This window comes from Gymnogyps californianus, chromosome 9 (genome assembly GCF_018139145.2).
Source record: "Gymnogyps californianus isolate 813 chromosome 9, ASM1813914v2, whole genome shotgun sequence".
In the NCBI taxonomy this organism is placed as follows: domain Eukaryota; kingdom Metazoa; phylum Chordata; class Aves; order Accipitriformes; family Cathartidae; genus Gymnogyps; species Gymnogyps californianus.
Window position 1 is genome coordinate 12,598,029 of NC_059479.1, and position 121,896 is coordinate 12,719,924.

Below are 121,896 nucleotides of genomic sequence, written 5' to 3' on the forward strand. Positions count from 1 at the left end.
GCAAGGTTAAGGGGAGCTTGTTAGTTATCAGAGGGAGCTGAAGCGTGCTGTGAAAGGGCTACTCGGTGCCAGTGGGCTCCTGGGGAGATGGTGGTAACTTCTGCTGTTTTCTAGGTCCTCAGCTCCACAGGTAAGAAGAGCCCCAAGTCTGGTAACTCTGAACGTGAGCTGCTGTTCATGGCTGTGGGGGCCTCCACAGTTGCAGGCTTGGGTGCAAAACCTTCAGGAAGAGGCACATGATTATTCCCTCTTCCTGGGTTAACCCAGAGCCCTGGCTTTCCAGCCCTGGCCCCACTGTCAGCGTCATGTCAGTGACTCTGAGCACCTGCCATGGGCAGCACTGGTGATTTAAAGCTGAAATTACCAACGTAATTAACACAGTTATTGAGGTTATTACAACAGTACTAGCTGGCTGCAGGTGAGTCAGTGCTTCCCATGTGTTGGCACTGTATGTCCCAGGGAGCAAAACCCCCCCTTTCTCAAAAAACATTTAAGTTGCACTTTCTGAGCAAAAGATAAGCACTTTTAATGGGGAGGCTGGACCACCTGCTTGTCTGTGGCTGTACCCAAAGCGAATGTGAAGGACCTCTGCTGGCTTTGCACCGAGTGCTGGTCCCCATGCTCCGGGCACTGTGGGTGCTGCTGCCTGTGCCGCTGGGAAGGAGACTTCAAGGCATAGGTTTTGCTTTTGAAGCTGTCAGAAGCAGTGGGGTGGGCACAGGGAATCTGTTGGCAAGTGGGTTGTTTTTCTTCTATCACTGGAGGGAGTTTTGCACGTTCAAAAGCTGGGAGGGAGGGAAGGAGGGAGGGGGAGAGGGAATTTTGCCCTACCAGGCTGCAGCAGCTAAGCCTATCAGCCCAGCCGCAGAGTTTCTCTTCCCCGGCTTCTCCAGTGAGATCTGGTGACTGGAGCACACACATCTTATCTCAGAGTCCCAAGATGAGCAGGATCAAACACTTGGGAGCAGTTCAAAGGCTGGACCCAGCACTGAGCAGACTGCAGGCAGGCAGCTGCGAGCAGCATGGTGATGGCAGCCTTGCAATGCCAGCTGCCCCCTGGGTCGCTGCTCTGGGGCTTGGGCATTCCCTCCTCGTGCTCCCACTGATCTGCAGCACGCTTTCCTTCCTGCTCTAATTAATCTTCTCTTAAGATCTGTCTGGCACTAATCCATACCTCATCTGGGAGAGGCCATGTCATGTAACGAGAAGTTTTCTGATCACCCTCTTCCATACATCTGTTTCTGGCTCTGCCACCGGGCTGCTGTGTGCGTGTAGGCCACCTGCTTTGCCTTACCGTCCTACAGTTTCCTCTTCTGGTACATTACTGAGCCCAGTTTTGGGCATAAAGGAGCTTAAACATTGCTGGATGTTTTTGCTCAGCACTGCTGGGACTGGTTTTAGCTTACAGACTGGCACTCAAGCTGCAGCTATGTTTGAGCCAGTCTAGTGCAAGGGATGAAGGATGTGGCTTGGATGGTTCTTTCCAACCCTATTTTCTATGTTTAGCCCTTTATTCATACATTGCCAGCTCTGGCTTCTCTCTGCTTCCAGGAAGAAATGGCAGATCTTTGTGGTGGACCCTGCAGGGGACTGGTATTACCGGTGGCTGGCTGTCATTGCAGTTCCTGTCCTCTATAACTGGTGCTTGCTCGTAGTCAGGTGAGCTGGGAGGTTGTAGGGTCCCTGTCTCCTCTAATCCTTGTGTTCACCTGGTTGTTGTGGCTCAACCAGGATCAGACAACTGACACTGGTGGTGCTGGGGCTGGTAGGAACCTAGAGGAAAGGGACCCCCTGCTATCACTGTGACTTCTGCAGTGCAAAGGCAGAGCATCCATCCTCTGGCCCTGGTTAGAAAGGACCATGATTTCGGGATAAAGCTGCAAGGTGCATTTGGGAGGTGGTTTCGAGATGCTGCTTCACCTAGGTCAAGGGAGGGCAGATTTTTCAGAGAAGGGGGTTTTAACTTCTAGGAGAAGAGGGGCAAGTGGCCAAGCTCTGTTGCAGAGTTAGGAGCCTCAGAATCAGCCTATATTCAGCTGTAATAGTTGGAGATGATATGGAGATTTGTTGGTCTCACCACCCTATTTAATGACCTTCCTCCAGGGCTTGCTTCAGTGACCTGCAAAAGACCTATGTTGTCCTCTGGCTGGTGTTAGACTACATCTCCGACTCTGTCTACGTTGGAGACATAGTGATCCGCCTGCGCACAGGTAAGGAGAAGCAGCATCCTGGCTTGTTAGTGCTTTGCTTTAATCCCCTAAAAGTGGAGATGAGCTGCAAGGGAGAGGCCTAATCTACAGCTCCATTAGGAGGAGGGTTTTTTCTACCTTGGCACTTGCTAGTACGAAAGAGTCTCCAGAGAAAGAATCTAATTAAAAGATCTGAGAAACGGAGTAAGTTTCAGAATGAACGATTAATCATCCCAGCTTTCAACTTCACCTTTGAATAATTGTACAAAATTACCTGCATTACTATTAGTATTCGGGCATAGTTGAAGGTCTGTATCTCTGATTTTGCATCAGTTCAGCTAATGAATTATCTACACAGAAAAATGGTAGAATTTAATGTTCTTGGGACGCAGCAGGTGGCTGTACGTTTTCTGTTGGAATTGCAATAATTCATGATCTGGAGGATGGAAACCTTTGCGTTCCCATTTCTTCATGGCAACAGGCTAAATCCCTAAGTGATATCTTTTGCCAGATGAAGGGCTTGAGTGACAACAAAAGCTTGTAAACTGAGTAGATCAGGTGGAACTGGTAATATTTGGATGACCCTGTGTATATATGCACACATGTGCATGGCATACCATAAAATGTTTCTCAAAAGCACTTACAAAGCCTGCAGAAGAGTTGAACATAAGCCAAGATAATGCTATCATTTGCTTCTCTGTTAGGTTTCTTGGAACAGGGCCTCCTGGTTAAGGACCTGAAGAAGTTACGGGATAACTACATCCACACCTTACAGTTCAAGCTGGATGTTCTCTCCATCCTGCCCACAGACCTGGCATACTTTGCTGTGGGATTGCACTGCCCTGAATTGCGTTTCAACAGGCTGCTGCACTTCTCCCGCATGTTTGAGTTCTTTGATAGGACTGAGACCAGAACCAGCCACCCCAACATCTTCCGCATCAGCAACTTGGTTCTTTACATCCTGGTCATCATCCACTGGAATGCATGCATTTATTATGCTATCTCCAAGGCCATAGGCTTTGGAGAGGACACCTGGGTCTATCCAAACGTCACAGACCCTGAATATGGGTATCTGACCCGTGAGTATGTCTACTGTCTCTACTGGTCTACGCTGACTTTGACTACCATCGGAGAGACCCCTCCCCCTGTGCGTGATGAAGAGTACCTCTTTGTGATCTTTGATTTCCTCGTTGGTGTCCTCATCTTTGCCACCATTGTGGGGAATGTGGGATCCATGATATCCAACATGAATGCTACCAGGGCAGAGTTCCAGGCAAAAATTGATGCCATCAAACACTACATGCAGTTCCGCAAGGTGAACAAAGACATGGAAACCAAAGTCATCAAGTGGTTTGACTACCTGTGGACCAACAAGAAGGCAGTAGATGAACGGGAAGTCCTCAAGAATCTCCCTGATAAGTTAAGGGCAGAAATTGCCATCAACGTTCACCTAGAGACACTGAAGAAGGTGAGGATTTTCCAGGACTGTGAGGCAGGTCTACTGGAGGAGCTGGTGCTGAAGCTTCGCCCTCAGGTGTTCAGCCCAGGGGATTACATCTGCCGGAAAGGAGACATTGGGAAAGAGATGTACATCATCAAGGAAGGGAAGCTGGCCGTAGTGGCAGATGATGGAACGACACAGTATGCTTTGCTCACTGCAGGAGGCTGCTTTGGTGAGATCAGCATCCTCAACATCAAAGGGAGCAAAATGGGCAACAGGCGCACAGCCAACATCCGTAGTTTGGGCTACTCTGATCTCTTCTGCCTGTCAAAGGAAGATCTTATGGAAGCAGTCACAGAGTATCCTGATGCCAAAAAGGTCTTGGAGGAGCGTGGCCGGGAGATCCTGATCAAGGAAGGGCTGCTGGATGAGTCAGCTGCAGAGGCAAGCACAGAAGGGAAGAGCGTGGAGGAGAAGCTGGACAGGCTGGCCTTGAACCTGGACACACTGCACACCCGCTTTGGCCGGCTTCTGACAGAGTACAATGATGCCCAGATGAAGCTCAAGCAGCGCATCACTGTTCTGGAGTCCAAGATGAGGCAGCAGGATCTGGAGGACTTCTTCTCTGATAGCTCAGACAGTCTGCTTGAGGATGAGGAGAAAGCTTTACCTGGTGGGACTCAGTGAGGGGGTGCAGAGGTCAGCTAGATGATGTCTGGCCTTGTACTGAGACAGCGTTTGCTACTTCACAAGGCAGATCCTGTGGCTGCCTTGCCAGGGACTTCTCTCAGGTCTTTAGCATTGCTGCTGCCACTGCCTTGATGGCAACTCCTGAGATGGCTTCAAATCAGGTGATTGTCCTAGCTCCTCCTCCGGCCTGTCCCTTTTCTCATTGCCCTGATCTGAGACCTTGGACTTGGATCACCAAAAAGAGGAGAATGGCTAATGCCACTGCTAACATTTCCTTCCAGCTTCTGCAAAAGGTCTGTGCCCCTCACACCTCCTTCCTCCTATTTGCCTTAATAGAAGGTGGGACATGAACCTTGCATGGAGGGGTACCTGGACATGCTGACCTCCCATGTATGTTGAGGAGACGCAGAGTCACAGTGGATGGAGCCTGCCATCTGCCACCTACCCATCCACACAGGAGGAGATGAGCTTTGGAAGATGCCTCATTCCTTGCAGATAACAAAACCACCCCAATGTGAGAGACCAAAACACAAGCCAGATATTTACAGATGCATTTTGGGTTCAGCCTTTATAACTCACTTTAGGTAAATAGTGTCCACTGAGTGTCTGTGGACACCCAGTCTGCACTGAGAGACTCCTTACCTGCAAGATACCAAAACTCAACTAAGACTGCCCAATCTGTGCCTCTTATGTCTGCAAATGGAGAGGCTTGTCTGGGTCACTGTCACTACGTAGGTCATGTCCACCACCCACACTGAGGCTGGACATCTAGCTGGAAGGGCAGGCAGCTGCCGTCCTCCTGCCTGCCTCTCTTTTCCCTTCTGCTATATTTGGTGCTGTCAAATGGCACCTGGCATGGGCGGCTCGGTACCCTGAGCACTGCACCTTCCTGGGGGATGACATGCCCAAGCCCTCCCGCTGCGGAGGCAGCATGATTTCCATTTGGGCTATGGATGTCTCGGATGACAAGTACAATATAGAGGTAAAGACTGTGGCTTGCTGGCCCGACAGCGCCTGTTGTGCTATGTGCAGAAGGAAGATGGTAACTACCTCTCTCCTCTATCTAACGATGGCCAGATGTGCCAGGAAGGGTTTGACTGAAATGACATGTTTTTAAGGAACAAAGCAGGGGTGGGACCCAACTGTGCCCGTATTTGCTGTGGGTGGCTCAGAGAGAGCACAGAACACATTTATTTTCTTAGGCAGGAGGTTTTCTTGTACTCAGTGGAAGTTTTGGGGCTTTGCAGGCCAGTTGCCTTCTGAAGGAGAAATAAGTGGCAGAGCCACGGGGACACATGTGCGAGGGTGAAAAAGTGGCACCATCACATGTGCCGGCAAAGCTCTGCCACGTTGTGCTGCAGCCCTGTGAGCTTCGCAGTGCGAGCAGCTTGTTGGTGAGGGGTGCAGTGCAGGAAAGGCCACCAAAACCCTGCAAGCAACAGCAACCTCAGCACAAGCAGTAATGCCACCCATGCCAAACGGTACTGTGCAGGTGCTGGGACTGGGGGATGCAACCTCATTTCTTGCTTCTGTCGTGTAGCTTGCCCTGACCTGCGTGTAGGCATCTGGGACCTCCTGCTCCTGCCCACTGGGTCCGTGGGGTGGACTGGGGCTGGTTTCTAAGGAGAACGTTTAGTGGAGAAGGGAATTTTGGAGGAATTCATGTTCTGGGTCAAATTCAGCCAATAGTTTGGCTAAAATAATGGGATGACACAGGGGGAGGTATCAATCCAGAAAGGTTCATGGTGAAAAAATGAGGGTATTTGCTTTGTCCTTTCTTTTCCCTCCAATGTAAGACTGCCTCTCTTCATTTTGTATGAGAATTTTCCATTTAAAAATAATGGCCTTGCTTTTTGGGATTGGTGGTGGAGGCAAGGTTAAATTACCAAATTAGAATTTGGGGTAAGACAAAAAGTTTTTTGTCATCTCTAAATTAAATTGTAGGGCTTCTTGTGTGGTTTTTTGGGGGGTGTGTTTTTTTGGGGGGGGTTGGGGGGTTTTGGGGGGGTGTGTTTTTTTGGGGGGGGGGTTGTGGTTTTTTTTTGTTTGGTTTTTTTTGGTTTTTTGTTTTTTTTTTTTTTTTTTATTACTAAGATGATTTTGATTGAAGATGAGGTGGTTTCTGTTCTACTTTTTCTTATAACACCACGAGCCCTGGCTCCCAGCTTTCCCCTTTCCTGTGGTTTATCGCTCCTGAATTTGCCGCTCGTTCTTTGCCCGCGGCAGGCGGGGAGGGTGCGGGCGGGCAGCGGGCAGAGCGTTGTTCCCCCCCCCCCCCCCCCCCAGCCCAGCTCTGCTGGGGCAGCAGAGGTGGGCGAGCACCCACCTCCGCCGCTGTCGCCCTGCGGATGCGGCGAGGGAGCCAGGAGAGGGTGCTGTGAACCGCGGAACCGCCGCGCCTGGCAGCCGCGGCACGCAGAGCCAGCGCCCGCCCGCGGCCGCGGGGCTGCAGGGGGCTGGATGCGGCCCCGGCAGCCGGGACCCTCCGTGCGGGCTGTGGGTTCGCAGCCACTCGCGTTTCGGCAGGTGTGGGGAGCCGAGCGTTTGGCAACGCAGCCCTGAGTGTTTCCCGATGGGCGAGTTGGAGCCTCTTCCATCACCCTGGCGCTTCTCGGTTCCCTTTTGCCTACTCCAAGCACCTAATCCGTGCCCCTCTCCGTGGGTGGCAGGTTGAGAACCTGTGGGCTTTGCTTCTCCACCGCTGTGGAGCAAGGGTGGCCGGGGGATGCAGCCAGCCCGGGACAGCGGGTGCCTGTGCTCCTGCCTGGCTTTGCCCATCACCGGGACAGGGCAACTCCTGCTTCCGGGTTGGGGAGCTGTGGGGAGCTGCTGGCATCTTAGGGGATATTCTGGTTTATTCCAGGAGAAAAAAAAAAAAAAGGGCAAAACCACTCCCTCTCCCAGTTTTAATCCGAGATAATAATCCACTCAGGAAATTTTAAGCCTTCAGACAAATTACCCCAGAGGATGGCTTTGTGAATTCAGAGCAGATCCCGCTTGTTTCCTCACGGCAGCAAGCCAGGAAATCACAGATTGATGAACTGCTTGACGGGCCTGCTAATGAAATTAGCAGCAACTCCATGATTTTTTCAGTGAGCAGGACAGGCAGATGTTGGAGAGAAGCACACAATGGCACAGCTGCACTTGCAGGCTGCCTAAATTCCTGGCAGAGCAGACATGGGGCACAGCAGATACAGCTTTGGCTCCTACCCATTTTACAGGTGTTTTTGGTACATACCTTTCCCTTGTAAGGCTCTCCTGGAGATGGGGAGCAGAGGGCTGCCAAACACTGCTCCTCAGGGCTGGCATCCAGGAGGAAAAGCTGAGGGTGCCCACTGTAAGGGCCTGCTCAGTGCCCTGCAGAGACTTGCCCATGCACCACACATTAAGCTGCTTTGTCTGTATACTATCAATCGTTTCCTTCTTTTAGATCTCCCCCATTGCAAAAAATAATCCCCTATACAACAGAAGCTTTCTCAGCTGTTGTGGGTGGGAGACGTCAATTATGGAGCAAATATATTGATCTCCAGAGAGGTCAGACCGGGGGAAACGTGTGTGCCTCACCAGGCAGCCACTCCTTCCAGTGCCATCAAACCAGAGAAGCCCCCTGACTTCTGTGGCAGATGTTTTCTGCAAATCTGCTGCTACCAAAGAGTGTATCTTCAGACCTCGCCTGCCTCTATGAGAGCTGCAGGAAAAGGGCTGGGATTCTTGGGTGAATCAACCATAAATGCACTGTGTGGTACTGGGTTTCCCTCCTCTCTGAGCACCGCTTCTAGGAATGAAATAATCATTGCTGGATGATACCCAGAAAAAGCGCTCTCATCAGCTTCTGGGAAATGTAAGTACCCGTTTCACAGCTGGGGGAAATGGAGAGAGCTTGCCAGGACACAACAGTGATAACTCCTGCCTCCTAGCTGCCTGCTTTTTGTTTTTCTTAAGATGTTCAGGAAGAGGCTATTTTGGTGATTGTGAGCAGGCTCCAAAATAACCTCTTCTCCTTAGGCTGTGGACAGCAGGGCTGGAGACCATCTGGCTTTGCCCCTTGTCCAGAGGTAAGTTAGGTCAGCAAGCTGCAAGCAGGGTTCATATGAGTTTGGACCACTGGATTTTGGGATTGCAGAGTGGGCCTGGCTTTGAGCCCAGGGTCTGGCATGCAGCCTGAAGCCCCTGAGTCTTGCAGCACAGCAGGCTCACCCGGGTGAGAAGATCTGTTGTGGTGCATGCATTGTGGGGGGAAAGGTGTGAAACGCAGAGTTGTGGGGATGATTGGCTCATGGCTCACCGGATGCCTGAGGACTGTGGTTCTGGCGTGTGGCATGGCAGGGGCAGCAGTACAGCCGCTCTTGGTGCTGCTGAGCTTGGTAACTGTCTTCTCCATAGTGCTGTGATGCTGCAATAGTCTGCTCTGCACTGCTGAGGCGGGGTCTGGCTGTCCAGCCAAGACCTCAGTGGTGCAAAGCAGTGGGCAAGCTCCAGTCTTGCTCTGTCTTCCTGACTGCATCATGTCTCTCCTATGGGCTCAGCTGGACCGAATTCTCTTGAAAATCAGAAAAGTTTGGAGGCAGCTCCAAGCTCTCCAGCACGGGCCCCTCTGAGCGCTCCCTAGATGGCTTTGCTTCCCCCAGCTCCTGCCTCCTCTGCAAGTGAGGGAACCAGGACTGCCTGTGTGTTGCTGCTGCTGCCTTCCCAGGAGTGAGGCACTGTATGCAGAGGGCTGCCATGAGCATGATTTCCACCTGTTCTCCCGGGGCTGGGATGCGGAGGTGGTGTAGAAGGTCACCAGACTGTGATGCAGCTGTTCCCTGGAAGGGGGATGGCTTGCTCATGATCATTTGGATTCAATAGCTCTGAAATCAAAGCACTGCCTGCTTCTCCTTCAGGTATGAGTGGGGTTTCAAAGAAAAGGCTCTATGCTCAGCTTGTTCTCATGGTCCATGGGGGATGCTGGATGTGCTGTGTTCTAGGGCTGCTCCTGGGAAATGGCTGAAGAGGACAGCCACCACCCACCAGTGTAGGAACTACTGCCAAAGGCTTTTTGGTGGTGCTAGGCAATGTGTGTTTTCTTTGCAGCCCCTGACGAGTATCTGAGGATCTTCCTGAGGCGTTTCAGTGAGTCTTGACTCGCTGAGGTGTGGTCTGCCGTTTGGAGGGGAAGGTTAGTGCTGAGCACCCGGCACACGGTGGGTGCTCAGTCCCAGTTTTGTCCTGTGGAGCGCAAGCCCTCTATCACCCCTGTTTTCATGTGGGGTCTCGGTGTGGCATGGGGGCAGTATCACCATCCCCATGAGCACGTTTCCCAGCCATGAGGAGCAGAGGCAAAGTGGCTGACCATTGCACCCCTCTTGCAGGTGGCAGGAGGCTGCAGACCTGTGCATTGTGCAGGTCCAGGTCAGCCTCTCTGTGAGCTCCCATGCTGACTGTCTTACTCGCTCCCCTCCTCCTTCCCTGTTCAAAATACCAGGGTGCTGCCTCCTCCTTGGTTAAACAAGCAGAAGTACCTATTCCTTCCTGAATCGGAGCATGTGTTGCCATGACAGCAGCTCAGGGTGATGGATGAGCAGGAGGTGAAGCCACCTCAGCCATCTCCCTTGGAGGGAAAACCCTGGGATGCCTTCCCAACACCCCTTCTCCCCCTGACTCACCAGCTTTGGGCTCCTGAGGGTGAAGGCTTCCTTGCCCCATCATGAGGCTGTCCCTGGTGCCCTCCTCAGCACAGCCCTGCAGGTGGTCTCCTAAGAGAAACTCCCCAGGCTGGTGGTCCATGGGGGAAAGGCTCAAGCCAAGATGGTGGTCAGTAAATCAGTTGGTGCCAGGTGGGGTTTGGCAGAGCCTAGCAGGCTTTGCCCATTGCTGGAAGCTCCACAGTGCAGGTAAGCTGTGCCAGGGCAGCGCAGGGTGTTCGAGCCAGGCAGCCTTGGCAGGGTTGCAGTGGTAGGGTCTGAATTGGGTCTTGAAGCCAGGATCCGGGCTTGGGCTGAGTGACATTGGCACAGGACTGGTTGCCTGTAAGCTTGCCACCTCCTGCAAGGACATCCGCATTGGCTGGTTCCTCCAGCCTCTGGGATGGGACACGTGTCTCCCGCATGCAGTTGATTTAGGGTGAGAGCCTGCAGAGCCAGAGTCTGCAAATAGGGATGTTTGTAGACTGCAGGTCTCCTTCCCTCTCCTTCCTCTGAGACTTCAGTCACCCTTGTCCCCTCCCTGCCCCAAGCGACACGTTTTTCCTGGACCTGTTCCTGAACATTGCCTTTTGGTCTTGGCCACATGTCACATTACATCTCCTGGACTAGAGGGTGGAGGGGAGGGAGAGGAAATACAGTAGAGAATTTAGGCTTATCCTTCTTGGAGCCAGATAAAGTCTGCAACAGAGAGTGAATCCCTCTGCCTGCCTGCCTGGATTACCTGCAGTTCTAGCAGGACCTTTGATCTCCTCCAGCGGTGTGATCCCTGCATGTGGTGTGGGATGGGGGGGGGCGGGAGGGCACAGGGGGAGCGGCTGCTGGCCCTCCCTGTGTCTGGCTGTGCTCTAGGAAGAACTGCCTGGATGCTTTGCTAGGCAGGATGGTCTGCAGTATCTTGGGTAGAGCAGGCTGCTGTCTGGGGAAAACAAGATAGGCTGGAGGAAGCGGAGAAGAAGGAGCCTAAGTGTGTGCCTGCAATCCCCCACGGCTTTCCCTGGAGCTCAGAGGAAGGCCTGATAACACACCAGGCAGAGGGTGAAGATCCTTCCAGAGCCCGTGCCCATGATGTGGATGCAAACCTTGCTGACGAGGCTGCCAGGGCAGTTTTGAAGGTAAGAAGTTTTGAAGGTACTCTGACACTTCTCTGAGAAGCTTTTGGAGCATATCCAGAGCAAAAGTCCTTGCCTGCAGAATTATCCTTGCTTCAGAGTTCTCGGATGGTGATGCTGTACTTGGGTACCCTGCTCCCTTTCTAATCTTGGCCATGGTGGCATCTGCTTGGTGTGTGTGATCAGAGGGATGGGGAGCAAGCTTTCAGTCCCAGTTTCTGGCTCTTTTCCGACCCCATGAGGACAGCTGTCAGTAGCTACACAAGACAGAGGGGTGGGGAGATGGTGACATGGGTAATGCGGAGCAAGAACACAGCAGTTTCTCACTTCATGGATGGCTGTGGGAGCTTCTGAGTCTATTCATAGCTCTGTCACTGGCAGAGCGCTGTCTAGATGCTCTTCACTTGGCTTGTCTCTTGAGACACAAAGTTTTTGCTCTTGTTGAGAAGCGAGGATTCAGCAGCCACCACACTCCAGACAGACCCACACTGGCCAGGCACAGGCAGCCTCAGCTCCTGTCTTGTCATAAGCACCTTCCTCATCTAATGAACTGGGTGTTTCTACTGAGAGAAACCTAGCCACAGCAGACACCCAAGTCCCTAGCGATGGCCTCCATCTCCCCTGGTCCCATTCCTATGCGAGCTATAGGCACTGACTTTGGTGCTAAAAATTATCTTCTTGTAGCAGGGAGGATTCAATGGTGTGCAGAGTGGATAAGCTGCAGACCACCTAGACTGGAAGTTGTCTGGATTTGCTGGCCCCAGGCACCCTCCTAGTCCTGCATGTACCTGAGTCACAAACACAACATAGTCTGTGTGTTTGCATACAGCTTCGTAGATGTGAAGGTCAGAGGGGACTGCAAGCAGTAGCCTTTGAGCGTGCTGTGCCATTGTTGTAGAAACACATCCCAACTGTGCTTTTCCCCCATTTCAGGGTTTTTGTCTGCCTACTGTCAGCTAGTCTTAAAAATACATGGGGCATGCCAAGCTTCAGTGAGGGTTCACATGGAGCTGATGTAATGGGAATCTTGGAGACTTCTGTGGCAAAGAAAAGACCCAGTGTCTTGGGGACAGTGCGTTGTAGGAGCAGGATTGTTAGAGAAGAAGAGTCTTTGCCATGGTAAGAAATCACAGGGAGCAAGGATACACCCATCTGGAGCATTGCAGCCCTGCTATCCCCTCTTCTTCTTCCAGGCTTGTCATCCCTCTTTCCCCCCTGGCTTGTTCCAGATAGTTTTGAATGCCACATGAATCGATACTTTTAATTAGCTGCCATTCCTTATTTCTGCTTTATTGCACGGGTAAGCAAATTAAAAGTGAGCATGTTGTGGTGAACTTTTACCCTGGGTGGGCTGTAAGCACAGGCTGTTTCTTGCCCCCGGGAGGTCTGGGAGGCTGCCAGGCATTGGGACAGGGGCTGAGGAGGGGGAGGGGGGGCGCACGCAGAGGAGCTGGAGAAATGCCTGGCTTGTTTGGGGAGCTGGGCAAAGTGCTCCTGCTTGAGATGAGGGACCTGGGGCCACCCAGCTCTCTGCCAGGTGGCCAAGCTCCTCTGTATCCCTCCACCTGGTTTTCATCATGGGGAAAGCCTCCGGACTGAGAAGGTGCAGTTGGCGTGGGCACAGAGAGGGGTTTTGCCAGGGTTAAGCAGCCCCACACAATGCCAGGTTTTGGGATTGCACAGTAGGGCAGAATTTGGGGGGGCTGTCAGGCCCATGCTAGCCTTCAGGACAGTACCTGTCTCATCTGCCCCCAGGAGCATCCTGGGGGAGACTGCAGGAGATGGAGCAAACCGGGATGGGCCCTGCTTGGGGTTGGTGTGGGGCTGAGCTCTTGCTTGCTGGCAGATACCCTCAACTCAGCCCTTTCTCAGCCCTGCAGCATCCTTCCAGCCCTGCTCAGAGCCAGGTTAATGCTGTGGTCAGATCCGTGGTGTCTGCAGGTGGGAAGCCCCAGCAGCCCCAGGGGAATATCCTCTGCCCCGAAAAGGGATCCTGCTGATCCCCATGTGTGGGAGCAAAGGGCTCCCTGCTGCTACAGGGGCTCAGCATGGTGTAATACGCTCAGGAGCTTATATGAACCGGTAACACACTGCCATCTGCATGGGTGTAGAGATGCTTTCCCATGGCCAGAGTTGTCCTTAGCAGAGGTTTAAAGCCTCCCTTTACTGCCTCTGACCTGGGCTGCTCCTGGGGATGTGGCTCAGCTACCTGGAGCACGGCTGATGTAAGCCAGTCAATGCTATCCCCTTAACCTGCCTCTGCAGCAGTATCAGCAACAGACTGAGATTAAAGCTCTGTGCTTTTCTGCTATGCCTTCGTGTGCCAAGGCCTTTGATGCAAGGCAGGGACTGGTTGCTGAAGGGGCTTTCAGAAGTCACAGCGGCCACAGTGGGGTGGAGCCATGCAAGGTGGAGGTGGTGAGTTAGTCTGTGCCCTGACCCACAAACGTTGCTTTGCAGCGGGGAGAGCTGCGAGGCGTTAGCTCTGACTTTGCCCTGAGAAGGGTCTCTGTGAAGGGGATGGTGTTGAGCCATCAGGAGGATGGCAGGTCCCTGCATCCCATCCACCCTGGGAGGCTGGGCAGGACAGAGATGTGTTAGCCGAGCTGCGGGATGTTACCCACCAAAAGCCAAACTTAGGCCAAACCAAGAATTTATTGTTAGTCTGATTAAAACTTTTAACGATATAACCAAAAATGCAATGAACAGTTGTTATTATTAGTCCAGTTAAAATGATAGTAACACTGACAGCTTATCGATTCTGCAATCAATACTTAACAAATGCCATCAGCAGCGCTGCAGTTACAAGCTGCTGTGCAAGTAAAAGCCGGTATTTCCCCTGTGCCCCTGGCACTGGGCTCCTCCCGGGTGCCTCAGGGTGCAGGCAGTGGGGGCAATGAGCCATCACCCTCCTCCAGCTCTTTGCCAGGAACAATGTGCCATTCACCGTGGGGGTTTCTTCCTCCTCTTGCTTGAGTCCACTTGGGGCTGGTTTCATGTGTTTTCCAACAGACCTTATGCTCGGCTCTTCCTCACTGGTCTGCAAGTTCACATTGCATGTGACTTGCCTAAATCTGGTGCCTTGCACATACATGGGACATCTGCTCTCTGACGTTTCTGTTACCCCTGGGAGGGCTTTTGCTCAACTCCCAAGTTTGCATTGCCATCCATGAGATGTGGGTAGTCCTGGGGTCTTTTCCATCATCTGTGCCCACATCTTTGAGGCTCTGGCTTGTAATGCTGCCACTGCAGCTTATTCTGGGGCCTTAGGTAGTTCACCCTACCTCAACTAAGGACTTTTTAATCATTTATCTATATCACAGTTATGAACAACAGGTGCTATACTCCACAATGAGCCTTCTTTGCTCCCCTTCTGCCCTGGCAGTCCCTTCTCCTTCCTACTCAGTCTCCAGTCCCCAGCTGATGGCTGTCCTGAGCAGGTGTCTCTGGGCCACCCCTTGCATCCTCAGTGAACTCATGAATCTGGGCTGGCGTGAGCTGTGGAGCCCAGACATGGCTTGTGCCCACCTTCCAGCCCCCTCAATGAATGGGAAGTGTAAGTGATTATTCTTAATAACTTTTGCTGATACAAGCTCTTCTCAGAGCTAGCCCCCAATGATGCTGGCACGTGCACGGTTTGGTCTGGGTTGCGTCAGCTGTGGTCCCTGCTTGTGTGCCATCCTCCAGAAGGACTGGCAGGAGCAGAACAAGTTCCTTGTGGAGTTTCTTCACTGTGCTCAGGGCTGGAGGAGGACCCTACACCCAGCAACCGGGCTCTCCTGCCTGCTCTGCAGTCTGCAGGTGATGCAGAGACATGCCCTCCTTGAGAAAAGGCTTCAGGAGCCCTGCCATTTCCAAATGCTCTCCCCTGCCTGCTCGCTCAGGACACAGTGAGTCTTATTCCTATTCAACCCCCTGTGATCCCTGTAAATCTCACCATTATCTGGATGCTCCTAAATTTGGGACTGTTCTGTATCCTGCTACCTGGATAATGTCTGCTTTGAGATTTCCTGCTGTGGCCTCCTACTGCGGCATCTCCCTCGCAGTAAATTGAATTGTAAGACTTCTGTGTGAAGTTCTGCCTTGTGCTGGTGCTCTCTGGTTTCTGATACTGCGCTGGCCCTGAAGGGAAAACTCCATTAGGAAAATAAAAAACGTTGAATGCAAAACCTTGAATGTAGCCAGGAGGCAAAATGTGGTCTGACAGTTCCTTTGGCTTGTCAGAGCCTCTGAGTGATGGGCGCCAGTGGGCTGCTGTCTTTAAAAATGACCTTTTGTGAAAGACAAATTGAGAGAAAATGTCTCATGAAAAAAAAACCAAACCAGCAATTTATGGAAATCTTTCTACTGCAAAGCAATGGCAAAGGTTCCCTGTAAGCTGGCCTTGGCTTGATTGCTTTCTGTCAGACATGAAGGGCATAGCTTGTGCTTTCTGTGAGAACTCAGACTTATGGACCTGTTTGCATGGAGTAGTCAGCAGCTGTTACTCCTTTTCCCTTCTCCAGCCTTGGTCTCGGACCAGGAGGATGGCGAGGCTCCGCTCCTGACAGACCTCAGGCTGAGATGTTTCCGAGCTGCTCATCAGCATAGGTCGTGTTGTCTCTGGAGCCAAGCAACAGCCCAGAAAATTTCTCAGCTGCCACCTTCAAATCCAGTTCTGGCCAGGACTGGCGAGCGCTCTGGCGACCTACCCAAGCTGACTATCACGCTGCCATGCACTGACCCGCTGAACTTGCCCTCTTGCTCCAGCACGGGATATTCTGCATTGGTTTCTGCCACGGTAGCTCGTGACTTTGCCACACAGTGTTCGTTACGCTGGGTGCCACCGTTCTCCCCAGCTGCTGGCTGGTCCTGCGCCCTCCCAGCTGCATGTCCCCATGTGCCAGCTGCGGCTGGGATGCAGGGGAGGGGGATCATGTCAGCTGGAGGACCCTAGGCTAAGCTTGGCATCTCCAAAGGCCCTGCTGGAGCAAATCCCAGTGCCTGGGGCCTCCCATCCCCATGGCATTTCACTGCCTGCTTAAACCCATGCCCTTCCTTCCCAGCCCGTTCTCTCTTTTTGGAGTGGGTCGGCTTTACACCGCGGGATCTTCAAAGAGTCAATGAATCGTATTGATGTTGTTAACGTTCGCTGTAAATTCAGGGAAATTACCAGATGAATATTTGATGAGGCTAATTAAGGCTGAGTTACTGCCCCCTTCCCCCTTCGCTTCCCCCTTCCCTTCCCCCTTCCCTTCCCTTCCCTTCCCTCTGTTGTCTCTGCAGTGTGGATGAGTGTTTGGTTCCCTAAAACGTCCTGTCCCCAAAGCCCTTGTCTTCTGGTGGTCATGAACCAGCAGCGGCCCGTGTTGGAGCCCAGCAGCTTTTAAACCAAACAAGTCAGCCTGAGAAGTCCCTGAAACCACAACGTGCTGGAGACTGGGAGCATGGGGCAAGTATCCATGCCTCCTTACTTTGTTCCTATTCTCACCCCCTTTTTCTTCTGGTTTTCTCCTGGGGCCTGTTATAAAGCCACAGATTTTCGGGGTCTTGGTTCTGCACTGGTGAGATTTCAGGTCGTTTCAGCCTTTGGCTGCTGCAGCAGTTAGTTCAGACATGAGCTGGCACTTTTGGGGAATCCTGGAAGGATTTCCCCACCATGTGGGAGCTGTGCTTATACAGTAAAACTGGAGGTTACTTATGATAACCGTGGCATTTAACACGGTGTGAACTTGGGAGGCAGGAGAGGGAAGAGCTGCTGGGACCATTTCACTGAAGGTGAGACATGTCTGAGAAAGTGAGACTCATGCCCTGAGGCTGTAGAGCTTTTCTACTCCAGCATGTGGCAACATTAGAGGTGCCAACAAGCTTACAGTGGAAAAAGTGCAATGATGAGCTGCTCGACACCAGATAAGGGAGAGGAGAGCCTGCACTTGCGCACGGCAGGATCTGGCTCCTCTCGCCCAGCTCTGCTGCTGGAGATGGGGCAAGGAGATATGAGAAGAGGTATCTATCTGGTGAGTTCCTGGCTCCTGCTGGAGGTACTGGGAGTACCCATTGTAGTGTAGCCTGCTGAAGCCTGGATGGAGCATTCCTGTGGGACAGCGATGGAGTCCAGTCACCGTTACCCATCCAGGCTTCAGTTTCTCTGCCTGGGAGCATGTCAGAGAGCACCAAGCAGGGCTGCGGTGAAACTCTTGCATGGGAAGTGCAAGCGTGCACCTTCAAAGCCCACCAGCTTGCAAAGAGCATGGGGGTAATTTGAACCATTGATTTTGAAGCCCTGGACAGCAGTCTTACACTAGACTACCCAAAGCCAGAACATAAACCTTCTTTGCATCCTATCCCTTTTTCCTGACCTTCCCAAGAACCCAACGGGACTTCTTAAATAAGGACATGCCCTTGCAGCCTCGCTGTTATTGTCCTTTTTCTGTGAAAGCAATTTCCAGCTGAAGTGCTGGGACTACAACATGGGGACAATTTTTATTGGAGACATGAATCTTCTTCAATCTGTCTGCCACTGGTGGTTGTTTCCTCATCTCTCTCATTTGCGCTGTGGCAGAAGGGCAAAAAATGGCCTTTGCATCAGTGTCTTGGTTGTTGCTTGCCCAAGCAGGGGCAATCTTGTAGTTCAGACAGAGAAATGGAGATAGCAGCTTTTCTGTTCCTGAGCTGCTATGGGCCATGAAGTAACCAAGGTTTAGCCCCAGGATTTCTACCACACAAGGCCACTGTGACTCAGGACACGTCTGCAGTGTTTTGTCCTCCTGGATACCATCCTACAGGAGAACCTCCAGTGAAAGCCCTTAAGTTTTTCCAGAGATCATCACCATGATGTGTATCCGTCCCCACTCCTGAGAGGGGTGTCAGGTTTGACAGTTCCCTTGGCCATATTTTCATGGAGCTGCATGTTCCCACTTCAACCTTTATCAGTGCTCCTGGGAGCAGTCATCTTGCACTGCTTGGTGAGGTCAGGATTTGGGGATTCCTGGGGATTTTCTGAGGCCTCAGTCTCACTCAGGAAGGGCACTGGTCTTTCTGCTGGCTTTCCAGGTAAGTCCACACTCTGTATGTGTACTTGCTTAGCTTTGCCTGGAGAACAACAGGGTGCTTGACAGTTAGGAGCCATCCGTAGGAATGCTGCGATGATAGACTCAGGGGACTGACACTTGCTGAGGATCCAGACCTACCTTCTGGCCAGGGTCTGGGTTTCCAGCCCCACCTTGTCCACCACATGTAGCTGTGGTGGCTGTTGATAAGTTTGAGCCTCTGTTAGTGCTCCAAGCCCAGTTCCTCAGCAGAGGGCAAGCCAGTCTCTGACTGCCAACCTTCACGACAGATGGATGTCCCAGTGGTTTTGGGTGTCACTCTCTATATGCTATGTGCACACTAAACATGTGCTTCGGTGGTGTCCAGAGATGGGGCCTCCAGTGTGCTTGGTCCCACAGAAAAGTGTGAAAATATGGACCAGACGCTTTGTGAGGGTTTCAGCCCTGCCAAGCCCTGGGGAGGGATGGCTGGGCAATCTGGGCATCCATCAGTTTAAGCCCTCTCAAAAGTGGCTGTCTGCTGAGTAAGGAGGGACTTGATTCACCTGCTCTGAGACAGAAAATCCTTCTCCTTCCCCTTGTTCTGCTTGCCACAGCATGGCTCACATTAACAATAATGAGTTCACGAGTCAAAGTAAGTGTTAGGGCTTTGTTCTTGGCCTCTCTTTTTCCCAGTTCACCTTTAAAGACATGAAAGGTGAAAATAAAACAAGAACAGCTCTGAGGGCACATGTCCATCCTCCCCCTTTCCTCAGTCTTTCTTTTCTCCTTTCAGCTGCCTTTCCCTGTTCCCTGCTTTGCCCTGCTATGCCCTGATCCAGCCAGTGCGGAGAGCTGATGCCGCTGTCAAAGATGCCCTTATCTCCAAGGGTATGGCTGGTGTTTTGGATTCAGAGACGCATTAGGATCGAGGTTCTGACTAATCTCCTCCCATAAGGTGTGTTACAGCAGGAGCCGCAGGGCAGAGGGTCCAACATCGCAGCTCGGGTGGCTGCTGCCTGATTTATATTTATGCCCTTCCCAGGTGCAGTCAAGGGGCTGCTCCAGCCCTGCCAAGGGGAGATTTCTTCTTGACAGAAAGCAGCTCTGTCCACCGGGCTGCTCATCTCCCAGCCCCTGCCCAGGAGCCGTGTGGGCACTGCAAGCTGCCACACAGTTCCCTGCTTGGTGTCCCTCCTCACCGGGGAAGGGGAAACGCGAAAAAGGAGGCCAACATAGCTACACATTGTAAAACAGGACAGGTGTACTGTGGTAAATCGAGTGACAGGCAGAAATAAGCACAAAAGAATTAGATGGATAGATAGGAATGAGGGATCGATAAACTGAGACTAAAGATAGCAAGAGAGATGCACTGAGGGCTGTTGACAGAGAAATAGATGTTGCAGCCAGAAAGATCCTTAAATAAGAGAAACATCAAATGAGAGAGATGAAGCTTAGAGAAGGGTCATTTTCAGTGCACTTCACTGCTGGGCCAGGATTAGCCCAGACAATACATGTTTAATGGCTCCTTTTTTCTCTCCTTGTTTTAAACCCCCTGGGAGCAGCTCCACTAGCCCCAATCTCGGCTACTAGATTCAGACCTCCATGTTAGAGTCAGCCCATTGCATGTTTTGAAATAATCCTTTCTCAGTCACTAGCTTAGCCAGTGAAAGGCTGCTTGGAGCAATCTCATGGAGTCGGGCTGTGTAACTGCTGCTCTACGATCTCTTGATCAAATCTATGTGCTGTATAGCCATATTCCAGATTTAAATCAAACTTAGCCATAATTGAAACTTGCCTTTCTCTCAAGCCTGCCACTGCCAACTAGAAAGAGTGGCAGTTTTGGAAAAGGAAAAAAGTGTAGAACAGGCAGAATTGGGGTGCTCAGGTGCAGGGTGTCCTGGAGGACACAGCCTGACAGAGGGATGTTAATGGGAGGGGATTTTGGTGGGGTAGGGAGTAAAGGCTTCCCAGGTGTTGATCCCTGGCAGGTTGATTTGTTGCACTAAGCCTGGATTTGGCTGGGTTGGTTTGTTTTTCACCAATCTAGCGACCAGTGAGCTTGTTAGGGAGTCCCTGAGGCATCCTATCATACCTGTGCTTATGGGATCCTGTTCCCCAGGTATTCCCAGCATGGCTCTCTGCCTAAAAGCTGATTCAGTTTGAGGAAGCCTCATTCTCTAGAATTGCTTTACTTCTTAAGGGCTGGTCTGAGAAAGGAGTGAAAGAGCTCAGCAGCTTCAGAGCAGCTGTTAATTTCCTCTAGTTTTTATTAATTAGGTGAGCTACTCCCCATCTCCCTCCTTCTCTCTGGGCATTTGCTTAAACCCTGTGAAACCACTGAAGGCAACTGAAGTCCATCCCTTCTCTTCATGTGTCCTGGGAGACCCAGCCACAGCAGGCATCCCCCTCCAGGGGCTGTGATAGAGGCATCTTCTCTGGCTCTGCAGGCTCCTTTCTCAATCATCTCCACAGCAGAAGACCCAGAGCCTCCAGCTCTGCTGACCCGCAGCCTGCCCGCTAGGCAGAAGAGAATGGCTGTGGATGGGGACAAACGACAGTGCGCCATGCTCTGCAGAGGTGGGCTTCTCTCCACTGCCCTGCAGCTGGCTGGGAGGGCAGGAAGCAGTGGAGCTACAGGCACTGGTACTCCTCTGGAAGCACCTGAGTCCCCTGTGACAAGGGATGGGGGAACGGGGGACCAAAATCCTCTCTTGTGCCAAAGAAATGTTTGGAGAGGTGCTTGGGAGAGATGATAAAGGGAGGTGGCTGCAAGTCCTTCTCTGCCAAGGCTTAGGAAGTTTGGGGAAGCCTCCAGCTCCTCCTGTCCATCAGAGGCTTGGGCACCCTCCCAGAGCATGCTGGTGTCTCACGGTCACTGTCCCTGGAGCCCTGCACCCCGGCTGGTGTCTCTGCAAACCTAGCAGGGCTGAAAAGGAAGGAGGACTCGGAGGGGTTCATCTGGTCCAAACCTGACCTGAAAAGAGAGAGGGCAGATACGAAGCAAGAGCTTGAGGGGACTGATTTATCCGAGGATGGCTCAGATACTGTCTCCAGGACAGTGTCTCTGTTCAGTGGCAAGAGCAGGGGATGGGATGAGCTGCGAGAGGGGAGCGAGCCTGTCTTGCCTGGGAGATGCCTCCCTCCCTGACCACCTCTGATTTATCCCAGCGCAGCCCTTCCCAAGGGAGGTATCCGTGCTCAGAGCGCTTTGTTCAACAGGCTCGTGGTGATCAGCACGCTGGAGCCATTTATCAGTCCCGATGCATATTTAATGCCGAAATGGTGAGCAGAAGTGGAGCAGTGTTTGCAGACGGGTGAGCTGGGGAGCTTTGCTGTGGCCGTTAATGGTCCTGCATTAATTATGATAGAATAAATAATTCACAGGGCTAATAACAAAGGCTTGTTTTTAATGGTTATGGAAATTCCAGCTTGCTCCTGGAAGTCGGGGTGAGAAAGCAATGTCTGGCTCTGCTTCTGAACCAAGTGGACAGCAGAGCACATGGGATCTGCTGGGGATGCTGTGCTGGCTGGTGATATTTTGGGGGATCTGTACCCGTTGCTGGCCCATGCACAACGCAGGGGCATCGTGCCTCTCCCCAGCACCTGTCAGTGCATACGGAAAGCCCAGGGGGACGAGGGCAGGAGGCATCAGCTTCTCCTGTAGGTCCAGGCACTTGTTTTCCTGCTGCTCGTGTTGGGGAGCGGGGCGGCAGCCAGCTTGTTCCCCAGTGCTCCCTGTGCACCCTGCTCCAGTCCTGCACTGAGCATCTCTGCTGCGACAGCTCCGTAACCCTGTTCCTGCCCTCCCCCCTGCTCCTTCCCTCACCTGGTGCCAAAGATTGTCTAATTTTGCCTCTCCATTTAACCTTGTCAGGTGGGAAGTGTGTGGACCCCAAGTTCTGCAAGGGCATCGATCCCACGGGAATCCTCCTCTGGGAGAGGCAGCTCTCACTTGGCCCCTGCATGACAGCTCTGTGGTTTGTCCTGCCTGTATCTCCTCTGTCTTTCCTTCAGGCCATTCATTCCTCCCTTCCTTCTCCCCATAACCTGCTCTTTTACTTCTTCAAATGTTAATATGGATGTTTTCTTGTGCCACTATTGTCCTTCAGCTTAAATAGCTTTTTCCCTCTCCCTGGTGTTTACCCTCCAGATGTATTTATAGAGAAAAAAATCACATCACTGCCAGTTTGCTTTACCAAGGCTGAGCAAGCTGTGTTCTTCTATACCATTTTTATACCATGTACCTTCCGTTCACCAGCTCACTTAGGAACCCTTCTCTGCTCCTTTTTAACCTTCTTTAATGTGGATAGCCTTCTGGCTTAGCCACCATATGGTGAGTGACCCTGGGCAAATCATTTCACTTTTCCTGCCTCAGCTTCCCCACCTATAGACAGAAGACAGTGACCCCATCCTGCGGCATGGGGTGGGTTAGGTGTTATAGGAGGTATATGAGCTTTCTCCTTCCCAGCCCTGGTCCTTTATGGGGGCTTATTTCAATACTCTGTGAATTTACTCCTCAACAGAAACGTAAACTGAAGTGATATGGGACATAAGTCCTGTCCCAGACCATTGCAGGCAGCCTCAGAATAGCTGAGTAGTCCAAACGAGCATCCAGAGTAGGCTGAATGCTGGTGACTCACCCACACATCACCAAACACATCCTAGGTCCTGCTATAAACCTAAAACTGAGGGAAAAAGTCATGATAAAAAAGTTTTTGAGGGAAAAAGTCATGATAAAAAAGTTTTCAAGGGAAAACAACAGCAGCTGGGAACTTGTGTGATGCCACCTCTCCAATCTGTTGATGCTGAAGCATTTTCCTGAGGGTCTAACCAGTGCCCCATGGACTGCTGTGAGTGGGATTGTAACACCTCCCTAGACTTGCATTTCTCTCTTCTGGGGTCCCATCACACTCATAGTTTATCAAGGCTTTCCTGGACTCATAGGCTTAGATCATTTTCTTCCTTGGCCCTTCCCAGCTGATGAGCCCTTGATGGGCAGTGGAAACAGATGTGCCTAACCCCATGCTCATGAGCCTGAGCCCTGCATGCTGCACTCCTTGTTCCCCCTCCTGGTGGGCTCCAAGCTGTCTTCTGCTGGGTGATGGGCTGTGCACCCTCCATCTGCTCCTGCTGCTTCCTGGCTTTGTACCAGCATCGGATCTCATCAGCATGAGGTCACGAATGAAAAAACTGGTACAGGTCCCAAACCATCTCTGCCGGGAGCTCTGCTGGTACCTTCCCTCCAGCCTCATTCTTCCCGTTCCAGGACTCACTTTTGGCTCTCTTTGGGTTCTCCCACTCCCCATGTATTCCTGCTTTGGTCACCATCTCCCACAGAGCACCAGCACTAAGACCAGAGAGGTGAGACTGCTCTATTCCCTTTGCCTTTCTCTTTCAAGACAGTTATCACATAACCCTGGGAGGATAAAACCACTATGTGTTTTAATCCCTTTTTCTTTTGTGTCTATGCTGTTACTCATCCTTTTCTTCCTACTCCTGCTTTGCAGCCCCATCTGCCGAGATGGCAGAAGGAACAGAGCGCACCTAAAAACTGGGGATGCATTTGCACAGATAAATAGCCACCCTTGGACTGTTCCCATCCAAGACAAGAGACGTTTCAGAAGAGATCAGGACAGCCCCAAGCATTGACTCTGTTGACACAGGAGAATGCAGCAGATTTCACCTAGAAAGTGGCTGTTTGAACAGAGGAGTGCAGCACAGCTCAGAAGTGCTTATGTCTGGAGAGTGGATGTTTACACAGGGGAATAGCATGCTCACCTTGCTATTAGAGCACAAAACAAATGTTTGCCCAGGTAAGTGCAGATCCCAAGCTCAGGTTTTGCATTGGATGTGCGGCTTTGGAGCGTACACGCAGGGAGGCACTGCCTGAGTGAGCGTTGCAGGTTAAGTAAGTGTCCTGCTTCCCAACATCTGAAGGCAAAGCAGCGGCTTGAAGAGCAGCTCCCGGTCTCTCCCTGGGCACCCGCTGTGCAGACGGAGTGGGGTGAAGGGCTGGGCCTGGTCAGCTGCATTCACACCCAAAGCCGGGCTGGGGGAGGCAGGAACCAGTCATCTCATTTCTCAAGAATTAAAAGCCATAAAGCATACACTGGTGAAAAATTGCTTTTAATATTATTTTTATTAGATAAATTCTCCTTCCCTTGTTCCAAGAGGACTTGTTGAAGAAAGCCCCGACAGATTTCCTCTCTTCTCCATTTTAATCATATGAATACATTTTCACACCACCAAATTCCTATCACACTTGCCTGAGTCTTTGGAGAAAGTTTTGGGACTGGCACCTGGGATTAATCGCAGTGCTCCTCTGTGCACCTGTGGGAGGTGGCAGCTCATGCGTCTTTGCGTTCAGCGATGGTAAGACATGGCCACAGATGCTCTGATAGTTAAAGATACATCCCTGTCTTCCTCACACCGCTTGCACATTGCAGTGCGGATACTGTGCCTGCCGTGGCAGAGAGTGGCTCTAGTGGCCGAGCGCTTCTCCAATGGCATGGGGAGGAGGAATAGAGGAAGAGACTGGAAAGTGGGGTGGCTTGTGGCTCGGGGTGGGCTGGCGGACGTGTTGTGTGGGGTAAGGGCAGGACCTGCAGCAGTGGGGATGCATCCCGGGGAGATGCTCTGCTGCTGATGGGAAGGGCTTGTGTTGGGAGCACTGTGAGGCGGTACGGTTGGCTGGGCGGACAGATTCCCCATTGCATTGCAGCCATCGTTTTAATTTCAGAGCAAGCATTAGCTTTTAGGCTGTTAACAGGAAAGGGTATGGACTCAGCTCTTTTCTGTCATGGGGGATAACAGGAATAAAAAGTACCAAACAGCTCCATGAGACCCAGGTGGTGTTGCAAGGCAGCCTGACATCTCCTTGGCCCTAAATGTGGTAATCGCTGTGGTCCTTAGGGGAGGCAGCACCTTCCAGGAGCTGAAAGCCCTCTTCCACTCTGGCAGAAGCCCCTCTCCTTCACAGCAGTGCCTGGGAGGTGTGTGGGCCTTTGCAGGCAGTGTGTGTGGGGGGGGGGTCACACGCAGGGTTGGGGGTTTCTGCCCCAGCCAGCCAGGTGAGTTTGCGTAGGCTTTTGTTGCAGCAAACATCGGTTACTGTGGGGATCAGAGGGAGCTGATATTGCCAAAATGGCTGTGATGAGGACTGCTGTTGTGGTTTCCGTGCTGGAGCTTGTGGGCTGGAGAGGAGGAGGCAAACCAAAATATTTATACCATAAAATGTGCACTTTTTTTGAGCTGAAGCTTGGGCAGCATCCCAGCCCCTCCATATGGGCTTGTAGACATTGCTTACCTGATTTCTTTCTCTCTCAGGGAGAGCACGACGCGGCTGCTTGGTTGCAGAGGGGGAGGCAGGCAGCTCCCATGGCCGGACTCTGGGGATGCGGGGGCTGCAGTGCCTGTGGCTGCCCTTCCCCTGTCCCCTTGTGCCCCGGTGTCCCTGGCTGGAGCCTGGGGCTTCCTTCCTTGCTGTTGGTGCTAGCCCGTGGAAGGTGGCAGCGACCCATCTCATGTGGACCCCAGGCTTGGGGGGATGCTCCTTGGGTTTGCCCTGTTGCTGCTGAGTTCACGCTCTCCAAGTCCTTGCTATGAAAGCTCTACCCACTGGGCACGTCTGCCTGGCCCGTGAGCTTGCCAAGCTGTGCAAGGGCCTGAGGGCTGGGATGGAGGGGAGGGCACGTGCAGGGTGCAGGCAGAGTGGAGTGCATGCACCCCAGTGTGGGCTCTGCTCAGTGGCACCCATGTGATGCAGAGACAGATGAGTGGCTCGGAGAGGGGGCAGAGGTTTTGTACACCTTCTGCTGGCGAGGAAAGGACCTTTTTGGTCCGTCTGGCCGTCTCCAGCCCTGGGAAGCTGCTGTGGGGCTGTGTCCTCTTTCCTGGGGCTGGAATGAGGGGCACTGCAGCAGCTGGGCTGGAAATGCAGCATTGTTAATCAAGGCTGTGGGAGCAAGGATGTGCAGGGCTGCTAGTGTGTGCCACTGGATGGGACCGGTGTGATGTCCTCAGTAGCTGAGTCTTTTGAGCCTTTGAGCTGAGCCTTTTGGTGCATCCTTCATTTGGGCTGCAAGCAGCCTGGTGGCGTCCTGACCCTCCTTGGTCTTTGTGAGAGATGCTGAGCCTCTCCGCAGTGACTCCTGTGTTATTTAACCTCCCTCCCTTTGCAGCTGGCTGAGAGCTGGCCCTCTCTGACTGTGGCGGACGGTGCTCAGCTCTAACCAGCTCTGAAAGCGCAGGCAGGAGTGTGAGTGCCTTCCCATGGAGTAGCAGCCAGCGTGGGGGGGCTCATTTTACGATTACACTGCGGAACAGCAGCATTAAATCTTCCAACCTGTCCACTGGAGACGGCCCCTCTCATCCTCCCTCTGACAAGATTTAAGATGGTCACGGATAACTGGCTTTCATTATTGCTGTGCTCATAAATCCTTCCATTATCCTCTTTCGGGCAGGCTCCTGCCATCACCCATACAGTGGCCACTCTCTATCTCCAGCAGCGGGTAACCTTCCCCTGCTCCCCTCATCCCACGGTCCCTGTCCATCCCTGCTGCCCCCCACTTCCATGTGCCGTTGGCTGTTGTGCACTTGCTATCTCATCCCTCCCACCCATTTCTCCTGCGACAGGGCCAAACTCTCTGCAGGTGCAAGAGCTCTGGCTGGGCAATTTTCCCATTGCTCCTCCACCCTTGCATCTAATGTCTGACGCCAATGAATTCTCCTCTCCCAGGCACCGGTCTCACAGCTCCCATCCTGCCGGGGCTGTTCAGCCAAGGAAGGCATGATTCAGCCCTTCATCACACCTTGAGGTTTTGAATGACATCTGTTACTTTCTTCCAATTCCCAACTCATTTTTGACATGTTTTTGGCTTCGGCTGCCCAGTGGTATTGATTAGACTTTTTATGGAGTGAGTGCTCTTCCTGTATTTAGTTATCATGCAAGATGCATTTCTGTGCTACAAGAGCTATACGATTAAAACAAACTGAAAAAGAAAGAAAGAAAAAAAGCCTCCAAAAAGCCTCCACATAAAACCAGACCTTATGTCCTACTCCTCTAATTGTCTATGAGTAGAGATGGCAAATAAAAATTCTTCAAGGCTTCTTATTTCATTTTTTAAGAGCATTGCTTTTTGCAGACCTCTGGCCCTAAACACAGGCTGATAAAGGTTTCTTTAGGGTATATAGAGAAGACCATAATGGTTTCGTCATCCCTTGAGAGCATGGTAACCCCACTCCTTTCTTTTCTCTAGGAAGGGGAGCAGTATGGACTAGCGATGGGACTTTTACTGCCACAGGGACTGGCTGTGTGCGAAGCATATTATAGGTTTGTGTAGAGGAAGACTGATTCTGGTTTCTAGACATTGGGATTTAAAGGCGGCACTAAAACCCCTGCAGCCCCTCCAGGAGCCAGCCTTGGCAAAGCAGCACTGATCCTGGGGCTGATGTGTCTCAGCTGCCACTTGACCTTGTAGTAGGATGGGAGAGTGCATGGGGACGCTTCCCTCTCGGGACACAGAGGTGAGCACGTGCGGTGGTGGGACCCCTCGCCTCCAATACACTTGTGGTGAAGCAAAGCTTGTCCCCCACAGAGCACCTGGGTCACCAGTTTGCAGCCAGTTTTAATGGTTAGCTCTGGTGATGGGATGGGGATGTGCGGGGCTGCCTGGCCATGGGCTCACAGCTGACCCTGGGGGTGCTCCTCCGTCCAAGGAGCCGCCAGATTTAAAAGAGGGGGTGAAGGAGGCACTGAAGGCGTCAAAATAAAAGACAGCACAGCAGAAAAAGCCAGAAAACACCCACAGCTTTATGAATGACAGCCAGGAGTCAATTAGCAGTCACTGCTAGCTACGGACCATAGTGGGACCCCGGAGCTCAGGGGTCACTTGGGGAGGAGGTGAGGTGAAACAGCCATGAATTAAGGAGAATTGTTTCAAAGAGGGACTGGTGGGGGAAATGCAGAGAGGCACGGCCAATGCTTTGGGATGCTGCCCTGGGAGCAGGGCCAGCCCTGGCAGAAAGTGTGGGGCCACTGATGCCTGAAATGCAACAGAGGATGGGAGCCAGTGGAGGGAAGAGCTGCTGAGCATCAGATTTGGTGCATCCAGGTGAGGAAATCCCAGGAGCTGTTGTGGGGCAGACCCCCCTCTCTGGCCTCGATGGGGAACGCAGAGTCTCATCCACTCAGCTCACAGCTGCTCCTGCCAAGGTATTTGCGTTTGGGATACGGACACCCGCCAGCCAAATTTGGGTTGGCCTGAACAGGTCTCTGTAGTGGCCAAACAGCCACAGGAGATGGAGCCGGGCTTGCTCACCATCTGTCTGAGCTAGTGGCAGGGCTGTGATGCTGGCTGCAAAGGGAGCTGAGCCTTGTGCCTGCACCAGGGCAGAGTCCCCAGGTGCAGGTGTCCCCCCGGCCGGCTGTGCCAGACCACGAGGCAGCAGGGAGGCCCTGTCCCACCACCAGCGGCACAGGTAGAGGCAACCATGTCTGGCACTGCTGCTCTCCCCGGCCATTGCCAGCTAAGCAGGGGGCTGGCTGGGATGCCAGGCTGAAAATGGAGAGGAGTCCTGCGTTCTGTGGGTGCCAGTTTGGAAGGAAAGCACCGATCCTGGGCCAGTTTTCCAGTCCATTTGGTTTCTCTGTGGCTTGATGGGGACATTAAATGGCAGGCATTATGTGCCAAGCTTGGGCATCACATCCCTGTGGGGAGAGGCTGATGATGAGCAGTTCTTGGGCATGGACACAGCGATAATCATTAGCAGACCTGACTGTAGTCATAGAGAGGAGCCTATCTGCAGTGAGAAACAGAGCCAGTGTTCACCACAGGAGCTTGCGGTCCAGTCCTTCCCCAGCCTTGGCCCGGGTTGTTTGGGCTCAAGACAGAGGATTTGATTTGTGGACTGCAGCAGTCGGGGGAGAAAACGCTTCTGCAAACGGACTCGGCCTTGCTGAGCTCCAGGTGGGCCGTCGCCTTTGGCTGCACATCCCCGGGATGATGATGAGTAACCGAGGGACAGCAGAGCAAGGACTGCACATCTCTGGTCTGCCCCAGTTGAGCCCCAGGCTCTCTCTGCTCCCAGCAAATGAACTTTAAACAAGGTATGTTTTTCCCCTGTACTTGCCTGCTCATTGACTAGATTTCCAATAAGATCACTGCAGGTCTTAAGCAAAGTTTCCTAAGTTAATCCCCTGAACATAATCATCAGAGAAAGTCTTGTTTTTGCAAGGCTGTGCCTTACGCCTGTTAGGAGGTGAGCAGCAGCAGCTGTCACTGAATAATCATTCTCATTAACTCATCTTTGTACCTTTCTTTTCCCTGATGAAACCCTCTCTCCAAAACACAGCCTTGAGGGCTGCTCAAAACCAAAGCAGACAAAATGAGCTAACAAAGCGAACAAGGAGAGACAGGACCAGAGAGGCTACAAACTCTCCCACCTCCCTGTCCCATAGAGAAAATTTAGAGGGAGAATGTGCCCCAATTCCTGGTCCTTGCTGGGTCTGAGAGGACAAATCGAGCCAGCTGCACAAGCTCCTGGGGCATGGCCAAGGTCACCATCTCTCCCATCCCTTCATCCCTCCATCCCTCCACCTGCTGCCAGTGACTGCAGCAGAGACCTCATTACCACTGCCCCTACGCTGGCCTGCTTCCACCCCCTGATGAAAAACTGCCCACATCACCTGGGGCTGTTTTTTTAAGAAAACTCTCGTAAATCGAATGTGAGCTTAATTTTTGGGATATGCTGTTTTGTGATACTTTTTGCAATCCCAGAACCCAAAGCCACTGGAAGGGCACTCTTAGACTCTGGTCCCAGCTGTGGGTCAGCAGGTCAGGGCTGTAGTTCTGGCTCTGCTACTGGGTTCAGTGACATAAATGATGTGGGATCCCAAGACCCACTGACTCCTTCTGCAAACTACGGAGATCAGTTGCTTGGCCATGCTTAGAGATGCCACCCAGTGAGCAACCATGAGAAAATAACTTTAGGTCAAGAGTTTCAAGCTCAGACATCAAAGTTAGTTCCTGAATCCAGGTTTTAGTATACTCAGTGTGGCACCGGGGTCTGTCAGGCATCTGGAGCTCTCGCAGACCTGCTGGGACCTCTCCCTGCCTCTGTGTCTCCGCTTCCTAACAGCCCTTCTTTGCCTCCTGCTGTCCCCAAGACCCAGCCTCCTCCCAGCCTGCCCTGAGCTCTTCCAGCTCCAGCATCCAGATTGCATGTAGTCTACAGCCATCTCTGCCTGCAAACGGTAAAATAGTCAAAAAAGCAGATACAGAGGGAGACTAGGGGCAGGAAGGACTAGTCCTTCCCCTGAGGAAGGCTCCAGGGGTCATGAGCAGAGAAGATAACAGAGAGGGGCCAGGGGTCCAGGCAGGACAGGGAACGTGGGGCAGTGGGATGTATTTCTGGCTGTGAGCCAGTGACACAACGCTCAAGGTTGAAGGAGATGTGGTCATATGAGAGTGATGGAGAGAGCAAAGGGACTTGGATGCTAGAGGGATCCCTGTGAGATCTGTGGGAACGGCGCTGTGACAGAAGTTGTGAGGTGTCGGGGTTGTTTTGTGGCATAGCCAGAAGGACCCTCTCCTGTCCCCACACTGCAAATCGTTCCTAGGTGTTTATATCACTCTGGGGACTTTCCCCCTCTGCCAGTCCTCAGCCTTTCAGAGAAGCAGGATCCCTGGGAGGCCATCATGAGATGAAGAGCTATCTACCTCCTTCTGCTCTTCTCGCTACATATCTCTGGGACACTGAGCAGTTCTGACTTTTATCTGACCAATGGTCTCCTGCTGACAAGGAGCACACGGCCAGGGAGGGTGCAGAGGGAGAAGCGATAGATTATTCTTAATTGACTAGAACAGACGAAGCTGACCTTCAGAGAACAAAGCCATGAATCTTCAGACAATGGAGTGAGTGCCATGTGGATTTACTGTCCTCTGGCTTTAAAGGCCTGACCTTCACCACCCCTCTCCTGCTCTTGCAAGAGAAGGACTAGAAGGATCTGCTGGGCAAAGCCCTGATTTACAGGTGTCTCCCAGCTACAAGTCATGAACACACGTGAGCTTTCAGGCATGTTTTTCCTGCAAGCTGCTCACAGCTAATGGACAAGAGGGAGTGCAGGCAGACAGATGGACATGGGACAGCAATAGATGGAGGAACATAGTCTTCACCAAGGTTTTCTCTAGCCTCCTCTGGAGAACGAAAATCTCTCTAAGACCAGGACCTTCATTAAAGAGCTCTAGAGAAACATGTTATTTTTCTGTTGGTGATGGTATCTTGATAGTTCAGCTTGGGGGAAGGCAATATACCTTCCAAAAAGGAGTGAGCAGTTGAACAGGAAGATCTGTTAAGCCTTGGGTTGTTGAGAGGAAACTACCCTACAAACCTTGCAGTGCTCCATCACTGAGGCAGCAGGGACCAGTTGAGCTGGAGGCGCCACCTCCAGAGTGACCTGAAGGATCCCAAATCTCTTGCTGTCTTTGAAACATGGCCCTGTGCTCCTGCCACGACAGAGGGAGATGGTACAGCATCTGCCTTTCCCTCTGCTCGATCAAACCTCATCCTCGACATGACTGGGAGTGGTGGGCACAGCTGCCTGTCACTGCGGCTCCAGGGCTCAAACTGTATGAAGAGCGATGAGAAGTTGAATGTGATGGTAGGGTCTTGCTGTGTGGTTTCCACTTCTGCAGTGCCAGTAGTCACCAAGCATGCATTGTTGATGTGGGAGGATTCCTATCAGATGCTTGGTCACTCTGAATCAGCAAGGCTGTTTTGATGTGTACCAACTGCAGCCTGGCCCCTCCTGCAGACTCTTGGTTGTGCTCAGTACCAGCTAAGAACCAAGAGAAGAATATACAAGTAGAAAAGAGGGGGAAAAAAAAAAAGCTTTGCTGCCTGAGAGCAGCTCTGTGAATATCAGCCAGTTTCTTTGTGGGCAAAGCCAGAAGCATGGCCAGGGTTTGTTTGACTAGCTCAGCTTTTCCAGGAAAAAGCCAGGGTGTTTGTATCTCTTAGGACCTGGGAAAGGCATGTCCGGGCCCCAGGCATCTCACAGAGGCTGCGAGGGCCAGGAAAGCAAGTGGCAAGAGGGGACAGTGTGTCAACAAGGGACAAACCAGTATCTTAGCTGCAGTCTGAGCATAGTCTCTCTGGGAGCTGTGTGTGCGTGTGGTTTCCTCACTCCTGTACTGCTGTGTCTTGGCGTTCATCTTTCCTTTCTGCTCTTCCTTGGGGCAGGAACGGATCCCATGGAATAAGGGAAAGAAACTCTCGCCACGCTGCTTGGTGTCAGTGCACTGACAAAACACATCTCCTGCAGAAGGAAGGCAAGGTTTCCACAGGGCGGTAGTGCTGGCTTTGCTAGTAGGCAAGACAAGCTTCTGCCTGGCAGCTCCATCGTTTGCCATCTGCAGAGTGTTAGGGAGGGAGAGGAGATGGGGAGTGACAGGTCGATCCTCTGGGTGGTGAATATCTCTGCACAGGGAAGGCACCTGATATGAGAGAGCCAAGGAAACACTGGGGTGATCTGCAGTGCTGGAGGGTCTTCTTATGGCAGGAGGTCCCCTCCCAACTCTCTCTCACCTTGGGCTGCTCCATGAGATGCCTCAAGACACATGTGGAAGTGTTAGGGTGTGATTTTAATGGACACTGAAGCTGTGTTTCAACTGATGTGCCCAGATGTCCCCTGTGGACCGCCTGCTCACTCCCACATTTCCAGTGAGTCTGTGACACCCACAGCCCAGCGGTGCCCAAAGCTACCCTCATTTGCAAGCTGCACAGCCCCTTTTCCATTGTCTTTGCTACAGTAGGCTCGTTGCTGGGCTGCTCTCCTGCCCTTACAACTCCCTTCCTAAGCAGATCCTCCTCCCTCCCTCGGCATCCATCATGACCCTTCCCATCCTGAGCCATGATGATGTGATTCTGCACATGTGGGGCTGTGGCTCCAGCTGCCAATACTCAGCTTTGGGGAGCAGCACCTCTCCCTTACCGAGCGAAGGGGCGCATCCGAATGATGGGTGTCTCTGAAGCATTTGATCATGTGAACAAAGGGATGTCTCTGAGTGTCATTTCCCTCAGTGGGGCAAGGTGGGCTTTGATCATAACTAATTCGGTTACGTGATCATACTGAGTGTGTACAGGCTCAGGCTGTGCATCAAAGAGGCTAATTAAAAGCCAGAGCCTTTGATGCAGGGTGGTGGGACAGAGCATGACTCCCACTGGCACTGGGGATCAGCATGCTCTGAGGGGCTGCTCCCTGCAAGGCTGCCTGCAGTCCTGGCTGGGTTGGAATTGTGCCGGAGGGGTGCTTAGGAGAAGCAACGCTGGCAAGGGCTGGGCCAGGAAGAGCAAAGTGGCACTGTGCCTTGGGGTAGCACATAATCTGTGCAATTCCCTAGCTGATGGGATGCAAAGGTGCTTTTTGGTACTGTCGTGCTGATTCCTTTTTGCTCTGCATCCTCTCTAGAAAAAAAACAAAACTCTACTGTGGACCTGGAGCAGCTGGGCTGAATGGATCCATCTGACAGTAGCTTCTGTCTTGTGGCTTCTTCATAGAGATCAGCTTGGTACCATCAAGAGATGAGGGCAAGAAACATCCCCTCCTAAAGCAGGAGGATCCACACGCAGTGGATCTGGAAAATTATTCCCCTGCACTGACTGTCAGTATGGCCTGGATCACCTTTAGGTGCAAAGGGAGCCATGGCTTGTCTAGAGTCACCTGTATGTAGGCACCTGATGTTAGGGGAGATGAGTCTCACCTCCTGCGTTTGCTCTGCAGTGGAAGAGCAGCCTCTGCAGCAGATGTGGATGCACAGGCCATATCCACAGCTGCCACTTCTGTGGCTGTGTACTGTGAAAACCCATTCTGTGGTCATAGACATGCTGACCAGATCTCAGGGTGCAAAGCAGGTGGGAGAGGTCTTGAGGACGCAACCAGACACCCTGAACTGGTAGAGCAGACAAAACAACAGGAGCTTTGTAGTAAGACATCAGCCCTTCACTGCTGCAGCCTTAGCTGGGTCACCAGTGCAGTGGGCTTGGTCTGGGGTCTCTGGGGAAGCTGCCTGAGGACAGGACTCTCCTTCCCTAGCCACGTTTTGATGTAAATAGTTCCAGCTGCTGGGAAACTGCACGTTCTCTCCCAAGAAAGAGCACTTACTTTTTCCTTGGTCCTAGACAGAAATAGAGGCAAAACCTACCGGGTTCAATCTCTTGCACTACATTAGAGTGGCATAAAGGGGAAGGAGAGAAGTGTAGCTGTTATAGTGTGACACAGCCTTTCCCGGGTGGATGACATGCTCCCTGCGTTATCAAACATCTGGTGTTACAGCTGGCAGAGGACAGTGTCCATAGAAGGCACATTGTCCGGCAGTGCAGAGATCAGAGAAAGGAATTTTGCAGAAAAGTGAGTGAAGGGATCAGCCCTTCTAGGGATGAACTCTGGATCCTGGGGTTCCAGCTCCATCCAGATATATGCACCAGAGTTGCTGGGACTGGCTGCATGGGTACCTTTCTGTCACACTTTTGTAATCTTTATATTCTGATCCTGCAACACCTAGTGCTCAGAGGGACGCTGTGCCCAGGCAGGCAGAGCTGCAGTGGTCAGCAGGGTGCTGCAGAGGCTTCTGGCATCTGGACACAGGGTCCAGGCTCAGGCACGAACTGGCTCTTTCCTCCTGCTGTCACATCTCTCTCAGGTCCTGCTTATGCTGCCAGGCACAGCTCTGCCTTTGCAAACTGATTTAATGCTGCCATACCTGGGGCTCATGCAAAGCACAGCTCTGGGGAAAAAAAAGCATCTGTAAATCACCTTGGTGGTGTTGGATTCCCAGGGTGGGCAGCTCCAAGGATTGCAGTGGGGGTGGGGGCAGGCTCAGACCCAGCTGATGGAGCTGCTCTGTGAGAGACAGGTAGACATCTTTATGTGTGTCTTGGGGATCTGACACAGCCACCTATACATGCTCAGCTACAACCTGCAAGTAGGACTAGCAAAGGTCATCTTCTCCAAAGGCACTGGAGCAATGCTAGGGTGGTTGGGAACATCGTGAGGATGGTAGGCAGCATCGTGAGGATGGTTGGGAACCAAGAGTGGCAGGTGCTGAGAGCTCTCCCAGGGAGTCAAGTGATGAGACCCATCTGAGAAACTTGAACCCTGCTGCTCTGTTTGGAGATCATTCCAGATCTTGCTGATCCTCAAATGCCAGGCTGCATCTTCCTTGGCAGCATGCTTTTGAAATCCAACTCTGTGTCACAGAGATCCCTTTCCCATCATCCCCACCATGTTGCACATTGAATTGTGCACAGAGGATGATCACAAGGGCAGGCCCCTTTGTGAGAAGGAAGAGTGTCATCTTCAAAAGAAATGTCCAAGAGAAACAAGTCTTGGATCCTTCTGCAAATTATTCCTCTTCCAGTAGTTTCAGCAGTGGCTGCTACTTATGTATTTTTTCCAGGCTTTCCACAGGTTTATACAAACTTCATATTATAAATATGAATTAAATTGGGGACTTCTGGGTTAAATCCGCCAAGTGGTTGTTATTTTACTTCTTCCACTTGGGATTTCTGGAAGAATGCGGTCCCTAGCACACATTTAAATGCCAAGAAAGTGCAGGAAACGTTAAAATCTTTTCTACCTCTATTTCATTAACCTCTTTGCTTTCTGAAGGACTGGCAGCCTCATAAGAGAGCAGATTTTCACAGTACAGGGTACTGTTGTCATGCCTGTCAGGAAGTCCCACCAGAATTCAGAGACTGTCTGCTTCTACTTTTCACATCCTAAATCTTTTTATTATTATTATTATTGGTGGGCCTGGCTACCTTTTCATTCATTTCTTCCACTTTAAATTGACGCTTCCCATTGAAGAAATATCCACAGAGTAGACCTCTCCCTCTCGATTTCTGACCCCCCAACAGACCCTGTAGCATATCCACTAACCTCTGAAGAGTCCCTCAGAGTTTTTGCTCTGTGATTTCCTTTGCCTACTCAGTGGTGGGCATATTTCTCCCTTATTTGTATCCCATTCTTCCCTGCACAGCCCCATCAGTCTTGCCACACTTGAGGTTTACTCTCATTGTTAGTGCTATTATGTTTATAGCTATACCTGTTCATATAGTGATGGTGTTGGGTTTTTTTTCCTCCCCACTCTTGCTAAGGAGCAGATGTGATCTCACATAAGTGCAATCTTCTTGCAAGCAAATAAGGTATTGTTATTCTCATTCCTGTTATGCTTTTTGCCTGTGTGCTGATTTTGGCTGGGGTAGAGTTAATTTTCTTCATAGCAGCCAGTATGGGGCCGTGTTTTGGATTTGTGCTGAAAACAGTGTTGATAACACAGGGATGTTTTGGTTATTGCTGAGCAGACCTTACACAGAGTCAAGGCCTTTTCTGCTTCTCACACCACCCCACCAGCGAGGAGGCTGGGGGTGCACAAGAAGTTGGGAGGGGACACAGCCGGGACAGCTGACCCCAACTGACCAAAGGGATATTCCATACCATATGATGTCATGCTCAGCATAGAAAGTTGGGGGAAGAAGAAGGAAGGGGGGGACATTCGGAGTGATGGTGTTTGTCTTCCCAAGTAACCATTACACATGATGGAGCCCTGCTTTCCTGGAGATGGCTGAACACCTGCCTGCCGATGGGAAGCAGTGAATGAATTCCTTGTTTTGCTTTGCTTGCATGCGTGGCTTTTGCTTTACCTATTAAACTGTCTTTATCTCAACCCACGAGTTTTCTCACTTTTACTCTTCTGATTCTCTCCCCCATCCCACCAGGGGGGAGTGAGTGAGTGGCTGTGTGGTGCTCAGTTGCCAGCTGGGGTTAAACCACGACAGCCTGTTATCTTGGTGCTGTACAAATTTGTAAGTCAGGCTTCCCTGAAGAGTTTCCCTACTGAGCAAGCACGGCAAAGGAAGGCTAGGAAGGAGGATGCAGCATGCCTAAGTGAGGATTTTATATTTTGGTGGGGGTGGAAGTTCACTGAAGATGATGAACGATTGGGAGTAATGCTGCATTTTCAATTATCTGCCATCTTTTTCAAAACATACATATAAAATAACAAACTCACAGCAGGCTTAGCTGAAACGATTGGTCTTGGAAGCAGTTATTAATTCTTAATCACCTGCATCATGTAATAAGCCTCACGACCGCTTGCATTATTCGAGGCGGATGAGAGAGCAGGCAGCAAGACAGCATGAGAAGCATGCCCCCAACAACAGATACTGAGAGCTGCTGTGCCCTGCTGAATTTGGGAGGACAAAGCTTCACAGCAGAGTTAAAGGGAAATACTGATAAACTAAGCTATTCTGGGAGTAGCAGAATGTGTGCAGCCCGGTGACTCCAGGGCTCCTCATGCCATGGGGCTTCTCCAGCATTTGCAAGGGGGGTTATGCCCAGGCTCTGAGATTGCTCTGGGGTGGGCAAGTGCAAAGTTGGGTCTCTCCTCCTTCTGCCCACTGCTCTTTGTTCATCACACACGTGGGACGGCTCTCCGCTGCTGCCTCTCCCAGGGGTTCACCCACACACAGCTTGGCACATACTCTCCGAGACAGAGGAGAGGATGGAGGAGCAGAGGGAGGTAAGAGGAGGGGAGTTGGAGAAGTTTTTCAGTTTGGAAAATTGTTTTAAAGCTAAAAAATGGAAAACTAAAATCACCCACTGGGAAACCCCTTGGAGAATATCAGAAAATGAGGCTGAGTAGTTTCTTTGGATCCTGTGGAATTTAATACAGATTTGTCATCTAGTTGTCAAACCCACTAGAAATGTCTCACTCCCTATTAATAGTTTCATAGATTTTAGAGATTTTCCAGCTCAAAAGACCGTTCTGTTCATCTCTTCCTGCATAAAATGGGCTATTCCTGTATCAAGCCCATCCACCCTGGCCAAACAGAAGCTTATCTTTCCAAAGGATCTCTGCTGAAATTTAAACACTTCCCAGCACAGAGAATCCGTCATGTACTTGCTGAATTCTTGCAGGGGCTAATTGCTCTCACAATTAACCATGTCTTTCTGAACATATCAAGCCTTCCAGCTGCTGCCTTTGATCCTGCAGGCAGGGATTCAGCTAGGTTAAAGAGCTCTTAATCATGAGGTTCCTCATCTAGGGACTTGTTCACTTCAGCAGCTTTTAGTCTGTGGTCTGCTGATCTGTGGCACCTTTCTCAAAGGCTTGTGACAAGGAACCTGGGAGCAGCTGGCATGTCAGGAAGCTTCAATTAATTGTACATGGGTCACCATCAGAAAAATATCAGAGGTCTGCTAAAGGGAAAGAGCCAAAACCGTTGGTTTGTGGGTCTTTGGAGAAATAGAAATGTGATGCAGTTTTTGCAGTGTCTGCACCCATGTGTGGGAAGGTGTGGGAGCAGCGTGGAGCTGCTGGTGGAGGTGGCACAGTGCTGGAGTGCTCCTCCTTGCTGTTTTCCAGAGAATCAGCTGCAGAGAGTTGTGCCAAACATCGTAACTAAGAGCCAGTAAAACCTTCCCCTTGCTGCCATGGCTTCTCCATGTGGCTTGTTACAGCTGCATCCCAAGAAGCTGATTTAGAAGTGTTATTGGGGCTGGGATGTTTTTATGAGGTGCTGCTTTCACACCCCACTGCTTGGGAAGCCCAAGCTGTCTTAATTAAAGACCTGGAGGGACACAGCTACTGGGCTAACCAGGGATACCTCTGCAGCATCCATGACCTGGCTCCCAAAGTGGGATGAATGCTCGTCCAGGACCCCCTGGGTGCCCAGCTCTGCCCTGAGGGGTCCAAGGACAGGGCTGCTGCCTGCGGAGGGGAAGAAGGACACATTTGTAGTGCAGGATTATTTTTCAGGGCTCGTCTTCTCAGAGCCTCTGGAGCGTCGTGCTGGTTCTGCCTGGGGATAATCCATCATGAGACAAGTCTCTCTTCTGCACTGGGTTGTACTGTACAGTGATTGTCCTTGGAGCGTAAGCAGTTTGGATGTATGACTCCAGCAAAAGTGAGACCCAACAGTAAATGAATGCTACTATGGGCTGGAGTGGAACTGCTCAGCCTTTTGGTTTGATGTAGCAGCTATATTTTCTCCAAATTAAAACATATTCCACTATCTGCCATACCTCTATCTGTTCTGCTAGTTGAATGCTCTGATTCATAAAAATCTGCATATAGCCTGTGCTTAATAAATGATAACAAAATCATGTGTTAATTTAGTTAAATCTCTTGAGACAAGCAGCCCAGATAGACATGTTCCATGCACAGATGGTGACAGAAATTTGTGTTTTTCAAAAAGAGCAGCAAATCTAATCTGTCCTTTCTTATGGAGAACTTCATGAATTGCACAATCTCCGAATGTTCTTTAGTCATTAATCCTAATTACTGGAGCTAGTTACATACAAATTTACATTTGCAACTAGGAGAGCAGGAGATCTAGATATTTAAATAAGTATGTAGATCTGTCAATTTTATTAACCCTTCTTCTCCCCACAGAGAGCGGCGTGATCTGAAAGGAAGAAAGTCCAAGAGGCCTCGCGTGTGTGGTGTACCCTGGTTTCTAACTGCCAAGAAGGTATGAGCTGTGAAGCTTGGTTTCAGTAATGAAGCATGTTCTTTTAGTTTATTAAGGGTAGGTTAGAGGTGATGTGATAATGGTCTGGAAGTACGTACATCCAGGGGGAGGCTCTGGGAGGCTCTTTAATCTCTCAGACAAGAGCATTGTGAGACTGGAGAGTTAGCCAGAAAAAAGGTTAAAGGTATGGCATGCAATGTGAGTTTAATTATCCAGAGGAACAGTTCCCCAAGGGTGATGTGTGCTGCTTTCAACCAGACTTATTTTGGAAAAGTGACACAGAACCGCTGCTGGGATCCTGCAGGGAGCCCCAGGAAGCAGCTCCCACTGCCTGCTCCCAGCAAGCTGTTCGGGCAGAGCAAGAGCGTTTATCTGGGAGCTCATCTCAATTCCCAGGCTTCCAGGTGGGACTAGCATGTTGTATATTTGTCCCAGGGTTTTGGACAATTGCCTTCTTTTCAGCTTACTGGTTGATGCGTGGTTCACAACAGTTCCTGGGAATTTATGATAGCCTGGGAAGAGCTGGTGAGTCAGGAGGCAGGCAGTCATTAATTCCCTGTAATGCCTTGGACTGAGTTCATTACTGTTATCAGAAGATGAAATGATGTGAAAAGTGGATTTATTTATTTTTCTGAGGCTGATGCAGTTTGCTTTTGGAAGATACTGTGCTCTGGGGAAAAGCAGTGCCAGTGCATTGGCAAGCGAGGAGCCTGAATCCTCTCGCAGCAGTTTGTTCAACGCAGAACTGTTTGCTGTGTGTTTGAAGCAAGGGGTTGTATCAAGGTCACTCCACTGAGATTCAGCTTTGCAGTCTCTGTGAAAGGAGAGCTCTCACTCTCACTGTCCTTGTAGATCTTTTTTTACTCCCCTCCACATGTACAAGGCAGGTCTCACAAGCTCTTGCAGAAAGAATAAAAGGTTTGCAGAATGGGACTCTCACGAAGCGTCCTGCTATAAAGGACTGCTCTGAATCAGAAACTGCATCTGCTCCAGAAACTGTCTCTGTCCTTCTCACACCCTCCCTCCGGCTCCAATCCTTGCCTCCGCTTCATTGCCAGGAGGGCAGTTTGGTGGCTGCAGAGATTATTCAGTACTGTTCTTCCCATACCAGACCCTGCAGGGTGCCGGGGAGGAAATGGAGAGGTACCCATTACAAAAGCATTTAGCAGATTACAATAAAATTAATCTGGCAGTTGCCATAAAACCTTCAGGAGCCATCCTCACAGAGTGTTTCCCTCCTCTTTTTTAATGTCTCATAGAGAATGCATGGACGGTGAGACCAGCAGCATTTCCCACTGCCCTCCCAACCCATGCAGGAGTGGCAATGCCATTTAATTCCTCTGCTCCATGTGCTGTCACACTGGGCTTGGGAAGGCAATCTTTGTTTGAATTTCATTCTGTGCTGGTTTTGGCTGGGGTAGAGTTAATTTTCTTCATAGGAGCCAGTATGGGGCTATGTTTTGGATTTGTGCTGAAAACAGTGTTGATAACACAGGGATGTTTTGGTTATTGCTGAGCAGACCTTACACAGAGTCAAGGCCTTTTCTGCTTCTCACACCACCCCACCAGCGAGGAGGCTGGGGGTGCACAAGAAGTTGGGAGGGGACACAGCCGGGACAGCTGACCCCAACTGACCAAAGGGATATTCCATACCATATGACGTCATGCTCAGCGTAGAAAGCTGGGGGAAGAAGAAGGAAGGGGGGGACATTCGGAGTGATGGTGTTTGTCTTCCCAAGTAACCATTACACATGATGGAGCCCTGCTTTCCTGGAGATGGCTGAACACCTGCCTGCCGATGGGAAGTGGTGAATGAATTCCTTGTTTTGCTTTGCTTGCATGCGTGGCTTTTGCTTTACCTATTAAACTGTCTTTATCTCAACCTACGAGTTTTCTCACTTTTACTCTTCTGATTCTCTCCCCCATCCCACCAGGGGGGAGTGAGTGAGTGGCTGTGTGGTGCTTAGTTGCTGGCTGGGGTTAAACCACGACACATTCCTTTCCAGCAACCTAATGCAGGCAGAATGTGTCATGGTCACCCTCCTGTTCCCAGTTAGCTCTCTGTTGATGCCACAGGGAGGGAAGTAGCCCGGGCCAGACTGAGCCCAGGGAGCACAGCCTCCCCTCATGCCAGGGAGGGCAGTAGGGTCATTCTTATGCTGATGGGGGACGTGGATTAATTTGAACACTGCCAGCACTGAAGGAGAGACAAAAGCACCCATCCAGGCTGGAGGCTGAGCAAATAGAGACATTGATTGCTGGAAAGTTTTATGAGGATAATAAAAAACATCATAATAAACGGCCATGAATATTTCATGGCGGTGTAGCACTGGTATGATGTATCATAGAGGAGTGATGGGGTCTTTCAACATTTGGATGCAAATGGGGAATATGTTCTGTATTTTGCAGGTTTCTCCCCAGACACGCTACGTTTTCTAAAAATCAGATTGACTGGGAGCTTTTGATACGAGAAACAACTTCAGGGCTCTGGTTAGAGTAAAAAAAAAAGGATAGGCAGTATCAGAGGATTGTCAGTGTTAAAGATGAAAAAATCCCACGCAGATCAAGTAGCCCATCTCCCTAAACGTAGGGTGAAGCTAGGTAGGAGTTACCAAAGGGAAATCATGCACTGCGCTGTCCTTGGAGCTGGGAGCTCACTTCTCTACCCAATAACAGCAGCCCCTCTGTGCTGGGGACTCCAAAACGTGGGGTGGCTGTGGCTCAACGCAGCCACGGGTACCTGGGAGAGGAGACGAAAGCTAGGGGCCAAGTCGTCCTTCCTCACTTACTGCTTGGTGGCAGATGTTTGAGCTTGCTCCGGATCAGCCTGGGGCAGACAGCAAAAGAATCCCCTTTCTGGAGGGGACCAGAGTTTTTGAGTTTTTGGGTTTTTAGTTTCACCCAAACTTGCATACTAGGTTTGCTTTGGTGGAGCCCCTTGTTCAAAGGCATCAGCTGGCAAAATGCCTGGCCTGATGCCTTCATCTGAACAGGTTCCTCTGTGGGGACACTCGGTCCTCCTCCTCCTTGCCGTGCCAAGGGCGCTGGGCAACTGCACAGCACAGACCCGCTCTGCCCCAGGAGCAGCACCCTTGCTTACCGCGAGCCCTGCAGGAGTTGGCCCCGTGCTTTGTCACGCAGCCAGAGGGAACTGGATTTCTTGGGTGTTTGTTTCCTGGTCTCTACTACTGTATGCTTCTGCACGAGCACGAGCATATTTCAGGGCACAAGATGCTAATATATAATCCCTTGGTAGCCGAACATCTATATGCCATCGCACACAGGAACACATGCACAGATGAGCACAGGCAAGTGCTTAGAGCTGCCAAGGCCGAGTACCAGTCTGTGCCCGGATAAGACAGCAATGGGAGGACTGATAGCCCTCTGTTTCCTTCCCACAGCGCTCTCTAGCCTTTGCTGATACATACTGCACTAACACTGGCCCATTCCTCTTCACAAGCACCTTTCACATACTTGTTCTGTCTCCCTCTCTTTTAATTAATTCTATCAGGTCTCCAGACATCTATCAAAATGCAATGCACGTTGTGTATTCACAAGTTTGGGTGTTGCAGGAACAGTTTCTAACAAGCCACCTGCTTGCCATCCCTCCCCTTCCTACATTGTCTTGTTTGGCACTGGTGGCAAAGCCAGGGTTTGAAACGAGAGATGAGGCAAGAGGAAAGCAGCCTTTGCAGGTACCTGGCTGGGCAGAGGAACAGTTATGAAGTGGAACGAGCTGAATGAGACAGCCTGCAGGCGTGTGCTCTGCTTCATCAGCTGCGGGATAAACTTGGCTGTTTTCACCCATTGCTTCTCTCTCTGCTTCTGTTTTCCGATTTCTAAGGCAGGGTGAGGAGCACTCCGATCCCCCTGAGTGAAGCATTGGTGAGGAGGACCTGCAGATATGCACCTCTTAACAGTAAAATCCAACAAATTACCAGCTACTGCCACTTCCAAAGCCTGCTTTGCCACCCAGCATGGGCTGGGGAACATCCCTTCTGCCTCCTCTGTCTGTGGGGAGCCCCTCCATCCTTCTGGGGACATCAGTACAGATATCCCACCAGGGTCTATTTCTCCCCTCTGCTTTGCAAGTTGCCAGTGAACCCACCGTGATTCCTTTGAATTTCTCACGTAGTTCCTCCTTGTGGTGCTGCTGAACTGGTGGCACCGGTGATGCTTACCCTGGGTGTTTGTTCCCAAGATGGTTGCTCCATGTTTTTGCCCTCCGCGCTGTATTGGTGGGCTTGGGTGGCCCAGGGCGTTGCTACTTATTGCCTTTTCAGGGGCTTGTTCCAGCTTACCAACCACCATGACCAAGGTCTCCTCCTCCCCATTTTAATTTCACTACCGACTACCCTGGTCAGGACACAGCACCCACACATAGGTGTGGACGCTGCTTACGAGAGCACTTCTGCAGAGCACGATTTTCACCAATACGTCAATGAATAAACGGGTCACAGCCATTTGCAAAGCAAACCTTTGCTGATGTGTTCAAGCAGATGGCATCTCAGTGGAGCTGGGCCCATCAAACTGCAAGTACCTTTCCAGAAAAGAAAAAAAAAGGAAAAAAGGAAAAAAAACTAGAAAAAATGCGCTTGTTTTTAAATCTGCGCCTGAATGATGCTGTGATCTAATTTTTCCCAAACTGGGTGTTGTCAGTTGATGAAAACTCTTTCACAAAGGTGTTAAGCTCACTTGCTGGATCAGAAGTATTTCTTCTTGGAGAGTGCTGATGAGATTGTGCCTTGATCAGCCAAAATGGGGCTGATTTGAACGTGCTTTACTACAAAGCAGTCATTACATTTCTCTTTAGGATTCAAACGAACATTTCCTCCATATTTCAGCTGTGCTGAACTGGCTTTGGAGAGACCCCTCCAGGCATTTGCTTAGGAACGGGTGAAATTAGCCTGCCTAATGGCCTCCAGAAGTTAAGTTACCCAAGCAAAACTGTGCCACAGAAGTCCCAGGAGCTGCGTGAAGCAAACGGCATGTTGGTTTCTATGGCAGTCTCAAGGTAGCAGCTGAAGCGTAAACTGGGGATGGAAAAGGACTTAATATGTTCACACTCTTTGTTGTTTTGTTTTGGGCTCTTTTTGTCCATTGATTTGTCACTGCTTCTCCTGGAAAATGTGTGGATGGGAGGGAGAAGCAGCATTTGTCCATTTGTTCCATCTGCTCTGCTAACACCTTGGGTCAGGAGGGCTGGAGCTGCCATCAGCAAGTCCCATGCTGAGTGACCAAGAGCAGTGACGGAGGACCAGGTTAGTTGTGCAAGCATGGGAGACCCTCCTGCCACCTCTCTGACTGCAGCACCCTGTAGCAGAAGAGCCTCAGGCTTCTTGCTCACTACAGACAGAAGCAATTCAGCATTGCAGCCAGGAGGGATGAATCCCAGTTAGCTGTTCTATGTGGTGTTTCCTTCATGTGGAAACTGGTGGGATTAAATCCACAGATATTGACCATACAAATGCCTGTCAGCTGGACTGACAGTTTTTTGCTGTGGCTCTCCTCCTCCCAGCCCACTGCAGGAGGAAGAGCTCTCTCTGGGGTGAGTAGGTACTCAGGTTTCCTTTGTCAAGGTTGAGTTTAGCTGCTATAAAGTATAATGATAAAGACAGCCTGTACCAGCTTCAAAATAGCTAGCAGAGCTCCAGATAGTATTTTCTACAAAATTTGAATCAAATCAGACAAAAGATTTCTCAATTAAATTCCCCCAAGTACAGAGTTATAGTTAGGAGCTCATGGGAGTACTTACATTTTCTGGTTTGTCACTTGGAAAGACATTGGGGAAGAGAAAGAGAAATGCTGGTAACCAGCATTTTGTAACCAGCTGCAAGGCAGCTACAGAGAAATCACCACTGTAACTATCAAGGTCCAGCATCAGTGTTGCCCCCTTCACCTTCATGGGGCTTCTCTCATTTCCTCCAAAGCAGGGGTCCAGCTCTGCACCCTAGCTAGGGGCTCTTGGCTCTGCAGAGGCTTTTTGGACCTGTTGAGAGCTCCAGGAGGTTAACTGTGAATTAAGGATGTTATGAATATCTGTAGCTTCACACCTGAGAGCTTCTTGATTTAAAGTGTCTGCACTGGAAGGTCTGGGGTCCCATGCTGTTTAACCCAGTGCTCCTGCTGGGGCACAGAGGGGAGCCTCTGGGAGCCTGCAGTGATTTACTCCCTCCCTGTGGTGATGTAGCTGTGGGCTCAGAGGGTGAAATCTCTCCCACGCAGGTCAGGGAGGAGGTGCAGAAGAGGCTGGTTATGGGTGGAGAAAGAGGGGCAGTTTGCAGGGAGTGCTTTGTCTCTCCCCAGGGGGATGTCACAGTTTTCCTTGGCTGGGGGCTCTGCAGCCCCTCAGCTGTCAGGGAGAGGTTGATGGTGGGCAATGTCAGTGCTCCTGGGAAGGTGTGTAGTCTTACTGCTGAGGGCTTTTTTATTTTTCAAACTATCAGTTACCTGGGTAGATTTGGCAAATGCTATCACGCATGTGAAAGGAGGAAGCATGATAAAGCATCATTAGAACAAGGTCTGGCTGATTGGGAACTCCATCACCAAACGTATGTACCTTGTCCCTGCATTGGTTTACTCAAATAATTCTGAGTTATTGCAGACGTCTGAGATTTACCCTCCTTATGTTTACAGTGACTAGCTGTAAAAGGAGACATCTTTTTTACTTCTCCTGTGTTAAGCACAAATTAAGCGCTTCCCTTCTAAAAGCATTTTAAGATGAAATAATTAACAAGCAGGAAAACAACCACCAGTTTGGAACCTTGTGAAGCTGTTTACACTTCCCCCAGAACCCTTCCTCTCTCTCATCCCATTTCTCCTGCTTCCCTTGCAGCTTATGGCCCTGAGCTGGTAAATCACATTCAGGCCTGTGCCTCGCTTTGCACGTAAGTAGTGGTGTGATTCCGTGGAATAAACGTGTGTGATGAGAGTGCCTTTAGCGAAGCACACTCCTGCTCCCCACTCCCCGCCCCCCCGCCCCGATACATCGCCCCCAGGCTTGTGAGCACTCGGCTCATAGGTTTATTATTTATCTTAGTGAGCTGTGTTCAGACCTGAGAACCTGACTTCATGGCCCTGAATTACTGCACCAAATCTGTGCGTAAAGACCTGAGTTTCAGCAGTGACTGATATGAATAGGTCTGCCTGCAGCTAAAAATAGAAAGCACGGGGCAGGCTTCCTGGCAGAGCTGTAGTAACTTCTAATATAAGGTGGCTCAGCAGCAGTTCCCATGGCGAAGCTTCCTCCGATGTCGCGGGGAAGGCTGTAGTGTGTGCTCAAGCCAACATTAGACAACAGAGATTCCTTGTGGGAACCAACTTGTGAGGCGCAAAGGCCAATATTGAGTTTTGAAGTTTCCTTCTCCCTAGTATGGGGGTGCCCTGCCCTGGAGAATTGACTTTTTGGCTTTGTATTTCTCCGTGCCTCAGTTTCCCCTCTGCAAGGGGGTCTGGGTGCTGTGGTGGATGCATTTTAGCTGCACGGTTTTCTTGCTATCTCTGCAACAGGAGAGGCTGCAGCACCTGGGCAGACCTGCACACCTCAGCTCACTCCCCAGTGAGCCTGTTCTGCTCTGCGGCTCCCCCCTGCGCTTTTATTCCTCCTCCTCCACGTAAGTGTTTGCTCATTCCCCCACTCCCAAGCCCAGCAGGAAGATGCACTTTCTCAGCACCCCTGGCTATTCTGCTCCAGGTATTGATCTATGGCCTTGCTTGCAATGAAGTGGTTCCTTCCTTGCAAGGCCAGACATGTCTGTTGTAACTCTGTAAATCTCCCGCATCACAGGAAGTTATTTTTCCGCTCATTAGGGCTTATCTGCTGTGAAAATCTGCTCCCCACTCCCCCTCCCCCCCCCCAAATCCCCCAGAGTACTCCTGCCATCAGTCATGACAATGGTTCATCACAGCGATGCTAATCGCAGTGAGTGGCTCATTGTCCTTCATGCTCGAGCATATGGTCTCCTGCCTTAACGCTGCCCCATGCAAAGAATTCTGCACAAGGAGCAGCTGTAAAAAGGCTTAGTGGATCTCCCTAGGGTCAGCCAAGTGTAATATCCATAAGGAACAGCACTAGACAACTGCGTGGCAAGACAAGGCAGCAGGAGAGTAGGGACAGCTCTCAGGAGCATCGCTGTAGCTCCAGCGCAGCTCTCCTCCTTGCCCAGGAGCAACAGTGCTGAAATGCAGCTGCCTCTGGAGTGGAGGGTAGCAGCAGGACAGCGTGGAGGCAGGGCAAGGAGGAGGTCTTGGCCACTACTGCTGGGCTCAGCTGCATGTTTGTACAAAATGAAAGTGCTGTGATCTTTTCATCCTAGGCAGAACACTCCGCTCCTGCATCAACCTGAGCAACCCCTTGGCGTAGGACTTGGTTCCTCTGGAGCTGAAGGGAGCTGTCAGGTGGAAGATTTCTTGGGGCTATTGCATAGACCACAGAGTAACCCACAGGGCTGGGACCTTCACCTGCAAGGGTGCTTAGCCCCTGTATCGGCATGAGAATAAGTGTAAATGAGTGCTGTGAGTAGAGAAAGGAGCAGACCCTGCTCCTCAGGGTGTGTGACTTTGGAGGCGAGGGATTGCAAGCGTGTGCCCCTGCCCGGTTCATGCCCACTCTTCCCCAGCTGGGGAGTGGGCTGCCAGAGCAGCGTGCACACTGATGTCTCCCTGGGCACCCTCGTGGCATGCTGCTGGGGTCCCCTCGGCTTGCTGGTGCTGCAAGAGGGTGGCACAAGTCTGAGGCTGCCCTGGTCTCTCTGAGCCTCATCCTGCCACCTCCCTGGGGAGGAGGCAGGAAGACAGAGGGGGTAATCTTTACTTCAAGGTAGAACTCAGCAGGAACAAACAATCCAGGTTTGGGGCAAATGGATTGCATAGGACAGGCTGCCATCACTTTCTTGTTCTGCTCTCTCCCCTCTCAAGTAAATTTTGGCTGGCTGTAGCAAGAAAGTTGTCCCTGGGGCTTTTTAGTGGTGAAGTTGCTGGATCAGGGCTGATTGTAGCTCTTGCATCAGCATGTTTGTGGCATGGAAGTGAGCAGCCTCAGAGTGTTGTGGGTGCCAGGGGCATGCAGGGGGAGGAAAGGGCTGCCAGGGAGGGGGTGCAGAGATTAAAGATTAGGGGTGTGCTGTGGGTAGACAGCCCTTTACTTGGGATGGGAGCCCTCCACACCTTTGCTCTCCTATTCCCCTGGTTTCTGCCCTGTCCCCAGAGAGCTTCTCGGAAGACACAGGACTGTTGCTTTCCCAGTGTAGAAGCCTTGCTGGGTAAGCACAAAATCCTCCTGTAGGAAGGCTGTCACTTGGTGTTGTGTTCATGGTCCATCATTTGATGCTGTCTCTGCTGCATACAGATGAAAGGCAGGATGGAGATGTGCTTGTGGCTGCCCATGAGCCCTGGTCACTCACAGATCCATCCCCAGGGCAGCTGCGATCCCCAGAGCCCCTGCCATGGGGGTGGCTGATGGATAAGAGCAGAGCCCAGCCCTAGCAGAGTGGACCTCCCCCGATCACTGCCTAGAAGGTCTGGCAGTGTCCATAGGGCATGTTTTGATGCTGCTAGAGATCAGGCATGCTATTGACTGAGTCTTCCTCAATTTGCTGTGATAATGGCTTTAGGACTGTGGTGTAACTGAACTTTGGTCCAGGCAGATGCTCAGCAAGTAGGCCTAACCAAAGTTAATCCTATTGTGTGAGGCTATCAGTGAGAACTCAGCACCAAACCAAAAAAAGCCGGTTTGGCTGAAGGCTGGGCTGATAAGTGGCTGAAACTGCATTAACATAGCAGAAAATCTGACTACAAATCAACCACTTTATGCTATAAATATCTGCAGCCATCAGAGCCCATTGAGCTCTCCCTCCATAGCAGCTGGCTGTGCAGTGGTGAGCTCCCTTTGAGTAGGGACACTTTTCAAGATTATTTTTCAAGGTTTTCGAGGCTGAAAAATCCCTTACCTGACACCAGACATTGATGCGTTGGTAAGTGACATTTTTTGCATGCATATAACATTTAAGATACGCATAGTAAGCTTAAGTGATAATCTTTGTATCCCATACTAACTTTAAGTGTAGTAAATAGTAGAGTATTGACCACCAATCCATCTGTACTTACTAAATATTTTACATACCTAAATTTACTGATTAGAAGTCAATAAACTAACTACTAGCTCAGATCTGTCTGAGTGATCTCTGACTCTTCTCCTGTGACACTGTGGTTGGCATTCATTGAGTTTAAGGTGCGCTGTGGCATTTTAAGTCATCTTTTCTTGTGTTCTGCTCTGTTTTTTCCCTTGCTAAGATCCTGCATCCTCTGTTGGTTCAGCTCACAGGGAGCTTTCCAGCTTGCCGTGAGTGGGATGGGGTGGATTTGTATTCTGGGGTCAGTGTTAGCTCCCCAGTCCCATCCCAGCTGAGAGGGGACACTAAGAGTTTTCCAACAGTAAACCAGTGCAGGAGCTGGCATAACACTGATTCTACCTGGTGTCTTCAAGGGCTGGAATAATAATAGGAGAGATGGGCTGTGAGATGGAGAGCCACTTACAGATGTAAGGTGATGGAAGTAGAGATGCTGTGGTTGCTGTGACTTGCAGCTGGGTTAAGATATGTGCTGGCAGTGCAGAGCACAAAAAAGAGCCCAAATCCACCTGGGTGTCCCATCCCTCCCCAGAGGTGGCCCAGGCAGACTGGGCCTGCTGCACAGGGTCAGCAGTGCTTTAGTACTGCTGCATCTATAATGTGGCTGTATCCAAAATTCTGGGAATTCTTTACAGAAGAACAAACCTGATCCCATTAAAATGAATAGACTTTGAGTACCTCAATCCTTTTGGTGGCTTTGAAGACTTCTGTCTGTATGGTCAGTTCAAAGAAGTGCTGCTATGCTGAGACTTAAAAGTGGCATCTAAGGGATGGTCATGAAGTGTCTAGGGAGGAAACCAGACTTTAAATAGCTGCAAAGATAACCAAGGGCTGGGAGCTGAGCCCTGTTACCTGTATGTGTAGATCAGCATTGAATTAGACAGAGGCCTGGCTGTTTGCAGAGAGCTGATCATACTAGCTGAATACTTGGACCACCGTATCATCTCTTCCAGAATGGAGAAAAATAGCTGAACAAATGGAGATGTGCAGGTGATCTGCAGTTCAGGGACTTGCTTTCTGTCTTGTGGTTTTTGGCATTTTTTTGTTTTATTTTTTACTGCTGAGCTCTGAAGGGATTTGGATGGTTGACTCTCCCCAGCCTGCTGGCCTTGGCAAGAAGTCTTTAGCTTCTCAGCACTGAATAAGATAACTGTGCAAGCATGAGTGTTTCAGCCAGCTTGGACATAGAGCTGATTTATTACTCAATAGAGCCATTGAGGAGCTGGAAATTGGATGTGATTTGTACTCAGGGCCAGCGCTGGCTTGCTGGGATGAATTCCGTTCAAGGCATCACCTGTGACTGCAGCCTTCCCTCCCCTTCGCTTCCAGAGCAATAACACTGAAGGGTTTTACAGTGACCTCCCCCTCCCAACAGCAGGCCCAGCTGACAGCGGGATCCCCACTGCTGCCCCCCATTTTCTTCTCCCTGCCCACACAGGATTAGCTAGCCCAGATATAATCTCTTCATCCCTACTGAACTGCTGAGAAATCCTGCGCCGGCTGCTTTTGGGCAAAAAAAGCTCTTTGCTAATTCACAAAACTGGGGGGGGGGGAAGAAGCTAGGGAGAATAATTGGCTGATTCCCGGCATCCTCGATGGCTGCTCTTAAGCAATTACAGGGACTCAGCAACACCCGTATCACAGCACGTTCTTGGAGATTAACCGTCTGCTCAGCTGGCAATTAGAGCTGGTTAAATGGGAAGCTGCCACTTAGCTTTGACTTTGTAGCGGCTGTTTTCACTTCTCCAAGTCAGGCTCCAGGCAATGAAGGGAGGGGTGTGAATATCTGTGGGGAGGATTAAGTGTGAGCTACCTTTCCTATGCTGGGAGAGAGGCTTGTGGACAGGATGGCTGGAAGGGAATTAAAGCTATGCTCTGTTTTCTTTGTTAGTGTCCCCCCCCAGCTTCTTCTGTCAACCTGGAAAGCCCAGGCTGCTCCCTGGTCCCATGTTTCCTCCAGCTCTAACTTTCCCTCCATCTTTGTTTGCGACCTTGGAAAACGACTTAGCTTGCTGATGCCATCTGTGAAAACACCAGTGCTGTGTGTTTATGTGCTGGCCTCATTTGCACAGAAAAACGCTGAGATGAGAGACACAGGTTCATCTCTCTGCCCAGACCCTAGACCTCCTGCGAGATCCTGCTCAGGTCAGTAGGGTGCACTTCATGGTTTCTTTGCTACCGAAGAGGCTTACAATATTTCTGCCTCTTACGCTGTGGTGCATCAGAGGACCTGAATGATAAAAAATCCTTTAGCCTCAATTGCTTCAGTGACTGCTGGTGTATTGCTTCAGTGCTTCATGTAGACCCACTAGCCCAGCTGAGAAGGTGGCAAGCCCTCATGTCTGGCCTCCCCAGAGCTCTGTGGGGTTTAGTACTGCACTAAGGCAGTACTAAGACTCTTGTCCAGCTCCTTTGGTGGGGTTGAGGGTCTCTGATAATGACAACATAAGGAAAGGACTAGAGTACGGAGGCCAAGACAAGTCCCTGTGGGTCCACTTCAGCCCTGTTTGTGTCCCGCGGCATGCAGAGGCTTGGTATGGCCCGGGTTGGTGAGTCTGCGCTGCAAGCATGGTGCATTGCAGATTGAACAGCCGCCCCTGTCCTGCAGAGCAGGTCCCCTGCTCGTGGGAAAAGCCATGCAGCCACCTGCTTTTCCTTGGCTATAAACCATGCTGACGTGAAGGGCTCTGGCAGCTGCCAACCGCGGCTGGGTGCTGGCCACCGGTACGCTCAGCAGCGAGGAGTCACAGCAGGAGCCAGTGCCTCTCTCCTGTGGGCTCAGCAGGAACCTCGCACTTTGGAATTAGCTTCAGTTTTTTTCTTGTCGATTTATCTTTTGAGTTTTCTAGGCCAGCTGTCCTCCTTTATTATGCTCACACTACCTATTTATCTTGTCTGCCCCCTCTTTTTCCTGCTTTCCTCCCTCTGGTTGCCTGTCCGTTGCCGAGCTCTTGCCCGCCAGCAAAAACAAGCCACAGCGGCGGAGCGTGACAGATCCTGCTGAAGACACATAGGGCCCGACAGCTGAGGCCGAGTCAGCAAAGCCGGTCCCCACTTGCTGTCCCCCAGCATCCAGACTGCATGTGGGAGGAAACTCCTGAGGTGCCCCGCCACCGTGAGCACCTCGAATGCATCCGCTGTCCTGCCTGCACTGTTTCTGCTTTGCGAGGACAACCGAGGTGCCCGAAAGCTGCAGGTAGGAAGGCAGTTGCCATCTCCTCTACCTATGTGGCGTGCTCAGGCCAGCTCCTTCCCTACCCCCTCCTCTTACCCATGCTCCCCCGACAGCCCCAGGCTGACAGATTGAGGGGCAGATCCTTGATTGTGGTCTCTGGGCCTCTAGACATGGCCTTGGTGGTGACAGTACAACCTGTTTGCACACAAACGATAATAATAATAATAATATTCTGCAGTTTTATCTTCTGTTCTGGCATCATGTTTTCAGAAAGACCAGCTGGAGGGGCAAGATTGAGGAGTCTGGGGCCATGTTCAGATGAAACGGTCTTGGTTGTCTGACCCAGAGTGACTGTAGATATGAGGCAGAGCCCAGGGGCCCATCATCTGGCCAACAAAAAAGAAAAAAAGAAAAAAAACCCCGCACCTGTAGGTGCAGGTGCTATAAACACAGCCTTTGCAGCGCTCTGCTTTAACTTACCCCTTGCTTCTACTTCTGCTGAACTCCAGCCACCATGCACAGCCATAAACTGCAGGGACCCTTCAGTCAAAGGAGGACCACAGAAGTAAATGTAGTAAACCCTGCCCCAAAATATCTTTGCTCCCTCTTATCCCACGTGCTAGCTCTATCCCACAGCAGAGCTCTCATCTGAAATCAGAGATGCTGATCAGAAGTAGTCTGGTGCTTCAGAGATGTGCTTTCAGAGCCTGGAGAGGAAACCAGCCCTTCATCGCTCAGAGCTGTAGGACACAGATGTGCTGAGGGCTGGCCGTTTCCAGAGACACGTTGTACCTGTGTTAGAGCTGTGCTTTTGGGAAGCTCCGGGCTTGCATATATATTGACTGCCAAGAGAAACCTCAGCACATGCAGGATCCCAGGGGAGGGCCAGAGGGCTGACTTAGGTGAGACCTTGTAGTACAGCTGACTTACAAGCTCCAACTCTCTGGGACAAGGCTGTGCAAACCCGTAACTATGCCTCCAGATGTGCAGAACATCACCAACCCCTCTGGCAAGGGGAGCAGGAATGAAACTGAGATTGAACTGAACTTTCCCGGTCACACTCCCTCCTTCTGCATCTTTTTGGCACTGTCAAACTTTGTCAGGAACCTCCTGACAAGGTTTTGGGGTAAAGGCAAGAAAAAGCAAGTAGTCAAATTCCTTTTAACTTTTGGAAGCAACAGGAAGGCAGCAGAGCCTTCGATGTCTTGTTCAGCTCAGCAGCCAGAGCTGTTCCACATGGCTCTGACTCAGCACAGCTGGAGCAGTGTGTGAGCCACATCTGCGGTGCTGAGCGTACCCCTCGATGGAAAGCACAAAGGGCTGTGTGTAGCGTCCCACTTGCCTGGAGTTTTAGAGAAGTAGATGAGGCTTAACCAGCATGAACCCCATTGGAAAAAAAACAACAAAAGCTGTGTGGCAAAGACCCTGCCTGATGGTTTGAAAATGTGGATGCCTGCCCTGGATGGGCAGGGAGGGTGGGGAGAACTCTTGAAACATTTGGAGATATGAATTGTCCATCAGAAAAAGGACAGACCAAGCCAAAATGATCTGGAGGGGAAGCAGACCTCATTCTGCTGTACTTAAATTTACAGGGCTGCTAGAAGTAGAGAACATGGTAACTGTGTTCCTACCTCCCAAACTAGAATTAAATTTGGGGTCTGGAAGTTCCCCTGGGGAAGGTGAGGGCTTGGGAAGGAGGACTTCCTGGCCCCTGTAGGCTGAGATCCACAGCCAAATCCAGGAACCCTTGCTATTCCAACACTAACCTCTCATCAGGGGTTTAGACTTCTTACCACTAGGCTGGAGAGTGCTTTGGACTCCAGTCCCCCAGACCTTGCCTTGGCCTGAGGCCCACAAAGCCCCCCACAGACAAGACAAAGCCTGGCGGTCCAGGCAGGGTGGGTGTAGGTGGGTTACCAGCTGCTGTGTGGCTGTTCCCACCAGGCTGCACTACTCTCTTCACCTTCTTCATGAAATGGACAGAAAATCAACACACCCAAAGTGCAAGTGAGACTGTAGGTATAGCAGGGAACTTTTAGCAGTGATAGTGGTCAAATGTAGTTTTGTGGAAGTCATTATCAGCAAGTCCTTAGGTAAAACCGTGCAACTGCAGTGTACTGGTCCACTGAGCAAACTATCTGGTGCTCTCATTGGATCTGCTCTTACCTGGGATGCTACACAGGAAAGGCAAAAGCTCAGGGGAAGAAAGTCAATAAAAGGTGTCTCATGCAATACAGAAGGCAGGAGCTGGATCTTTTTGTTGATGGAGGTAGTGCCTCCATCTCTGTCCTCAGTGCCTAGTTCCATCACCAGAAAGTAGGCTGAGTGCACCAATGCAGACATCATTTTGCAGGCCACTTGCACATGATGGGCTGGAGTATTTAAGTGTTATTTTTAAGACAGCCAAACTTTTGCAGAGACAGAGGGTAGATTTTATTTTAGCAAGGGACTGCAGAGGCTGTGGGTAACTGCACTGCTTGATGCTATTGTGCTGGGCTCAAGGTTAAAAGGGGCTAGTAACCTCTAGCAGGATTAGAGAGAACATGGAAAGAAGAACCCTGAATTTGGACTAAAGATGTTTAAAAGTCTCTTGTATCAGCAAGCTTTTTTCTCTGAGAGAGATTAGGAGTACAGTTTCTCTCGGCCACTCTGTTAATCTGGTCTCCATAGAAACAGGATGATGTTAATGGTGACGGGCTTCCCTAAATGGCTGCTCAGCAGCTGCGTTAGAGGGGGAGACTGGCTTTAGTTTGTCACCCAGATCTGGTTAGCTTGTCCCATGTCAGTCCCTGACAGCTGCTCCTGGGGGAATTTTTGCTGCTTGTTTTGTGCTGGTGGAACCTGCACCAGTGCCCCCGTGCTGCAGATACTTTGCTGGAGATTTCACAGGCTCAAGTCTTCACACCTCACTCAGCCAGCCCAGAAAAAGCCACAGATGTTTACACAATCACGATTTTACTGGTGCTCCTGAACGTGACAGGCTATGGCTCTCTTGCAAATGTGGCAGAGCTGTATGTCTCCCACCCTCCTATATTGCCCAGTGTGACCGAGTTACCTCCTTATCGTGGGACCATATTCATGGACCTCCATTCAGGAGGTCTCCTGGGTCTGCTGCAGTGACCACTCTTGGACGGATATTGCAACGCAGCCTATGGACAAGGCATCGAGCAAGAAGTCAGGAAACTTGCCTTATCTTAAAGCAGATCCAGCCTTGCAATGTCCAGCCAACAGTAATCACTGAGGCAGACTTTGTGTGGCTTTGCTCTGCGCCTGTCTGTGCTGGGGACAGAAGAAATGCCTGTCCCAGGGATTCATCCCAAATGCTGACCAGTCTGGCCTCTAAATGCAAACTGGAGGTGCTAACATGGCCATCCGGGCTGAGGGTGAAATCGTGGGTGGCTTGTAAATGTTCCCTGCATCTTTCTAAATCCCTTTTCATCCTGAGTCACACGCGGAAGGAGCGTGGGTGAGTGCCAGTAGGCAGAGAGAGAGGGATGGTCGGGCTGCATGAATTTGGATATGCACATCAGCTATCAAACATAGTGCAAAATTGCTGTGAAAGCAAGGAAAAAAGATAAATTTCATGTCACAGTCTTCAGATGATGAGCTACCGCTGTTACTGTTTTCTGTGTTAGTGGAGTTAAAGTGGGACTTGTTTGTTGAGATGAGCAAGGGGTCTTCTGTACCTCATGTCTCCTCTTCCTAAGCCTTCCCTCTTTTTTCTCTCCACTGCTCCACAGTTGCATTTCCCAGTGGATCTCAGCCAGGTCTGTGGGACTGCTGCTGCCTCTAGTCCTTTCAGATTAGCCACGGGTTTGGCTAAAGAAAGTTGAAACAAACCAAACAAAATGTAGATGGCCTTTCTGCCTATCTGACTCCAGCTCCTGCTTCAATAGTATTTTATGCCATCAGCTAATTCCACCTAAATCTGGAACTGTATACTTATAAACGTCATGAAATTGAAAAGTCAGGGGAGAGACTTTATCAGTAGTCTTGTTGGCCTCACTGTGAGCTCAGCCCTAAATCAGACCTCAAAGATTTTCATCCCGGAGACAACTCCACAGGGATCCAAGCTTCCCTCGCAGAGCAGCTCACTGGCTTCCTGGGTCCATCTGGAATTGCACTGGAACAAGTCCATGGGTGTTCCCTGTAAATCCCGTTGCTTTTTCAGCCCATGTGAAAGTTTTCACAGAAAACATGTCTAGTCCAAACAGCCACTTCAGATTTAATATACGAGTGATGACTTGAATAAAAAAACAGCTACAGCAGCACAGTGTCAGCCAACACTAGGAAGCCTACTAAATAGAGGCCCAGCCCTGGTCTGGCTGTGAGTGAGAGATGAGGCTCTGCACACCCTGCCCGGGTTGCCCTTTCCCAGCTAGTGAGCTCTTTGGAGGATACAGCCTCATGTATCATTTAAAGAATCATTTTGCTCTGCAAAGCAGGCAGCAGCTCCCACGTGGGCTATACCTCAGCAATCGTAATTCGTCCCACTTCATAAATAAGATGTTTTTCCTTGACTGCCCGGTCCCATTGACATCTACAAGGCAAGCTGTGATCTCTATGGCCTGTGCATCATCACTGATAATGGCGATCCTGCCAGCTGACTCCTACTTTTGCCAGCTGTACAGCACCAGAGTTTGTGGATGCACCCAGAGAGAGCTCCCTGGCGAGGGAAATGGCCTCTTCCTTCTGGAGCACAGCCCAGATGGAGATCACCTGGGAGGGAAGCTTTTATGGACAGAAGGGTGGTACAGCTCACCTTCACTGTCCCTGGAAGGTATTCCTGCCTCCCTGACCCAGCCTGGGGAAGGTTTGGCCTCTCCCTTCCCCTCCCTTCAAGTTCATGCTTTCTCCTGGCACCAAGGCCAGATTAAGTCTGAATTTTCTCCTCTCTCACCCTCAGAACTGTTCACCGCCTGGCCCATGTGCAATAGTCTCCAGCAAAAAGGAGAAAACTTTGGCTGTTCTTTGGGTCTCAATATCTGCTCCTGCTCCTCCCTCTGGAGCATCAGCATCTTGGCCTCCATCCCTGGGATGTTTCCCTGCTTGGTTCAGAACTCAGTAGGTCCTCTGCTTGCTCTGTGCGTCAGTGTCCTCTTTTCTGTGGTCATAAGAGCATTGTCCTTTGTCAGAGTGAAGATAGAATCAAAAACTGTGGGGCTTAGTAATGGACACCAGCTACATCTTGTAGGGTGAGAGACCGGAACCTATGCATTTGCTGGGAACAACACTCAGACAATGCTGGAGGCACTGGCTGGTCAGTGAAGTGTCTTGGGTCCTCTGCCTGTCTCCGGTACATCCGTCTGGCACAGCTGACGGTGTGTTATTTAGTTGCTCTGCATCTCCCTTACAGCCAGGATAACAACACTTTGTGGGGGTGAGAGTAGATGTTCATTGGCATTTGTCATTGGCTCGGCTGCAAGCACCCGGGGGAGGCCTATAAATAAGTGAGGGGCTGTGATTCAGCAGCCACTGGAGGAGCAGCAGCTGCCAGTGTGTCCATTTCATGATCGCTTCAAAAGCCTAAACTCTCTTTTTGATTTGGGTTTTTGCATTAAATTTGCAAAAGCCCCCTCCACAAGTGGAGCTGGGGAAGGCGATCTGCTGTGCCTCCGGGGAGGATGGTGTGGAAGTAAACCACTGTGGTAACAACGCAGCCCACGAGACTGATTGCAGGCTCCACCACCGCACCCTCATTCCTTATTGATGTGCACCTGCTTTGATGTTTCTTTCTTCTTCTGTTTGCTAGGGTGGGTTTTCCCGATGTCTGTTATCGCTGGGCAGAGAGAGGCACTAAAAGAAATTGTTTAGGTCAGGCTTGTGGAGAAGCAACCGGGTATCTGGATGTGTTATCAAGGTAGCAGTGCTTTTGAATCTGCAAAGTCAGTGATGGGACTAATGTGAGACTGAGTGATCTGAGCAAAAAGCACAACTGTGTACACCTTGAGGCTCTGAGCAGCAAAATTGCAGCTTGGATTTAGGTTCAGATTGCCGAGTTCAGCTTTGCTCATTTAATTCACCCAGTGCTTTGGGACATTATTGACAGTCATGCTTTTGTAAGGCTGTGTGGGCCTGGGTCTTCTGGGACATGCTGAAGTAAAGGTCCTTTTCTGTGTGCATGTTGGGGGAAAAAAGTGTCTGTGTGTCTATGAACTTCTGTCAGCTACAGCATCGAAGCAGCTCTGCTCTCTGTGGCATTTTTATGGTCTGTCCTCTGCTAAAATAATCTTAGTGAAGCCTTGGCTTTGTGTCTGTTTGGGAGGGAGGATGCATATCTGTCCCTTGTGTCAGGGTGTAAATGCCCCCACAGTTTGATGGGGTAAAGCTTGCTAGGCAGAGTTGTCCATTTCCCCACTGATGGAAGTGGGAAGATGTTTTGTGGGCAGCAGGAAGGGGAATCAGTTGGCCCAGAAGGAGGTGAACAGTAACCATGAGAGCACGTGTGTGACCTGCGATGCCCTAGGAGATCCCAGTGACTCCATGTGGACCCAACAGCAGCAGCACTGAGCTCCACTGCTGGCTCAAAACTGCCTGGACGTTAGTCCCATGACATGTTTGCAGCTCAGTAAATGAAGACACGGTCTGTGCCCTAGATGAGAACATGGGGAAACAGCCACAGAGGCATCACACAGGCTTTTTGCTGAAGCACAGCCAGAGGGGAGGGAAGATCTCTCGGCTAGGTCATCCTGCAGCTCTCACCCTTTCTAATGAAGCCTTGTTCCTGGTGGCCACTCACCCCTTCTGCTTTCATGTCAACAAATTACAAAGGAGGTAAAAAGCAAAGAGGAGGAGAAAAAGACAGAATGATATATTTTTGTGAACACTCTCCCTCTCCCTCTTCATTCCTTTGAGCCATTTTTAACCCAAGCTAATTCAGCTGGAAATATTAATAACCCTATAAGGACGCCACCTCCTTGTAATGAAGTGTAAAGGTCACTTCTGCTCAAATCACACAACTCTTTCATTTTGTTCTCTGCGAGGAACAGCTCCTCTCTTTAATTATTCAGTTTGCTTTTATATTGCAGTCGCTGCTCTCTTGTCTCTAATCTCTGACACTTCCCCATTACGCAAACCCCCGGGAGGCTGGGCGATGCGGCCTGCTGAGTCGCACCGAGGACTGTGGATGCTGTGGGCAGCAGTCAGGACTTGCATGGGGGAGGAAGGAGAGGCTGGATGTGGAGAAGGAGAGCTGATTCTTGGTTTTCAGAGTTATTTATTTGATGGTGTGGGTCCACCAGTGTTTCTTCAGGGTGTGGGCATTGTAAAATATGTTAATTTTTGGTTGAGTTAAATCCTTATGCATGAGGTGCCACTTGATGTGATGGGAAGGCGAGGGGCTGGAGGGGAGTTGGGGCATTCCTGTCCTCTGGGCTCACCTGATAGGTGGAAGGAGGTGAGAGTCTGTGGGATCGGAAGTGACCTCTGGCTGTTGGCTGCTCACCGAGGAACGTAGTTGCTTACAAGGCCCTGAGATGAAGCAAAACCTCTGGCATCAGTCCAATGTCCTCAGTCCTCAGGTGTCTCTTGGCCCATGATGCCCACGGCCAGGGAGAACAGAGGGAGAAATCACAGCAGCATGCTGCAAATGTGAGCACTCCTGGGATGGGCAATGGGAGTCACCAGCACAAAAATGGGTGATGGATTTGGGGAAAGCTGTTCTCTGGGGATGAATTTGGGGTCACGTGCAAGTTCTTCTTGGACAGGTGCCCAAGAGAGGGCTGGGGAACAGGGCCAGTAGGACTACACCATAGCTCCCCATTGCCCCCAGAAAGGCTTTGGTTTAGCAGGCCCTCAGGGTCCTTCCCCACTCCACGCTGGCACCCAGCGAGTCTTCCCAGGAAAGCTGCAGCACCCAAAGCTGCAGTGCTCCCTGCTACCCTCCCATGTGGGAGCAGCTGCCATCGCCCTCCACCCCAGGCCCTGTTCATGTATCTGGAGGGTGGTGGGGCCCTGGCTGAGGTGGTCCTTTCTCCCTGCTGGGGCCACCAGCCTTCGCTTTCCCAAGGGTGCAGTAGGCAGTCTAAGACCACAGGCAGTGAGGCAAGAGACTGCATGGGAATCTGTGAGGTCCTGTAATATCTTCAGGGGCTGGAAAGGGCTATTTCAGTGGCTGAGATGATTATTGCACTAATTAATACTGTAGCATCCTAAATAATTAATAACCATAATTAATTGTATGGACCCAAGAGAGGCAGAAACAACTTTTGTGGTGGCTGTAACCCCTCCCTCCCCTGGGCACTGCTCCCTCCAGAACTTCTCTGCAGTGTTTTATCTCCCTGAATGTTTAAATGACTTGAGCAATGTGGGGTTTCCTCCATTTCCCCATGGGACTCCTCATTCTCTGCTCTAATTATAACACCGCAGCAGCTGTTAATGCCCACAAACAAACACAGGTCCTCGGTAGCTGGGATGAGTTAAGGTTTATATAATCATCTGAAGATTTGAGAGCTGAAAAGGCTTTCACTGTGCACTGCATTAATCATTTAAAAGGAGCCTGACTGATGGGTTTTGCCTCTGTGTGTGGTTGTTTTCTTTTTTCCCCACTCCCCATGGAGTCCAGATGTTGTTGGCTGTATTTGGTGTGCTCAGCACCAGCCAAGCCATTGCTAAAGCCAAAATGATTTCTGAAGACTCATGTTCACATTAATCTGGTGATGCACTAATGCAAGTCATGCACTGGGCTGGTAGAGAAGAAGCATACCAGGACCTCTGATGAGAACGTGTAAAAGTTTTGCTTGTTAATGGTAAGACATATTTCATGGTATAAGAAGACTCACTGAAAGGACAGAACTGGCATGGTCATTTCCAAATTATAGCTGGCAGCTGAGGCACAGAGACATGAAGCAACACAGACACATGGGAAGTCTAATGAAGAGTATAGCACTGACCAGCTCTTTGGCTGAGGATGGAGATGTCCTCTTCCAAGCTGTGCTAGTGCCAGGGGTTTGCCCTCTCATTGTCCCTTTTGGACATGCTGTGGGAGCAGTAGCATCGTGGTTAAGTCAAGCTACCAATTTAAACTTTGAAGCTATTTTCTCTGATGTTGCCTGAACACTGGGCTTCAACAGCAGCCATCCTTGACACACCTAGCTGCAGAAGGTAACTGTTGTCCATAGCATAAGCTGTGTACCAGCATCATCCCTCACTCCCTTCCCTTCTATGATTGCTCCAGCAGACCATTAACAGCAGTGCAATATGCAGACCGGATTGGGGCACAGTTTGCTCTGCATGGAGCTACAAATGTAGCTTGGTTCCAGCTGACCGGCTTATATGACCTCATCTCTATAAAACCTGATCTTAAACATGCACCACTCATTCATTCAAAACCTCACATGGACATAAACCCCACAGTTCAAAAGCTGTAACTTTCCAGAGATGGGGGGGTGGGGGGGGAATAGCTGTGAGTTTTTAGGTGAAAATCCAGAAACAATTGACTGTGGTTTTGCAGATACGATTTCTATGCTGCATCCAGGATGAACTTTGGAGGGTACAGTGTGAGGTTTGACACCTCTGCTGCCACCATCCTCCTTCCAAGCCCCTAAGCATGGCTCATGGTAACAAGATTTAAGGATATCAAAAAGTCCTAGAAGAGCTAAGGAGAGATAATCAGGGTTAGTGTGCTGACAATGGGGGAAGAGGGTGAAAGAGTCAGGGGGGCTGTGGCCAGGGTGGCCGAAATACCAGTTTCCAGAGTCATCATTAAGGCAAATCCACTCTTCTGGCTGAAGATGTGGACTGTTTTAACAATGAAGACATTGGGATTAGAAACAGAAGCTGAGAAAACAAGGAGACTTGCTCAGGCCTATAGGTAGTAATGCTCTGGGTAATTCATGTCCTAAACCTGTTTGTTTGAAAGCATCTCTGCTGAAGTTGATATGGCAGGTATTCCTACAGTCACCATATGTTATGATGCCTTCTGGCCCCAGCCTAATGCATTGCAATTAAGGAAACAAATGTCGGCTTTTTCTCCTGGTCTTGTTTAATACCCCAGATGTCTGGTGCGGTACTATTTTGCTCTTTGGTGGATGGTCTGTGCTGCACAGTGACAGCCCTCACCTGGGTGGAAACGGTAAGCTCTGGCATGCAGGAGCTGGCGTAGCTGTCTGTAACCCGGGGGAACAGATGGCACCGCCTGTGAAATGCAGGCTGTCCCCTCCTTCCCTGCTCCTTTCTGCTGCAAATTGAGGCCTTAAAAAGGATTGATGGGGCTAACAACAACCTCATCTAGGATGACTCTTTGGGGGATTAATGACTAGTCTCTGGGGAAAGGTTTAATGGTCCAAAGAGATCAGCAGACTCAAGCCAGTTTATTAATCAGCTGGGGCTAAGGCCATTACAGCTTAACGGCTCAGCTTGTGTGGGGGCAGAGGAGGCAAGGGGTGGCAGTGATCCCTCTCTGCCCAGAAACAAACTAAACAAAGCAAGGAGACCCCTGGAATCCAGTACAGAAACTCACTGATTGTTAGGGACTAAGATTTAGCAAGGAAATGCAAAAAACAAAGGGAGTGATGGGCTTGTTTCATTTACGCCTGATTGATACACTGCAACCCACCTCACTCCCTCCCTGCTGCAGCTGCTCCTGAACAAGCCCGTGGGCTTCCAGCCAGCTTTGTCTCTAGCAATGGCCACTAGACACCACTAAACTCTATGCTGTGGTCTGGACAGTTGGGGACTACTATTGGGAGAGTAAATTTCTTTCTAACACCTTGTTCAGAGATCAGGCTTCTGCCCTGGAGCGTGAAAATTGAGATTCTTATTATTTTTATCACAGCAAGTTGAAGCGCAGAAGCTATTCTTATTCATATAAATGTCTAATCCTACTCTGATTCCTCCTGAGCTGTTGCATTTGCTTTGATTACTTTTTCCAGTTATAGCTAAAATAAATTTTGCAGTATAATAATCTGCCTTTACAATGCAGCGGTCCCTGCGATGAGGAGAGGAGGCACTGAGCGGGTCCTGCTATGGACCCTGTCCCATCTCAGGGCTCAGGGAAGGCTTGGCTGTGTCCTGGCTGCCCCAGAGAAGTTAGATGCCATTTGTATGGAGGAGGGGGCTAGTCCTGTTCCTGGACTACCTAACGTGGGGTCTCAATGCCTGAATCTAATTATTTGCTCTTCAGTTTAGACCCTTTGGGGGTAATCTATAGCAGGATGTCTGAATACAGGATAAAGTCATTTCCCCTGGGGCACAGTGTGGGAGAGCCGTAGGATCGCTGGGGAAGGAGACCTGCTCCCAGGTACTGGAGGTCTCTGGAGCAATTTTCCACTGCCTCTATGCAGTGGGATTGGGTAGGAGCCACTGACTTATTCTGGCCAGGCTGGGATCTGGGAAGTATTACAGCAAGCTTGTATGGGTGGCTTGGGGTCAGTAGGCTCTTTACTTGCTTGAAAGTGAGGTCCCTGCGCTTCATCCTCACAGAGTCTGTTTTAAGCAGCCTACAAAGAGTCTGATCTTCTGAGGAGAGCTCTGACTTTGCTCTAGAATCTGATCACAGTGAGAAATTGTTTCCGTTCTGATGATACATTTTTAGGTAGCTGAAATTTTTGGATTTTTTTTTTTTTCCTGTGCTTGCTCCATCCAAAGTCATGAACTACATGTAAGAGCAGATGCCTTATCTGCATTCATCAGCTGCCTTTTTCGGTAAAACTTCTTCTAAACTCATATTCTGCTCTTCCTCTTTCTTCCTGTAAATGCATGTATCGGACATATGCATTTCTGCTCCCTTGAGACCCTTGGTAATTCACTCTTGCTTCCCTCTGGAGAGCTCCTGGAGAGCCTGGACCTCTGGCTGGCCTAAGATGGTGAAAACCATCATGCCCCATACACTCCAGTGCCCCAGCCTGAACAAACATCACGTACAGCACTACAGGTCTCTCCTGACTCGGTGTTTTCAAGAGTCACCGTGACAAACTTCCCTGGGGAGGAGCCTGGACAATCAGCAGGTGAAAGCTGTTTCTGCAAGAGATAGTTGGTGGCAAAAAGTGTGTGGTTTTGTGTGTGTGTGTGGCTTATGGAACAAACAGGGTGAGCAACCTCCTGTGTCTTTGGATGGTTTCTTCACATCACTTAACAAAGATTTCCAGTTTGCAAGGGCAGAAGCCTAAATTTAATGAGTCACAGAGCAGAAAGAAGGTGGCAGGCACCAGGGACAAGCTGAATTCATGGAGTTCCCTTTCTGGAGTGCTGTGCCTGGGCCTCACTGCTTTTTATCCATCTTTTCACCAGTGGGATGGCGTATGTGGACTCAGTTTTCTGTACTTTTGGATCTCAAGAGTTCCAAACTAGATGTTTCTCTCGCTTTAGCTAATGAAGGATGGGGATCAATGTGTAGCATGCTGTGAGCTGTGATTCTATAAGATCAATCAAAACTTGATTATGAGACTTTGTAGCATGTGGCAGAATTTTATGCCACTAGTTCAGCCTCAGAGGTGACAGTTCTTGGTGGTCTTGCTTTTTATGGCTATAGAGACTCATGCTATTGAGACTGATAATGATATTGGCAAGCCAAAACATGGACCTATCGCTGAAATTAATCCAATATAAAATCTGCTGGGTTCTGATTCTTGAAGACCTAGGGCTGTAACAACTGGGGGAGCTGTGGGAGCCAACAAGTAACTACTTTACATGAGCCTGAAGTCTCTGTGCACCAAGTGGAAGAGCTTCCTCAGATGAGGTATGCTGGCCCTGCTTGGACCTCCCCTTAAGACCAAATTTTGAGGTTCACTGGGAGATGAAAAATGCATTGGGGAAACCACATTAGAAATGTGCTGAACTATGTTTCAACCTGCCAAGTTTTCCCCTAATATAAACATATGTACTGGTGCTGAATTTAAATTCAGGTCCTAAACGCTGTAGAAATGTTGGCTACCTATAGTCCACATGGAATGGTGACCCTATAACCCCTAAACCCAGCAACATGCATTAATGGCTTATCTGAAGTCTCTGTAGCAAACATTTCAGTCTCTTCAGCCAGGGAGAAGTGGGTTACTTTGTGAATATCAATGCAGATCAAATAAAACTTATCTCAAGGACAAATGTATTTGTTCTGAAAAATTGGCCAAAGAAATCAGAAATGGTTCTTTAAAATGTATCAGCCTAGAGCAAGTTTTTATCTTCCTTTTTGAGCAGTGAAAGTTGGTGATCAAGCCATAATTTGAAATATGTGGTAGGATACAGCAAAATCAATGCTATTGAAAATGCCTTGCAGTTTGGACATATGGATCTGAAGATTTGACAAAAACATGTTCTCTGTTCTACAGACATTAGGCTGTTTTCCTTTCATTTGACTTCATATCTATGTAGCCACTCTGGCTTGTTTTGCACTGATCACAACTGTTCTTGTGTTCTCTTTGATGAATCCACTTGTTTGCTTTATTTTGTTTGGTTTTGTTTGGGTTTTTTTTGTTGGTTTGGTTTGGGGTTTTTTTTGGGGGGGGTCATATTGGGCACGATGGCGAGTATCTTGGGAAAGGGATAGTTATTTTATTTCATGCATTTCTCATAACTGGGCCATCAATCTCAGAAGAGCATGTACAAGGTGCCTAAGTAGAGAGATACAAAGATGCAATTGCTGTTTTCTTCCTTTACTTATGTAAAATGAAAGTAAAAGTCTTGCTGTGCTTAAAAATCCTCTTTTCTCCTCTGGAGTGAAATGATTTACACCTGCAGCAGGAATAGGTACCTTCTGGTTCCAGGCTCCATGGAACAATCCTGGGGCTATCACCGATGTTGGAAAGGGAGAGGAAAAGGAGGGAAGATGATGACTCACAAGAAGTTTCCCTGTCTGTTATGATTTTGCTTTGTCGCTTTGTGTTCTCTGGATGGCTTAGGGAGAGATGCTTTTCCCTCATCTATAATTTGCTGCCAGATGAATATATTGAGAAGCAGAATATTGAGAAACCTTGGGAAACTAATGAGAAATGCCTGAATGAGCTCGGCATGTTTCTCCACTCCGCTGTTAGGCTTTCATATCCCAGTGATGTTGGGCAGAGGGGGCATGCCCTCCCAAAGCGGGACTTTGAGATGGTTCCATAGAGTTGTGTGGTTCCTTTTGCTTTTTGGTTTAGTACCAAAAGCGGACAAGGGGTAATGGTTTTAAACTAAAAGAGGGGAGATTCAGACTAGATCTAAGAAAGAAATTTTTTATGATGAGGGTGGTGAAACACTGGAACAGGTTGCCCAGAGAGGTTGCAGATGCCCCATCCCTGGAAACATTCAAGGTCAGGTTGGACGGGGCTCTGAGCAACCTGATCTAGTTGAAGATGTCCCTGCTTATTGCAGGGGGGTTGGACTAGATGACCTTTAAAGGTTCCTTCCAACCCAAACTATTCTATGATTCTATGATTCTGCCTGCTTGGCCAAAGCACCAACATATGGTCTTACAGATTTAGTCACCTAGCATTGCACATATTCTTTTGAGGTGTGATAGTTCTAGCTTACTAAATTCTTTCTACAGCTTCTTCTTCTCACACATTGTCTTAACTTTTTTCCCTGAACTGTGGATCTCTGTTGGGTGCTGCTGGGGGCTGGCTGAAGCTCTGTGATAGAAGAGTTGGTTGGTGAAGGACATTTTCTGGAGAGGAGCAATAGAAGATCTCCATTATGGCAAGGACCACAGCAGGCACCTACCATTTTCAAGGTGCTGGCTGTAAATCTTGGGTAGGGATTTCTGTTTTTCTGGCCTGGTGAGTCTCTGCTGCCATATATATTCTTTGAGGCTACTGGGAGTTTCTGTGGCTAAAATGGGAGAAGAGCGTAGGCCCAGTTCTGCCTTAAAATTGATTTCAGATCTGCCTGAACCTGGTCCTGCTGTCAACATGGTAAAAGACTTTTCCCTTTATGATGGACACAGCTGAAAGCATGGCTGCCAGCAGCTCTGAACTGCGTGATCTTGAAAAACAGATTGCAGTGTGAATGCCTGAATTGCTGCCACAGGTATTTCTTTAACCAGACCTAATGTATCACTCCAGGAAGAGTGACGTATGCAAGGAAGCTAGTACTCCACTCCCGGATGGGAAGTTTTCCCTTCAGCTTGGCTCTGATTCAGGTAGTGTTTTACCCTGAGGAGATGAAAACACCAAGAGAAGCAGAATAACATGAGGGAGACATCTGTGTTTCACCTTGGATTTGGAAAGGGGAGGTGTCAGAAAAGATTGCCTTAGGAGGTTTGTCAGGGTCAGTAACAGGAGAGATGCAAATCAGCCCAATGGCAGCCTGGCAATGGCTCAACCTTTCCCTACAGCCTGTTTTGCTCATGTGTGTGACAGAAGCTACTGCAAAGCTGGCTTTCTGTGTTACCACTATGCAGGGGACTTATCACCTTCCTTGGGCCTTTCATGCTGCAGACTGATGAAGGGCAGGAAGCTTATGGCAATGGAATAAAAGTCATATCCCAGCAGCTGTGAAACACAAGTCACTACTTTGTTTTTCCATGGAGTCTGTGACTGGCTTTGAAAGAGCATGCTGACACCCATGGGTGCCATCTCTTGTCTACAGTGGTTGCTTTTTCTTGGAGCCCTATGGACCCGCTATGGCATATTTATCATCCAGAAACCTCAGCCAGGGGCACCCACCATATGCCCTGTGGATTTCACACCACATGCAACTGGTATTCATAAGATGGGTCCATGCCTTCTCCCCTGCTCCTTTGACCTGCCAACCATTTGAGTCCAGCAAAGGGCGATCTAATTGCAGGAGAGGTGCTGCAGTGTCATTCAGCAGCCGGGGTAGGAACCTTCTCTCATAGATGACCAGGTGGCTCTGCCATCTCATTTCAAAGTTGTCTGCCTTGACGTGTGGTGTCCTGTGCCTCGGTTCAGAAGGCAGTCAAGAGGCCTGAGTTCTCTCAGATAAATGGCTCCGCTTGGAGCACTGTGGCTTGATGTTCCTGAAGCTGCTAATCCTAATTAACAGCTTTTCTGAGTCCATTTTATACCACTCTAGCAGCCCAAGTGGGCTTTAAAGTGAATAGAAATGACCCCATGGAGAGCTCTCTGGAGATGTTGCTATGCCGACCTGCTTACAGCAACTATTAAGGCTTTGGTTGCTCTCTTCCATCCTGCAGTGTTGTTATTGTCATATGGGCTCAGATGGTGCCAGAAGTGTGGCTGGGATGGATGAGGCCTGGACTCTATTATTTACTTTTTTGGAAGATGTGGGGAGAAGGGGGAAAAACAAGGATAGAGGGGTAAAATCATGCCAGGCAGCAATATAAAGAATCAGCAACAGCAACAAAAAAAAACCCCAACCTGAAAGACCTGAGATTCCTCTGACAGAAAATTGAGTCAATTTTCTCTTGCACAATCCTTAAAAAAAAAAAAAAATCCAATTTTTTTCCCAAACACACTTCTTTATTGAATGTCTGCAGGCAATAGGGCATCTCCCCATGGTACCTGGGTTTCCTCACCCAGTCTGATGCGAACACTGGGAGCCTAGTCATGTTATAGCCCAACACTTCACAGCAGGTACCTCCTGCCCCTAATGGGCTGCCAGAAGTTGTGCTGTGCTGTTGGGCGATTGATGCCATTTCTCCAAGAGGAGACAAAGACAACAAATTGGTGCCGTGTAGCAGTCACCCTGACACAGGCCTGGGGTGGCAGCTCCCATCCCAACCACGCTGGGGCTGTGCAGGCAGAAGTGTTTATGTCTCCCCTCTTGCCCTGCAGCACACAGCTTGAAACATTTTTGGCCACACTCACTCTCCTTAAATTCAATCTTCCCAAAGCCTATAAATCTGAGGCATTAAGAGGAAGACAAATTATAATGAATGTATTTTAGGAATATAAAAAGAAATGACTTAATATAACTTTCTCTTCTCCCTCTGCCCCCCCTCCCCCCCCTTCACCACCTCACGTTTTTAACATTTTGGGAACTGTCACAGCTTAAAGGGATATAATGCGTGCCGGAGAGATGAGGGAGGTTTTCCCTTTCCGGGCTGATATGAACTGTGCCTGCAGGGAGCTTCTCCCCGAGCCGAGGGGCCCTCTGCCCCAGCGCACACGGGCACCCCGGCCTTCCTCACAAACCAGCGCCCTCCCTAGCTGCGCTTCCAATAAAAATAACGCCGCCGCCCGTTGGCACTCAAAAGTGGGGAAAGAAAAGGGGGAAAATCACGTTGGAAATACGATGATTTTATAGTTCAAGCACCGGTGGCAGCGCCGCAGCCTAATGGTTTCCACGGCGACGGGGGGGGGGGGGGGGGGGGGGGGGGAGGGGGGGAGGGGGTGTCGTGGCCCCGCTCTGCGCGTGCGCGGGAGAAGCGGCCGCGCGCCAGGTACCGGTCGGCGACATCAGCCCTCGTGTGTCGGGAAAACTCCGGGCGGCCCGGGACGGGGTGGGGGGCAGGACGAAACCTAGAGAACAAGCCCCCAAAGAAAGATTAAGGAGAGGAAATAACCTAAGGGGGCGGGAGGTGGCGTGGGCTGCGGCCTCTGGGAGATGGCTCAGCCCTTGTCCGTGTTGTGGGTGAGGTGAGACGATGGCGGGGCCACATCCCCATGCAAGTTCATGAAGCACATACGGGTTGTAGAGGAGAGGTGGAGGAGTCTTTCGGGGCAGCAGGCCATCCTCAGGCAGGCCACATGCGATGCTTTCTGTGTTAGGATGATCTTGTGGTTTTGATGGTTGGGAGGGGGCGTTTTCATTAGCATCAATGCTCCCTTCTTCCCTCAGTAAATTGGATGTTCAGGGGAGATTTTAGGGGAGCTTCAAGGCCAAGGGAGTGGCGGCAGCGTGGCGGGGCCGCGCAGGATGTGGGGAGGCAGACAGCGCTGAAGGAGGGAGACAGCATTTTGGGGGGGGATAGCGAGAGGCCAATTAATTTCTCTAGCGCATCAGGCATGACTAATGAATGCTTCCCCAAAGGAGCAAAGGGTAAGGTTTCACATACATGGCTGTGTGGGCCTAGGGCTGGATTTGGCAGCTGCACAGGCACTGCTGGCCTTTGCTCCTCTGTGCGGTTCGGGGACAGGAGGCTGGGTGGCTCTTGGGGGAGGCCTTCTTCAGAGCTGGGGTTGTCCTTTTGATTATGATCGCCCCAAAAGTCACCAGCATTACGATGGGGAGCAGAAAGGCCAAAATAAAAGTCCACCAAATATTAATGCCACCCCCCCTGCAACACTCAGGGAAACATTGGTATTTTCTTTACAATGGCAACAGACTGAGGGGACCAAGCAAGGGTTTCTCTTGCATTAGAAACATGGTAGAGATTGCTTCTGAGCAGTGTTGATTAAAAGCAACTTCTTTCTTTACCAGGAAAAAAAAAAAATCAGAAAAATCCCCCACCCACCCCAAAAATAGCAGACCAACATTTTTCCCACTTTCCAACAAGATATTTTTCTCTGGGGAAATAAAAATATTAACCAGCTACAGTAACGCCATCAGGAGGGGGACGGGGAAAATTTTTAGCCTTCTTACAAGGTGTGGATATACAGTGGTCTTGAAGATGGGTAGTCCGTACTGTTGTTTATTATCTATAATAAGTAGCATCCAGAAATCTCAGTTAAGGATCAAGCCCTAGTGTGCTAGTCCCTGTACAAACAGACAATAAAAGTCCCTGCCCTGAAGAGCATACAGGCTAAAAATGGTCCTTTACATGGCATAATTTGGAGGGGGAAGGATAGGAATTGGAGACAGAGAAATGAGAAATTAATCTTTTTCCTGACTTCCTTTTATCTTCCAAACAAAAGCCATAAAACATAAATGCTGAGATCATAATTTCCAGTCCCCATCATTAGCCAGGTGTTAGAATCACAGAATCATAGAATCATTTAGGTTGGAAAAGACCCTTAAGATCATCGATCAAGTCCAACCGTAAACCTAACACTGCCAAGTCCACCACTAAACCATGTCCCTAAATGCCATGTCTACACATCTTGTAAATACCTCCAGGGATGGTGACTCAACCACTTCCCTGGGCAGCCGGTTCCAATGCTTGACAACCCTTTCAGTGAAGACATTTTTCCTAATATCCCATCTAAACCTCCCCTGGCGCAACCTGAGGCCATTTCCTCTCATCTTATCACTTGCTACTTGGGAAAAGAGACCAACACCCATCTCACTACAACCTCCCTTCAGGTAGTTGTAGAGAGCGACAAGGTCTCCCCTGAGCCTCCTTTTCTCCAGGCTAAACAGCCGCAGTTCCCTCAGCCGCTCCTCATAAGACTTGTTCTCTAGACCCTTCACCAGCTTCGTTGCCCTTCTTTGGATGCACTCCAGCACCTCAATGTCTTTCTTGTAGTGAGGGGCCCAAAACTGAACACAGTATTTGAGGTGCGGCCTCACCAGTGCTGAGTATGGGGGGGATGATCACTTCTCTAATCCTGCTGGCCACACTATTTCTGATACAAGCCAGGATGCTATTGGCCTTCTTGGCCACCTGGGCACACTGCTGACTCATATTCAGCTGGCTGTTGGCCAACACCCCGAGGTCCTTTTCCGCCGGGCAGCTTTCCAGCCACTCTTCCCCAAGCCTGTAGCGTTGCATGGGGTTGTTGTGACCCAAGTGCAGGACCCGGCACTTAGCCTTGTTGAACCTCATACAATTGGCCTCAGCCCATTGATCCAGCCTGTCCAGATCCCTCTGTAGAGCCTTCCTACCCTCAAGCAGATCAACACTCCCACCCAACTTGGTGTCGTCTGCAAACTTACTGAGGATGCACTCAATTCCCTCATCCATATCATTGATAAAGATATTAAACAGAACTGGCCCCAATACTGAGCCCTGGGTGGCGCAGGAAGGAGACAGCTTGGCAGTGTGTCACACTGCTGATGTTGACACCATTCACCTCAAGAATATGGTCCCCAGGTGCTATTCTTCCATCTGCAGCAATGACAGAATCCCACAAGACTTCTTGAACAATGTTTCCTACTGGGGTGTCTTTACCCCCAGCTATCCTCATCCTCAACTCTTCCTCCAGGTCTTCTCGGTGAATTTCAATTGTGGTCATTTCAGCCATAAGACTAACTCTCTGAGGAAGGTCTTCTTCAGTCTCCTCAAAAGCTGGATTAACCTGTCCAGGCTCTGCAGTCCCTAGTGATACCACAGCAGCTGCAGAGCTTTCTGCCATAAGTGATGATCCTCCACTTGGTACCTCTGGATCCTTGGGTGTGTTTGTCTCCACCTTGGTAGGGGGATGTTCTCTCCCTTTGTAAATTGGATTGTTTTTCTGCTGTAGTTTAGCTTTGTATTTCTTGAAACCAGGACACCTGTTCTGCAGATGAGCTTCTAGTTCACACCGCTGCATTGTCTGCTGACACTGCCTTGAAAGGACAGAAGACAATCAGCTTATCCAGCAGGTTTCATACTAGAAGGCTGGACTTGTGGCACTGCTGGAAAGAGAGCTTTTTCTGATCCACAGGACAAAAGTTATACTCCTGCATGAAGTTTTTCAGGCATTTGAAACGGTAGATATGTCCACAGGGGGTGTCCATAGGTTGGAGCAGAGCCTAAAGGCAGATATGGCAGATGAGTTCATCGTCCACTTCATCCTGGAAGTTGTAGAGATGACTGTCCAGCAAGAGGTGGAACTGACCACATTCACAGTAAAGTTCACTAACTTGGGATGCGTGTTCTTCTGCTACGGGATCAGCCATGATAGCCAGCATCAGGCTCTCTCGGGCCACCAGCAAGGAAACTTGTCATGTAGTAGCTGTCTGACAGAGGTCCTCTGTAGGCGGTGGGGGTGGGAATGTGACTCGCTCGTCCCCGGGAAGGGGAGGGAGGAGGTGAGGGAAGCCCAGCGCCAGCTCGGCCTGTGACGGCGGCAATATGTGGCTCCTCCACCAAGTTTCTGAGCAGGGAAGAAAGTCGAAACCTATGTAAGAGGAGGAGGCAGCACAGCCACCCAGGTGTCTTGCAGCCACCCAGGTGTCTCCGTCCCTCCTGCCTGGCGCGGCACAGCTCAGCCCCGTGTTCTCGGGCTGTCTCCCCTGGAGTGAGCTAGTCAGACGCTGGTGAAAAGACAACAGCTGTCCCGGGCTGAAAGACGCTGCGGTACCATAACCCACTCCAGCGTGATGGCAGAAACTACAGCATGCAGGGAAAGGCAAGTGGTTTATGCCAGTCTAGGAAGGGACCAGTGGGGCTTGGCTGCCACTGTCTTGCTGAGCAGGGCCACACAAGGCTACTGGGTATCTCTGTGCCGTGGATTCCCTGCTGATAGCAGGGAAACCTTTTTTCAGGAAACTGGAGCTTTGCGAAGTAATTCCAAAAAATAATGGATTTTTCTTTCTGGCTTTTCTTAGCTTTTCTTTTTTGAGATACTGTAGAAACTTAAAAACATGATTGAATTTGTGCATGCCTTTATTTATTGAGCTATTTATGATGGGCACAGATTTCCCTAAGCCAAAACCCCCCCTCCCTCCCTCCTCCTTCCCCAGCCTTAGTAATCAGCTTCCTTGTGCTCCAGCCCACGCTAGGCTATTTTCCTCTGTCAAATCCTCCATCATTGGTTAAATTACCTAGGTGTGTGTTGGCTTTATCTTTTTCTGGTGAAATCTTATAATCTTTCAAGTCTACTTTGCCCAAGTCCCTGTCATCCTCTTAGGTCTCTTGTACACCCTGCTTCTCTCCTGGCTGATTCCGTAAAAGGTCTAATTTCAACAAGCTGCTGCTCTCAGGGCTCAAGTCTGTACTCCGGCACCCATGACGATCATCTGTGTCCATCAAGGCTCCCAAGTGCCTTGAAGCTACAGTGAATTGCAGATGCTTGGACTTCTTTGCACATGGATGTTAAATTTTCCCTTCCACCATCCTTTTCTCAGATGCTCCCCTTCCACATTTTGCTGCCTGTGTTCGCTGCAGCCTACATTGCCTGCACACCTTTTATGCCACCGTACTGTTAATGAGCATATTTGGCACGGGCCCTGGTTTGCCACCAGGGTGCCCCCTCCCACATACACGCTAGCAGCTGCCTTCTGACATGTGAAGACATGCTTCACTCAGAGTCTGTCGCGTGAGCCAGTTTTAATCTAGGATGCTCTTTCCTTTTGGCTCCCCACAGAGATCACAGGACCCTGTTTAATCCAGCTCCCTGTCGGATACGGTTGAGTCATAGGAGGTTTTTCTGTTGCTACATCTAATAGAGCTTTGCTATCAGGAGCAGAGCATCAACCTGCTTGGCTGGGAGTTGGCACTGTCACCCAGCAGCTCTCCTTGTCTGGAAGTTGTTTTGATTCTTTTCTTAGACTTCTCCCTCTCTGTGTCTTTCTCTCTAAAACATTAATTTCCTCTAATTAGAGCCTCCTTAACAATTCTTTTTTCCCCTCTCCTCAGTTAATTTCCTCTAATTAGAACCTCCTTAATAATTCTTTTGCTAAATCAATTTCCTTAGTCAGAACCACCCGCCATAATTTCTTTCCATCCTTTCAAAAGCTGTCGGAGTAGCTAAGCAAATTATGCTTCTGGGTAACCTTTATCTCTTGGTATTTTAAAAGAAGAACTGTAACAGGTTAGACAGGCACAATTTCCCCTTCCAGAGCTATGCTGGTCTGACCCCATTAGGTTATACTTAGCTGAGTGTTGTACTATTGTATACTTAATTAGGCGCTCTAGCTGTTCCTCTGGAACCAAGGTAAGGCTGTATTTATAAATGAATTAAACATGACACTTCATTATTCAGATCAGATTTAACAGTGTCAAAATCCATCTTTAAACCAGATCAAATTGCTCTCTAAGAATATGTAAAACCTCCTGCCCCTTAGCTGTCCTGTGAGCCAGCCGTTCCTAACTTCTCTGCAGCCATGCCAGCTTTCTTCTCATGACGAGCCTTTTAAGTACTAATTGTTTCTAAAACATGCTGTTTTTAAAAAGATTTTTTTTGTTGTTTGTAATTTACACGGTAAGTAACTATTAATGGCACATTGCTTTTCACAATCATGCTGTGGGCCACATCAGCAGTTGGTATAAATGGGGAGGCAGCTGATTTACACATTATGGACCTTGGGCCTGAGTTTCCTCTTCTACATTATGCAGTTCTTCCCAATTGAGACTGTATTATGCATTTCTTTGTCCCTTTAAGATGAACCATAAGAAACCATCTCACTATGTCTGACCTTCCTGAAATCTGCTAAGGACGACTCGCTCCGTTTCCTGATTTTGGGAAGAAAAGGGCCAAGTATTGGTGGCAACTGGGAGGAGATACACATTTTTAGCAAAGTCTGGTTTGTTATGTAATTATGAAAAAAAAGAAGTAAGAAAACACATTTGAGCTGCAGGAATGCTCTCTCCCCACCACTGGTAGGTGCAGCACTGGTAGCTGATCGTGGTCCCTTTTCTAGTACCCCTTTCTCAGGTTAGCACCTACTACCAAGCACAGATCTGATGGTTTCAACAAGTGGTGTTGTGAAGGAGAGCACTGCCCTGCTATGATGCATGGTACAGTAGGGCCCAGCTCACATGAGACAGGCCAAAGAAAGCTACCTCACAATAGGCTCATGAGACTGCTTCTGGTTTTTGTAGCATAAGGACTTTCTCCCTCTTTTGGCTATGCCCAACGTAAGCTGCATAGCCTGCTCAAAGTCCTGATCACAAAGCAGAATGTCACTGTGGGCCCTGAAGAGTCTGCTCCAGTAAGGCAGATGGGCCCTTCAAACTTGTGAAGTGCTTTTTACCACCGTCTGATGAGAAGCAGCAACGTCTCAGTGGGTGGATGCCTTGGGTGCCACTTGGTACAACAAGTGGAGTGATCCATGAGGAATGCTCCACAGATATTCTACGGGGCGCTGGTGGAGGCTTGCAGCTACTCCATCCTTATCAGTGCCACTGTCAGCTTTCTGGGCAGGTTCAAAACATTTTAGCCAAGCTCAGCTACTGTGGAAAAGCTGTACTGCTGCCCTCTTTCACATTTCTCTCCTTCTGATCTTTCCAAGCCTCTAGCACTCCACAAAGTCAATTCTGGTGGAAGTGGTGCAGAAGTTGTAAGATCTACTTTATTTCCTTTGCAGTCTTAATAACTATGCAGAAAACTCCATTTAATATCACTTCCCATGGAATTTTGGAGTAGGATTGGATGGAAAAATGAAACGCATTAAGGTTTTTGTTTTTGACAAAATCCCTAATGTTTGAGGTGGGACTAGGACATTTCTGGGCAATCTTACAAGGAGTAAAATGCTGGTGGTGCTGGAGAGGGGGTTGTTTGGGAAGGGTAGATTCTCTAAAAAGATATGTTAGAAGGCTAAAAAAAAGCTGTCTGGTTCTTCTCAGAAGAGATGAGAGAGCAGGAAGAGGGAATCACCAGGTTGGATTGTTCAGACCGACAATCGACTACTACGGAAGAGATGCTGTTCTCTGTGCTCCTTGAGAAGCCCATCTTGCTGGTCTCCAGTCCATTCCAGCTGAGGATGAAGCACGGCTAGAGATAGAGATAGGCAATCCAATAGACAATGTTGAAGAGCAGGAAGGCGGTGGGGAAGAAGACGCGAGAGTAGGAGTCCAGGCGGGAGATGTGAATGCGGACCCTCCCCTCCCGCCACATTCCTGTCTGACAGTCCTCAATGCAGCAGAAGAACCTCTCGCATTCCTTTCCTTCCAGGCACGGGGAGCCAGGGTCTTCATCCTCATCCTCCTCTATCTCTGGGGGCCAGTGCATGATGTTGTTGATGTTGATGGTGGTAAAGGATGGCATCACCTGCGCACCGGCAGGTGGCTGTAATGAGGAGGAGGAGGTGGATTAAAGGTAAGGAAAAGGCAAGAAAATATGTTCTAGACACCAAAACCCATCCAGCTGGCAATAGGTCAGTTCATAGCATAGGTGCAGTTCAATGGAGAGGGATGACTGATCATTCCCTATCTCTGCACCTGGTTGTAAATCACCACCTTGGCATACTGTGGGGACTGGCAGCTCCCTGCACGACTGTGAATTTCCTCCCTGGCACCCTAGGGCATAGCCTTAGTCAGCAAAGATCTAATTGCTCTGATTCCCCATCTCTGCCACTAATAGTCAGTGCAGAAACAGGACCTGTTTAGTTTCAGCTGTGCTAGCCTCTTCCCTCACTCCCCTGAGCTCAGCTGTCTCCGAAGGCACAGCACACAGTCCAGATGTGTCTTCTGGTTGCTGTGAGTTGCTGGAGAAAAGCTGGAGAAAGGCTGTATGTATGTGACTCATAACCTCGTGGCCCAGGAGAAGAGGCATATCATCAGCCTCATGGAAGAGCTCTCTCCACCCATCCTGGGAGATGAGGCTGGCACAGAAGAGATCTGTCTTTTTTGGTTTCAGTTCTGTCCCAATTCAGAGGCCTGTTTCAGCTGATGTGTCAGAAGTACCTGCCATGAGCTTGGGCAGATCTCAAGAGGATGATGACCGCTCTGGGTTCACTGTCCCCACACTCAGGAGGTCTTCTGATGGACAGACCACAAAAGAAAGTAGGTTTCTGCATCTCTGTGACCTCTGTAATCCACAGAGATCAAACCGGTACAGGTGGAAGAACTTGGGTGTAGATCACCCTGTCTTAAAGTGGACATCTACATTTGGTCATGTGAGTCATCCTAAACTGTACTGATAAGTGTTCCAGCAATTTTGAAGAGAACACAGGGTGCCGGGCTCTGACAGGGACCTCCTTGTTTTAGGGGAGCCTCAGCTGCTTTTTCTGGTTGTGTCTCACCTTTCAGGTGCTCAGACCCAGCACACAAAGTGGTCTGAGGACCTTATGAAGACAGTATGGGTCAGGCACTAAACCACGTCAGCAGTTTCCAATGCAGGCTCAGGAGGGATATTTCTAAATAGCTTGGAGTTCTAACAACATCCACCTCTGCTGGCCCCTTTAACCTACCAGCCTGGCTTTCCTGTTGTTGTGCTCAAGTGGTTTCTTGTTTCCCACCAGGTAGTTGAGTGTAGCGTACTCCATGAGAGCTGCAAAGACGAAGATGAAGCACACAGAGACAAAGAGGTCCATGGCTGTGATATAGGAAACGCGGGGAAGGTGCTTGCGGGAGATGGTACTCAGGGTGGTCATTGTTAGCACAGTCGTGATACCTAAGAGAGAAAAGAGCGGGTTAAAGTAATAAAGAGGAGCACTTGTGTCTTCTACATGCATCCAGCCCCCAAAACATCCCCATTTCCCCTCTCCTGTGGGAGAGAAATGCCTCTGGTTGTCTGGTCCCATTTTTGCTCTGCTCAGCCAGACTCTGGTCTTGAGGTGCCCTCTGACAATGCTCTATGGAAAAAGAGCTGTTCAAAACCCAGGTGTCACACAGGCCATCCATGTGGACTAGTAAAGGAGTAGGGAACTCAGACTCTTTTTAAGGCTGTACACAGGAACAACTACTTGGATGATGGGAGAAGACTCCAAAGGAAGGACATGCTAAGAAGCAATAACACTGGATGGATGGCTTGGGGCAGGGAATGGGTGAGTTGGGATTCAGTCAGTGATGTCTGGCTGAGTCAGCAATAAGCATGGCAATGTCTCAGATGACACAGGACTGCTATTTCTGTCTCATGTGAACCAGAGCTGGAATGCAAAGACCTCTGTTCTTGTTCTCCCTTTGTATCTGAGCATTTGCTCCCAGGATGAATTCAGCCCAATGCAAAGCTCATCATAGAATCACAGAACCATAGAATAGTTTGGGTTGGAAGGGACCTGTAAAGGTCATCTCGTCCAAGCCCCCTGCAATAAGCAGGGACATCTTCAACTAGATCAGGTTGCTCAGAGCCCTGTCTAACCTGACCTTGAATGTTTCCAGGGATGGGGCATCTACCACCTCTCTGGGCAACCTGTTCCAGTGTTTCACCACCCTCATTGTAAAAAATTTCTTCCTTAGATCTAGTGTGAATCTACCCTCTTTTAGTTTAAAACTGTTACGCCTTGTCCTATCGTTACAGGCCCTACTAAAAAGTCTGTCCCCATCTTTCTTATAAGCCCCCTTTAAGTATTGAAAGGCTGCAATAAGGTCTCCCTGGAGCCTTCTCTTCTCCGGGCTGAACAACCCCAACTGTCTCAGCCTGTCCTCCTAGGAGAGGTGTTCCCGCCCTCTGATCATCTTCGTGGCCCTCCTCTGGACCCACTCCAACAGGTCCATGTCTTTCCTGTACTGAGGACTCCAGAGCTGGATGCAGTACTCCAGGTGGGGTCTCACCAGAGCAGAGCAGAGGGGCAGAATCACCTCCCTCGACCTGCTGGCCACACGTCTTTTGATGCAGTCAAGGATACGGTTAGCTTTCTGGGCTGTGAGCACACATTGCTGGCTCATGTCCAGCTTTTCATCCACCAGTACTCCCATGTCCTTCTCCTCGGGGCTGCTCTCAATCCCTTCATCCCCCAGCCTGTACTGATACCAGGGGTTGCCCTGACCCAGGTGCAGGACCTTGCACTTGGCCTTGTTGAACCTCATGAGGTTCACATGGACTCACTTCTCAAGCTTGTCCAGGTCCCTCTGAATGGCATCCAGTCCTTCAGGCGTGTCAACCACATCACTCAGCTGGGTGTTGTCTGCAAACTTGCTGAGGGTGCACTTGATCCCACTATCTATGTCATTGATGAAGATTTATTAAACACTACTGGTCCCAATATGGACCCCTGAGGGACACCACTCGTCACTGATCTCCATCTGGACATTGAGCTGTTGACCACTACTCTCTGGATGCAACCATCCATCCAACCAATTCCTTATCCACCGAATAGTCCATCCATCAAATCCCTATCTCTCCAATTTAGAGAGAAGGATGTTGTGGGGGACCATGTCAAAGGCCTTACAGAAGTCCAGATAGATGACATCAGTAGCTCTTCCCTTGTTCACTGATGTAGTCACTCTATCATAGAAAGCCACTAGGCTGGTCAGGCAAGACTTGCCCTTAGTGAAGTCATGCTAGCTGTGTTGAATCAGCTCCCTGTCCTCCATGTGCCTTAGCATAGCTTCTAGGAGGATCTGTTCCATGATTTTCCCAGGCACAGAGGTGAGGCTGACAGGTCGGTAGTTCCCAGGGTCCTCCTTTCTACCCTTTTTAAAAATGGGTGCAATGTTTCCCTTTTTCCAGTCACCGGGGACTTCACTTGGCTGCCACAACTTTTCAAATATCATGGAGAGTGGCTTGGCAACTACATCAGCCAATTCCCTCAGGACTCTGGGATGCATCTCATCAGGTCCCATAAACTTATGTATGTTCAGGTTCCTCAGGTGGTCACGAACCTGATCTTCTCTTACAGTGGGAGGGACTTTGCTCCCCCAGCCCCTGTCTTGTGGTCCATCCACTCGAGAGGTGTGGGAAGAGAGGCTGCCAGTGAAGACTGAGGCAAAAAAGTTGAGTACCTCAGCCTTCTCCTCGTCCATTGTTACCAGTTTGCCAGTCGTGTTCATCAGGTGGGGTATGCTTTCTTTGACGTTCCTTTTCTGGCTGACATACCTGTAGAAGCTCTTATTATTATTCTTTGCGTCCCTTGCCAAGTTCAGCTCCAGCCACGCCTTGGCCTTCCTGACCCCATCTCTACACAACTGGGCAGTGTCCCTATACTCCTCCCAGGATACCTGTCCCTGCTTCCACTGCCTGTGTGTTTCCTTCTTGCCCTTTAGTTTGATGAGCAGGTCTCGACTCAGCCATGCTGGTCTCTTGCCTTCCTTTCCTGATTTCTTGCACCTGGAGATGGAGAGCTCTTGTGCTCTATGGAAAGCGTCCTTAAAGATCTGCCAGCTCTGTTCTGCTCCCTTGTCCCTGAGGGCAGTTTCCCAGGGGGTCCTATTGACTGACTGCTTGAACAGCTGGAAGTTTGCTTTCCTAAAATTCAGCATCCTGACTTTACTCTTCACCTGACCCATATCCCTCAGGACTGCGAACTCCACCAGTACATGATCACTGCAGCCCTGGCTGCCTCCAGTCTTGATGTCACTGATTAGCTCACTTGCATTGGTGACCATCATGTCCAGTATCACATCCCCTCTGGTAGGGCTGTCTATTACCTGGCTTAAGAAGTTATCCTCAATGCACTCCAGGAGTCTCCTGGCTTGCCTACAGTTCATTATGCTACTTTTCCAGCAGATGTTGGGGTGGCTGAAGTCCCCCAGCAGGACAAGAGCCTGCGAGCGCGATGCCTCCTGTAGCTGGATTAAGAAGGCTTTGTCAATAGGCTCCCCTTGATTGGGCGGCCTGTAGTAAACACCAACCACAAGGTTCCCTTTGTTGCCTCGGTCTCTAATTCTTACCCATAAGCTTTCAACCTGCTCATGGCTATTCTTCAGAGACCGCTCTCCACAAACTATCCATTTCTTGATGTACAGGGCAAGTGGGTAGGAGATGATAAGGAATCTTTTTTGACTTCAATGGGGCTTGGAATTGTTTTTGCAGCAGCAGTAATGCTTACAGACCTGCTTCCAGAGATGAAGTATTAGGAGCCAACAAAGAATCAGCTGGAAGAGTTGGTATCGTGATCTCATCCACTGCCTTTCAGGATGTGGAGAAGAAGCAGGAACTCCATCTCTTCCTCCTTCTCTAGCATTCATCTAAATCTACCTGCCACCCTTTCCTGGGGTCACCCCAATGGCTCTGGGTGGGAGCATGGCAAAAGATTTTCATATTTTCCTGCTGTATTTGCATTAGCAGATGTGATGTGACTTCCCATATATTTGAAATGCCAATGGAACTGGTCTGGTTTACATCTCCCTAATGTAGGCTGGCGGGCTTGAAATGTACTGGGGATCATTTGTATTAAGTACAACAGGAGCTGTGGAGAGAATACATTACTCTTGATGTGCTGAGCTCCCTTCCCACAGAGAGGGGCCCCCCTCCTGGGGAAACTTGCCTTTGTTTTTTGAGACAGCCACCATAGCGGTGTCAGCTGTGCAGAACATTTTGCCTCTTGCTGTTCATTCCTTTCCCAGCCACAGACTATGGTGTACCCTCACCTCCATTGGAAATGACACCCCATTCCTCCTCCTGATCTCTCCATGGGCAACAAAGAAATTGATTTTGATAGGGAGGTGGGGAGAGATGGTCAGAATGGATGGGCTCTGAATAGCCCTGCCTGATGCTGATGGCCCTTCACCTCTCCTCTCCCTCCCTGCAGAGGCCTGCAGGCAGGGCTGGGAGCACTACCTCCAATTAAAGGGAAAGTCAGCGGGGCTGATGGGAAGGACAGCGCTGGGAAGCAGAGCTTGCTGCAAAATGCACATACAGCCAAAGTGCATTAAAGATTCGTAAAGACCTCTCTAGCGCCTATCAGAGCAGGATTCAATCAACGTAAGCTTTTTCCTGCCTCAAAGAGCCACTGCAGGTTGCTGAGAAAATCTAAACAATAGGCAGAGCTGTTGCCACGTCCTGGACTCCCACTGACTGTGGTGTGACTGACAGAGAAAGGCTGTACCTACAGGGCTTCCACCTCCTGCCGGAGCTTGGGACCTAATGGATACAGCTGAGCAACTTTGCTCATTACCCTACAACCTTCATGTCACTGGTCCTACACTGAGCCTTTGAAAAGTCATGAGGAAATCCAGAATACATGCATGTGACAGGTGCCCTTTGGCCAGCATTGCAATGCCACAGTTCAGCCCTTCCTTCTCCCTTTCGGCACATGAGAATACCACATTGTCAAATTGGAAAAGGCTGTGTTCAGGTCTCAGATCAAGATATGAGAGTGTTGTGCTATCCTGAAATAATCCAGTAGTCAAGCCAGTACAGCTGGAGATTCGGTTGAGCTTGAGGATAGTGTTACAAACAGAAAGATGGAGAAGTGGACTATCCTCCAGTAAGCTGAATAACGCCAGAAAATGGCAAAGCGCTTTAGGAGGTTTTGTACTCCAACACTGCCAGTCTGCTAGCCTTGCAGAGTTCGACAGGCATCAGACATGCAACAAACTGTCTCTTACCCAGAGATGTCCTGGCTGGCGTAGAATCTCTCTTGATCCAGAAGGAAACCCAGGAAAGAACAACAGTCAGGATGCAGGGAATGTAGGTCTGAATGGCAAAATAACCCATACGTCTACTTAGGTCAAAAGAAACTGTCATCACCATGTACTCCCCTAGGAAAAAGCAACAGAGACATTGGAATCATAACATGTGGCTTCCTAAAACACAAAAATAAGTGAAGTTTCAGAATTTGGAGTGTTTCTGATGAGGTTTTCTTGTTGTTTTAAGTGCCCGTCCGGCTGGTTTTGTGGCTGGCTTTGTGGCTGCCCAGATTGTTAGCTTCATGGACAGCTGTGTGGCTGGCTGAGTAGGTTTGGTGACTTGCTGGCATTGTGGCTGGCTTGCTGGTTTTGTGGCTAGTGGACTCTGTGGCTACCTAGCTAGCTCTGTAGCTGTTTGACTTAATGTCTTTGTGACTAATTTAAGAGCTGACTTTGTGGTTGCCCAACTGGTTATCTGTCTGTCTGGCTATGTGGCCACCAGGCTGCATTTGTACTGGCCTGGCTGTGTGTCCAAGCACACTGAACAGCCAACTGTCTGGAAAAGTTTCAGGGAAGAAACTATAGAGAGTATTCATCTTCAGCTGATTGCTGCAAGGGTTTCTTTTCTATAGAAGCTATTTAGCTGTAACAGGCTACATGGCCTGGCTTGCTAACTATCTATCTATCTGAGCTGTGACAAAGGAGGTGTCCTTCAGTCACTTGCATCGAGACTCTGGTTCTGCCCCTGGAAAAGGTATGTGGTGCTGTACATCCTAATTGCTCATTTGGCAGCTTACAGCTGAGGTTCTTCCTCTTTTTCAGAGGCTCCTAGTGAGTATTGGAAGAGAGCCACCCAACAGCTCTAGGGTTAAGATGGAACTTGCAAGCAATTACCAAAAAAGAGAATTACAAATATCAGACAGCCACTGGTGCATTCAAGATACTTTCACTGCACCACATCTTGTCCCGGTTTCTGCTGCCTTTCTACCCTGGTTAGAGGCTGGCTGCTGGTGTTGGCAACAGCAGCTTTCTGCAGAGTGGGAGAAGCACTACCTGAACTTGCTGCTTCAGAGGGCTCAAAAATATGAGCTCACCCCACCTGCAGGAATCCAAAGAGGCTTTCCTCAGTTGTCTGTGGGAAGGAAAGGGGATGTGAGGTATTATGAGGAGGAAGAGCTGAAGGGCCTCCATTCTCTGGGTTCTTCACACATGCAGCCTTGTTCCTGTCTCTTAAAGCATAATTCAGGTGTTCATCAGCCCCACAGAACTTTACAGATGGAAAGACTGAGACCTGCAAGTTCTTATTTCCCCACCCGTGTTCCAATTATGAGCATCACCCAGGGATCACATAGTATGCACATACTGCAGCAAGACGGGATCTGAGCTCCATCTCCTCTTCCTCCTGACCCTTCAATTAGGGATAGCTTCATTCACATCAGCATTGTCACCCCATAGTTCACAGATGTCAGTGGTTCTGGCCTACCCCTGCTTCATTTTCCGCTCACCCTTCATCTCCATCACTCCTGCTCCCTCTAGCAGAGGTCCATCCCTTCATTCTTACGTTTCTCTAACTGTGCTGTTGTGACCTTCCTTCCCCACCACTGTGGAGCTGTCTGGTGACTCCTTTGCCTCCCACGAGGTCTCCAACACACTGGCGTTTCTGTGGGCTGTCTCCCTTTGCCTCACCTGCCCCAGTCCTGAGAACTTCCGAGGTGTTCCTCAGCCCCGTGAAGTCAAACTGGTAGAGCCTCCAGGTGCGCTGGTCGGAGACCTCAATGGAGTAGCGCCGCCAGCGATAGACAATCTCCTCTCGTGGGTAGCCATCTGGGAAAAGGGGCAAGGACATCAATGAAACAGTCGGTCATGTGCCTCCACCTCATTCACTACCCTGACTACAAAAGCACTGGCATCTCACTCTAGCTGGTTTGTAAACATGAAGCTTTCAGGCAGGTATTTTCGATGCCTTTTGTTTAGATTCCCTTAGGCATCCCCACATGCAATGGGAGTAGGGACAGCATCTCCCCTTGTGGGCCGCTTCAAATTCTAGGGATGGGAAAAGCAATGTTAGAAATGGAGCCTTTCTAAGGACTGCAGTGGTGGGAAAGAGACTTGGGTTGGTGTAAGAGGACTCCTCCAGCCTGAAGTCTTTAAGGGTTTTAGCTCCCTGGGGCAGCACGGGGCCTTCACTACTCCTCATGACTACCTTCCCTTCCCAGGCATGAGTACACTAGGAATACAAAGCTGCCAGCATGGGAGGTAGCATGGCTGTGGCTGCTCTATCTCTGTACCTCTTGCCCTGGGAGCTGATCTATGTATGGAAAAGAAGGGGTGCATTCTCCATGGAGAAGGAGACCTGGCTCCTGCAGGCTGGAGCAGAGCTTCTCCTGGCTTTGGCTTTTTTGACAAAGAAACAAGCCTACTGTGAAGCAGGGACCTCGACACCTACGAGAGAGTTTCTCAGAGGAGGGAAGGAGCAAGAACTTGGCAGCTAACTAAAAGTGTGTTTCTAATTATCAAGCATGTATGGCATGTACTGTTAATTAGCAAAGACTGAGGAATGGTGGGAGACGAGGGGATGGTATCTCCTCAGCATGCTGCCTCCCTCTGAAGCACCTCAGAGCCACGTTAGCTGCATCTCTTCAGTGGCAGGGGAAGCAGGAGAGGTGAACCGGAGCTGAGATGACTAAATCAGATTTCCAACCAACGCATGAGGACAGGAATCTCTTGGTGCAGAAAGGCTCCCTGCAAAATTACCAGTGGAGATGTGCCAACATCAGCAGCCCTCTCTGCTGATGAGAATGGACAAGAGGGGACTGAGAGGGGAGATCTGAGTACCCCTCCTTTGTCATGGCCTTGGGTGCAGAAAGTGGGCCTGTCTCTGGGCTGAGGTCTGGAAAGCCAAGCTGTCCCCTCAGAGAGCAGGAGAAGGGGGAAGATGCAAGGCAGGACGGGTGCCATTTATCTGCCAGCTGAAGGGATATATTCTGTCTAGAGTGACTGGAAGGTCAATGAAAGAATCACCTCCAACCATCCACCCAAATTAAGGAGAAACTCAGAAGTGCTGTGAATCTGTCCCTGAAGACCTCTGCTAGCCCAGAAAGAGAGTCATAGAGATTAGGTGAAAAACGTAGCTAAAAGATAGGATGGTCTCCCCAGAAGAGTTTTACTCTACTGAGGTTTCTCTACTTGCCTTCTAAAACTTTTAAAAATATGTATACTCACAACTGGAAAAAACCAAAGGGCAGGAGTGAGTGTCCATTGGGAAATTCTGCAGCTGGAGCAGACATTCAGCCTCGATCGTCAGCCTGAGAGAGGAAGAGAGAGAGAGAGAGACTGAGATTTTGTGTTGGTGAAGGTGGTTTGATTCCAACACCACAATGTGACAGAGGGATTCTTCTCGCTTCCTTGAGAGAGAAACACTAATTTGTTGAGGATCAGTCTGTTTGCAGGAACATTTCAAAACAGTAGCAAAACAAAACATATGTTTGGATATTTTCAAAGTGAGAAAAACAATCTAATTTTCACATTCAAAAAGCCTTTTTATTTAGTGAGCTTTTCAGATTCATTTATGGGAGTGAGAGTTTATGGGAACAAAAGCCAAATGTTTAGTATCAGAATGAAATAGCTGGACTGACCAACATAAACTTTTAAAGGATTTTGGTTTAGGAAAACATTTGTAGTTTTGACTTTTTTCTAGGTATGATACGGAAAAACAGTTTGATTTTTTGGAAGCCTTCATCCTGGGAAGAGGAAGCCCATTCTGCAACCAGTACTGCATGTGTACTCCCATCAGCACTGGGAGACGTCTCCACTACTCTGTCCCAGGGCACCTGGCAACCTCTGCTTTGACCAGCTCCTTGTTCCCTCACCTCAGCAGCCAGCTACACTGCCTGCTGGATGTACCTGAGCGTGTAGAGCACTTTTCCGTCATTCCAGATGCGGAGGAGCTGATTAGGAGTGGTTATCCAGTGGGAATCGGCCCGCTTGGAGTTCCTAAAAAAGGTATCTGGGATCCAGATGCGGCTCACCATGTTGGTGTTCAGTGTGAGGGCCTTCAAGGTGCTGTTGAAACGAAGACGCCGGTCATACCACGTCTGAGCAAAGAAGATATCAATGGTGTATTCCTATGAAAAAGAAGGAAGAATATGTCTTTCTGAGAGGAATTCAGGCAAAGCAGAGCCCTGTCCTCTGGTCTGCAGGCCACTGTTTTGGAGTCACAGCCAGAACATTTGCTTTTTAAGTCTGGGAGCAGGTGTTGGTGACCACTGACACCTTTACAAGCTCATCTTTAGCTTGGTGTCAGGATATCCATGGCACATCTAGGAAGAGCCAAAGACTCTGTTGACTGATGGGCTGAGCCATAGCATGTTTGGCCTGACCCATGCCTCAAAAGCCAAGACTATACAAACAAGGGCTTGGGCTTCCTCTTAATGGACAACTCAAGCCAAACACTCTTTTAAGCACAGGCATGAAGGGGCAGTGTGGATGTTGGCTGAATCCAGTCCTAAGTTCAGCTACACCTTTCAAACACAGGCAAGGAAAGCTGCTCACCAGCTTGTCAGAGAAGGCAAGCAGACAGCTGTGTCTTATTTATTAGGATACAGCCCAGCAGTGCTCTGTACACCTGATTTGTACATATAGCGATAGTAGTGTTGTGCATAAATCTAGTCAGAATCCATCCCGTGCTGCAGGACTTATACTGTAAATAGTTTATATGAAAACGCAGGGCACTATGGGTTCCTGGGCAGATACCCCTTGCTGAAGATTAGAAAAGGAAGCTGGGGCAGGGGCTGCTATGGACCCAGCTCTTGGTGCAACCACTTCAAAATCTTGAGTCTTTTGCAGACAGAAAACAGAGTTTCCACCATAATGAGGACCTTTGGTTTTGGTGAGAGAGAGGGTGTCCTAGCTCACCCATAACTAGCATTTCTGGGAGGCAGCTCCTGTCTGGATTGGACTGGCAGTAGTCCACATCATTAGCCCACTGTTCTGCTGCTTGCTGCTGCAAGCCAGTTTGCTCCTTACCCTTTTTCAGCCTGCCTGAGAAGGTGCTAATTAGTGCCATACAGGAGCATGTCTGGCACTCAGTGGCTGTCTGAACCAGACCCCAAATCCAGTTCCACCAGCCCATACTAAAGGCTGTCATCTGCTCCTGACAGCTCCTCTCTGACTTGGACTTTGCTCCCTTTCACTCCTGTTAAACCCCCATGACCACGGTGGCATTGTCTCCCTCTCTCCTGTGGGCAGAGATGAACAATGTCTGACTTCTTTGCCATCTCTCCCTCTCATTCTCCTCCTCTCTCTATTGATTTATCTCGGTGGAATTTTTATGACTGCAGCACATTCTCCCTCCGCTGCCCTCGCTGCTGGTTCAGAGCCGACTTCCTCAAACCATGCCATTAAAATAGATGTGGTGCTCTGAGTGTGCTCCCTTGGACAGCATGTCCTGCTGGGGGCAGGCAGAGCAGGGCAGCACACGCCCCCCTGCTTCATTTTCCTCGCCCTCGCTCCACTGTCAGCCAACCAGTGATGAGTGATTGGTACCAAAAATGTCCCTTGCATAGGAATGAGATCATGAGAAAAGAGCATTTGCCATCAGGCGGTCAAGTCACTCTCTGGGCTGATCCTTCACCATGGTTAGACACAGGGATGAGCAAAGGTGACGGGGATGAGGTCCTAACATATCTCTAAATGGGGACAGATGCAGCATGTTCAAAGTGATGGCATTGCTCATGGCAATGTTCATTCAAAATGAATGGCACAGTTCATTCAAAACAGACATGAGGAGACACAGAGCTAGGATAGCAGCAGCCCTCAAAGCCAAGCACACAAGCATGGCCACTGCATGAAAACAGGAAGTGGGGAGAGCCGATTCCAGCATCTGAATGCTCTGGATCGCACTGGGTACTGCTTGGACATAGGCTATGTGGTGATCAAGGCATGGGTCAGGTTGTGAAACAGTGAAATAGAGCCCACAGGCCAGCAAAGAAGCATTGGCACAGCAGGGACAAGATGGGGTAATGGCAGCCCAAGAAAATGACATATATGGGGAGGGCTGACTTTATTCTGCTTGGGACCATTTTCTTTTCCTTGCCAGCTGTTGGGGCCAAAATAACACATTTGACATATTCTCCCTCACCCTTGCAAACCCTGTTTGAGCCAGCATGAGCTTACTTTGCTCCTTCTAAGCAATATTTCTGGTGTAGGAGAAAGCAACTAAAAATGCAATGATAAATCCATGTTAGATGCCATTATCAGTTTCTAACTCCTAACTGGAGTCACTTGTGAGATCTCGCTTCTGGGCTGGCTGCTCAGGTTAGATGTCCTGCTGTAAAGTTCAGCATTCAGGTCTGGGATAACCAATGCTAACGTTTCAGGAGAGTGGAGGGTCAGCTATCCTAGGGGTTTAGTATTTGTTGTCAAGCCCAGATTTTCAGAAGGGATCAGCATTAAAGAGCTCCTCTTGTGCCATTCATAGCCAGCCTTTGCAAAAGGTGTAGTGCACAAGTCATTCAGCTCTTCTGAAAAATCTGAGCTGTTATTGTTACTGTCCTGTGGTTTGATCTAATTTCAGCGGCTATTATTAGCACAGCTATTCACAAGGAAGAACTTACTAGCTGAGCTGGCTCCCTTGCCTCTGGGTGGGGAACCCATTGGGAAATGTAGGCATTTACAAATGTATTTTCATTCAGAATTATCTGAGGCAAGATTTATACAAAAATGCTCTGGCCTTTGGGAGCACTTTTACCCTTCTGATTCTCTCCCCCATCCCGCTGGGGAGGAGTGAGTGACCGGCTGTGTGGTGCTTAGTTGCCGGCTGGGGTTAAACCACAACAGTTCCCGAAGACTTTAGCACCTGTTCCCATCAGGTGCAGTTTGCACTGATGCTGAGGAACCTTGCACGACTGCGGCTCTGCACTGATCAGCTGTGGGACAGTGCTCAGGCCTTTCTCTGAGCATTAATCAGATCCCACTTAGCTGTAGGCATCTGACCAAGGTGATTAAAATAGGAGGTGTTTGACCATGGGTTCCCTACAGTCATTGGAGAGGGGTAGGCACTTCTGGAGGGAGATCCCAATATGAAGCAGTCCAAGTTGTCTTCTGGAAATGCCTCACACTCTTACTGACCTTAGAAGAGTCCAGGCTGATCAAGGCTGAATAGCTGCAGTTTGGCAGGATGAGCTCAGCCCCTAAAACTTATGGGGATGTTTAAAAGTGCTGTTTCTTGAACTCCTGCACCCCTGTAGTTTCTCTCTGCCCCTGATTCATCATCAAGCATCAGAAAGAGACTTCTCAGTACCTCAATTTCCCCATGTGGAAAAAGGTTATTGTAAAATACGCCTCCAACATTACTGTACCATCTGCTGCGCAGCACATGGAGGTTGTTAACTTCTCTGTAAAAGCAGGGGCTTTTTTAGTGTTTTCAACAGAAGGAGCTAGCAAAATAAGAGGAATCGCTCTAACAGTTAGGTTGCACCATTTGGATCACACGTGGGGTAGCACACACGTGTTGGCATGCATGCAATATTGCATCAAACTTCAGTCATAAAATAATAAACCAAACTACCCATAAGGCAAACACTGAAGACTGCCTACCCTAAATACTATCACTTTATCCAATGCTGAGGAATGCCCTGCAGCATCGCTGCTGCTAGCTGTGTGGGCTTGTGTCCAACTCAGCCTTTCAGCATGTCCCTGCTGGCCCTTCGTCACCATCATCACCTGGCACTGCTGCACATCACTGATCAGTCCTCGTTTTTTTCATGTGGGCAGCACAGATGCTGGTGGAAACCCAATTCCAGAAAATGGTAAAATCTGAAAACATTTAATGGAAAAAACCCTATCCCGTAGAAGAGCGTTTGCAGGAAATAAGGGGATGTAGAGTTGACAAGAATATTTCATCTTGGAAGAAAAAAATAAACAACAAAAAGATTTTACTGCAGTCTCAAACTGTTTCATTTTTAAAAACATAGTTTAAGTGAAAAGCTGTGGAATTTCCATGTGAAAAGTCATTTCAAAGAAAACCCCAAAATTTTCAATCCAAAAGAAAATAAACAGGTTCAGAAATCAGCCTGTCACCAGCACAAGAGAGTTGGGAGCTGGCCACTGTTCTCATTGAGCGCTACCCTAAGCCCTGCTCCTTGGGTCATCCCAGCCCCAGCCGCTCTGCCCTAACCTTCATGGCCCTGGAGCACCTCCCCGCTCCCCATCCTGATGTCCTGATACAGCAAGGACATCCAGCCTGGCCCTTGTTAGCTCTTCCCTGTGCCTCCTCTCTCACCTCTGTGTGTACGTGCACACACATGGGGAATCAGCCAGTATTTCCAGTTGGATCTGGCCCCAGGAACTCTACTGTAGACTAAGTTCCACCCTGGGTTCAGAGCATATAAGAGTTAGAGCTACCCAATTTCAGACTAACAAACAGCTTAATCTCACAGGGTTAGCATGACACAACTTGAAATTAGCAGTTTGTATTCTCCGGTTACCTTATACACCCAATAAACATAGCTGTGCATTGCCAGAAGATCCTTTTCAAATGGCTCAAAGCAAGTTTGTGTGTGTGGTTCAGCTGACCCCTCTCAAGGGTGCAATTAGTGGGATGCAGAGGAGTTGGTACCCCATGGTTCCTCTGTATCCATCTATGAGCTTCTTCCTCTGTGTTCTTTAAGAGCTCAGCTTTCTGACAAATGCCAAAGAGAGAAGCAAAGCCATGAGACGAAGATGTCTTAATGTCTTCCTAAATTAGGATAAAATTAAGGATTTAAAGGTGTTTTTTGCAACTTCACTTGTATTCAACAGCAGCAAGAAAACCTCCAAATAGAGGAGACAGAGACCTGGAAACAGGTTCCTCCATTTTCCTCTGCTGGAGAGATACTTTGGAAAAATCCTAAATAACAGTGGGGCTGAGAGATTAATATCCTAGCCAGTCTCATTCTAGCTTTTATTGTTCTGATATTTGTTTTTATTCATAGAGCCCCGTTCCCTCTGCACCTCCAAGCAAATCCCTCGCTGCAGTACAATAAAGCAGGCTGCTTTCCTGGGAAGCATGGCCAGCATTTCAGGTGGGCTGATGGGTTCATGCTGTCAATCACAGAGCTAAGCAAAGCAAGTATTACAGGCAAACTCTTTGGGGTGCTGCAATTCAGGAAAATCTCAGGAGTTATTGAGGAGACCCAGGAATGGTGTGTATTTCTTTAAAGGGCTGGTGGGTCACTGTGCAGCTCAAGACAAGCCAGGAAGCCTCTCCTCCAGTCTCCCTCTTCTGCAAAACAGGGATCAGCCCAAGCATCCCTGCTTCAGACAGAACTGCGTTCAGCAACTCCACACCCCCACAGCCCTGCACAGGTGAGCGTTTTCCTCTCCACGACAGCCCATGTATCCCTCCCAGCCTGCAAACATCTCTGACAAACCCTGGGCTGCTCCCAGCAGCTGGCTCCATGTCCCAGGGAACACACTCAATAATAGCAAAAAGTCTGGAGACACTCTCCAGACTAAAAAAATAAACTAAATAAAATAACCTTATTTTAGAATAATCTTCAAATCTGATGCACAACTTCTTGTCCCCACAGCTTGCAGGCAGGAACGTGCTTCTAGCATGACATATGCAAGCACTCTCCAAAGGCAGCAAGCAGAGAGGACGTGTACTAACAGCATACACTAATGCCTGACACTGACCACTTCAGCAACCAGTTGGGCAGCATCAGGCTTCTCTCAGTTCTCCCGTTAGTAGTGTGAGACACCTCGCTTGTGGATGCCTCCGTGTCCCTGCTCTGGGTGAGTTTTGTCTCCCCAACACAAAGAGCAAAAGAATGAGACTATAAGTTTCATTATGTTTCCAAGGTCCTCCTCTCTCCAAATCAGACCCCAGAGAGCTTTCTGGACATGATGCTGGAGTGACTAGGGGAGCTCGCAAGGACAAAAGGAGCAGAGCTCTGATGATGTGTTTTCAAGGTGACACACTGAACTTCCCATCTGTTTCACTTCTGCAGCAACACTGGCAGTGCTGTCCTTGTCTGAATGTCTTTTGCCTCTGCCCAGGGAATCTCAGTTGAGACAGCGTTCTTATTATAATACAAACTCGCTGTTAAAAACCATCATGTCCTGTGCTCGTGCCAGGAGCCTTCAAACAAGACATGCTGTACATGCTGCTCTGTCGATTGCAAACTCCCCAATCATGGCTTGCTCACCCTTGGAGTCTCTGCAGACAGGAACTGGACAGGGCTTTCAAAACTAAGTGCTGGCTTCTGAGATCTCTACCTGCCCGTTCACACACACCTTTGCTCATGCCTGCTCCCATGCATGTGCAAGCAGGGACATCTAAAAGGCAGGCTTTTATACTCATGACAGCCAACCACCCCAGACTGTTTCTTTCCCCCCAAACCCATTCTTCTGAGCTGTTCCCTTGTACCACTGCTTCCTGTCCTTCAGTGATGTTATTCTCTTCACATGCAACCCCAAGATGGCTGCTGATTGCCATTGTGCCCGTTCCTCTTTTCATGGCCATGTAGCCTGGCACACGGAGTCTCTCACTGTGAGCCCCAGGGGCATGTGACCTAGACGTGTGTGTTTTAGCATCTGATTAACAGTCATTACCCAAAGGATCAAGGAAAGTCCTTGAGTTGAGACATGACGTCAGCCAGACTCTGCTTTATAGAAGCACAGTCTGTCTGCACTGTCCCTGACGAGGTTATTACTGAAAAGGCAGAGATGCGGACACAGGATACTATATGCAGATGGGGAAGAATTAATTAAAGGGGAAGATACTGAACACTTCAATGAAGTATTACGCAAAGCACCACAGGGAAGGAGCTGCCTCCTTTTAGTTTGGTTTTGCACCACTCTCAGGACAGGACATGGCCTGGGTGGAAAGTCATGTGTAAGCACTTTCTGATGCAAACAAGGATGCAGCCCAGTTACCACGATCTCTAGAAAATGCCTGGGCTGCTTGCAGAGCAAAGCCACACTTGTCCAAAGTCTTGTTTGCATGTCAAACCTTACTGCTAAATGCTTAAATGCTCCCCATGATGTTGGGCTTGCAGCAACTTTGTGCCGGCAGAAGAAAGCAGGTGGGGGAAGAGAAGAGGTGAGGACAGAAGCACATAGGATAACTGGAAGAGAATACTTAACACTTTGGGCAGGTGCTCTTGTTTATTTGTCCTTTAAGCTCATGGGTGTTTGACGAGACAAAAAGAAATTTCCTTTGAAAGGGCTAGAAGACAAATCTTCTCACTGCATACAATTAACTCCCCAAGATTGCTCCTCCAGGACAGCTTGGCAAGATTCAGATAAGAAGCTGGAATTTCTTTAATTGCACTTCCCATTCGCATGCCACCCACTGCAATTAAAATGAAACACTGGGATGGGCAGTCTAATACTGCCCAGGCCTGGGAGAGCAGCTGCCTGTACCAGGCAAAGGAAGGTCAGAGGTCCCATGAATCCCCCAAGGTCTCCAGTCCTAAACACTCCTGGGGAGGGGTGTCTGGGATGGTCACCTTGTCCCCACGGAGACATCTGCAAGTCTGTCGTTGCCTGGGAACATGATCTGTTCCTCCAGCTCTGAAGTGCTCCTTGCCCCATCTCTTTGTCCTTACAAAACTCACTGTCCTGGGCTGCTGGATTCCCATGAGCCTGCCTGCAGGCTCCTGCTCAGTTCAGGAGCTGGACACTGCAGCCTCACTGCCTCCTCCCAAGGATGGAGAGGCAGGAATGAGAGCAGTAGCCTGTTGTGGCAGCAGGGAAATGGCCCTCAGGTGAAGCAAAGGAAGGCAGGAGAGTCCTCCAAACATTAAATGACATGAGTGCCTTCAACTGTCCGAGGCATGTGGCTGTGTGATTTTGAAGTATTAGAGCAAGTATCCTTCTAGGCTTAGGGCTTGCCAGCTGGGCTTGTCTCCCTGCCTCCAATCTGGTACCTCATTGTGGTGGGTTGACCCTGGCTGGATGCCAGGTGCCCACCAAAGCCGCTTTATCACTCCCCCTCCTCAACTGGACAGGGGAGAGAAAATAAAATGAAAGGCTCATGGGTTGAGATAAGGACAGGGAGATCACTCACCAATTACCATCACAGGCAAAACAGACTCGACTTGGGGAAAAATTAATTTAATTTATTAATAGTCAAGTCAGAGCAGGATAATGAGAAATAAACCCAAATCTTAAAACCACCTTCCCCCCACCCCTCCCTTCTTCCCGGGCTTAACTTTACTCCCGAACTTTCTACCTCCTCCCCCCCGAGTGGCACAGGGGGATGGGGAATGGGGGTTTCGGTCAGTTCATCACATGTTGTTTCTGCTGCTCCTTCCTCCTCAGGGGGAGGACTCCTCACACTCTTCCCCTGTACCAGCGTGGGGTCCCTCCCACGGGAGACAGTCCTCCATGAACTTCTCCAACGTGAGTCCTTCCCATGGGCTACAGTTCTTCACGAACTGCTCCAGCATGGGTCCCATCCACGGGGTGCAGTCCTTCAGGAACAGACTGCTCCAGCGTGGGTCCCCCATGGGGTCACAAGTCCTGCCAGAAAACCTGCTCCAGCGTGGGCTCCTCTCTCCACGGGGCCACTGGTCCTGCCAGGAGCCTGCTCCAGTGCAGGCTTCCCACGGGGTCACAGCCTCCTTTGGGCATCCCCCTGCTCCGGCATGGGGTCCTCCACGGGCTGCAGGAGGATATCTGCTCCCCCGTGGACCTCCATGGGCTGCAGGGGGACAGCCTGCCTCACCATGGTCTTCACCACGGGCTGCAGGAGAATCTCTGCTCCGGCACCTGGAGCACCTCCTCCCCTGCTCCTTCTTCACTGACCTTGGTGTCTGCGGAGTTGTTTCTCTCACATCTTCTCACTCCTCTCTCTCACTGCAACTGCTACTCCCCTGTAACTTTTTTCCCCTTTCTTAAATATGTTATCCCAGAGGCGCTACCACCATCACTGACGGGCTCGGCCTTGGCCAGCGGCAGGTCCGTCTTGGAGCCGGCTGGCATTGGCTCTATCGGACATAGGGGAAGCTTCTAGCAGCTTCTCACAGAAGCCACCCCTGTAGCCCCCCCCACTGCCAAAACCTTGCCACGCAAACCCAATACACTCATACAGAAGAGACCACCACTGGCATCACCACTGGCTTTGCCAGACCCTGGTACAGCCTACTGCTGCTGCTGGCTCACCAGATGGACTAGGGGGTGGCAAGGTCAACACTGCCTCTCAGATTTAGGGTCTGATTCTTATTTACATCCAGTCCCTGTTTGGGGGGACTGAGGGTTTTGGAGAGGTATAGTAGTCCACAGTAGTCTGTAGACCTTTGTAAAGGCCTCAGCAGCTTTCCCTGTCTGCTCAGGGACTGAACAGCCCACATCTGCTGCTCAATTCCCTTTGCTGTTTTTTCATCTTTCCAGGCTTTCTTGGGTTTTCCCTCTTTTTCCCTTCACTCCCTGCTCTAGTCTTCTTTCCTCCTCCTCCTCTCCATGCCCCTCTCCACGCTCTCTTTGGTCTGTACCTCACCACTCTGGTTCTCTGCCTCAGCAAGAAAGGCATTACCACCCTGCCCATGCCCCTCTTCAAACAGAAACAGCTTCAATTGTAATGGCCCTATTCAAGCATCACATCATTTCCCACCCCCTTCCCACCTTCTCATGGGACTTTGCTTTGTCTAGTAAAGCCATACGCTCTCCAGGGCAGGGACTGCCTCTCTCTATGGACTGAAAGGTGTCTAGTGATCTCAGCTGGATGTCGATTGTCATGCAAAGAGAACAGACAAAGTCCCTCCCACTGCAGTCTTAGTGATGAAGAAATTGCTACAGAAGCTGTGCTTTGAGGTCAAGACAGCAAGGAATGGGTGGCAGAGACAAGGAACCATAGGAGCTCTGCTTTCTGTCTGGATCAGAGCCAGAAGCTTCCTTCCAGTGCAGGAATTGCATGGCATGGCACAGCAGCATGCAAAACCAGAGGGGATAAGAATGGGCAAACAATGTCAGGCAGTGTCCCTCTGTCCCAACAGGCTCCTACAGTGGCCAGTCACAGGAGCTTAGGGACAGAGTATAAGGAGCAGGAAAATCACTACAGCCTTCTCCTAAATATGGCCTGCTCCATGAGAACCACTCGCTTCCAACAAGCACTGAGCTCTGTCAAACCACCTTCACGGGCAGCACGTTGACAGGGTGGACAAGCCAGCGGAGCCCAGAACTGGCACTGAAGAAGTAATGCTCACCACCAGCCATGGGAGCTGCGCTGTGCCTGGGAGATGAATCACAGGCTGCGGTGGGCTAACGGGCTGCCCCGCACAAGGAGTCACAACACAGCACAAAGCATCACAAGGAAACTGGCCCTAGGTGGGCAGTATAGTTCAGCTCTCCAAGAACCAGTGAGCCAGAGGCCCACCTCCCAAACCTTGATGCTACTCTGTCCTCCTCCCACCAAAATGGGTCTGAGAAAGCACAGTGCACCCGCATCCCTGGGATGCCATTCATTGTATGGAAATGCCTGTGCTGCCCCGGAGGAAAACCACTGTTTGCCTGTTTAAAACCCTTTCTAATCTCATCCTCAAGGAAAAAAGCACATTCAAAAAATCTGAGAAAGTTCTGCTTTCACAAAAGGGGAGGGTTTTGTGCCCTCTGCAGAAATCCTCACTCTTGACACTGTTCTCTCCTGGCCCCAGATGAAGAAGGAGGTGGGGACAGTGTACTCTGCTCCACTCTTTCAAGGAAACCTGTTTCATGTTGTCTCTCATGCCCCCTTGCTGTGCTTGCCACCTTTCTCTTCATGCCCTGCCAGTTCCTTGATTTAGCTTCTTCTCTCTGCTTCATTTTGTTTTTCCTTTCGCAGTTCTTCTTTTCAAGTCACCACAAAATCACAGCCCAGCCCTAATGAGATTTGAAGGGAGCACCAGCCTGAGGAAAGCAGCTGGGAGACATGAATCAGGTTACAGAGAAAGAACAATTTCTTTCTGTCTCCCCTGTTGGGTATTCGAAGGGCAAAGCAAGCTGGACTGTAGTTACAGAAGGGACACCAGGCCAGCTGATTCTCCTTTCCAGGCATACATCCACACTTCAGGCCAAGTGTGGTGGTCATTTGGAAGCCAGGACACCAGCCAAGCAGGACCTGCAGAGCTCTGCTGCTCTGGGCTGCTCACTTCCCATGGCACCTGGCAGCTGCAAAAGACTCTCCTCAGAAACTGGGGGCCGGTATTCCCAGTCCTTTTTTCCAGCTCCCAACTGTTTTGTAGAGACCCACCCTACTGCAGATGCCTCCTTTAAAACTCAACCACTCTACCTTCCTCAGCTCCCCTAGATGGCTTTAGGACATCTTTGGTGAGTAGTGAAAAAGATGAAGGCTCAGGTTTTCTACACAGAGGTATAAAGAATGCACTGGCAGAGCTTCTATATCCCAGAATCATACATACAAAGAAACCAAACAATTTTGGCTCTTGAGCTTAGTCCAAAGTTCCCGGGAGCTGGACAGCCCATTCTCTGCTGCTCCTCACCAAATCCCAAATGTTTTTTTGTGATGGCAGCAACATCGAGGTATTTTCATCTCCCCTCTTGCTGATCGGTGAGAGAGGACCAGCATCTAAGCAGCCGTGACCTCACTGCTGCAGAACTGGACTGAAGCTTGCAGCCAGCTCTGCAGGAAGCTGCATGCAGAGCTCACATCCAAACAGCTGTGAGCAGCAGGAAGGGAGCTTGGCTTCACGCAATGGCTCGCTCCTCCCTTGCAGTGCAAACTGGGTGCCCGACATCCCCATTCCCAGTGCTCCTTCCATCCCCTACCTTCTCTGCAGACACCCTTCCTCCCCAAGCTTCCTGGTGAGATTTACGCTGCAAATCCCTCTGGCACACTGCTCCAAGCCATGTCGCCACTGTGACTCTTTGTTGTGGCAGGAGGAACCAGGATACATCGTGTCTTCTCACAAGGTGTAGATTCATGTGACAAACTAAGGCTGCAAGCTCTGGACAGGTCTGTCAGTCCATCACTGCCAGATCATGAAAGGAAATTGTTGTCTTGAATATTACGGTTCTCTTTGCCTTCAGCTTTTCAAGGAGCAAATGAAGATTAGCTAGTTATCTTAACTTCACCCTCCTACCTCTCTGTGGCTGTAGGAACAACCAACCTAACTCCCACAAATTTTTCCACTTCTCTACCCCATTGCTCCGCCTCCTCTCCTTGTCCTCAATACACTACTAAGGTGGCTTTGGGTGTCTGTGGAGGAGAATGACAGACCAAGGGACACAGGTCTGGTGTGGGAGGTGTAACAGGTACACTGGCAAAGCTGGAGGGACAGAGAAGCGGATCGGGGGGAAGTGTCAGAAACAAGGCTTACAACATTTGCAAAGTCCCTGCTCTGACCTTGGAGACAAGGTGTTCCCCCACCCACACTCCTAAGTGTTTTGGTTCACACATCCCATGTGCATCTGCTTGCGAGTGAGCCATTAACACTGCTTGCAATTCTCCTGTTGAGCAAAGCTGATCAGATGGTTAGAGCCGTTCCCAGCTAACTGCAGGTCAGAGAACAACCACAGAAATCCTCACAGCAAAGCCCCCTGGACACGAAGATGGACAAGCAAGGCTTATACCACGGTCCCCAGCTACCATCAGCTCCATGCTACCAGCACACACCAAGCCCAGCACACAGCAAGCCCAAGACCCCTGACTAGACTTATTCCCCCACCCACAGTGCCCCATGCAGGCAGCATGATTTCTCTGGGGCTTTGAGGAGCTGTTGCATTGGGAATTGGTGGGGCCAGTCTCAGCAGCGCTGGTGTGAAATGGCTGCAGCGTCAGCAAGCCCACAGTGGGAACAACGGGCTGCTGCCAACCAGCGTGAGGCATCGCGGCAGATGGCTGTGAAGACCTACCTGCCCGCCCACTTGCTGACCCTAACATGTATCTCCTACCAGCACAAAAGACACCAAGCTGAAGACACAGAGGCACCGAGGAAGTGCCTGGAGGCACGGAGGAGATGCAAGGGGTTGCAGGGAGGAGAAGTGCTGCCTCAGCCCAGCCAGCCCTGGTGCCACTGCCAGGCTCCATTGCTGCTCGCTTGCAATTTGTATCATGGGCAATTAAACCCTTCCTGTGCACGGAGATGGGATGTAATAGTCTGAATATTCAGCCTTTAACATCGAGGCATGAAGAGGTCCTTGAAGCATATTGCCTCTGGTCACCCACAACCACTGAATTCTGAGAAATGGTCTCCATTTCATAACACATTTATAGCAGGCAGATTTCATATCAGCCTTTTAGGGGAGATGGCAGGACTGCTTCATCTGGGGATGCAGGAAATAAATAGAACTGATTTCTACTGAAAAAAATGAAGTTTTGTTGAAAATAAATTAAAATTGTCAAAACCTAAAATGGATTACCTCAACCTCATCATTTCATTCAGTAACCTTTTTTTCTTCAGTAAGCTAACAAAATATTTTGCTTTACCCTTATCTATTTGATTCACCCTTTATCTATTTGATTCACTTCATTTTGACTTTTATTTTCAAATACTCATTTTCATGCTTTACTTACAGGACAGAATTTATCACCGTATGAAAAGCAAATCGAAACAATCTGATGATACTAAACGTAAATGTTTTGATTGTCCCTAAACCCATTTTCCCTCAGAAATGCTTAAGAATTTTGGCTGTTTGTCCCAAGTGGGAGGGGAGAGCAAGACCCCCTCCCCTACAATGCTGGCTGTTCGCCCTAGACCAGAAACCCTGGCCTCTGACCAGCTCTTTGACTTCGTTCTCACGCACCTGAAATATCCAGACCTCTCCCGTGGAGAGATCTAAAGCCTTCAGTTCAGATAAATCAGCTCTGCCTTAAAAATAATTCAGCCCATCAAGTGACAACTGTTGGTACAGCTCAGAGCCTACATCTTTCAAATTTGACACAATAGTGCTTTCCCTTTGACTTGGAAGAATCAGTTTAATGAGGTTCAGAGCACAGATCAGTACTCGAATCAAACACATGCTTCCTGGCCTGTCCATGCACACAGGTCTCCATATGGAGAAGTGGGGCCGTTGGGGAACCACAGAGCAACTCCATTAGCTAATGTGCTTGTGATGGAGATGGCTGCATCCGCGCTTTTCTTCGCAAGATGCAGCTGCACACAGCAGCTCCGAGCCTGAGCCCGCAACTCCCAGGCACATCCCTACCAGTGTGTGATGGGCAAGGTTGCGTTCCCACTGCCCAGCGACTGCAGCCATGTCCACACCAGCGCATCACAGCAAAGCCTCTTTTAATGCCCTGCCAGAGGGCAAAGCTCCTACCAAACCAAGAGAGAGCTGCTAGCTGCCAGGGTTGCCAGGGCCGGGGACATCCCTCCAGCCTGGTCCAGGCCCCAGTAAGGAGAGTCTCCTGGTCACTGGAAAACTGTCATCATGGTCTATGCAGAAACCCAGTTGCTGGCAGACACCTCTGGAAAGGGAGACCAGGCGCAGCTACTGCAGTCATGAGCTGCGTTAGAAAGGTTTTCTGTGGGTAAGGGTGAGGAATTATGAGTTACAATGCTCTCAGGTCGGGCACGGTGAGCACACTGGCTACTTGGGAAGTGCCTACATTAAGCAACCTTCCCGGGCTGCCTGCAAGGGTTCAGGGCAAACAAACCCCTCTGCATGCAGCCCAGCTGAAGAAATGTGAGCTTTCTTCAAAGGCTGGCACAAAATGAATGCGGGATTGAGCCATTCCTGCCAGTAGAAGGCCGGAAATAGGATCCGTGAAGGAATTTACAAGAGCTGCTTACTTCATTATGAATGTTGATTTATCCCGTGTTGCCCGAGGGCCAGAAGCCGCCCGAGCTGTGGGCTGTGTGGAGGCACCTGTGTGCCAGGACTGATGCTGCAGTTTAAGAAACCTGACGAAGTATGGCCACATTCCCCATTTAGTGTTGGACTGAGGAGCACAGATGCTAACTAACTTTAGGGCTTTGCTCTCCAGAAATGCCTCGGAAGAAAAGCACTTTTCCCCCCAGGAGGCCGCTGTCCAGATTTTCATATTTTATTTAGCTCCAAATTTTAGAGGCACAACCCCAGCCTTTTGTTAATCTTCCCTGATAACAGACACCTTGTGTTTTCTGCACAATAAACAGCCTATAAATAAAATACCAACATGGATGTCACACAGAAAATATCTGGAGGGGATTAGTGTATGTTGTGGATAATAAAAGGAGCTGGTTGAATTATTCATAGTGAATAAATCAGCCCTTTTCCGGTTTGGGAGCAGACCCTGAAACTTGCGGAAGCTCTTGGGATACATTCGGGATGGGAGTAACTCATTTATTTCATTAGACCTTCTGCTGCGGTCCGTGATTTGTCCCACAAGTCACACGTGATTGGTGCTATTCCTCAGTGGCCTTGTGATTTTTTTTTCTTAAGGCAGTGACAAACTATGGCTACAGGACAGCCGCTGCCCTTCTCTGTGTACCTGACCTCACTGCCACGCAAACACGAGCAGCTACATGAGGAACAGTCCCTCTCCTATCACTTGGGCACACAGGAATGGGCTCAGGTGACTGTTCCTGAACATCAAGGAATCAAGAGATATGAGCACTCTCCAAGCAAATGAGTATTTGTGAAGACGTTATAAATGCACCACCAGCTCCAGTGGCGCTGAGCCATCACTCAGGCATGGAAAGGAACGGCCAGAAAAAGCACTGGGGCCCTTAGTGAGCAATACCCATTTCCCAACACTTTAAATTTCTATGATATACATCTTTATCAGGGACCAAAACCCGACCTAGCTCATTACATGAGCGCGTGTCCTGTGCAACTTCACTATATTTATGCTGATGCCTGACTCTCGCTGCACACCAGGCAGGCCAAGAAGAGCATGCAGTCCTTGGCAGAGCATTGCGGCGTTCTTCAGGCATTGCAATCCACCCTGAAGTGGGTGCATCTGGGCTATTGCCTCCTAGACAGATGATTTGTGAAGCATTTTTAAGTCCTTTCAGTTGAGAAGTGCTGTGCAACCGCTGGAGTCTATTATTATCAGGGAAGAAGTGGGGGAGGTAACAAATTTCCTTTACCTATAGGCTTATCTTGTGCTCCAGAGCAACATATTCAAGCATTTTAAAAAGTGTGCCATTTTCATTTCATTTCCTTCCTACTTATTCCAAAGCAGCCAAAGCTAAGCATAATCAAGACGTAAGTGTTCCTCAGAGCCAGACAATTATTACCGGTCTCGGTTTCCCCATCTATTAAGAAGAAACGAAGATATTAACCCAAGCCTTGCAGCGGGACACCAGGGCTGTAACCCAAGGCTTCCTGCCGTGGCTCCCACACTAACTGCCTTCCAACAAAGCACAGCCACCGTTCCTCGGGATGTGGCTCCATTTCCGTGCGGAGATGCCTCAAACCGCCTCAGGGCTCTCCGCAAGGGTGGCTTAGCCCCGTACGGCTTTTGTAGAGCCTAGCTTCTCTCTTGGGGATCTTTGCCCCTGCTGCTGGGATAGCTCAGCCGTTCACAAGCAGCTGCCTGCTTACCGCACACTCTGATAACGTGGCATCAATGGGGATTTTACTCAGCTGTGATTCAGCAGCTCAGCCACCCGCAGCTCTGAGTGGGGAAGAAGCAATCCTTGGAAGAGGGTTGTGCGGACAGCCACTGCCTCCCTGCCCCACTATGCCATCCCTGCATGAAAAGCACCCACGAGCAAAGACAAAGTGCCCCAGGTCCCCAAGCTGGCTTTGTCACAGCAGCCCCCTTCCTCACTGCTACCCCTTGTCAGCTTTAACTTTGAAAGCCAAACCTCCCTCCCTGGCTCCTCAGGATTTACATGAAAGCAGTCAGTGGGGAGTTCTCTTCATTCATGCTGGGCTTATACGTCTAAATTATAAAGTGTGTCAAATGAGGATTTAATTTATATTTAACAAGACAACATTTGTAAATTAATTATTCATCAGCTGATAATGAATAAACATTTCCCCCTTCCCTCCCTCCCCCCTTTTCACAGTGTTTTCACAAATGCACCATACATGCAAATCTATTAAATCTATCCTGCAGTACTCCAGACGTGGGAAAATATGTTCTTCATCCTCAATTTCGTTAGTGTGTTGCATGGTAACTAATGCAGCCAGGCACAGCATTATGAATTTAATAGTGCGCAGCTTCTCCTTCCTAAAGAGGGAAGGGGGAAATATTCAACACATGTATTTGGACATATCACCCTCTTCTTTGGGTTCCAGTCCCCTGCTCACATGCTGAGATAAGAAAATAATTTGCTGTAATAATGGAGGCAGGAGCTTAGCCCTACGCCCTGGAAATCACAGGAACTTCAGAGGCAGCAGAATCTGGTCCCTGGTGAATGACGGCGGCCAATTTTGCTCTTTCCATCTTTATTATCATTAAGTAATGAGATTGAGGTGGTGCACTATCCCAGCAGAAGAGCTGTCATCAAGTTTTACTACAGAATTTGGCACACAAGGGCATCTCCTCGCACATACCAAGGAGAGGAGTCTCCAGCATCTAAACTAGCCCTGACTGCACCGCCTCTGATCCCAGACACCTGAAGCAGGTAACCAAGGCAGGTCCCTGGATGAATGGCATGTCTCCATTCACTTCGGCCAGGAGGCTACCACAGTGTTTGGGCTATGTTCTTAGTGTTCAACTCCTCAAGCCTCACACTTGGTTTTGTGCAAGAAAGGAAAAGAACATTCAGCTCTGACCTCTTGGAGGAATCTGAGAAGCTCTAGGCAGGACTTGCTCCATCCCCAAGCTCGGAACAGAAGCACTTTTTCCACTCCCACCCATGCTGGCTCTCATGGACACTTCATGGACATCCTCAGGACTGAAAGACACTCAGCCCCAATAGTTGGCAACCGCTTTACTTCTACAGCATCATTTCCTGAGAGTTAAGCATCCCTAAAGGAAGGTGATCCAGAACTCTAGGTGCCCTTGACACCAGTTAAAGCTATAATCTATAGCAATAAAGCCATTACAAAACAAAACCAGGAGTAAATCCCTCCAGCAAACAACCAGTCAGCGAAAAATTTGAACCAAAAGTCTCCTCCATCGGTCCCTGCTGCCGCAGCCCTCCCTGGCACCTCTTCCCGCAAACATGCTCGGAGAACCAAGGTGGATCTTTGCACCAGGCTCAGCTTAGTGATAAGCCAAGGACACCTAAACACTGTCTGTGTTAATGGGAATCTAACTGGGCATCCAAGTCCGTGACACAGCTTGGAAAGCGGCGGTGCTGTGGGTGATAACTCATTTGGCTTGAGGTGCTGCTGGCCGGCACCCAGCAGCAGCAGGCGGCTCTGGAAGGGCTTGTGGCCGGGTGCATCCTTTCCCTGATGGTGTAAACACAGCTTCCCACCACCCTGAGAAGCGCCAAGTGCCCCAATCCCACCCAAAGACAACAGGCTCATGGGGATGGGGAGGAAATCCCAGTCCATGCAGCGACTGGAGCAAACAGCTGTGGGACCTGATGGTCCCACTTTTCTGCACTCTTCCCTCTCAGCCCATCCTCTTTCAACCAAGCCCCGTCCCACTTCCTATCATTTAACCATCTCCTAGCTTTATTTCTGGTTACTGCCACATTTTGGCTGGCAGAGCACGGAGGGTCCTTTCCCCAGGGAGGAGAGAATGTAAAATTTGCTCAACTACCTAAATGGAAAACAAGACTGCCATTCCAGTCTACAAAAGATACCGGGAAATCACTTTACATTTCTTCCCCCTCCAAACCTGCCCACCTTCTGCTGAACTCCTGAATGTTAATGTTATTTATGACAAGTGATTGATGAGGGGGATGCAGAATTCACACCCAGCACAGGGCATTTTCAAATCACCTATTCATTTTTAAGGACCGGAATCAGTTTTGTATCCTGACATGATTTATCATTTGGAGGTTGAGCAGCGGCTACGCAGAGCCAGCTTCCAAGCCCTGACAGAGCATCACCAGGCTGAAGGCAGCGGTGAGTAATTAACCCTTTGAGGGGTGAGCAGAAGATCACAGGACACCAGTATTCAAACTACATTGCTTAAGTTGGAGCCTTCTATTCCACCAGCATGTCAGGCCATCCTATAGCCTTCAGCTTCAGATGCACAGACCATTCTGGTCCAAGCTAATAGCCACAGTAATGCTGCTATATTTCTTAAAAGCAGAACTAGGTTTTTATCTTCTACATAGCCTGGCTATGTGAAAGAGAAATATTTACGTAAGATGCTGTCATCGCAATGCACCTAAAAGAGATCAATGGGACATTTCCCCTCCAGTGGACCTTCCAGCCTACATGAGCCTCTGTATCTATGGCAGAGGGAAGTCTCACCATGGGTTCAGGAGAGATCTAGCTCCAAGTCAAATTCTGGTTCCGTTCCCTTGGAAATCTGCATTTCCTCAGGTTGCGTATGGGAAAAGGGAAAGATCAGGCACAGGGAAAGATCAGGCACGTGGGACAGGCCTGACAGCTGAGAAAAGGCAGAGTTTCTCAGGTTAGGAGAAGCTATATAAAAAGGGACAAAGCAGGAATGACATGTCCCCAGCAAAGACAGTCTGTATCATACGTTTGATGCCAACCTGCCAGTGGCTGGCATGACCCACAGAATGACTTAATTCATTGCATCAGCATGGAAAAGCAAACAAACACAAAACAAGTGGGTGAAGCAGCCAAGTCTAGAGGTGACACTGTGGCAGCTTGGTCACAGCCCTTTTCTCTTGCTTCAGGAGACACTATAGCAGGATGCAGCCTCTCTCATGAGCAGGGCGAGGTATTCAGAGTACAGACGGCAGAAAGCTGCCATCCAAGGCTATGAGACCTGGGTCTAGCTGTCCTCAGTACCTTTAATATCAGCCCAGCATCTCAGGGAGAAAGGTTTTAAAGCTCAAGGGCATCATACATTCAAGCTTAGGAAGTTACCTAAGGGGACAGGGAAGGAGAGATGTTCATAGAGAGTCTACTTGGGGAGTCATACGGAGGTGTCTTCAGATCACTGGTGACTGTTGAGACCCAGCAGGGACCCCTGGACTTGTAGCGTCCGGGCACTTCAGAGAGAGAGTGCAGCGAGTTGTGACTGATGCCACAAAATCCCTCAACTGTCTCTATGCCAAGTGGTTTCCTCCCCTGCCTGAGCAGCTCCTTGCCATGCCATTCCCACAAACGGCAATACCTTCCTTAGGTGGGAAGGCTGCAGATGGGTAGATTAGGCCCATGGCAGCAGCTTCCCCAGCAGAGCCCTGCAGATGTAAGCAATTCCAAGTGCCAGTCTTGCCTTCACACTCCTGGCTCACATTAAGTGCACTGGGACCCCCTGGGATCCTGTGCAGTCATGGAGCCCCACTTCATGAAGCATAAAAGCTTCTGCTGACTCTTAGAAGGAGCTAAACACATGGGTTGAGCTGCTCTAGGAATGGTCAAGGCTGTCTTCAGCAGCACTCTCCCATATGAGTCTCTGGTGTTTAGTAAGGGTTGAGTTCACACAACAGTTTTTCCCCTTGGTGGGGATGGCTGTTGTCACTGCCTCGCATCCTGTTTTCACAAAAATACTGGAGATGCTGAATATGCCTGAAGCTCCTATATCTGCAGCCATATATGGTTGGTATTAGACCAGTGGATCTGAAATACTGAAAGATTGGGATGGGTGTACGTACATTCTCACATACCCATCACCGTGGCATAAGCTGTGTTTCTTAGGAAACGAGACTAGCAGCAGTGCCTGGTATCTCCGTTTAGGAGAAGAGATGAACTCTGGATGCAAGACTGGATTTTATAAGCCACTCTCTACTGCTACCACCTGCATGGCTATGCAGTGCTCCTGTGACAGGGAGGAGAGCAGAGCTTCCAACAGGGGTGGAAAGGGATAAAGTAAATGGATAAAGAACGAAAGAGAAGGAATGAGGACGTGCACTGTGGTTTTGCGTGGTTTTCTTGGCATATCCTTGGGCAGTGCAGAGCAGATGGGACAGCCACTTAGAACATGACTCTTATGCTCTACCTCCAGGCACAGCAGTGGCTGGGGAGGTGAGTATATGCAGCCCCTGCACCCTTCCCCCTGCACTGCTGCTCTTACGTCGCTGTGGCTTCTTGTCCACACACCCACATGGGATGGAGGAGCTTGCAGTATCTGCTGGCAGCCAGGGATGACATCCACATGGCTTGGGCTGTGGTTCTCTGGGAGACCAGGCCCACCAAAACAATGAAAGGAAATTTTTTGCCTTGAGGCCGTCCCTGCTGGGCCTCCTGATGGTGCCCTCATCGTGCAAGCGAGTGCCCGGCCAGGTGCCCATCTGGTGGCTCATGAGCAGGCGCTGCTCGGAGGCACATGCTCAGCGGTGGCCAGTCAGAAGGGCTGCTTCAAAATGCTTTTTGGAGTGGAAGTGGTACTACACCACGCCATGGTACAATGCCATTCCTCCATCCCCAGAGGGGTTTGTTCAGTGGAAATTTTCTACTTGGGAAACTAAAAATAACGTGCCCATCCTGAGAACTTTCTTTTTTCAGTTTAAGGGGGCTGGTTTTGTTTCTGCTCCGTTTTGCATTGAGAGAGACAAGAAAAGCCAAATTGTCCCGGCTGTACCTCTCCTTTGTCCTCTCCACCCCACTGCCCAGTGGGCCAAAGAAGTCTTTCGAAACCTGACAGCAGTCAGGTTTGTTTCTTGCTAGAAAAGAGGAAAAAATTACTTCACAGGGAAAATAATAATGGAAGTTTCCTGTGAAAAATAAATAATCAACAGTTGCTCTCCAGTGCATGGCTTGGAGGCTCTTCAGACCAAAGAGCATCTCTGTTGAGTGTTTCTGCAGCTCCTGGTACAGCAGGGTCCTGAGCCATGAGCAGAAACTGTCGCAGTCATGGTGGCATCAATCTAAGGTGCTACGTACTGAAGAAGAGCCATCGGACCCAAGGCACCCTGCTTTCCCCTTCCCAGCACCACAGGCCAGGCCTGGGCACCCAAGTTTCACACACATTGCCATGGAAACCATCTCCAGGTACCTAATTCAGTCCTCCTGGGAAGTGTGCTGCTCCCCTCCCAGCCACCACCGCGCTGGCTCAGCCAGAGTGGTGCGACTTGCCCTGAGCATCCTGATGCCTGCACGCTTCCCAGGCAGGAGAGGGCAAAGCCACCAGGCAGAGGTGTTTGTCCACACATTGCCAGTGGAGACCAAAGAGCATCATCACCCTTCTCCCTGAGCTCGTGAGCATGGTAGGGTTGCTGAGCTCACCAAGGGCAGCTCACCAAGGGCACTTGAGGACCTTACTCCTAACCAGGGATGGCTGTCAAGCCTTTCTGGCTCCAGCTGTCAGTGGGTCCGAGCACCTCTTCCCAAGGGAAGGGAAACAAATCCACGTCTTCTCATGACAACACCACCTTCACACCATGTCTAGCCAGCATGACACAACCTGCCAGCAGCGCTGGGCCAGCTACCTCCCACACTCTCAATTGCAGTGATACCATGACCCTGCAGCAATGACACCACTCACCATCTGGATGACAGACACTGGCCCGATGCTGTTCACGTAGATATCCACATCGATAAACGTGGGCTTGACTGTAAAGAAAATAAAATAGGTACGGATGAGCTGGGGCTAGGATCATTTCTGAAGGGCTGAGGGACCAGGGGAGCATCTGGGATCAGTGTGGCTCCATCTCACCAAAAATCCCAACTACAGCAGCCACAAAAGCATGGAAGACACAAGACACAGCCAAGCCAGGTCACCACCCGTGGCCACAGGGAGCTTCAGGGGACACTTACTGCCAATGTCAGGCCTCAGCTTGTTGTCATAGTTCTTCAGCAGTGAGTTGAGGATCTGCGTGGCATCAGTCTCCTGTGCCTTGGGGGTGAGGACCCAGGTTTTATTGATGCTGAGGTAATCATAATCGTATTCCTCTGTGCTCTCGCACCTGGAGCAGAGAGACAAAAGGAGAGAGACATCGCTGTGGCAGCTCTCTGGCACTCTGTGGGAGTAGGGGCACAGCTGGGTTTCAGAGATACTAAAGGAGGAGGATGCAGTGCTGCTAAAAGGCAGAACACAAGGAGCTCAGGGATCTCCTCTCAGCCACGCTGCTAAGAAGACACAACTCACCTAGCGCCTTTGCTCACTTCAGGGTCCCCAGACATGCAGGGGCCTTGCCGCCAGCAGCCAGGATTAGCATGCATGGGGTGCTCCACATCCTCCCCAGCTCCCTTTGGAGACACACTGCTCATCCCCAAAGCGTGGGAGCCAGTCCCTGCCCTCCCCTGCCGAGTTGCTGCCCGTCCCACTCCTGGTCCTCCTCTGCTGCCAGCAGCTCCTGCTCCTGGAGCTGCCTGTTAACCCCAAATACCTCAGCCACTCTGCCTGCCGCTTGCACCTGAACCAGGCTTCCTCTGAGGAAGAAGACGGTGACCAAACAGCATTTTTGGGGAGCAAGGCATTTACAATAAAAGCATTTCAGAGAAAATAGGTCCTAAAACTACCAAGCAGGCAGCATGCACGTCTGGCTCGCCAGGAACCCAGCCATCTGCCCTGCACAGATCCTCAGAAATTAAAGCCTTATGCAAACTCCTCTGCCCTCAGGCCAAGACCTGCCACAACCTATTCCCTGTACTCACCAACCCTTCTTCCCCAGTCTTTGGTGAGAGCTCCCATTTAAAGATGCTCCATCTTCCTGATCATCCAGTTCCAATCCAGGCAAGGAAAGCTTGCATCCTCCTTTGGACATGATCCACTTAGCAACAGCTTCTCCCACTGCCTTTCAAATCTGCCCTCTCTAAACCTTTTGCACCCCTCCCTTTTCCTAAAGGAGTTTTCCTAAACCGTCTAATTAAATTAGGCCCACATGATCCCCCGGAAAATTCTAACCACTTGCCGCTGCTCTGGGCAGCTCATTCACAAGATTGTCCCCGGAATGACACAGCCATATGCAGGAGAGGATGCCGAGCAATCCCACACCCGGCACACCCCCCTCAATGTCTGCCATGTCAGCATGTCACCTGCTCCAGAGCCAGAAAGGGTCTCACAGCGGGAGCTACCACTGTGTTGACACTTCTCAGCTGGAGCCTCGCAGCTCCGAGGTGCAATCAGGCACCACCGATACACATCTCCCTTCGGTGCCTGGGGAGGCAGAGCCTGGCAAAGGTACTTGAAGGGGGAAAAAAAGCATTAAATTGACATGTTGCAGTCAATTTATCAGATGCTCCTCTTCTAAAACCCCAGATAAAACTTGCTTTCACAATCACTTTAAAACACTTTGTATCTCCCCAGCTTGCAGGCACCGGGATGTGTCCCCCGACAAGGGCTGGGCTGCGTGCAGCTGGCTGCCTGCTGCTGCACATTAGGTATTGGTACATCAGCTTGTTGTTTCCTGTCTGATTGCGCTGCACTTTCTAACGATGCTTAAGGAGTCTTAAGCAACACTGTCAGGATGCGCTTCCCTATCTGAGCAGCGGCAGCGAGGGCTCGCCTGGCTGTCGTGCTATGGTGTGCCTTCGAAATGCAGCCGAGCAGACAGCTCTATGACATCCAGCAGCTGCAGGAGGCACAGGGGACTGCCACTGTGCCCATCCGAAAGCTGGCCAGAGCCAAAATCTGGGGCCGGCCCTGCTCCTGCAGGGCACAAAGAGGGACATGTGTCTCTGCCCACAGCCCAGCTCAGGGCAGGGGAAAGCAATCCTAACTGCTTTCTCTTGCTGCCAGTGTTTTGGGTGATGCAGGCTGCCTCTAGCAGAGTGGGAACAGCTACACCAAAACCTTATCTCAGTGTTCCCTTGACCCTACTTGAAGTCAGCCCAAGACAGGTCACCTGCCGGCACTGAACTCTGCGTGTCCCACTGCCCTGCCAAAATCCAGTTCCTGCAAGCTGTAAGGCCACAGAAGAGTCCAAAATATCCCTCCGGGGCCGAACAAAACCAGGCTGGTTACTCTGACCTCAGCCTTCTGGCTTCCCCCCGTTTAGTGTCACTGATTAACACCCTAAGGCTTGGGGTAGCATTTCCAGGGAGTCACATCCCTATTACAGATGCAGTGACACTACCAAAAATATGCTTTTTGCTAATGCAGCTAATCCTGGACTACTAAACCATACTAAGCCATCTTAGCATAAGCAAGCCAGCTTTTGCTGGAGAAAATGTGCTTTTGCTGGGTGTCTGTATACACACAGACACACCACAGCTCTTGCTGGTCAGGAGTGTGACTCTCATGCCACCCTATGCAAGCCCCTGCCTCCTCCACAGTCTCTCTTCCCAGTGGCCCCACTTCAAATCAAGAAGGGAAGAGTCCAAGAGCTATTGCAGAGGAGAGGAATTAAGGTGACATGTGTTCCACAGCTGCTAACGGAAATGTCACACTGCAAACCTGCAGCGATCCCCAACGCACTGTGAACACTTGCTGGCCCGGCGGCTCCGTCTCCTCGTGCAAAGTGACTGGCTCGGTGACAGGGGACAGCCAGTTCTCATATGTCTCCGTCCAGCCAGGAGGAAAGGCAGAGCCACATTTCCTCACCTCCGCTTGTTGAAATGTCAAAACATCTGCCCCACAGCACTGCTGTGCTCAGCCATGGGGCTGGGACGCAGCCACGAGTGTGGGCAAGGAGTGGGCAGGGGGGATGACGGCAGGGCAGAGCTGAGGGCATTGCGAGGAAACCCCTGGTCTGACAGACATGGTCGGGGCCGTGGCAGATCCCACTGGTGCCCAGAGCAGGAGGCCTGCACGGCAGGGAGGTGTCCTTTCGGATGTGCTCATGTATATGGATGGGGTTGGACAACCCTCCTTGGGCAACCCGTGGCATTACAGCAGGACAGTGTTCTGCCTTGCCTCCCTAATTCTGTTTTACTCAGGCAGACACCTGTTTTGCTGAGATTTCCAAGCACACTGATGGTCAAAGTAAAAGCCACCTGAAGAGCTGGGGGCTGGCTCCCTCCCCCAGTGCCCAAGCTGTCTGACAAGGTTTCCCTTGGCAGGAGGAAGGGAAGAGCAACATGTGCCATGAACCCTCGAAGACATTTCCGCTCCTTGCCTGGTAGGACAGCCAATGGTGCTTGACCAGGATGCATTCCCACTACTATTTGCAGCCTGGTGTGTTAACAAAGTCTGAGACCAGTAAAATTTTGTACTGAGACCTGCACCCACTGGGGAGGTGACACACACCCTCTCAGCCATCCCTAGCCCTGAGGCAGGAACGTCCTGGAGCAGATGCAGATACTGGGGCTGTGATTGTCCAGCCCCTCTGCAAACGCAGCTCAAAGCCTCCTCTGCTCCCAGAACAGACGGCAACAAAATGCAAGAACATTTCCCTTGGTTGAAAAGCACTGTGGTCAATCCTAATTACCACATGCTAATGTGTCCTTCTAGCCACCCATCCCAGTGCCTCCAAGGGTTGTAGGCACAGGGTCGTTCAGGCAAATTACTCTAAATTAGAAGCAGGCAGAGGATTTAAGTACAGGGGGCTCACTAAACTGTACCCTACCCGTTTCACATGTCTTTGTACCTCTCCTTTCACAGCTCGCTCCATGAAGCCCCAATGGTCAAGTCTGCACAGTTTCAACCATCTGCCAAGCCCAGCTTTCTGGCAGTGCAATGCTGTGCAGGGATCCTGCCTTCAGGGCTCAGAGTTGGGTGCCTTGGTCTCAGGCAAGGCAGTGCCCTGGGAAACGCTGGTGAGTTAGGCTTTGCGGTGGGGGGACCGTCTGGGGAGTGCTGAGTCACCCGGCACAGAGCATCCAGCCCGCTCCAGCACCAGAGGACAGGTCTTGCAGCTTGTGCCAGGAGAAGAACTTGCACACACGCTGCACCTGAACCAGGCTCCTCACCCCCGCACCCACCATCAAGTGTAGGGCAGGCGAGATTCACCCCCCACAAGCTGCAGCCAGGAAAAATGCAGTGAATGCAGAGTAAGACCCTGATATAATTTGCTCCTTTTCTCCTTCTCCCACAGGCTTCCTCTCCCGCTCCATCACCCCCCCCCCAACATGCACAGACACTGCTCCTGGCAAAGCCGGGCTCAGGGAAGAGGTAGACATGAGGAACTGGGCAGAAGGGAAGCTGGGCCAGCTACGAGGTAAATCTTCCCGCTCAAGGGCATGTGAATACATGACTTAACTGCTCCTCCGTGTGATCTTGCAGCTTATGATTCACCCTCTCAAAATGCAGTGCTCATGGCAGTGCACTGCAGGGACGGTAGGGCACAGGAACCGGGACCACCACAGACCCCCCTCCCGGCCCTCAGATGCCCCCCCGGCACCAGCACGCTGGCGAGAGGCTGGGTGTCAGGGCATGAGCTGTGGGGCAGCTCTCGCTGCTTCGACCCCACGAAGGCCAAGCCCCGGAGGACCGCAGCAGGGATGGACTTTCTGCCTGCACCTGAGGTCGGGAAGCCTTGGCAGAGCAGACCATTAGTAGCAGGATGCGTGCTCTCTGTCCCTGACTGCATTTGTAATGGGATTTGATCGGCTTTAAGGCGGCTTATTCTGCCAATTAGCTTCAGCCAGTAAAATCCCTCTTCCCCCGAGCCCTGGGGGCAACAATCTGCTGACAACATGTTCTTTCCCCGATCTAGCCATTAAACTCACCAGCAGGGCTAGGAATTGTGAAAAAAAAAAAAGGGAAAAAGAAACTTGAAAACCCCTTGTGTGGGGGGCCTTTCATCGCTGTTTACAGAAAAGCGCTACAAACGCTGGCCCTGGGAGAGAACCATAATCTGCCAGCCCCACGCCTCTGCTCGCCTCCTCGCCCAGCGCGCCCGTGGCATCAGGCTGGCATTGGGCTCCCAGCTGGCACCCAGAGCTGGGACCTGGGGCCAACCTGTAGAGCAAGGCAGGAGCCCGCGCTGCCCTCCTCCTGCCAGGCTGCAAGTGCTGCAGGGGCTTTTGGAGTGCCAGGGGATGGAGTGCAGGGAAGGGGACGCAAGCTCCTTCCCACCCAGCCCGACTCTGCCTGGAAATGCCCCGATGATGGATGGAGCCCCCAGGATGTGCTGAGGTCCCTCTGGTCCTGCGCCGGGCACCCCCAGAAGGGGCTCAGCCCCCGGCAGGATTCAGCCAGCGACGTGATGGCAGGGTGGAAAACGGGATGGCCTCTTGATTCCCGGCATGCGAAGGAGGGACCCGGGGTGCAAAGGACATGCAGCACTAGGTGCTGCCAAGACCAGACCTGATCCTGCCTCGGGGCCGGCTGGAAGGAACTGCTGGGGGCACAGAGGTGCCCAAACCCCCGCTGAAGCCGGGGTGGGAGGGAGCGTGGGGAGAGATGCTGCGACTCCAGCCCCCTCCCGTCCCATTGCCCCGACGGGTAAACTGAGGCGGGGAGGGGGCGTCCCGGTCGGCGAGGGGGCTCACCTGGCGCGCAGGACCGTCCCGAGGGCCAGGCAGAGCAGCAGCACCGTCCGGGGCATCTCGGCGAGGCGAGGACCAGCCCCGGGGGGGCGGCGGCGGCGGTGCGCCCGCCCCGGTGGGGCTCAGCGTGGGGCCGGGGCGGGGGCGGCGGCGGGGCCCCCCCGCTGCCCGCTGCGCCGCGCTCCAGCCCCGCCGCCGCCCGCCCGGCTCCGCGCTCCGCGCACCGCTCCGCGCCGCCGGGGAGGAAGGGGAAAGTTGGGCATCTCTTCTCCGACTCCGCGGCGGGGAGGGGCTCGGCGCAGGGTCCTACCTCCCCGCGCAGGGGCTGGCTCCCCCCGCACCCCCCCGAGGGCTGAGCGCCAGCGGGGGGGCGCGCACGGCAGAGTCAAAGCCGCGCATCTGCCTGCCGCCGCGCTGCCGGGGAGGGAGCACCGTCAGCTGGTGTAAGGATCTCTCGCTCCCCCTTTGCGTAACGAGGCGTTTGATTTCTCTTAATAGTAGCATTTTTTTAATGCACAACAGTTGGGTTTTTTCCTAAAGAAAATAAAGAGTGGGTAGTTATTCTTAAAATATGCAAGGCGTCAGTCCCCGCTGGGCTGAGCTGCAAGGGAGACGCAGCCGGGAGAGGGTCCTTTCCCACCTGTTGGGGCTGCTCTCCCGCAAAAAAAGCCGGGAGGGTGCGTGGGTAGGAGCTGCGGGACAACCGGGGGTCGCGGGTGGTCTGTGGGTTTTCAATCTGTCGCTCTCTGCTCTCACAGTTTGCCAAGCTGCACTTGGGCATTTCTTTTCACTGCTGGCATCCAACTTGTAAACAGGAATAACAGATTCCCTCTTGGTGAGTTTTGGGTGAGAGCTGCTCAGAATCAACTTTGTTACAGCTGCATGAGGTACCAATAATTGTCCTTCGTCATCTGGTTACAGCCGTGAGTTGCAGGAGAATGTCCCCAGAGGGGCCTGGTCCTGCATCTCCCAGAGGGTCTGGTAACACTGATGACAAATGGGGATTTGGTGCTACCCCTCCGGACTGAAGTGGGACCATCCCTGGTACTGGAGTGAGACTGCGGACAAGTGACTCCCTCACTCCTGGCCCTGTCACAGCCTTCCCCACACCAGCATGGGCAAATCACTTCTCTGCTCTCTATATCTGCAGCATGCTGGTAACCACTGTCTCATTTGCTCAACTCGGCAGGATAGGGAAGATACCTGTTCCCTAGGCACTTGCAGTGCGTAATAGCCAGGACCAGTCTCTGTGGAGACTAGGAGGGCTACAGGAGTACAAGCAGCAACTAACAGCAGCACACCTGGGTGATTTTTCAAGGCTCTTCCTACGCAGGCTCTCCCTTGCTGATTTTTGCAATGATCACCTTAAGCCCTCAAGCATGAGCTCTGAGCAGCCTCAAAGCCATAGGAGCCAGCTGCAGGCATCGCAGCTCCGAGATGGCATTTCCCTGTAACGAAGCAGCTGCAGATTATGTTTCCTTTACTGCATGCAAAGAAGCCAGCTCTGGGATGGCAGAGTTTACAGGAAGCACATGTCAAAAGAGTAAATAATGAATATCAAAGCAGCAGTGAAGGTGAAAAGAGCCCTTTAAGCTTCAAAGCAAGCCACTGGATTGCCCCAGAAGTTCTTCAGGGATCCAGATGAAGCCAAAGTTGGGAAAGGTGCAAGAGCAGCCGCAGGGAGGACGTAGCTGTCGAGGATTCTGGTCATGAACAGATCACAGGAAATCCAGGGGTTCATATATGTGCTCTCAGCTCCCCCTCAAGACGCATGATATGAAGTGGTATGTGGAGAAATTCATGGGACTGATTTCTTTTGACCTCCCCTTCTGCTACCTGAGAACTGGGAGATCTGGGGAGGACTGGTGCTTGGAGATCTGAAGATGGTCTGAGCAGTGTTAGGGAATCACAACATCCATTTATGATGCTGTTTTGGGGACACCTACCAGGCAGTTGTATGCACCGGGAGCATCCAAGCAGCTGTCCTCCCTGATGTTCTCCTTCATCTACAGTAGTTTCTTGTTGTAAATGGTACTGACTCTTTTACTTGGACCAAGGATAAGAATGAAGCGTGTTGATGGTGTAGGAGAGCAAGGGGAGAGTGCTGCTTTTCAAGCAAACACCTTATTTATCAACAGCACAGGCTCAGCCTGGGAGAAACCCATTTCAAATTCACGGTGAATGACTTTGACCAGGAAAAACCACCCTCAGTCCAAATGCTGCGAAGGACAAAATGTCCTGCACCAGTGTTTTGGGAGGAAGCAGCCCCTATTTTCCACTTGGAAGAGACATTTGTTTTGAGGTCTACTGTCATGGGATTCTCCAAACTTAAACAGGAGATGAAATGTTTTATTCAAGATGCTTTTTGTCCCTTCTGGTATTTCAGTTTAACTGGCAAACTAATAAAACCTATTATTTACAGAGTCCTCATGAGCACAGAGCCCAGGGGGCCATGCTGCCACAGTAAATGAGGGTTTGATCGTGCAGTCCTCACTGCAGGATTTAGCCCTGGGAGAAGAGGAGACAATTCCAGCCCTGGCCCAGGATCCCAAACCTTGCAAGGTTGGCAGTGCTTTCAGAGGGAGCCGCCCCATAACCAGAGTCCTGTGTGCATCTGGGCACACCTGCAACCCTTTCTGAATCCCACTGTGCTCTCTCAGAATCTCCTTTGCAGTGTCAGTCATGAAATCTGTGCTGCCTGCTCCCGCGTTGGTGGGTGATGTTTATGGCTGCAGGCTGGAGCAGCAGGTGAAGGCAGGAGGCAATGCTCTGCCCTCCTCTTCCTTGTGCGAGGGGCTGGTCACTCTTTGCCTCAGGCAATGCCAAAGACACGGAGTGTCTCTCCAAGGAGGCTGCTTTTCTTCTGGTCTATGTCAGGAGTGCTGTACTGAGGGAAAATAGATACAAGTGGAGAAAAGTATTAACCCAAGGTGTTGAGGAGCTAGTTTCTGAGAAAACTCAGTCTCTTGGCATTTGCAAAATCCTCCTCAGACAGACATCTTTCAAGAGTGGAGGAGCAAGGCAACCCACAGCGGGACTGGAGGATCCTGGGCAGAGATGGATCCCACAGGCCTCTGCAGGAACAGGTCAGGCTTGAAAGCGCTGCTGGCAGAGCTGGGGACACCAGGACAAGGATCTGCCAGGGTATTTGCAGGTAGCCACTGCCAGGGCCATGCAGCAGACAGCTCTGAAGGGCTGCATGGAGGTGAATTTGCCTTCCCCTCCTCCTGTCACTGCTCCATGTCATCTGTCTGAGGACAGAGCACAGTTAGAGCCACTGTCCTTGATACTCACTCTCCTCCTGGTAACAAACCGGCGCTCGTGCTGTTACCTAGGCAGTGCATCCTCTGGGAGCAATGCAGGTTCCCACGCCAAGGTGTCCCATGGATCTCCTCCCTGTGCCCAGAGCTGTGGGCTCTGGCAGAAGGCAGAGGCTGGTCAGGCTGTGAGTCTCCTACAGCCGCATCCGTGAGGCTGAGTATGCTGACACGCCTGGGACGAGAGCAGTGAAGGACATCCGAGGAGAAGCTGGTTACAGGGTCCCTTTGGAAAACTTGGAGGACGAAAAACGCTGTATAAGCCTCAGCCCTTTTCACCGAGCTGGGGCATGTCCTGCACGGCAGAAACACTTGTTTACTCTACCAAGGCATTTGTTCAACATAGCCAAGGTTTTGCCTTTTTCAGGCTCACCAGGCAGACCAGGCACAGCAGCAGATGCTGCATCTGGGCTCACACAACATCAATAACCACTCCAGCTGGGCTCTGGCTTCCCACCATTATGGACAGCGATGATATATGAAGAGACAGGACACAGTTTGGTTTTTAGGTGCTGCAGTGAACTTGCAGTGCTGACAGATAAAAAAAATGTGTTTGTAGCCTCAACAAATGTGACGTGAACGTTTTCCAAGGAGAATGAAGGGTGTGGGAGGACAGCCCAGGCCGTAGCAAAAGCTGGTGCAAGCTGTCCCAGAGGGTGACAAGAGTGTTGATGGGAGCGAGAACTTTACTTTCATCCTTCACTGCTACGTCAGGCCAGGCCTGAAGGAGTCTCCACATCCCTTCCACTGTGGACAGTCCCTCTTCAAAATTATTTGCTTAGTGGGAAGAGATCACCAAACTGATAGGTGATCTGATCCTGGGTGTCAGAACGGTTCTTGCTGTCATCCTGGGGATGGGAAAGATGCCATTTCCTGCGCTTTTATGGTTCTGCTCTTCTGGCGCTCTCCCCAGGTCAGGGCTTAACATGTTCCATTCCTCCTAGGGATCAATACGTGAAAAGAGAAAATGTACATGGGAAGGAGTGGGGAGGGGAAGAGAATTGGCAGCATTTGACAAAAAAGGGAAAAATCTCAGCAAATTGAGCACCAGGTGTTTCAATACTTTTTCAAATGGAATTTGCAGCTATGCCGTCCGTACATCTGATGTCGTATGTCCAGTACAGGACCATGAGCTAGTAGTTTGGCATGTCGCCCCCAGAATAACTCCCAGGCAGTGCAACCATATTTTAAATACTGTGCAACTGCTGACACAAACTTTGGGGACATGCAGCTGCAGGAACAGGAGCAGCTGCTTCTCTTCACTGTAGAAATGCTGCTACCTCTGGGTGGAGACACACTAGCTCCTTGTCAACCCGTGCCACAATAGTTCAGGGTAGGGGAAAAGGAGCCAGGAAGGTCATGGAGGCAACAAAAACTGTCATTGGGATGCAAACTGTATTTCACACAGTGATTCCTCCCAGGGTTGCTCAATAGCTGGGAAAAACCTGGGCCTGGGGCTCTCCAGAGGACACGCCAGGATTCAGAGCAGAGCCTACACATGCAGAAGATGGTGCTCACTACCAAAACCCCATGGATGGACCTGGCCAGCAGTAACCCTGCCTGACCCTTTCCATATTGCAGCTCTGAAGGCACAGCTGAGGGCACATCATCACCCACTGGCCTCCCTGGCAGGATTTAAGAGAGTGAGAGAGGGAGGGACAATTGCCTTTTACTGTTAATACCCTCAGGCATTTCTGTCCAGAGATGCGGGGATTTCAATGATTGCTCTCTACACTGGCTCGAGAATGTTTATACACCAGTAAATAATGTTAACTGCTCATCTGTGGCCGAGTTTAGCTGTTGCAATTACAACTGCTTCCAGCAGCTGGTCTGGGTCCTGCACTCTGCTTTCCCTCTTGCCCCGGCTCTGCAGTTTGTGTGGCAGTTTGACATTTTGTCAGCCTGAGGATAATGCAGGGCAGTTGGCAAGTGGAGAAATCAGTGAAAGAAGCTTTTCTCCCAGAGCCGAGACAGAACGCAGTCTCTCCTGTGTCACCTACCAGGTGATCTGGGGTCACATGAGCTGTGTTGCTTTGCTGTCTGTTACGGAACTGACTCTGAAGCCCCGGGGACAGATGCCTGCAGCGAGCCCATATTCTCACACCTCTTTCCTTCTTGGGAGGTACTAGGCATTTTCAGGGCCTCTTTATTTTCCTCCCCTGTGAAGCTCTGGTGTCTCCCCCAGCAAGAGGGAAATGCCCTTCTCGCTCAAGTGCCTGAACTTAAGGGACACATTTTGGAGGGGCTGTTTTTTTTGTGTTTTAGGGAGACAGTGCTTGAGACTGTGGCGCTGCTGTCCACGGTGCCACCCCAACAGGGCTGCATTAGCAAGAGCTCACCGGGGAGGTGACCAGCTGAGAAGGGCCTTGGCACACCTGGATGCACTTTGCCCATCCAGTGTGTGGGCTCCCCAGCACGTGCCTGCTCCTTGCCTGGAGCAGCTCGGCAGCCCCTCTTCCACCCCTGGCCCAAAGCATCATTCATTCAGGGGGAAGAGAGCTGTTATTACCTCTGTGCTGCTATTACCCACTCCTAGATGGGAGGAAGCAATGGGACCGCCTCTCCTTCCATCTTCTCTTGGCCCAGGTGGGACATAGC

At 50.3% G+C, this 121,896-nt stretch overlaps 2 protein-coding genes across 3 annotated transcripts in view; one reads left to right on the plus strand and one right to left on the minus strand.

Moving 5' to 3' along the window:
• CNGA2 (cyclic nucleotide gated channel subunit alpha 2) overlaps nt 1–4,317 on the plus strand; it is a 6,280-nt gene extending 1,963 nt beyond the window's left edge. The window contains 3 exon segments of the mRNA XM_050901680.1: nt 1,552–1,659; nt 2,104–2,210; nt 2,894–4,317. Coding sequence (XP_050757637.1) covers nt 1,552–1,659; nt 2,104–2,210; nt 2,894–4,317 — 1,639 coding nt within the window.
• A 70,031-nt stretch (nt 4,318–74,348) lies between these two features.
• On the minus strand, nt 74,349–116,040 carry LOC127019539 (gamma-aminobutyric acid receptor subunit gamma-4). 2 transcript variants are annotated; one of them, XM_050901629.1, is made up of 9 exons: nt 115,985–116,040; nt 110,426–110,574; nt 110,154–110,221; nt 87,674–87,894; nt 86,993–87,075; nt 85,457–85,594; nt 83,750–83,902; nt 78,730–78,932; nt 74,349–77,606 (listed from the first exon to the last, which is right to left on the minus strand). In XM_050901629.1, exons 1-9 carry the CDS (start codon nt 116,038–116,040, stop codon nt 77,313–77,315), a joined length of 1,365 nt encoding a protein of 454 aa, XP_050757586.1. In that variant the 3' UTR covers nt 74,349–77,312. The 2 variants fall into 2 exon arrangements, with proteins under 2 accessions (XP_050757586.1, XP_050757585.1); XM_050901628.1 differs by lacking the exon at nt 115,985–116,040 and adding an exon at nt 110,757–110,830.
• Between the last annotated feature and the right edge of the window lie 5,856 nt (nt 116,041–121,896).

Bases quoted from the DNA above. Each gene is read 5' to 3' on its own strand.
- LOC127019539 (XM_050901628.1), bottom strand. From the start codon at position 110,830: ATGCATGCTAATCCTGGCTGCTGGCGGCAAGGCCCCTGCATGTCTGGG. The intron at 110,222-110,425 runs GTAAGTGTCCCC...TTTTCTTTACAG, and splicing joins GCTGAGGCCTGACATTGGCA to TCAAGCCCACGTTTATCGAT. The intron at 83,903-85,456 runs GTGAGGCAAAGG...GCTTTTTCCTAG, and splicing joins AGTTCTCAGGACTGGGGCAG to GGGAGTACATGGTGATGACA.